Here is a 144,179-nt window from a genome sequence, read left to right as displayed (position 1 = left end):
AAACCGGAGAGGATCGCAAATATAGCCTGCCAGACTGTAGGGGCTTATGATAAATCTTGAATTCCCTCTCCCCTTAGCCCCCTCAAAATTGGTACTCCCTATATACTTTCTAATGGAGATATCTAAAGGAAAGATATAGAGGTGTAAACATTGTCCTAGAAACAAAGGGGTCAATGTCTTTATTGTGGAAAGGTGTGGTTACTAAGCCTAATTAATCAGCTGGTGAGAATAGAGACCAGAGGCATATTGTAGTACTCATCCTTTCATACACAAAAATAGAAAAAGGACTAAAAATTTTAAAGAGATAGTTTTTATTTTTAACAGTAACAAAATAAAAGTTATGTTTTAATTACTCCTACAGTGCAAGCAAACTAAATACTAGAGTAATTTTCCCTTCAGTGATTTTGTTTTCAATTAGGTATATGTGTGGCATTTTGATCGCTTCTTATTCAATTTTTTGATGGAAAGACGAAATGGCTGTTTGTCCATTTTGATTTTTTCCCACTATAATTTTCCCCATATTGTAAAAGTATTTTTATATATTTGTAGTTCCGGCATTTTCAGACACGGGCTATATTGCAGTCTATGGTCAAATTGCTATATCTATTGAACTGTGCCCAGGAAAACAGAACTAAGTGGGTGGGTGGGCAGCACGAGAGGGACTATTTGGTGGCGTTGCATTAATGGTTAAGTGTTAATGCCATCTATCAGACCAGTGGATAAGGCGCTTGCTTTGCTTCTGAGTGGGCACCGTATTGAAAGTGCCAACATCCACTGTACCATTATGGCTGACATCAACAAGGGGTTAAACAAAAAAAAAGTCTTACATTTTTGACAGTAAACAATGACATTAGTGAAATTGAATAGCAGTAGTTAGAAAACATTGTTATACTGTCTGTCTTTATATTTTCACCACCCTGTACTAAAAGGATTTATAAATTCAGAAAGATATATTAGTAGATCACGTTTTCTCTCATTGTACAATATGTCTTTATTCCCTTCTTACTTTATTGTTCTGTTTACCATCGGAATTATTTTACAAATTTAGCATTTTATAGCATTCTCCATACATAGAATAAACCGAGAGCGCTACACAGTTTGTTTAATTGTTTCTAGTTTGTCTCTCCCAGTGAAGGTGATCAATCTGTCCTCTCTTATTTTAAGACTATTGCTTTCTCCAAAGGCACAGTGGTAATTTTAATGAAAAATATTGCATGTGGTCCATATTAAACACTTTCTGTCACTGTTGGGATCAATTATATTTCAGTTATTCAAGCCTGGGAGCCACAATTACCATATTGTTTATTATTAAGAAAAAGTTTCCAGGCAGGTATACAATGTACAGTATTTTTTTTATTAAATTGCATTTATAGCTACTTGTATATTGAATTGCTACCGCAAATATCTAATTATCATCATGTGGGTACAACTTAGTGTACAGTATAGCAGCATGGCCACTGTTACAATTGTTGTTCAGACAAATTTCAGTATACCGTATATTAACAGATATGGCCTACATTACTTAAGAAAAAATGATAAGATAAGATAATCCTTTAATAGTCCCACATTGGGGAAATTTCAGCGTGTTACAGCAGCATAGTAATACAGATACAGGATAATACAGAGTAATATATTACAGACGTAGACACAGATAAGCTGAGAAGAGAAGATATACTAGGAGTCCATGGCAGCTAAGGAAAAAAAAAAACAGAAGAGAAAGAGGAAGACCTCATGGTCATCGTCATAATCATAATCATTTAGTTCTCTGTGCGGAGTGATCTTCGTTTGGTCTGATGTAGATTATACAGCCTGGTCGCGGTTGGAAGGAAGGACCTGCGATAGCGCTCCTTCTCACACTTGGGGTGGAGCAGACGGTCGCTTACAGTGCTGCCAAGTCCCATCAGGGTCCCATACATGGGGTGGGATTTGTTCTCCCGCATGGAGGTCACCACAGACAGTATCCTTCTGTCACCCACCACCTGTACTGGGTCCAAGGGGCTCCCCAGGACAGAGCTGGCCCTCCTGATCAGCCTGTCAAGTCTATTTCTGTCCCTGGTTGATATACTGCTTCCCCAGCAGGCCACACCGAGAAAGATGGCTGAGGCAACCACAGAGTTGAAGAAGGCCCTAAGAAGTGTCCCCCGGACTCCGAAGGCCCTCAGCCTCCTGAGCAGGTAGAGTCTGCTGTGGCCCTTTCTGTGCAGCGCCTCCAGGTGATCAGCCCAGTCTAGTTTATTGTTGAGGAGCACGCCCAGGTACTTATAGGTCCTGACTATCTCAATACATGTTCCTTGGATCTCCACCGGGGTCAGAGCACCTCTCCGTTTACTAAAGTCCACCACCATCTCCTTGGTCTTCCCAGCATTAATCCTGAGCTGGTTCTGCTGGCACCATTCAACAAAATCCCGGTTTAAGTCTCTGTATTCCCTATCGTCGCCATCAGTGATAAGGCCGACTATAGCAGAGTCATCGGAGTACTTCTGTAAGTAACAGCTGGATGAGTTGTGCCTGAAGTCAGCAGTGTACAGTGTGAAGAGGAATGGGGCAAGAACTGTACCTTGTGGTGCCCCGTACTACAGATCACAGTGTCAGACACACAGTCCCGGGCTCTCACATACTGAGGGCGGGTTGTCAGGTAGTCTAGGATCCAGTTGGACAGGTGATGGTCCACACCACCAAGGTTCAGCTTCTCCCTCAGTAGCCCTGGCTGAATGGTGTTGAAAGCACTAGAGAAATCAAAGAACATTATTCTCACAGTGTTCCCGGGTTTCTCCAGGTGAGAGAGAGCTCTATGAAGAAGGTGGATGATGGCGTCATCTACCCCAATGCCTGGCCGGTAGGCAAACTGGAGGGGGTCCAGAGCGGAGCTCACTAGGGGGCGTAGGTGTGTCAGGACCAGTCTCTCTAGGACCTTCATCAGGTGTGATGTCAGTGCTACAGGTCGGTAGTCATTGTAGCCCATCGGGTTGGGTTTCTTTGGGACTGGTACCACGCAGGATGTTTTCCACAGTTGAGGTACTACTCCCAGCTTCAGGCTCATATTGTACATGTGCGTTATAATACCACACAGCTGGTCACTGCACATTTTAAGAACTCTTGCGCTTATACCATCAGGTCCCCCTGCTTTGTTCGCTCTAATATTCTTCATTTCCTTACACACCTGAGACTCCTGCAGGATCAGATAGTCAGATTGCAGTTGACCGCAGTTCAGTGGGGGTTGGGTCTTGGTGTGTGAGGGGAGGGCGGTTGGCTGACATGCTGGTGGAGGGAGCATTTGCTTGGAGTCGAATCTATTGAAGAATAGATTAAGCTCGTTAAGCCACTTCCTGTCCCCTACTGTTTGGTGCCCTGTCTTTTCCTTGTGTCCTGAAATTGCCTTAAGGCTGTCCCACACCTCAGAGATTCTACCCTCCCCCATCTGTAGTTCCATCTTCCGCCTGTAGTTGGCTTTCCCTTCTCTGATCAATTGTCTTAGCTGTTTCTGAACCGCCCCCAGGCCATTTTTGTCTCCAGACCTAAAAATTCTCTTTTTTTCCTTGAGGAGAGTTTTAATCTCAGAGTTGATCCATGGTTTGTTATTGGAGAAACACCTCACCTTTCTAGTTGGTACCGTGCTATCCACGCAGAAATTAATGTAGTCCGTTATGCAGTGTGTGAGTCCCTCAATGTCCTCTGGAGATGAATCTTGAAACACTTCCCATAAAGTTATATCAAAGCAGTCCCTTAGAGACTCGACACTTCCCTCTGACCAAATCTTCACAGTACGGGTAACCGCCGGTTCTCTGCGCACCAGTGGAGTGTATGTGGGTCGCAGATGTACCAGGTTGTGGTCTGATCTGCCTAGGGGTGGTAGGGCAGATGAGTTATATGCATCCCTTACATTGGCAAAGAGCAAGTCCAGCGTCTTGTTGTCTCTTGTATGGCAGGTTACATACTGTGTGAAACCTGGTAGAGTGGATGCTGAGACATGGTTGAAGTCTCCAGACACTAGGAGCAGGGCATGGGGGTGAGATGATTGCAGCTCACTCACAACAGCATGGAGGACTTCACAGGCAGCGTCAGCTTTAGCAGAGGGGGGGGACATATGCAGCTAGTACAATAACATGTGATAGTTCCCTTGACAGGTAAAAAGGTCTCATGCTCACGGCTAGCAGTTCAATATCCTTTCCACACAATTGTTTCTTAACCACAATATGTCCTGGATTACACCATCTCTCATTGACAAATATTGCAATTCCTCCGCCTATTCGCTTACCGCTCTCCAGTGTTCTGTCTGCCCGAAGAAGTTTGAAGCCCTCCACGGAGGCAAGTATGTCCGGAGTGATTTCAGTAAGCCAAGTCTCTGTAAACAGCATCATACTGCACTCACGAAACTCCTGTTGATGTCTGGTCAGTGCTGCCAGTTCATCCATCTTATTCACAATTGATCTCACATTCCCCATAATGATGGACGGGATCACATGCTTTTTGCGTTTTTTTCCTTCGCGTCTCAGTATGCCGGCTCGTTTTCCAAGTTTCCTTATTAGTTCGTGGGGGATGGTAAGAGCATGCTTGTACTGTAGCTTGTCCTGCAGCATGCTTCCAAGGTGTAATAGTGTCTCCTTAGTGTAAACCAGTCTTCCTTGTCTGTGTGGAGGCATGCTTCAGACAAAAAGGCTCAAAAAGGATTTCTTTATAAGAGTTTCTGCATCAAATTCCAGCCCATGGTAAGTTCTTATACTAATACTCCTTATAGTAATAGAAAAAAGTGAAGAAAAAAGGACGGGATAGAGAAAGATCAGTTTAGTTTTCAGCAGCTGTAAACACATGCAGCCACACACTAGGCAGGCGCAGGATAGTGCTAAAATAACAGGTATATGTAGGATTAAAAACATAGCTGCTTTCTTTTATATGTTCTCAGGAAGAGACCACTTCTGTTGGTGACCAATGAATGTGATCGCACTGCTTCAGAAGTGGTATATACTGTTCCGATTCATATTCTAAGACTATGTTTACACAATGCAATGTGTATTTTCTGAAGCAGCAAAAAACTGACTCTCAGATCTCTGCTGCAGCTGTGATAAAGTTTTATAGCTTGTATTGCTGAGATCTTCACAAGAATTAGCTGTTCAGATATCTAGTAAGACTACTGTTCATGTTTCTATTTGGAAGTGACATGGTACACTATCAGAAATTTGAGCATCAATCTTCCTATGTGAATGAGTTGCAGGATTCTGATTCACAGGGATGGAATGGCAATTTTTCAAGAATTTTGTAGCATCATCTGCACCAAAAAGCACATAGAAATTCTGTCATAGACATTCCGTGAAGGGGTTGTCCAGGCAAAAATGGAAAATCCTTTTAACTTTTAAATTAGCCGGGGATTAAATAAAAAAAGAAAAAAGAAAAAGCATACTCATCTGTCCCTGATGCTCTGGTGTCAGTTCTTCTACTTTGGTGGCTTCTCCTGGGTCTCTTTTGGAGTTCTTCTGAAGCCTTTGATTGGCCTCGGCAGTCACATGACCACTGAGGCCAATTAGAGAAGGGTCTGTAATGTCACTACCTGTGACATCACGGGTCCTTTCCCCGAGGCCTGCTGAGGCTGCTAATTAGCATCAGAGGTCACGTGACTGCTGAAGCCAATCAGCGACTTCAGCGGAACTCTGGAAGAAACCCAGGAGGACACAAGAGCATCGGAGACCGGTGATTATGATTCTTTTTTTTTTTTGCCTCCGGCTGATTTAAAAATTAAAATGGCTGTCTATTTTTGCCTGGACAATCCCTTTAAGCTCTCCCTTTGTTCTGCCCTCCCTTGCCTCCTGTATAACAGTTGCTAAGATGAGTGATAGGATAGAAATTTACCAAATATATCCTTTTTTTTTTTTTTTTTTTATTCAAATTTTTTTCAAATACATCCATTTTCTATTACTGAAAAATATCACATCTAGAAAAGAAAGATTGGTAATGGTAATTGGTCTGTTTGGCCAGTTATGTTCTCATTCTTCTGACCCTGTCACATCATTGAAGTCATTGCTTGAAAACCGGAATAAATATCAATGCAAGGGAGAACAGAGCAAAATAAATACACAGAGCATAAACACTAAATGTGGGGAATGTGAACGTAACTGTCTAAATTCCTAATTGATGAATGTAGACTTGTAGGCATGCAAATGGAAGTCCAATGAAAAGTTTCATTTGACCTTGTCTTTTACTTTAGCTTCTTCTAATGTAATTCATGTTATTTATAAAACAATGGCGTCCTATTGAATATTATATTTCCCGTAATAGCACAATAAGCAAAACAGAACAAAATATGATAACAACTTCAATGCCATTACACTGATGTACGTGAAAACCAGCGCATTGCAACTGTCTTAATTTCGGTGCTGTGAGTTTCTCGCTATTAGTATTCTACACCATCCTTTTACTAATTTGTTTAGGGTGATTTTTCATTGCATTTTGACCGATTGCTGAGCTAGTGTAACATGTTCTAAAGTTGTTTCCTATTATGTTTAATGAATGTTGTGCAGAGCTATATCATCAACATAAATCATCTATGCATAGTGAGTGTTCAGATCATTTATCATCACAGGAAAGAGTACAACACTATTATTGAACTAAAGCAGTCTGACACCAGAACACTGTCTATGGCAGACCTTTCCGAATGACAGAGAACATTACACATTCTATGCCATTGTTAGCCTCTGCTTAAGAATATATTTACTTAAAGCAACGTTACGGGGTGTGTGTGTGAGGTGTTTACTAACTATGTGGAATTAACTTTAGGAAAGTGATTGCTAGATGAAAAAGAATTTGTGAATGAAAATCTAAAAATGAAAAAGTTGACCTCAAATACTGTTTAGGGCTAATGCCCCGAGTAGTGGGCTGAAGCAAAAAAGTGATATGGGAAAAACTAGGCATCATTTTTCACAGAAGATCCACAGAGGTTCCCTCTGCAGACTTTGTGCCTCCGTTATACCTATAGGTAAACCGCCAGTGTTTCCGTAGGTATAACAGACATGTTGTGATTTCCAAAACCACACGTATTTTTCCATTAAGGTGTGGATGGGATTTGCTAGAATTCCATCCACCTTGCAGTGACTGTAAAACTGTTCATTATTTTTCTGCTGCATTTCCTTCATGGCTAAATCACTGCATTTAAATCACATGCTGCTTCGGCCCAAGGGGGAGTTCACGCTACCATTGCTAATGTTCGCTGCTGTCTTTCATCATAGGATGACAGCAACGGACATTAAACTTTCACAGAGAACGGTCACAGACTGATTCTGTGTCGGTTTTCATTGACTCTAATGTAAACAACTATCTTCCATCATGTTTGTTTACATGCAAGTTAACAGAATCAATACATTCTATGAGAGTATAGTCTTCTATCATGAACAAGCACAATCTCCACTAGTTTGTTGCATTTTTTAATAACCATAAGAGCTCACCTATTGTATGTGCACACTTGCATGTATTAAATTTTGCAAAAGCACACAACTTCAACACAGAATCCAGGAGAAATACAGTGTAGGTTGATATATAAGATGCATAATTATGCAGGGTTTTCCCCTTGAAGCATGGCTTGTAGTGGATAGTAAACAGAGCTTACAGATGTTCCTTATATAGAGACTTGTTGCACACATGAACCTTTAATCAGGTCACATTTCAGATGATTTTCCATTAGGATATGAGATATTTCAGTCAGCGCTCACCATAAAATGATTTTACATTATATATATTAAGAGTCATCTATGAGAAAGTAGGGTGAGGGGACCTCTTCATGTGAGCTATTTGTATAAGATGATACCAATATATTTATAACTGTATACAATGTTACCATTTGTACCAAAACACTAAAACAACATTATAATGGCAGAGGTTATAGACATAATAGTTGCTATATATTGTAATATATTCTTGCATCCACTTAAATCTGCAGAGCAGAGGGAATGTAGTCTGAGTTACTGTTTAGAAGACCAGGAATGGAATTGACAGAAGAATTTGGAGTGGGAGTACAGTAAGGAAATATAAGAGAGAGGGGAAGAGTAAGAAGTGCTGTAAACTGAGAAGTACCATAGAATGATATACAGAGATAGCAGGCAAATATTCACTCTCAAAGAACATTTAGAGATTAACATTATCCGTTTCAAACTGTTCTTTTTATGAAAAATTAAATATATTGTTCCCGATGAATCTTAATTTTTGCATTTTATAAAAGCACTCTTAACTTATAATTTTGTTTAAGCCACAAAATAAACTTTTATATTTAACTTGCAGCTGCCTCTTGGGCACACAGGATAAGACCTGCTTAACAGTCATGATCACTTTTGTCCTCTTTTCCTGTCTTGCTGCAGGCTCCTTGGATGTTTGATCTGTATTGAGTTTGATGTTTCCATAGTATAGTGATTGACTTTGAGTGGTGTTAACTAGTGTCTTCTGCACCAGTTGCCCCTTCGTGTGACTGGTGATTATCAGATTTCTTACTAATTGACCTTGTTTCTGGGGAACTGACTTTGCGCTGTCCCATTTGACTTTTATGACAGCTGTCTTGCTCCTGGCTGTAGAGCTTGATTATTTTTCTCTTCTGCTTCTTCCCAGGCTAAAGCAGTCATGTCTGTATGTGAAGGCTTACAATGATCTGCTCAAATGGCATATGTGTCTGTTACTATCAAAAGTGCACAATGCAGAAAAAAAAACTTAAATAGTTAATTAACAGATTTTTTTATATTTTTAATCTGACGTTAAATAATGTTGCAGTTTGCATTGATTAAATACATATTTGTATGTATTACAAATAATTGTAACAAAATGGTAGAAAAAGAAAACAAAGAAAAAATCTAGAAATCAATTTGTATGTGACATATATAAACCACTACACTTTGTAACCATTATGTAATATATTGCCCAACATGACCTAATCACAGCCATCGTGCACTATATAGATATCAGCTGTGTTTCAGTGTTAATTTGATGTAACTACCACCCCCCACCCCTCAAATCACCATGAGTACCTTACAGTTCATCTCAAGTGTTGTCCAATGACGTCCTTATGATGCGTGAGCAATGTCTCCATCCTCTGCAATCTAACCATATACAAATTAGGCGTTTTAAGTAAAGGAAGTGCTAGGTTTGTAGTGATGTTAATAGGGCTGAGGAATATCAATCACTGCAGAGACCATGTAGGGACATAGTGAGCTTGACTTGTTTTGTTTCCTTCCCACATCCTTGATTTGGAGGGATCTCATTTGAATATGGAGTGAAAGTTAATATTCAGACAATGCAGGCAAAATTCAGACATTATAAGGACATGGTTGGAAAACAAAAGATGCACTGGTATTGATTCTGGTTTGAGGAGGGGGAGGAATGGTAAATTGAATGAAAGGTTGCCTTTAAATTGCCTATACTTGAGAAGTCGGGTCTAACATATTTATATATGATCTGGTAATTTAGCCAATGCAGAGATCAGCCAATAAACCTGTTAAGAAACGTTGTTGGTGAATCAATCAAGGAAAAGTTTATTGCAGACAATGTACAGTCATGGCCAAAAGTTTTGAGAATGATACAAATATTAATTTTTACAAAGTCTACTGCTTCAGTTTTTCTAATGGCAATTTGCATATACTCCAGAATGTTATAAAGAGTGATCAGCTTAACAGCAATTACTTGCAAAGTCAATATTTGCCTAGAAAATGAACTTTATCCCCCAAAACATATTTCAACATCATTGCAGCCCTGCCTTAAAAGGACCAGCTAACATCGTTTCAGTGATTGCTCCATTAACACAGGTGTGGGTGTTGATGAGGACAGGGCTGGAGATCAATCTGTCATGATTAAGTAAGAATGACACCACTGGACACTTTAAAAGGAGGCTGGTGCTTGGCATCATTGTTTCTCTTCTGTTAACCATGGTTATCTCTAAAGAAACATGTGCAGTCATCATTGCACTGCACAAAAATGGTCTAACAGGGAAGAGTATCGCAGCTAGAAAGATTGCACCTCAGTCAACAATCTATCGCATCATCAAGAACTTCAAGGAGAGAGGTTCCATTGTTGCCAAAAAGGCTCCAGGGCGCCCAAGAAAGACCAGCAAGTGCCAGGACTGTCTCTTAAAAGTGTTTCAGCTGCGGGATCGGGCTACCAGCAGTGCAGAGCTTGCTCAGGAATGGCAGCAGGCAGGTGTGAGTGCATCTGCACGCATTGTGAGGAGGAGACTCTTGGAGCAGGGCCTGGTCTCAAGGAGGGCGGCAAAGAAGCCACTTCTCTCCAGAAAAAACATCAGGGACAGACTGATGTTTTGCAAAAGGTACAGGAAGTGGACTGCTGAGGACTGGGGTAAAGTCATTTTCTCTGATGAATCCCCTTTTCGATTGTTTGAGACATCTGGAAAACAGCTTATTCAGAGAAGACGAGGTGAGTGCTACCACCAGTCTTGTCTCATGCCAACTGTAAAGCATCCTGAAACCATTCATGTGTGGGGTTGCTTCTCAGCCAAGGGAATCGGTTCTCTCACAGCCTTGCCTAAAAACACAGCCATGAATAAAGAATGGTACTACAAATGTCCTCCAAGATCAACTTCTCCCAACCGTCCAAGAGCAGTTTGCCTTTTCCAGCATGATGGAGCACCTTGCCATAAAGCAAAGGTGATAACTAAATGGTTCAGGGAACAAAACATAGAGATTTTGGGTCCATGACCTGGAAACTCCCCAGATCTTAATCCCATTGAGAACCTGTGGTCAATCATCAAGAGACGGGTGGACAAACAAAAACCTACAAATTCTGACAAAATGTGAGCATTGATTGTGCAAGAAAGGACTGCTATCAGTCAGGATTTGGTCCAGAAGTTGATTGAGAGCATGCCAGGGAGAATTGCAGAGGTCCTGAAGAAGAAGGGTCAACTCTGCAAATATTGACTTGCTGCATTAACTCATTCTAACTGTCAATATAAGCTTTGGTTACTCATAATATGATTGCAATTATATTTCTGTATGTGATAAAAACATCTGACAAACACACATAAAAACCAGAGGGCAGCAGATCATGTGAAAATATAAGATTTGTGTCATTCTCAAAACTTCTGGCCATGACTGTAAGAGCATTCATGGAATGTAAGATCATTAGTGGAATGTAAGGGCATTAGTGGAATGTAAGGGTATTAGTGGAATGTAAGATCATTAGTGGAATGTAAGGGCATTAGTGGAATGTACGGGGATTAGTGGAATGTAAGGAAATTAGTGGAATGTAAGGGTATTAGTGGAATGTAAGGAAATTAGTGGAATGTAAGGAAATTAGTGGAATGTAAGATCATTAGTGGAATGTAAGGGCATTAATGAAATGTACGGGCATTAGTGGAATGTAAGGGCATTAGTGGAATGTAAGGGGATTAATGAAATGTACGGGCATTAGAGGAATGTAAGGGCATTAATGAAATATACGGGCATTAGTGGAATGTAAGGGCATTAGTGGAATGTAAGGGCATTAGTGGAACGTAAGGGCATTAATGGAATGTACGGGCATTAGTGGAATGTAAGGGCATTAGTGGAATGTAAGGGCATTAGTGGAATGTAAGGGCATTAATGGAATGTAAGGGCATTAATGGAATGTAAGGGCATTAGTCGAATGTACGGGCATTAGTCGAATGTAAGGGCATTAGTCGAATGTATGGGCATTAGTGGAATGTACGGGCATTAGTGGAATGTTAGGGCATGGTTCTCCAGTGGAATCTACTCTGTAATCTATTCAATGCCAGTTATTATTTAATGCAACATGGTGCACGGTACTCACAATATTAGATTGCACCAGCTCAGGAGGTGAGCTGGAGGTCTGTAAGAGAGAGTTAAATATACTATTTTTGCATTAAAAAGCAAGAAAACCCACCAATAGAGGCTCCAGCTGACGGAAATACTTTAAAAGTTTCATCAAAATAATTATTTCAGGGTAACCCATTGTAAAGTAAAGTGATAAGACATACAGTCACATTGATTTAGGCAACATAATACATGTACTTATAATGTCATCTATTTTATTTGGAAGTAAAGGAGAATGTGCCTAGGAAAATGTGTTTAATAATAGGATTAGCATATCACTAGAAATAGCTACTTTAACATAGTACAATGCATAATACAAGAAATTGCTATGTCTACATTCTACACAGGTCACCAATCAACAGAGTACTTGTTCTCGTATTTCTAAAATAACACAATGTTATGTAGATTTGTTAAGCGTAAGTACAAGCCTAATGACATTGTAATATTATTAACACATGCTGTGTACCATCTCTGAAAGAAAGCTAGAAATTGTTCTCCATTCGATCTGTCTTCTGCAGCCATGCCAATGTAATTATTTAAATGAGTTGTTGGAATGACCTTAAGATCCTATCAGAATAACCTAATGATATTTCAGAGCCTATTAGGAACCTATTTCGGAAACCAATTTTTGAGGATATATAAAAAAAAAAATGTCTTAAGAAAAGCTCAAGCCATCAGTTCATGGTGTCTCTCTCATTCATTAGTGTGATATTTTAGAAGTAGAAAGGGACATACTATTTTACATAATTGGACATTATGGACATTGGACCAAGGACTATTTTTTTTCCCTTATGAAACAGTTATCTTTGTTTTTGCATTTCTATAGGCGGAGACTGCTATCTACCCTTTGTGGTTATTACAAATAGATCTTGCAAGTGGAGGAAAGTGCCTTCAGCCCTTTTGCAGTGATTCACACTGTACATGGAAGTAGGTTATGTTATTTTACATCCTGAGAGTGAGACCTGTGCTCCTAATTACAGATGAGCGAACAGTGTTCTATCGAACTCATGTTCGATCGGATATTAGGCTGTTCGGCATGTTCGAATCGAATCGAACACCGCGTGGTAAAGTGCGCCATTACTCGATTCCCCTCCCACCTTCCCTGGCGCCTTTTTTGCTCCAATAACAGCACAGGGTAGGTGGGACAGGAACTACGACACCGGTGACGTTGAGAAAAGTAGGCAAAACCCATTGGCTGCCGAAAACATGTGACCTCTAATTTAAAAGAACAGCGACGCCCAGCTTCGCGTCATTCTGAGCTTGCAATTCACCGGGGATGGAGGTTTCCGTCCAGTTAGCTAGGGGTTAGATTCTGGGTAGGCAGGGACAGGCTAGGATAGGAAGGAGAAGACAACCAACAGCTCTTATAAGAGCTAAATTCCAGGGAGAAGCTTGTCAGTGTAACGTGGCACTGACGGGCTCAATCGCCGCAACCCAGCTTTCCCAGGATCCTGAATGGAATACACTGTCAGTGTATTCCCGTATACCCGATATATACCCCCGATACCCGTTCCAACGGTGTGCCCCCCCACCTTCACCCCAGAAATACCCTGCAATTCCCCTAGCAATAGGATTGGGGCTATATACACCCACTATTTTTGCTACTGCCATATGGTGCCATTGTCTCACTGGGAATTCAAAGAATATATTGGGCTTACATATAACTTCAATTCCAGGGAGAAGCTTGTCAGTGTAACGTGGCACTGACGGGCTCAATCGCCGCAACCCAGCTTTCCCAGGATCCTGAATGGAATACACTGTCAGTGTATTCCCGTATACCCGATATATACCCCCGATACCCGTTCCAACGGTGTGCCCCCCCACCTTCACCCCAGAAATACACCCACTATTTTTGCTACTGCCATATAGTGCCATTGTCTGACTGGGAATTCAAAGAATATATTGGGGTTACGTGCACCCACAATTTTTACTACTGGTATACAGTGCCATTGTCTGACTGGGAATTCAAAGAATATATTGGGAATACAAATACCCTCATTTCTTGCTACTGCCATATAGTGCCAGTTTCTGACTGGTAATTCAAAGAATATATTGGGGTTACGTGCACCCACAATTTTTACTACTGGTATACAGTGCCATTGTCTGACTGGGAATTCAAAGAATATATTGGGGTTATAAATACCCTCATTTCTTGCTACTGCCATATAGTGCCAGTTTCTGACTGGTAATTCAAAGAATATATTGGGGTTATAAATACCCTCATTTCTTGCTACTGCCATATAGTGCCAGTTTCTGACTGGTAATTCAAAGAATATATTGGGGTTACGTGCACCCACAATTTTTACTACTGGTATACAGTGCCATTGTCTGACTGGGAATTCAAAGAATATATTGGGAATACAAATACCCTCATTTCTTGCTACTGCCATATAGTGCCAGTTTCTGACTGGGAATTCAAAGAATATATTGGGGTTACGTGCACCCACAATTTTTACTACTGGTATACAGTGCCATTGTCTGACTGGGAATTCAAAGAATATATTGGGGTTATAAATACCCTCATTTCTTGCTACTGCCATATAGTGCCAGTTTCTGACTGGTAATTCAAAGAATATATTGGGGTTACGTGCACCCACAATTTTTACTACTGGTATACAGTGCCATTGTCTGACTGGGAATTCAAAGAATATATTGGGGTTATAAATACCCTCATTTCTTGCTACTGCCATATAGTGCCAGTTTATGACTGGTAATTCAAAGAATATATTGGGGTTACGTGCACCCACAATTTTTACTACTGGTATACAGTGCCATTGTCTGACTGGGAATTCAAAGAATGTATTGGGAATACAAATACCCTCATTTCTTGCTACTGCCATATAGTGCCAGTTTCTGACTGGTAATTCAAAGAATGTATTGGGGTTACGTGCACCCACAATTTTTACTACTGGTATACAGTGCCATTGTCTGACTGGGAATTCAAAGAATATATTGGGGTTATAAATACCCTCATTTCTTGCTACTGCCATATAGTGCCAGTTTCTGACTGGTAATTCAAAGAATATATTGGGGTTACGTGCACCCACAATTTTTACTACTGGTATACAGTGCCATTGTCTGACTGGGAATTCAAAGAATATATTGGGGTTATAAATACCCTCATTTCTTGCTACTGCCATATAGTGCCAGTTTCTGACTGGTAATTCAAAGAATATATTGGGGTTACGTGCACCCACAATTTTTACTACTGGTATACAGTGCCATTGTCTGACTGGGAATTCAAAGAATATATTGGGGTAATAAATACCCTCATTTCTTGCTACTGCCATATAGTGCCAGTTTATGACTGGTAATTCAAATAATATATTGGGGTTACGTGCACCCACAATTTTTACTACTGGTATACAGTGCCATTGTCTGACTGGGAATTCAAAGAATATATTGGGGTTATAAATACCCTCATTTCTTGCTACTGCCATATAGTGCCAGTTTCTGACTGGTAATTCAAAGAATATATTGGGGTTACGTGCACCCACAATTTTTACTACTGGTATACAGTGCCATTGTCTGACTGGGAATTCAAAGAATATATTGGGGTTATAAATACCCTCATTTCTTGCTACTGCCATATAGTGCCAGTTTCTGACTGGTAATTCAAAGAATATATTGGGGTTACGTGCACCCACAATTTTTACTACTGGTATACAGTGCCATTGTCTGACTGGGAATTCAAAGAATATATTGGGAATACAAATACCCTCATTTCTTGCTACTGCCATATAGTGCCAGTTTCTGACTGGTAATTCAAAGAATATATTGGGGTTACGTGCACCCACAATTTTTACTACTGGTATACAGTGCCATTGTCTGACTGGGAATTCAAAGAATATATTGGGAATACAAATACCCTCATTTCTTGCTACTGCCATATAGTGCCAGTGTCTGACTGGGAATTCAAAGAATATATTGGGGTTACGTGCACCCACAATTTTTACTACTGGTATACAGTGCCATTTTCTGACTGGGAATTCAAAGAATATATTGGGGTTATAAATACCCTCATTTCTTGCTACTGCCATATAGTGCCAGTTTATGACTGGTAATTCAAAGAATATATTGGGGTTACGTGCACCCACAATTTTTACTACTGGTATACAGTGCCATTGTCTGACTGGGAATTCAAAGAATATATTGGGGTTATAAATACCCTCATTTCTTGCTACTGCCATATAGTGCCAGTTTATGACTGGTAATTCAAAGAATATATTGGGGTTATGTGCACCCACAATTTTTACTACTGGTATACAGTGCCATTGTCTGACTGGGAATTCAAAGAATATATTGGGAATACAAATACCCTCATTTCTTGCTACTGCCATATAGTGCCAGTTTCTGACTGGGAATTCAAAGAATATATTGGGGTTACGTGCACCCACAATTTTTACTACTGGTATACAGTGCCATTGTCTGACTGGGAATTCAAAGAATATATTGGGAATACAAATACCCTCATTTCTTGCTACTGCCATATAGTGCCAGTTTCTGACTGGTAATTCAAAGAATATATTGGGGTTACGTGCACCCACAATTTTTACTACTGGTATACAGTGCCATTGTCTGACTGGGAATTCAAAGAATATATTGGGGTTATAAATACCCTCATTTCTTGCTACTGCCATATAGTGCCAGTTTCTGACTGGTAATTCAAAGAATATATTGGGGTTACGTGCACCCACAATTTTTACTACTGGTATACAGTGCCATTGTCTGACTGGGAATTCAAAGAATATATTGGGGTTATAAATACCCTCATTTCTTGCTACTGCCATATAGTGCCAGTTTATGACTGGTAATTCAAAGAATATATTGGGGTTACGTGCACCCACAATTTTTACTACTGGTATACAGTGCCATTGTCTGACTAGGAATTCAAAGAATATATTGGGGTTATAAATACCCTCATTTCTTGCTACTGCCATATAGTGCCAGTTTCTTACTGGTAATTCAAAGAATGTATTGGGGTTACGTGCACCCACAATTTTTACTACTGGTATACAGTGCCATTGTCTGACTGGGAATTCAAAGAATATATTGGGGTTATAAATACCCTCATTTCTTGCTACTGCCATATAGTGCCAGTTTCTGACTGGTAATTCAAAGAATATATTGGGGTTACGTGCACCCACAATTTTTACTACTGGTATACAGTGCCATTGTCTGACTGGGAATTCAAAGAATATATTGGGGTTATAAATACCCTCATTTCTTGCTACTGCCATATAGTGCCAGTTTCTGACTGGTAATTCAAAGAATATATTGGGGTTACGTGCACCCACAATTTTTACTACTGGTATACAGTGCCATTGTCTGACTGGGAATTCAAAGAATATATTGGGGTTATAAATACCCTCATTTCTTGCTACTGCCATATAGTGCCAGTTTATGACTGGTAATTCAAAGAATATATTGGGGTTACGTGCACCCACAATTTTTACTACTGGTATACAGTGCCATTGTCTGACTGGGAATTCAAAGAATATATTGGGGTTATAAATACCCTCATTTCTTGCTACTGCCATATAGTGCCAGTTTCTGACTGGTAATTCAAAGAATATATTGGGGTTACGTGCACCCACAATTTTTACTACTGGTATACAGTGCCATTGTCTGACTGGGAATTCAAAGAATATATTGGGAATACAAATACCCTCATTTCTTGCTACTGCCATATAGTGCCAGTTTCTGACTGGTAATTCAAAGAATATATTGGGGTTACGTGCACCCACAATTTTTACTACTGGTATACAGTGCCATTGTCTGACTGGGAATTCAAAGAATATATTGGGAATACAAATACCCTCATTTCTTGCTACTGCCATATAGTGCCAGTTTCTGACTGGTAATTCAAAGAATATATTGGGGTTACGTGCACCCACAATTTTTACTACTGGTATACAGTGCCATTGTCTGACTGGGAATTCAAAGAATATATTGGGGTTATAAATACCCTCATTTCTTGCTACTGCCATATAGTGCCAGTTTCTGACTGGTAATTCAAAGAATATATTGGGGTTACGTGCACCCACAATTTTTACTACTGGTATACAGTGCCATTGTCTGACTGGGAATTCAAAGAATATATTGGGGTTATAAATACCCTCATTTCTTGCTACTGCCATATAGTGCCAGTTTCTGACTGGTAATTCAAAGAATATATTGGGGTTACGTGCACCCACAATTTTTACTACTGGTATACAGTGCCATTGTCTGACTGGGAATTCAAAGAATATATTGGGGTTATAAATACCCTCATTTCTTGCTACTGCCATATAGTGCCAGTTTCTGACTGGTAATTCAAAGAATATATTGGGGTTACGTGCACCCACAATTTTTACTACTGGTATACAGTGCCATTGTCTGACTGGGAATTCAAAGAATATACTGGGGTTATAAATACCCTCATTTCTTGCTACTGCCATATAGTGCCAGTTTCTGACTGGTAATTCAAAGAATATATTGGGGTTACGTGCACCCACAATTTTTACTACTGGTATACAGTGCCATTGTCTGACTGGGAATTCAAAGAATATATTGGGGTTATAAATACCCTCATTTCTTGCTACTGCCATATAGTGCCAGTTTCTGACTGGTAATTCAAAGAATATATTGGGGTTACGTGCACCCACAATTTTTACTACTGGTATACAGTGCCATTGTCTGACTGGGAATTCAAAGAATATATTGGGAATACAAATACCCTCATTTCTTGCTACTGCCATATAGTGCCAGTGTCTGACTGGTAATTCAAAGAATATATTGGGGTTACGTGCACCCACAATTTTTACTACTGGTATACAGTGCCATTGTCTGACTGGGAATTCAAAGAATATATTGGGAATACAATTACCCTCATTTCTTGCTACTGCCATATAGTGCCAGTTTCTGACTGGTAATTCAAAGAATATATTGGGGTTACGTGCACCCACAATTTTTACTACTGGTATACAGTGCCATTGTCTGACTGGGAATTCAAAGAATATATTGGGGTTATAAATACCCTCATTTCTTGCTACTGCCATATAGTGCCAGTTTCTGACTGGTAATTCAAAGAATATATTGGGGTTACGTGCACCCACAATTTTTACTACTGGTATACAGTGCCATTGTCTGACTGGGAATTCAAAGAATATATTGGGGTTATAAATACCCTCATTTCTTGCTACTGCCATATAGTGCCAGTTTCTGACTGGTAATTCAAAGAATATATTGGGGTTACGTGCACCCACAATTTTTACTACTGGTATACAGTGCCATTGTCTGACTGGGAATTCAAAGAATATATTGGGGTTATAAATACCCTCATTTCTTGCTACTGCCATATAGTGCCAGTTTATGACTGGTAATTCAAAGAATATATTGGGGTTACGTGCACCCACAATTTTTACTACTGGTATACAGTGCCATTGTCTGACTGGGAATTCAAAGAATATATTGGGGTTATAAATACCCTCATTTCTTGCTACTGCCATATAGTGCCAGTTTCTGACTGGTAATTCAAAGAATATATTGGGGTTACGTGCACCCACAATTTTTACTACTGGTATACAGTGCCATTGTCTGACTGGGAATTCAAAGAATATATTGGGAATACAAATACCCTCATTTCTTGCTACTGCCATATAGTGCCAGTTTCTGACTGGTAATTCAAAGAATATATTGGGGTTACGTGCACCCACAATTTTTACTACTGGTATACAGTGCCATTGTCTGACTGGGAATTCAAAGAATATATTGGGAATACAAATACCCTCATTTCTTGCTACTGCCATATAGTGCCAGTTTCTGACTGGTAATTCAAAGAATATATTGGGGTTACGTGCACCCACAATTTTTACTACTGGTATACAGTGCCATTGTCTGACTGGGAATTCAAAGAATATATTGGGGTTATAAATACCCTCATTTCTTGCTACTGCCATATAGTGCCAGTTTCTGACTGGTAATTCAAAGAATATATTGGGGTTACGTGCACCCACAATTTTTACTACTGGTATACAGTGCCATTGTCTGACTGGGAATTCAAAGAATATATTGGGGTTATAAATACCCTCATTTCTTGCTACTGCCATATAGTGCCAGTTTCTGACTGGTAATTCAAAGAATATATTGGGGTTACGTGCACCCACAATTTTTACTACTGGTATACAGTGCCATTGTCTGACTGGGAATTCAAAGAATATATTGGGGTTATAAATACCCTCATTTCTTGCTACTGCCATATAGTGCCAGTTTCTGACTGGTAATTCAAAGAATATATTGGGGTTACGTGCACCCACAATTTTTACTACTGGTATACAGTGCCATTGTCTGACTGGGAATTCAAAGAATATACTGGGGTTATAAATACCCTCATTTCTTGCTACTGCCATATAGTGCCAGTTTCTGACTGGTAATTCAAAGAATATATTGGGGTTACGTGCACCCACAATTTTTACTACTGGTATACAGTGCCATTGTCTGACTGGGAATTCAAAGAATATATTGGGGTTATAAATACCCTCATTTCTTGCTACTGCCATATAGTGCCAGTTTCTGACTGGTAATTCAAAGAATATATTGGGGTTACGTGCACCCACAATTTTTACTACTGGTATACAGTGCCATTGTCTGACTGGGAATTCAAAGAATATATTGGGAATACAAATACCCTCATTTCTTGCTACTGCCATATAGTGCCAGTTTCTGACTGGTAATTCAAAGAATATATTGGGGTTACATGCACCCACAATTTTTACTACTGGTATACAGTGCCATTGTCTGACTGGGAATTCAAAGAATATATTGGGAATACAATTACCCTCATTTCTTGCTACTGCCATATAGTGCCAGTTTCTGACTGGTAATTCAAAGAATATATTGGGGTTACGTGCACCCACAATTTTTACTACTGGTATACAGTGCCATTGTCTGACTGGGAATTCAAAGAATATATTGGGGTTATAAATACCCTCATTTCTTGCTACTGCCATATAGTGCCAGTTTCTGACTGGTAATTCAAAGAATATATTGGGGTTACGTGCACCCACAATTTTTACTACTGGTATACAGTGCCATTGTCTGACTGGGAATTCAAAGAATATATTGGGGTTATAAATACCCTCATTTCTTGCTACTGCCATATAGTGCCAGTTTCTGACTGGTAATTCAAAGAATATATTGGGGTTACGTGCACCCACAATTTTTACTACTGGTATACAGTGCCATTGTCTGACTGGGAATTCAAAGAATATATTGGGGTTATAAATACCCTCATTTCTTGCTACTGCCATATAGTGCCAGTTTCTGACTGGTAATTCAAAGAATATATTGGGGTTACGTGCACCCACAATTTTTACTACTGGTATACAGTGCCATTGTCTGACTGGGAATTCAAAGAATATATTGGGGTTATAAATACTCTCATTTCTTGCTACTGCCATATAGTGCCAGTTTCTGACTGGTAATTCAAAGAATATATTGGGGTTACGTGCACCCACAATTTTTACTACTGGTATACAGTGCCAATTTCTAACTAGGAATTCAAAATGCGCAAGGCTCCCGGAAAGGGACGTGGACGAGGCCGTGGGCGAGGTCGGGGGAATGGTTCTGGGGAGCAAGGTAGCAGTGAAGCCACAGGGCGTCCCGTGCCTACTCCTGTGGGGCAGCAAGCATTGCGCCACTCCACAGTGCCAGGGTTGCTTGCCACATTAACTAAACTGCAGGGTACAAACCTTAGTAGGCCCGAGAACCAGGAACAGGTCTTGCAATGGCTGTCAGAGAACGCTTACAGCACATTGTCCAGCAGCCAGTCAGACTCTGCCTCCTCTCCTCCTATTACCCAACAGTCTTGTCTTCCTTCCTCCCAAAATTCCGAAGCTTTACAGAACAATAACCCAAACTGTCCCTGCTCCCCAGAGCTGTTCTCCGCTCCTTTCATTGTCCCTCAACCTGCCTCTCCACGTCACGATTCCACGAACCTAACAGAGGAGCATCTGTGTCCAGATGCTCAAACACTAGAGTCTCCTCCATCTCCGTTCGATTTGGTGGTGGATGACCAGCAACCCACCCTCATCGACGATGATGTGACGCAGTTGCCGTCAGGGCATCCAGTTGACCGGCGCATTGTGCGGGAGGAGGAGATGAGACAGGAGTTGGAAGAGGAAGTGGTGGATGATGAGGACACTGACCCGACCTGGACAGGGGGGATGTCAAGCGGGGAAAGTAGTGTGGATGTTGAGGCAGGTGCAGCACCAAAAAGGGTAGCTAGAGGCAGAGGCAGAGGTCAGCAGCTTAGGCGAAGCCAGGCCACACCCGGAATCTCCCAAGATGTTCCAGTTCGTACCCAGCCCCGAAAAACTCCCACCTCGAGGGCACGTTTCTCGAAGGTGTGGAGTTTTTTCAAGGAATGCGCCGAGGACAGATATAGTGTTGTCTGCACAATTTGCCTCTCGAAATTGATTAGGGGCTCTGAGAAGAGCAACCTGTCCACCACTTCAATGCGCCGTCATTTGGAATCCAAGCACTGGAATCAGTGGCAGGCAGCAACGGCAGGACAAAGGCCGCCTGCCGTTCACGCCACTGCCACTGCCTCTGCCACTGCCACTGCTGACTGTGCTGGCGATGCACTCCAGAGGACGAGCCAGGACACCACTTCATCTGCCTCCGCCACTTTGTTGACTTCTCCCTCATCCTCCCCTGTTCCTGTCTTATCTCCTTCTCCTGCACCATCAAAGGCACCATCAGGCGCTTCTTTACAACAACCCACCATCTCTCAGACATTGGAGCGGCGGCAGAAATACACTGCTAACCACCCACACGCGCAAGCCTTGAACGCCAACATCGCTAAACTGCTGGCCCAGGAGATGTTGGCGTTCCGGCTTGTTGAAACTCCCGCCTTCCTGGACCTGATGGCAACTGCGGCACCTCGCTATGCCGTCCCTAGCCGTCACTACTTCTCCCGGTGTGCCGTCCCCGCCTTGCACCAGCACGTGTCACTCAACATCAGGCGGGCCCTTAGTTCCGCGCTTTGCACAAAGGTCCACTTGACCACCGACGCGTGGACAAGTGCATGCGGACAGGGACGCTACATTTCACTGACGGCACACTGGGTGAATGTAGTTGAGGCTGGGACTGCTTCCCAAACTGGCCCGGTGTACCTCGTCTCCCCGCCTAACATTCCTGGCAGGGACACGAGAAGAACACCCCCCTCCTCCTCCTCCTCTACCGCCTCCTCCTCCGCCACCGCCTCCTCCTCCGCCACCGCCTCCTCCTCCGCTGTTAGATTGACCCCAGCTACGAGTTGGAAACGTTGCAGCACTGGCGTTGGTAGACGTCAGCAGGCTGTGCTGAAGCTGATCAGCTTGGGGGACAGACAGCACACTGCCTCCGAGGTGAGGGATGCCCTCCTCGATGAGACGGCAATATGGTTTGAGCCGCTGCACCTGGGCCCAGGCATGGTCGTTTGTGATAACGGCCGGAACCTGGTAGCAGCTCTGGAGCTTGCCGGACTCCAACATGTTCCATGCCTGGCCCACGTCTTCAACCTAGTGGTGCAACGTTTCCTAAAGAGCTACCCCAATGTTCCAGAGCTACTGGTGAAAGTGCGGCGCATGTGCGCCCACTTTCGCAAGTCGACAGTAGCCGCTGCTAGCTTAAAATCTCTCCAGCAACGCCTGCATGTGCCACAACACCGGCTTTTGTGCGACGTCCCCACACGCTGGAACTCAACGTTTCAGATGTTGAATAGAGTGGTTGAGCAGCAGAGACCTTTGATGGAATACCAGCTACAAAACCCTAGGGTGCCACAAAGTCAGCTGCCTCAGTTTCACATCCATGAGTGGCCATGGATGAGAGACCTTTGTGACATCCTACGGGTCTTTGAGGAGTCCACAAGGAGGGTGAGCTCTGAGGATGCGATGGTGAGCCTTACAATCCCGCTCTTGTGTGTTCTGAGAGAATCCCTAATTGACATCAGGGATAACTCAGATCACACAGAGGAGTTAGGGATAGCATCCGATCCGTCACAGCTGGAGAGTAGGTCCACACATCTGTCCGCTTCACTGCGTTTAATGGAGGAGGAGGAGGAGGAGGAGGAAGAAGAGTTGTCCGATGATGTGATGGTGATACAGGAGGCTTCCGGGCAACTTCGAATCGTCCCATTGTTGCAGCGCGGATGGGTAGACATGGAGGATGAGGAGGAAATGGAGATTGAACTTTCCGGTGGGGCCAGAGGAGTCATGCCAACTATCACTGTGGCAGACATGGCTGAGTTCATGTTGGGGTGCTTTACAACCGACAAGCGTATTGTCAAAATCATGGAGGACAACCAGTACTGGATCTTTGCTATCCTTGACCCCCGGTATAAAAACAACATCTCGTCTTTTATTCCGGTAGAGGGGAGGGCCAATCGCATCAATGCTTGCCACAGGCAATTGGTGCAGAATATGATGGAGATGTTTCCAGCATGTGACGTTGGCGGCAGGGAGGACAGTTCCTCCAGTAGGCGACCAAGTTCTCACCGGTCCACACAAACGAGGGGCACACTGTCTAAGGTCTGGGACACCTTGATGGCACCCCCTCGCCAAAGTGCCGCCACGGAGGGTCCTAGTGTCACCAGGCGTGAGAAGTATAGGCGCATGTTGCGGGAATACCTTTCCGACCACAGCCCTGTCCTCTCCGACCCCTCTGCGCCCTACACGTATTGGATGTCGAAGTTGGACCTGTGGCTTGAACTTGCCCTATATGCCTTGGAGGTGCTGTCCTGTCCTGCCGCCAGCGTCCTATCTGAGAGGGTGTTCAGTGCAGCCGGTGGCATCATCACTGACAAGCGCACCCGTCTGTCAGCTGAGAGTGCCGACCGGCTCACTTTGATAAAAATGAACCACCACTGGGTAGAGCCGTCATTTTTGTGCCCACCTGTGTAAAGCACCCCAACATGAAACTCCATGTCTGTACTCAACCTCTCCAATTCCTCCGCATCCTCATACTCATCCACCATAAGCGTTGCACAATTCTGCTAATACTAGGCTCCCTCCACCCTGATTTCCCCCAACTCTGCTGGTTAGAGGCTCCCTCCACCCTGATTTCCACCAACTCTGCTGGTTAGAGGCTCCCTCCACCATGAATTGGTCCAAACTGGGCTGTTTAGCGGCTCCCTCCACCATGAATTGGTCCAAACTGGGCTGTTTAGAGGCTCCCTCCACCATGAATTGGTCCAAACTGGGGTTTTTAGAGGCTCCCTCCACCATGAATTTGTCCAAACTGGGGGTTTTTAGAGGCTCCCTCCACCATGAATTTCCCAAAACTTGGCTGTTTAGAGGCTCCCTCCACCATGAATTTCCCAAAACTTGGCTGTTTAGAGGCTCCCTCCACCATTAATTGGTCCAAACTGGGCTGGTTAGAGGCTCCCTCCACCATGAATTTGCCCAAACTGGGCTGTTTAGAGGCTCCCTCCACCATGAATTTGCCCAAACTGGGCTGGTTAGAGGCTCCCTCCACCATGAATTTGCCCAAACTGGGCTGTTTAGAAGCTCCCTCCACCATGAATTGGTTCAAACTGGGCTGTTTAGCGGCTCCCTCCACCATGAATTGGTCCAAACTTGGGTTTTTAGAGGCTCCCTCCACCAGGAATTGGTCCAAACTGGGGTTTTTAGAGGCTCCCTCCACCATGAATTGGTCCAAACTGGGGGTTTTTAGAGGCTCCCTCCACCATGAATTTGCCCAAACTGGGCTGTTTAGAGGCTCCCTCCACCATTAATTGGTCCAAACTGGGCTGGTTAGAGGCTCCCTCCACCATGAATTTGCCCAAACTGGGCTGTTTAGAGGCTCCCTCCACCATGAATTTCCCAAAACTTGGCTGTTTAGAGGCTCCCTCCACCATTAATTGGTCCAAACTGGGCTGTTTAGAGGCTCCCTCCACCATGAATTGGTCCAAACTGGGCTGTTTAGAGGCTCCCTCCACCATGAATTTGCCCAAACTTGGCTGTTTAGAGGCTCCCTCCACCATTAATTGGTCCAAACTGGGCTGGTTAGAGGCTCCCTCCACCATGAATTTGCCCAAACTGGGCTGTTTAGAGGCTCCCTCCACCATGAATTGGTCCAAACTGGGCTGGTTAGAGGCTCCCTCCACCATGAATTGGTCCAAACTGGGTTTTTTAGAGGCTCCCTCCACCATGAATTTGCCCAAACTGGGCTGGTTAGAGGCTCCCTCCACCATGAATTGGTCCAAACTGGGCTGGTTAGAGGCTCCCTCCACCATGAATTTCCCAAAACTTGGCTGTTTAGAGGCTCCCTCCACCATTAATTGGTCCAAACTGGACTGTTTAGAGGCTCCCTCCACCATGAATTTGCCCAAACTGGGCTGGTTAGAGGCTCCCTCCACCATGAATTGGTCCAAACTGGGTTTTTTAGAGGCTCCCTCCACCATGAATTGGTCCAAACTTGGCTGTTTAGAGGCTCCCTCCACCATTAATTGGTCCAAACTGGGCTGGTTAGAGGCTCCCTCCACCATGAATTGGTCCAAACTGGGTTTTTTAGAGGCTCCCTCCACCATGAATTTGCCCAAACTGGGCTGTTTAGAGGCTCCCTCCACCATGAATTGGTCCAAACTGGGGTTTTTAGGGGCTCCCTCCACCATGAATTTCCCAAAACTTGGCTGTTTAGAGGCTCCCTCCACCATGAATTTCCCAAAACTTGGCTGTTTAGAGGCTCCCTCCACCATTAATTGGTCCAAACTGGGCTGTTTAGAGGCTCCCTCCACCATGAATTGGTCCAAACTGGGCTGTTTAGAGGCTCCCTCCACCATGAATTTGCCCAAACTTGGCTATTTAGAGGCTCCCTCCACCATTAATTAGTCCAAACTGGGCTGGTTAGAGGCTCCCTCCACCATGAATTGGTCCAAACTGGGTTTTTTAGAGGCTCCCTCCACCATGAATTTGCCCAAACTGGGCTGTTTAGAGGCTCCCTCCACCATTAATTGGTCCAAACTGGGCTGGTTAGAGGCTCCCTCCACCATGAATTTGCCCAAACTGGGCTGTTTAGAGGCTCCCTCCACCATGAATTTGCCCAAACTGGGCTGGTTAGAGGCTCCCTCCACCATGAATTTGCCCAAACTGGGCTGTTTAGAAGCTCCCTCCACCATGAATTGGTTCAAACTGGGCTTTTTAGCGGCTCCCTCCACCATGAATTGGTCCAAACTTGGGTTTTTAGAGGCTCCCTCCACCAGGAATTGGTCCAAACTGGGGTTTTTAGAGGCTCCCTCCACCATGAATTGGTCCAAACTGGGGGTTTTTAGAGGCTCCCTCCACCATGAATTTGCCCAAACTGGGCTGTTTAGAGGCTCCCTCCACCATTAATTGGTCCAAACTGGGCTGGTTAGAGGCTCCCTCCACCATGAATTTGCCCAAACTGGGCTGTTTAGAGGCTCCCTCCACCATGAATTTCCCAAAACTTGGCTGTTTAGAGGCTCCCTCCACCATTAATTGGTCCAAACTGGGCTGTTTAGAGGCTCCCTCCACCATGAATTGGTCCAAACTGGGCTGTTTAGAGGCTCCCTCCACCATGAATTTGCCCAAACTTGGCTGTTTAGAGGCTCCCTCCACCATTAATTGGTCCAAACTGGGCTGGTTAGAGGCTCCCTCCACCATGAATTTGCCCAAACTGGGCTGTTTAGAGGCTCCCTCCACCATGAATTGGTCCAAACTGGGCTGGTTAGAGGCTCCCTCCACCATGAATTGGTCCAAACTGGGTTTTTTAGAGGCTCCCTCCACCATGAATTTGCCCAAACTGGGCTGGTTAGAGGCTCCCTCCACCATGAATTGGTCCAAACTGGGCTGGTTAGAGGCTCCCTCCACCATGAATTTCCCAAAACTTGGCTGTTTAGAGGCTCCCTCCACCATTAATTGGTCCAAACTGGACTGTTTAGAGGCTCCCTCCACCATGAATTTGCCCAAACTGGGCTGGTTAGAGGCTCCCTCCACCATGAATTGGTCCAAACTGGGTTTTTTAGAGGCTCCCTCCACCATGAATTGGTCCAAACTTGGCTGTTTAGAGGCTCCCTCCACCATTAATTGGTCCAAACTGGGCTGGTTAGAGGCTCCCTCCACCATGAATTGGTCCAAACTGGGTTTTTTAGAGGCTCCCTCCACCATGAATTTGCCCAAACTGGGCTGTTTAGAGGCTCCCTCCACCATGAATTGGTCCAAACTGGGGTTTTTAGGGGCTCCCTCCACCATGAATTTCCCAAAACTTGGCTGTTTAGAGGCTCCCTCCACCATTAATTGGTCCAAACTGGGCTGTTTAGAGGCTCCCTCCACCATGAATTGGTCCAAACTGGGCTGTTTAGAGGCTCCCTCCACCATGAATTTGCCCAAACTTGGCTGTTTAGAGGCTCCCTCCACCATTAATTGGTCCAAACTGGGCTGGTTAGAGGCTCCCTCCACCATGAATTGGTCCAAACTGGGTTTTTTAGAGGCTCCCTCCACCATGAATTTGCCCAAACTGGGCTGGTTAGAGGCTCCCTCCACCATGAATTGGTCCAAACTGGGCTGGTTAGAGGCTCCCTCCACCATGAATTTCCCAAAACTTGGCTGTTTAGAGGCTCCCTCCACCATTAATTGGTCCAAACTGGGCTGTTTAGAGGCTCCCTCCACCATGAATTTGCCCAAACTGGGCTGGTTAGAGGCTCCCTCCACCATGAATTGGTCCAAACTGGGTTTTTTAGAGGCTCCCTCCACCATGAATTGGTCCAAACTTGGCTGTTTAGAGGCTCCCTCCACCATTAATTGGTCCAAACTGGGCTGGTTAGAGGCTCCCTCCACCATGAATTGGTCCAAACTGGGTTTTTTAGAGGCTCCCTCCACCATGAATTTGCCCAAACTGGGCTGTTTAGAGGCTCCCTCCACCATGAATTGGTCCAAACTGGGGTTTTTAGGGGCTCCCTCCACCATGAATTTCCCAAAACTTGGCTGTTTAGAGGCTCCCTCCACCATTAATTGGTCCAAACTGGGCTGGTTAGAGGCTCCCTTCACCATGAATTTGCCCAAACTGGGCTGTTTAGAGGCTCCCTCCACCATGAATTGGTCCAAACTGAGGTTTTTAGGGGCTCCCTCCACCATGAATTTCCCAAAACTTGGCTGTTTAGAGGCTCCCTCCACCATTAATTGGTCCAAACTGGGCTGGTTAGAGGCTCCCTCCACCATGAATTTGCCCAAACTGGGCTGTTTAGAGGCTCCCTCCACCATGAATTGGTCCAAACTGGGGTTTTTAGGGGCTCCCTCCACCATGAATTTCCCAAAACTTGGCTTTTTAGAGGCTCCCTCCACCATGAATTGGTCTAAACTGGGCTGTTTAGAGGCTCCCTCCACCATGAATTTGCCCAAACTGGGCTGTTTAGAGGCTCCCTCCACCATGAATTGGTCCAAACTGGGCTGTTTAGAGGCTCCCTCCACCATGAATTTGCCCAAACTGGGCTGGTTAGAGGCTCCCTCCACCATGAATTGGTCCAAACTGGGTTTTTTAGAGGCTCCCTCCACCATGAATTTGCCCAAACTGGGCTGGTTAGAGGCTCCCTCCACCATGAATTGGTCCAAACTGGGGTTTTTAGAGGCTCCCTCCACCATGAATTGGTCCAAACTGGGGTTTTTAGAGGCTCCCTCCACCATGAATTGGTCCAAACTGGGGTTTTTAGAGGCTCCCTCCACCATGAATTGGTCCAAACTGGGTTTTTTAGAGGCTCCCTCCACCATGAATTTGCCCAAACTGGGGTTTTTAGAGGCTCCCTCCACCATGAATTGGTCCAAACTGGGGTTTTTAGAGGCTCCCTCCACCATGAATTTGCCCAAACTGGGGTGTTTAGAGGCTCCCTCCACCATGAATTTGCCCAAACTCTGCTGGTTAGAGGCTCAATCCACCCTGATTTTCAAAACAAATGTTGGTGCCAACCTCAACTTACTACAAGGGCCAAATTCACTGCTGGTGACAAGCTCTCCTCACTGCAAGTGCCAAATACACATGTTTCAAGGTGTTTTCCTACTGTCAGAGAGGTGGTATTGAGTGTGTAAAGTGTGTAGTTGTTAGGCTGTGATGTTGGGGTAATAGAGGGTCTTTGGTGTGTTAGATGCCCCCAGACATGCTTCCCCTGCTGTCCCAGTGTCATTCCAGAGGTGTTGGCATCATTTCCTGGGGTGTCATAGTGGACTTGGTGACCCTCCAGACACGGATTTGGGTTTCCCCCTTAACGAGTATCTGTTCCCCATAGACTATAATGGGGTTCGAAACCCATTCGAACACACGAACATTGAGCGGCTGTTCGAATCGAATTTCGAACCTCGAACATTTTAGTGTTCGCTCATCTCTACTCCTAATAAAAGAAGTGAGTGCCGTGCTTTCTATTCTTGCATTGTATTATTATAAAGGACTATGTTTTGGGATGCAGAACACCAGTAACCCTTTGCAACTGGACCTTGTAATTCGCATTCACAACTCTTATGGGAATTTGTGTGTCTGAGAGGTGACAGTGTCAGTTCCAGTATCGTTACTGCTTGGTTCTTGATTATTCATTGCTCTTCCATTGCTTTTACATACAATAGTAATATGGACACACAAACTCCACGCTATTTGAAGCCATAGAAGTCCAGAACATACCAATGATTTCATATAATGGCACACATTGTCCGATTCATTTGGTATTAAATAGAAAAATAAATGTCATATTCCATTAAATTCCATATCACTAAAACCTCTCCCAAAGTATTGCTACAAAGTAAGAATAACTGTGTAATGCCAAAGCATACAGAGGCATCATCTAGTAGCTCATAGAGTGCTTATGTCCGTGAAGTGTGTATTAGGCCAAGCAACTCTATAGTTGGCAGAAATTCCATTTCCAACTGTTACGTCCGCACCCTTTCGAACTTCTACACCATCTGCTCACATGCTGTGGTGCCGGAGGCATGTTCGGTTTTCATTCCTTGCTTAGGGTTCTTGTTCTGTCTGAACACTACTCTATTACCTCATCTCTGTAATTGATTTTCCATCACACCCATCTCTTACACCTTAGCTCCTACCTGTGTGATTGAGAGCCTATCTACCAATCAAGTCTGGGGCGGGTCCTGGACTTCCTATATACAGGTCATCAGCTCACACAGGTTTGCTGGCTATTGTGACTCTATCCTTGCTAAGCGCTTCTCTTGCTATTGTATTGTATGACTTATGACCTTTGGCTTCCGTTGTTATTAATCTTTTGGATTTCAACTTGGTATTGTTTGCCTCTCTGGTTGATCTCGGCTCGCTGGCTCTGCCCCTGTGTTGTTTTATCTTGTCCTGTTCTGTTCTTATTCAGAGAAGGGACTTTCGCCCAGTTGTCTTAAGGTACCTGAAATAGTAGGCAGGGACAGGGGCTGGGTTAAAATTAGGACTCACTGTCTCTGTCATTCTCTTGGGGAATTGCTGCAATTCCGTTACACCAACATTTTAGTTTGTCCCAACACATATGCAAATCATTCAAACATTGAAAGATAACCTGCTAAATATTTTTCATGAAGCATTTGGATTAAGTATATACAGTTTTGGAATCTTTGTGCGTATAGGAACCAATATTTATACAGCTATATACATATCTGACAAATATCTTACAATCTTGACACACTCACGTAACAAAACTGAAAAGAAAAACATCACATGAAATCTGAAAATTAATTTGTTCAATTTACGTCAAACAGTGATTCTCAAAACCTGTCACTATGTTCCCTCCTTGTATTCACTATGCACCATTTAATGTTAAATGTAATTTTCTGTCTCTCTCAGGGGCTGGAAAACATTACAGTATCCAACAGCTGTTATATAATTTCAGCGGTTCAGTGAATTTTCTTATTTGAAGAACTATACTTTAAAGCAGTATTTCCCTGGGTCTTCAGAGCCCCAGAATATACAGCCATCCATTACAAAAACAATGTCCTGCAATAGTAAATACCTTGTGGTTAATGAACACATCTGTGTATGTCTTTTTTTTCCCTTCCCTTGGGGAGTTTTTGTACAACAAGATTTTAATATAACCAAGAACGGGAGCCACATTCACCATTATTTATAGCATAACTGAAGCAGATCCCATTTATCATGTTTGTACTTACTGAACCTGTAAAATAAACATTACAGTATAATTATACAGTATAAAGAGTATGGCAGTGCTCATGTATGTACAAGCCTTTATGAACATACAGTATGTAGATATAATCCACAATACTTTATTTATAATTCTGCTGGAGTATAAACTGAAATCTCCAATCATTCCAGGCTTGTTGTGGAAATTTAAAGTGATTGAGGTTTAGCTTTTACACCAATCACTGTGCAGTATGCTAATATACAAGTATAACTCCCAGAATGCAATGCAGCATCATCAATGTTGTGCTATTCTGGCAGGCCTCCTTTCTGTCAACTACCTGTTTATTGAATTAAAAAAAAAAAGTTAATATAAACTGAATGTAGCTGTGAGATTTAAAACAGACTGAAAATCAGAATTAGACATTAAAGGGGTTATCCAGTTTAAAAAATATATATATTGGCTAAATACAATACAAAACACTTCTGAATATATATCCTGTTTAACCCCTTAGAGACACAGCCCAAAAGTGACTTAAGGACCAGGCCTCTTTTTTCAAATCTGACATGTGTCACTTTAAATGGCGATAACTTTGAGACGCTTTAACTTACACAAGTGATTCTGAGATTTTTTTTCGTAACACATTGTACTTCATGTCAGTAGTAAATTTTCGTTGATATGTTTTGTCTTTAATTATGAAAAATAGGAAATTTGGTGAAAATTTTGAAAAAAATGCAGTTTTCAAACTTTGAAATTGCAAGCCTTTCAAATAGAAAGTCATACTACCCGAATTTTTTCATAAATATAATTAACCATGTCTCTGATTTATGTAGCAATCAAATTTTAAGCACCCTTTCATTTTTTTCAGATATTATAAGGCTTACAAGTCAAGCAGTAATTTTCCAAATTTTCAAGAAAATTTCCAAAACACATTTTTCAAGGGACCAGTTCAGTTCTGAAGGGAACTTGAAAGGCCTCTCTAATAAAACCCCCCAAAAGTCACCCCATTCTAAAAACTGCACTCCTGAAAGAATCTAAAACAGCAGTTAGAAAGTTTCTTAACCCTTTCAGCATTTCACAACAATTAAAACAAAATGGAGGTCAAATTTACATTTTTCCATTTCTGTCACTAATATATTCATTTAGCCCTAGAATTTACACATTTACTAAGGTTTAAAGGAGAAACTGCACCCCACATTTTGTTACACAATTTCTCCCGAACACGACAATACCCCATATGTGCTGGTACCCTAATGTACGGGCACACGGTCGCTCTCAGAGCGGATGGAGCACTAATTGGATTTTGTAGGCCAGATTTTGCTAGAATATTTTTCAGGCGCCATGCCCCGATTGCAAAGCCCCCAAGGTGCCAAAACAGTGGAAAACCCCAAAATGTCACCCCATTTTGGAAACTAGACCCCTCAAGGAATTTATCAAGGGGTATAGTGAGCACTTGGACCCTACAGGTGTTTCACAGATTTTTTTACCATTGAGATGTGAAAATGAAAAATTACTTTTTTTATAATAAAATGTCACTGTAGCCCCAAATTTTTCATCTTCACAAAGGGTTAAAGGAGAAACTGCACCCCACATTTTGTTACACAATTTCTCCTGAACACAACAATACCCCGTATGTGCTGGTACCCTAATGTACGGGCACACGGTCGCTCTCAGAACGGATGGAGCGCTAATTGGATTTTGTAGGCCAGATTTTACTAGAATACTTTTCAGGCACCATGTCCCTTTTGCAGAGCCCCCAATGTGCCAAAACAGTGGAAACCCCCAAAATGTCACCCCATTTTGGAAACTATACCCCTCAAGGAATTTACCAAGGGGTTTAGTGAGCCCTTTGACCCTACAGGAGTGTAACAGAATTGGCCCAACAAAAGGAAAAGTGACATTTTTTGCTATAAAATGTAGCTTTAACCCCAAATTATGCATTTCCACAAGGGGTTAAAAAAGAAAATGCACCCCACAAATTGTCAAGCACTTTGCCCCAACTACAGAAATGCCCCACATGTGGATGTAAAGTGATGTATGGGCACACTGTAAAGTCCAGAGCTGAAGGATCGCTATTGGGATTTTGGAGGGCAAATTTAGCTGAAATCTGTTTCAGGCACCATGTTGCATTTGGAGAGCCCCTGAAGTGCTAGAACAGTGGAAACCCCCCCCCCAAAAAAAAAAAAAAAAAAAACGACCCCATTTTGAAAACTAGACCCCTCAAGGAATTTATCAAGGGGTTTAGTGAGCACTTGGACCCTACAGGTGTTTCACAGATTTTTTTACCATTGAGATGTGAAAATGAAAAATTACTTTTTTTCCAATAAATCGTCCATTTAGCGCCATATTTTTAATTTTTGCAAGTAGTTAGAGAATTAAGAGCCCCCCACAGTTTGTTACACAATTTCCCCTGAACACGGCAATACCCCATATGGGATCATAATCTGCTGTATGGGTACATGTTGGGGCTCAGAATGGAATGAGCGCTATTTGGATTTTGGAGGGCATATATTGCTGAAATAGTTTTGAGGTGCCATGTCGCATTTGCTGAGCCCCTAAAGTATCAATACAATAGAAACCCCTCAAAAGTGACCCCATTTTAGAAACTACACCCGTCAAGGAATGTATCAAGTGGTATTATGATTTTGAGACTAAAAATGCTTCCCAAAAATTGAAATTTTTAAAGAAATATGCCATTTTGGTATCCAATGCATTGCACCCACTTTGTGTTGTCAGAGACCTGCACTCCTAAAACTATTAAGTGGGCCTTCCCGAGGGGCAAAAAAATTATATATGTGGGTATAAACTGCTGCTTGGGCGCACAGCAGGGCTCAGAAGGGAAGGAGCACTGCGCTTTTTAGCTTTTGGGGTACAGATTTAGAGGGACTTCCTGGGCGCCATGTTGTTTTTGCAGAGCCCTGGAGGTGCCAGTAAACTGGAATTCCCCAAGAAGTGACCCCATTTTGTAGGGGAAACTTTAGAGTCTCTGCAAAAGTGCCATGGCATCCAAAAACCAAACCGTCATAGTCTGTGCTCCAAAAACCAAATAACCTTCTTCCCTTCTGTGTCTGGCTGGGCCCTAATATCAGTTTATACCCACATATGACATTACGTACATTATCCGGGGTACACCAGTGTCATACATGTGCCCTAATATCAGTTTATACTCACATATGACATTACCCCGGTTACACCAGTGTCATACATGTGGCATAAACTGCAGTTTGGGCACACAGCAGGGGGCAGAAGGGAAGGAGCGCGATGCGGCTTTTGGAGTACAGATTCAGATGTTTGGTATCTAGACGCCATGTCATGTTTGTAGAGCCTGTAAGGTACCAGAAAAGTGGATTCCCCAAAGGAGTGACCGCAGTTTGAAAACTGCACCCCTAAAAGAATTTATCAGGGGGTGTAGTGTAGTATTAGTATCCCGGACGTGACTGCACAGCGGATGGCGAAGAGGGAATATATAAGCGGTGCGGAGGACATTGCAGACACTAAATTCCCTACTGTACCCCAGTAGCTCCTATGATTGGGGGAGTCACACTGGGGTCACTTTGGGGGTCACTTCTGGTATATTTTCCCTCATAAGCTGTAAATATAGGGTGTCCCCTGATATTCGCTTGCACAGCTTATACATTCCCTGCCTGCCGCACCCAGTTGTGTTCTAATGATTTGGCGATTTTGCGTGATTTTGTCTTCACATTGGTAGAGGCTATATTTTCTTTATTTTTCTGCTGACGTGGCCATATAAGGGCTTGTTGTTTGCGGGATGCGATGTATTTTGTAATGACACCATCTTGGGGTGCCTAAAACTTACTGATTACATTTTATTAACTCTTTTTTTGCTGGATTTAAAAGAGAAAAAATCAATTCTGGTATTGAGTTTTACCTTTTACATTTTTCGCCATGCAGCGTACAGTATAAGTAACATGTGACCTTTATTCTGCGGGTTGGTACGGTTACGGCGATACCTCATTTATGTTATTTTTTTATGCGATACTAAGTCTGCAGAACAAAAACACATTTGGGGACATAAATCAGTGATTTTTGCATCGCCATCTTTAACATTTTTATTTTTCGCTTGACAGTGTTGGTTGAGGGCTTATTTTTTGCGGGACAACCTGTGCATTTTATTGGTACTATTTTGGGGTGCATATGACTTTTTGATTACTTTTTATAGCACATTTTGTAAGGTGAGATGGCGAAAAATCACTACTTCCGGCGGGTTTTTTCCGTTATTTTTTACCGCCGTTCACTGTGTACATTAAATATTGTTTCAGTTTTGTTGTACAGGTTGTTACGGACGCGACAATACCAAATATGTATTGTTTTTATTAATTTTTTGTGTTTTTTTTTACATAATTCATTTTTTATAGAAAAAAGGGATTTTTGGGACTTTATAACTTTATTAATTGTTTTCAAATACGTTATTTTTTTTTTTACACTTTTTTTTTTACTTGTTCTTGTGTCCCTATGGGACACATGGATCAGTGAAGATTGCATCACTGATTCTCTACTCTAGACTGAGACACAGGCTGCAGTGACAGCCTGCACGTGTCTCACTCTAGACACAGAAAGTGAGCTGTGCGGACGGGACAGCTCACTTCCAGAAGACGCCGGGAGCATCACCAGGTAAGTGAGTGCTCAGGGCTGTCTGGGGTCACTAACCAGACCCCAGACTACGTATTACAGATACCGGCACCCCCCGATCTCGGTCCGGGGGGTGCCGGCGGGGGGGGGGGGGGAGAGATCGCGGCACCCTTTGTTTGCGGTGGTCATGTTTGACCATCGCAATCAAAGGGTTAAAACCTCCGATCGGTAAAAGTACCGACCGGAGGTTATGGAAAAGGGTGATAGCTGTCAGTAACAGCTATCACTCAGTTCCGATTCCGCCCGCTCAGCTAGTGAGTGGGCGGAATCACCATGACGTAATATTACTTCATGGTGCGCGAAGTACCTCGCGTCCATGACGTAATAGTACGTCAAAGGTCGCTAAGGGGTTAAATTCCACACTGTTTGTCTATGTTATTTTCAGGTCATTGATCACAGCTGTGATGTTTTACTTACCTCCCTGTTAGCAGTTCAGCCAGCAAATGTAACGTCACAGCAGCGTGTGACCTCCATGCTCCTTGATGTCATTCATACTGACCATGGATGTGGGTTGATTTATTACCTGATCAGCTATGTGGTGCTGCACAGACTGTAGAAGAAATGTTACACAACAGAGACCACAGAAAGAAAGTTTGCACACAGGCAGTATGTAATTTAATTCTAGGGGAGAGTGGAGAAGGGAGGGGTACACGGAGCACAAAAGCAGGCAGATGAATCACGGGAATTATAATTGTTTCACAGATTCATGTGAAGTAACAGTGATATAAGGAGCAGCAAGTAAAATAATGCCAAACAAAGGCTTTGGATTTATTTGCAGATAATTTTTGGAAGTTGGATAAGCCCTTTAAAAGAGGTATCCAAACCTAAAATATTAATCATTTATGCACTTAATAGGTGATGCATATTACACTGGTGGGAGTCCGACTGCTGGTTCCAATGTTTCTGTTAGTGACACAGGCTTTGAATGGTGTGTCATAGCATATAATCAATTATTGCTTTATTTAGAATTCTTCATGCAGCTCTTGTGCTTGGGGCGGAAGGGGACCAGGGTCAGCTCTTCACTGATGTAATAGTTATCACCTGTCTATTGGATAGATGACACATGTTTAGGCTGAAATATAGAACTCCTTTCAGTAAAGTTATACACAAATTTGAGCTCACAAGCTAAAGAAAGATATCTAAGGGAGGGTTCACACCAGTGCCCAATCTCCATTTGCAGGTTTCCGTTCATTAGAATGGATTTCCAAAGTGTCCACTGGTGAGCGCTCATGAGCCTCTTCTGCTCTCCGCAACAAAACCGTTTTTTCTTAACTGGACACAAAGTCGGACCTGCAGGACTTTGTGTCCAGTTAAAAAAAAAACAAAAAAAAACTTTCACTGTGGAGAGCAGAAGACACTCATGGACGCTCACCAGCAGACACTGACTACAGGTTTCCTTTTTCTGCCGACAGAAAACGGAAACCTGCAAAACGGAGATCGAACCCTGGTGTGAACCCGCCCTAAGCAGTTACCAAAAACATAATTTAATCACCAATGTGTTTGTTTGGCTTTTGGCAAAATTAATCTGTTTTTAATAACTAAAAGATTATCTTGCATTCAGGGCCTCCGTATTAAGGATCTGCACTTAAACATTTCAGCGTTCGCGGATGATGTCCCACTTTTTGTCAGGCAGCCACTTATGACTATCCCTTCTCTCCTTCACGAGATTAATACTTAGTGATTATAGTTAGAGATGAGCGAACAGTGTTCTATCGAACACATGTTCGATCGGATATCAGGGTGTTCGCCATGTTCGAATCGAATCGAACACCACGTGGTAAAGTGCGCCAAAATTCGATTCCCCTCCCACCTTCCCTGGCGCCTTTTTTGCACCAATAACAGCGCAGGGGAGGTGGGACAGGAACTACGACACTGGGGGCATTGAAAAAAATTGGAAAAAGTCATTGGCTGCCGAAATCAGGTGACCTCCATTTTAGACGAATAGTGGATTTCAAATCCGGGTCATATGAGAATGTGAACTTTGTGACTATGAGACAGGGATAGCTGTACAGGCAGGGATAGCTAGGGATAACCTTTATTTAGGGGGGAATGTTATTAAAAATAACTTTTTGGGGCTCTATCGGGTGTGTAATTGTGATTTTTGTGAGATAAACTTTTTCCCATAGGGATGCATTGGCCAGCGCTGATTGGCCGAATTCCGTACTCTGGCCAATCAGTGCTGGCCAATGCATTCTATTAGCTTGATGAAGCAGAGTGTGCACAAGGGTTCAAGCGCACCCTCGGCTCTGATGTAGCAGAGCCGAGGCTGCACAAGGGTTCAAGCGCACCCTCGGCTCTGATGTAGGAGAGCCGAGGGTGCACTTGAACCCTTGTGCACCCTCAGCTCTGCTACATCAGAGCCGAGGGTGCGCTTGAACCCTTGTGCACACTCTGCTTCATCAAGCTAATAGAATGCATTGGCCAGCGCTGATTGGCCAATGTATTCTATTAGCCTGATGAAGTAGAGCTGAATGTGTGTGCTAAGCACACACATTCAGCTCTACTTCATCGGGCTAATAGAATGCATTGGCCAGCGCTGATTGGCCAGAGTACGGAACTCGACCAATCAGCGCTGGCTCTGCTGGAGGAGGCGGAGTCTAAGATCGCTCCACACCAGTCTCCATTCAGGTCCGACCTTAGACTCCGCCTCCTCCGGCAGAGCCAGCGCTGATTGGCCGAATTCCGTACTCTGGCCAATCAGCACTGGCTAATGCATTGTATTGGCTTGATGAAGCAGTGCTGAATGTGTGTGCTTAGCACACACATTCAGCTCTACTTCATCGGGCTAATAGAATGCATTGGCCAGCGCTGATTGGCCGAATTCCGTACTCTGGCCAATCAGCACTGGCTAATGCATTGTATTGGCTTGATGAAGCAGTGCTGAATGTGTGTGCTTAGCACACACATTCAGCTCTACTTCATCGGGCTAATAGAATGCATTGGCCAGCGCTGATTGGCCGAATTCCGTACTCTGGCCAATCAGCACTGGCTAATGCATTGTATTGGCTTGATGAAGCAGTGCTGAATGTGTGTGCTTAGCACACACATTCAGCTCTACTTCATCGGGCTAATAGAATGCATTGGCCAATCAGCGCTGGCCAATGCATTCTATTAGCGTGAACTGAGTTTGCACAGGGGTTCTAGTGCACCCTCGGCTCTGCTACATCAGATTGCTACATCTGATGTAGCAGTGCCGAGTGTGCATCAGATGTGTAGTTGAGCAAAACTGGCTCAGCACTGCTAAGTCTGCATTCGCATAGGAATGCATTGGCCAGCCTTCGGCCAATCAGCGCTGGCTCTGCCGGAGGAGGCGGAGTCTAAGGTCGGACCTGAATGGAGACTGGTGTGGAGCTATCTTAGACTCCGCCTCCTCCAGCAGAGCCAGCGCTGATTGGTCGAGTTCCGTACTCTGGCCAATCAGCACTGGCCAATGCATTTCTATGGGGAAAAGTTAGCTTGCGAAAATCGCAAACTGACAGGGATTTCCATGAAATAAAGTGACTTTTATGCCCCCAGACATGCTTCCGCTGCTGTCCCAGTGTCATTCCAGGGTGTTGGTATCATTTCCTGGGGTGTCATAGTGGACTTGGTGACCCTCCAGACACGAATTTGGGTTTCCCCCTTAACGAGTTTATGTTCCCCATAGACTATAATGGGGTTCGAAACCCATTCGAACACTCGAACAGTGAGCGGCTGTTCGAATCGAATTTCGAACCTCGAACATTTTAGTGTTCGCTCATCTCTAATTATAGTAATTATGAAATTGATTTGTCGAAAAGCACAGCCCTCCAGCTAACTTTCTCCAGATGGCTGATGACCAAACACTGAAGCCAGACCGCTCCTCCTGCTCTTGGGGAACTGTACTCTAGAATTAGGGATTCCTGGTCAAACAGTACTCTTAAAAAAAATGAGAAAAAAAGTTCCAGACTGTCCAGGCTCCCTAGGACACATTTTAGGCCCACTATGATTTGTAATTTACTGGCTCCGCTGCCTGTTGTGTTCCCCACCTACTCCTACTACTACTTTTGGAAGTCCACTCAAGTCCCTTAGATAATGTTACACTGGAACATTTTGTAACTTATAATCCCCTTTTCCTCTTTATTGAGACATGTGCCTGTGGAATGGGTTTTAGCCTAAAAAAATGAACTGTTATTCACAACGACCTGTTATGTGTACATTGGTAATACAATGAGAGACACTATACCTGATCATTTTATGACTTATCATTAATATTTCACTTTTTATTTCTGTGTAGGCCTCCCTGAGGCTGTGGAGCTGGTAGGCCAAAACAGTCTGACTTTTCTATTTTTTTACTCTCTTTGACTCCAGTTCCAACTCCTTCATGAATGACTGAAGTTGGTAACTTTTTGGTAACTATTTGTTATCTCGGACTCTAGCTGCACAACTTTTACTCCGTGACTCGAACTCCAAATCCACAGCCCTGGCAGGCCCTCTTTCTAATTGTCAATTTTCCTCAAGCTACTATGATGCCGCACAATGACAGCATACACAGACAAGAGGTAATACGGCTTCTTTATGCTATGGTCAGCAGGGTTTATTAAAAAAACAAAAAAACAAGCTAAACCTTATGGAGCCCTCTGGGCTACTGACTGCTAACACCTAAGTGTAAATACTGTCTGACAGTTGAAGTCACTGCTAAATTAAATCAGCAAGTGTACTCTGTTACCAGTCCCAGAGTCCTGTGCAGTCAGAGCAGCCACTACAAATAAACACTGGCTAGCCTGAACTCCTGGACTAGCCAGAGACCAACAAACTCTGTGTGCTTCTAGTTCCACCCAACCCCCCAAAGCAACTACAGCCAGCAACCTGACAGTGTGAATACTGACTGACACAGCAAAGGACTAATGAGCTTTCACACAACTCACACACACAAGGCAGCATGCTGCCCAACTACCAATGGCATTGCTGTCTCTGGGGAATATACTATCTAGGGTCACTAAATATTTTACAGGCTGGAACCCAAGGACCACACACACATCAATTCAGGTTATCACATTTGGTTTGATCTTAGAACGCCGGGCGTCCAGACCAGCCCCCTTATATAGGCAAGGGGTGGTCACCAGCAAATAGCCCAGCTGCCCAATACGAGCGTCCATTGGTCGACACACCAGTCCATCAAAGACTCGACCACACTCGGCTGTTGCAAGGCAGGTTAACCCCTGCAACCCTGGACTATACAGAAGAACAGGCAGCGATGCCCATCTCATGGCCGCAGCTTCTGCACAATCGTAACACTTTACCATATACTTAGAAGTAGCGGTATGGAACACATTATGGAAAACTAATAAGTAATGTTGCCATGAATATATCAGTGAGGTGAGACAGTAAAACATTTTGACAACCAGTATCAGCAAATGTCTGTGTCTCTCTTTAGTCTTTCCTGCAGGTGGATTCATAATTTAAAGCAGTGCCTTTGTTCTAGATCCTAAAGAAGTCCCCCAGCCCTATATAAGACGACCAGTTATAATAAAGTAATGTGATGGTTAGGAGGCTTTCTTACAGATTTTATATTTTAGACCAGGAGCTTCAAGTTATGCCTCTGCACATGATATTTAATAGTATCAAGGTATACTACAGAAGAGGATTGTCAAACCCTAATAAAATGTAGGCCTTGTGTATGATTTTTAGTTATTATGGAATATACTAACTTATTTGCAACGACCTTTGCCTTTTTAGAAAATAAAATATATTGTTGCCTTGCTGGATCCGAAAAGAAGGAAGAGTATAAAGGAAAGTCTGATACTTCTGTGTTCTGTATCCTGTCTTATGTTTGGCTCAAACACTCCCATAAATACCACAAGTCTGATTCCAGCCCAATTGTTTTGTACATAGTAAAGCAGTTTTCAGAAATGCCATAGTGGTAAAAGTCACATTACAGTGAAATGTTCCTCTGCAATGTCGACTGCTATAAAATCTCGGGAAACAGAGCAAAACCTAAATCTTAAAAGATAAAAAAAAAGCCTAATGCAATGATCATATTTATTTAAAACAATAAAACTATTATAATATATTAAAACAAATATAAATATTCATTGCTCGGAGGCTTTTAATCTGGTAAATTTATATCTATCTATTTTCATCCATAGAAGTTCTAGCAACATAAACCAATTCAAACTATTTGCAAATCACTAAGGAAAACCATTACAATTTATTAACCATTAATTAAACATGGTTAATTAATTCATTAATGAACCGCTGAATCGATTAATTAATTATTAATTAATTAACACGGTGCGGTGGAACAAATAAATACCCAATCTAACATGCATAACTAAAATCTCATACACTTAGAAATAAAAAAAAAATAAAATCATATCAATTTTGGACCTTAAATAAAAAGAGTCCAGAGAGAGATAAATTACCATGTAAAATAGTTAACATGACTGACTTTGATTCCCTTCAACTCTGCTGCATTCTGCTAATTGTGTCCTGATATACCAATGAAAATAAACATAACGTAACATTTCCCCATAAAACTTCATTCTAATAATCTATTAAGTAGACGATTTTCCACTGGGAGGCTACAGAACTAGACAAATAGCTTTGTGACAGAGTCAAATAGAGGACAGTGTCATTTAGGTTACAAATTACACTTGTACAAGATGCATAACTTACAAGGGTAGTCTTCTTCTTGAGCTTGAACTTTGCTTGCTGAAGCTTTCTGCATTTTAATCTAATGAGCTGAATGAACATCAGAGAAGTCTTATTATGCGATATACAAAAGTCCTTGTGTTCCGTGTTTACCACCCAGTACACCCAAAATAGCAGGCAGTAAAATACTGGGAGTTTTGTAAAACTGAACACAAGAGCTTTTTACTGGAAACAGGATGGATGATATGGACTTTTACCAAACTGATACAAGATGAAAGTGTGTAAGTATGTAACATTCTTTAAAACATATTTAGTTTTCTTTTTGTAACCGAATGTTAAACAAAATTACCATGATAGTTGGATTGTAACAAATGAAATCCAGATTTTTCTGTTTATAAAGCATCTGGCCATAGCATAGTATATTGCTACTTGTGCTTTTGTTATACACTTAACATTTAGAATACATTACTTGGCTGCGCTGTAATGTATGCACACTGGATTATGCTACAATTTCATTGAAATCTATTACATATGCATTTCTTAAACTAAAACATTTTTGTGATAGAAACAAAATTGATTCACCAAGAAAACAATAAGATTATTAAAATGTGTTTTATATTTCAATGAGAGTCTTCCTGTGGTTATGATGAGCATAACGCTCCCTCTGGGAGTTTATTAATAATAATAATGATGTTAACATATCAGTCTGCTTGATGCATTCAGAATTGACAATATTCATTGATGTAGGGTTTAATATATTTCAGCTTGTGTGTAAGCTAGCAGCTATGCTATGGATGGGTCTTGTGGGTGAGCTGGTACACTCAGGATGCTTTGTTCACTGGACTTAATATTGCAGCTATTGTATGAGCGCACATTTATGCTGAGATACACACACCATCAAAAAAACATGAAAGGCATTTTTTAGTAAATGGGCAAGTTTACAGAAATTTTATTATGACTATAACCATGTCTGAATATGTACACAATTAAAACTTAGACATTACTGGAATATAAGTCATTAAAAATTTTGAGTTTTAAAGATTTACTCTAACCAACTGACTCTAGGTGCAAATCTGTGTTGCTGTTTCCATGCTTCGGGTCCCCAAAAAATGGAAACCCAATTCACTTAAAAAAACGTTTACCTGTGGAAACCCACTTACCCGTAGACTATAATGGAGTCTGCCGGGTATCCACCCGAAAAATGAAAAGTCCTTTATGCAACCAAGGTTGCATGCAGGACTTTTCTCTCCGCAATTTTCAAGAGGAATGGAGGACGGAATCCGGGAACAGTCACTGGATGGATACAAGTGTGAACATAGCCTTAGTGGTGGCAGTCCTTTGTCTATGGATACATACATGAATACTAGAACATGGTATCTTCTAATTCATGTAGTATCCCTGCCTAATAACCTGCTACAAGCTGTGACGCACTGTGTGTTCTGTTTCTATCACAGTCAGAAATAACCTTTACAGCAATTTGTTTTACAATAATTCTTCTTGTGGGATTAGACCAAAAATGGTAACCTTTGATCCCCACCAATAAACCTAATGACTGTTTTGACAGTTCGTTATAGGTCATTGAATACTTTTGGGAGTGCATGGCTTGAACCAGATGCATCTATCTGCCTATTTTTCCAGCTTTCAAACATACATCAAGGTGCCTAATACAGTTTATCCTACAACTTGACAAGTGTCATTGTATGCTCATATGAACAGAGAAAAGACATACCCTAAATATAAATAAAATACATATTGTATAATTAGTACTTACAAGAGCAAAAGAAAATGACAATATCATCTAAAAGTATTGCATACTGCCATGGGTCAAACAAGTGATTAGAGCCAGAAACCTCTTCCACCTGATACCGTTCTCATGAAATCATAATAAAGCAAATAAGTGTTATTGGTGCACCCAGTGGGCCACTGTCAAAGTCGGGGGACAGTGATAATATGGTGCTAACCTGTCTATGACCAATACCTCAGTGGCAATTGTACTGCTTATCTAGTTGATCCTCATGGAGTGGCCAGCCAATCACACCGCTACATTGCAGGTTGCCAACTGGAGCTTTCCACCAATGGAAGATAAAATTCACATTCTGGACACAACTGCAGATTCTGTCATGCCACTGACGTATTAGAAACACGATGCACACATAGCACTCACACATAAGACACATCCCACGTACAGGTCGTTTACACATCGATATGTGATGCTCAAGCATTTCTTAACAATCTGGTCAGGGAATTTGCTATAGGAAATGTTCACAATGTGAGGAGTCACAATTTTTGTTGCACATGCAAAAATTGTGACAATTGTTCATTTTGAGAACCACTTGTCTGGTTAAGAGGGCAGAGAGAGGCAAAGATGAAGGCAAATTAAGGCTGGGACAATGAAGCCTTACATATTTATTATAATTACGCCAGAAAACTGGCCTAAGTTGTAGCTGAAAGTTATGTTAGTTAGTAGAGATGAGCGAGTATATTCGATCAAATACCTCCCCTGCACAGTTATTGGTGTAAAAAAAAAAAGCGATAGGGAAGGTGGGAAGGGAATCGACCGAGTACACCAATATCTATGCAGGGGAAGTATTCGATAGACTACTACTATTCGGTCGAATACTACTCACTCATCTCTATTAGTTAGTTATATAAGTTTTTCATAGTTGAATTTGTATAATCCGGTGCTCAGACAGCTAACCACATGAGATTTGTTTTATCAAAAATTTGTGAAATTTGGCTCTCTGGTTTACAGTGTTATAATTATATTCTGTGAGGTCTGTACAGTGGCCAATACTGTAGCTAAGCTCCTATTGAAGACAATAGGCAGACAGCAAGCCAACTGCTTCTGGACCCCATGTTGTGCATCTCCATACAACTGATCGACCCCTCACCAGTCAGATACTTATAACTGCCATTTGATGTACCACTCCTAAATACTTCATGGGGGAAAGATGTTCCTGAGTTACTAAGAGACTCCTGGTGCATCTCTGGTGGTCCCATGTGCTACAATTGAAATCTACACCAGCCAGCCATAGAATTTAGCAAATTTTTTTATGTCCCATCCCCAAACTACCTTGAACCTCACCCTGGTCTGACCACTATCTTAAAAAAACAACAAATATTTGTCACAATTCGGTGCACCAAAGATGTGCCAATTCTATGCCAGTTTTCTGGCTTTTATATAATTGTAAATTTCTCCATTGTATGTAAATCATTTCAGTCCAACCTACAGAATATGCTTTACATTATGCTTCAAACATAGTATATTACATCGATAATACTACCTTGAATGTAAATATCTACTTCTACCTATTAAATAATGAAATATTCATCAAGTTATCAAGTGAGAATGATTTTGTTGCAATTGAAAGGCACAATGCTATTTATTTCAATAAGTAACTGGTATTTCAATAGTGTGAGCCATAAATGAATCAAGCAGTATGCTCATTTTATATATTCTAACAATGACCTGATTATAGTCACAATTCTCTATAAAAACTGTACAGACATCTGAACTGTAGCACAATGAAATCCTGTAATCTATGGTCATCTATAGAATAGCACAATTATTTTAATAAAAGAAGTAATGTAGTTCCAATCATTATGTTAGAACAGTAGGTTATTTTTATTGAGCAGATATTGCTGAATACAAGGAAATGTCGTAAAAATTGTGAAGTGGTCTCAAAGAAATGGCTAGTGATTAAAATGTATACTAAGAACCTCATGTTCATTTTTGTAGATTTTGCTGAGAAGCACAGATAATACCATTGGTATGTCTAGTTCATGTTTTTTTTCCCCCTAAAATGTTGGTGTACTGCATCTGTGTTCTATCTTTGTCCTGCAAACATTAAGGATGAGTTCACACAGGGTTTTTTGGTCCGGAACCTGAGGCAGAGGCCGCCTCAGATTCCGGACAAAAATACGGGTAGCTGCGACTGGATGCTGGTGCAGTGCATGTATGGGACTAGTCAGGAGGGGGTGTCTTCAGGCGGATGTCGTGAGGAAAATCCTCCTGAAGGAAAGATCATGTCGCTTCTTTTCCCAGAAAAAAGAACTGACCAGCTCCCATTGATTTCAATGGGAGCCGTCTTTTTGGTCAGGATTTTGAGGCAGATGCGGCCTCAAAATCCTGACCAAAATACCCCGTGTGAACTTACCCTAAGACCTCATATGGCTCTGAGAGTGGAAAAATAAAGAAGTTGTGGGTTTTGGAAGGGGGAGTCAAAAATCAAAAGTGAAAAATTCCTCTAGCGGGAAGGGGTTAAGACTAGAATCAATCAGGGCAACAATATGAGTTTCTGCTTTATCCAGAAAAGGAAAAAGGTAAATCTTGGAGATGTTCCAGGCGATTGAATAAAGGGAGCGAAGGACAAATTTGAGTCAAACATAATCCTTGGACTGTGGGAGTTCTGCCTTAGGGTTATGGTACTACCACACACTGAAATGGAAATATCAGGCTTAGGTAGGTTCATTGCAAAAAAACTGGATGTTCTGTTTTTGAAGGATTCGGTTTCAGATAGAAGAGAGAGTATATGATGTTAGTGACAGATGACAGCCTATCACTAAGACATCCATTCCAGGATGTGAAATCTGTACTTGGGAGAAATGAGCAATAGGCATTTTGTCTGAAGAGTTCCATTAAAATTCAGTGGCATAGCCTGTTTGTACATGGAAAAAGATATTAGTTAAAATGCCATGTTCCCAGAGTTTGCATAGAACTGTAAAAATGTGGAAGGACTTTGTCCACAAACTTTATAATTACATTAGAGGATAAGATTTCATCCGCGTGGAAGCTTATTTCTATCTATATGGCCGCATGTAAGCTTTATATTCACAGCATTATCATGTATAACAAGGTTCTTTAAATGAAAAGTGTTATCAGTCTGCTGAAGAAAATACTTTAGAGATGCACTAAGGTCAGACAGAGTCAACATCCTGAGCATTGTATGGGATACTTTCAAGGCTATAAAGGTGGTATAATGTTAAATGTTTTCGCTAGCCATATTATTTATAAGGATTTAAACTGACAGATGTAGATATATCTCAGAATGAGATCTATATTTGCAAAGAGAATAGAGCAATAAAATGATAAGAGTAGTGCAACAGGGAAATAGAAATTTTAAATCCTTATTCAAACCCTATAAAGATATGCAGCTGTTTAAACAGATAATGTCTTCGGTAAATGTTTGCTGCTGCATCAAATATATTGGGGATTAATAACTTAAAGGCAGTTTATCTGAATTATTATGTTTATCATTTACAGTTTACTTACTATCGTTCCGGCCATGACATTGAAGGATGTGCCTGGTATACATTTGGTAAACTCAAATTATAGTTATACTTTGTGATATGAGCATGGATGGATAAATCGATAGTCAGATAAATAGATCGAGCTACAAAAAATGATGCGTAACAACTCATCCACACAATATAGTTATATATCTTGCACTCGTCCTTCTCAAAGCCTGTATTGTAGCCAAAAACAGCATTCTACATCAACATTCAACATCTTCCTGATATTAATGGAAACATGGATGGCAACATCATGTTCCTAGTTTAGTGAAGCTCATGTTTTTCCTACACCTGTAGATCATTGGCAGAAATGTATGCTTACTTGACCACAAACATGGGCATTTGGTTAAGTGTGCATACTTATCTTAAAGGAGCAATGAAAATAAGATTGCGCCAAATACCCAGCTTATCTCCAAAAGTAAGAAGCAATTGGGCATGTTGAAATCTAACATGCTTAAAAACTGTATTTCCAAAAGAAAGCTGGCAAGCTCCCAATAAATTGGTGCTTTTAACTATAAGTACACAGTATGTCAGTGATTCCTAATTGAGATGCCATGACACCCAGGGGTGCCAGGCAATCCAGAGGGGAAATAGCCACAGATCGTCTCTAAACTGTATCAACATTCCTAGGATGACAATGTAGCTGAATATAATGGTGGAGCAGGAAGCTATTCCTGTTGTATCACTAAGGCATCTGCTAGTGATGTCTGGTGAAGACCTGATGCATTGAACTGCATATGTATGTCACAACTACAGTGTGGTGGCTGTTGGGACATTACCACTTGTTGAGGGCTGTTGGGGACATTTCTTCTTGTCTAGGGGCTACTAGGGAGCATTAGCACTTGCCTGGGGATTGTGGGGGACATTATCACTTGGCTGGGGACTGCTAGTGGAATTACCACTTGCCTGAGGGCTATGGAGGAGCATTGAAAATTGCAGGTCACTGTGGTATTTCATTCTGTGTTGGGCCACTGTGTTGGAGCATGATATTGTATTTGGGCTATTAAGAGCCTGGTGATGGTAAAAGTTAAATTTGTATATGTGCTGGATGGGAAGTATAGGATGGGTTTTTTGTCTTTTGGTAGGGGTGCCCTGAGGAATTTTTTTCCAGGTGTGCTCCAAGTCTGAAAAGGTTAGGAAACTCTGCAGTATAAGCTAGTCCGAATCTATATGTCTTGAAACACTGTAGTATATGCTATTCCAAATCTATATGACATCTTCTCAACAAGGGTCTTCATGAGATGCAAATTCATATGATTATCACTGGTAAGAATAGAAACAAATTGCAAAAATTCTATAATTTTGACAAAATGTGAGTTTCCCAATATCAAGCAATGATATTTACCATTGGATATATATCCATTGAATTCTGTGCAGGTACATTTGTAATTTAAAGCTTTTATGCTAATGGGTGAACATATGCTAACAAACATTACAATATTCTACATATGCAGAAACTGAAATATACTGTAAATTTATTCCATTGAATAATGCCTTCTGTCTACTGCTGCTTTCATCCTGGATTTTTGCCATGTGCATAGGAAAAGTTCCTACTATAGCTACTGTAAATACCATTAGAAACATTAGTGTACACATAGGGATACTGTATATAAATTCATAAATACCGTGAATAAATCATTACTGTAACTAGACATTTCAGACATAAATATACAGTACTATAGATACATTTATAAATAGTAGGATATTGTAGATAGATAGATAGATAGATAGATAGATAGATAGATAGAAGCAGGTACCCTTTGCAGTCCATAGTGGAGGGAGAGTGGACTTCACAGACAAAAGAACTCAACCAGGTGTGATGGGATCTAGAGTATCTCTGCAGCCTGCCCCCTCCTCTTCCTGTCTGTCCCAACTGTGAGTTAAGTATAGACAAAAGAAAAGGGGATTCTTTACAAGATCCATCTAAAGGATTATGCTAATGTAACATCTCTGCCTGTTCGGGCCTCTGCGCCACCCTCTGCTCGCATGCTGCGGCGCCGGAGGCGTGTGCAGTTTGACAATTTGCTTAAGGTTTTTAGTTGCACTGTGTGAACACGGCTCTAGTCCTTAATTGGATTTGCACCACACCCGTCTTCTGCCAAGGTTGCCTCTGTTCATTAAGTGGTTAATCTGTCTTGCCTGTGATTGACAGCTTTTCTTCCTGTCAGGTTCTGGGCGGGTTCTTCCTTCCCTATTTAGTCTTGGCTCACAGTCACACTGGTGCCGGTTATTGCCCTTGCTTTCTGGTATCGCTTGCTGTTATTTACTTGTATGCTAATCCTTGACCTCTGGCTTTCCTACTGACTATTCTCTTGACTCCGATTTGGCACTGCATCGCTCTCTTGTTACCGAACCCTGACTACCTGACCTCCCTTTGTTGTTGTTCGTCTTGTCTGCGTTTTGTGTTTCACGTATTCAGGGAGGGATTGTCCTCATGGTTGTCGCCTATCACCTAGGATAGGGTCTGGCAATAGGAAGGGAAAGCGGGGGGCTTCAGTTTAGGGCTCACTGTCCCTTGTGCCCCTCCCTCCAGGGTTCACCAGCAGCTTCTGGGGAATTATCATCTTGCTATTCCCTAACAGCTAATAAATTCTCATTGATGGAAAAAGGAAAACTCTCTAGAATATCTTTTCCAAAAAGTAAGAGACCCATCAAGGGTTATTGACTCTTATCAGTATGAAGCAAGGTTTCATTTTGGATGGATGAGAGGTCATTGTGGGTCAGAAGGATTACTATGGTGCTAGAGTGAGTTTCACTCTGCACCCATCTATGGTGGGATGCTTATATTCCTTCATGGGTCCAACAGTCCCGGGAACGTGGTGGCAATGTCCATTAGTACTCTTTGTAATTCATGGGCATGTCGGATCTTCCAGAATTAAAGAGAACCTCTTTATAGCTCATCTACGCTTGGGCTGATGGATGGAGATTAGAAAACCCTAATGGAGTACTTGAAAATTATTTTCTTTAAAGCAGAAGAAATTATACAGTAATTTAAATCTGGGAATCTAGCCAATTTATAGTGCTACCATTTTTCAGTTTTTAATTGACTTGGTGAATTCATTTTAATATAAAGAATAGATCATATTTGTGTATAAAGAACCATATTATTTGGTGTATAAACCTTAAAATAAATATAAGGACAAATCATTTTGATAAAAGGCGATTAGATTAAAGTCTATACAATATATGTAAAACAGCAGATGGCAATGAAAGGGTATGTATGAGTACAAGAAATCTTATTATTGAATATACCCTTTGTACAACTTAACAGGACTGGTTAATGAATGCTTTTCATTGTGTTCTTAATTCTATTCCAGAATTGCAGCTGCAAAATTGTAACCAAAACTCAAGTTTAAATTAATACATAAAGTCATAAAGTCCATGGACACAATAAGTACAATACATTGTATCTGTTTATATAAATAAATACGACAATCAAATAGTTAATTCATGAATTTTTCTTTGTTTGTTTAAGGGTTTAGGAGACTATGAAATTCTAGGAACCAGAGGACAGATTGAAGCAAGTACAATGTAAAGTGGAAATCAGCTAAAAAAAAAAATAAAAAAAAATCAAAGCTATTTTTTTCCATTGGAATGTACAATATGAGAAACATTTCTACATGGCTTTCTGTATTGTTGGAGCTTTCTGCAATATGGCCTTGTGTCATAAGTATGAATTTATTAAGCTTTACTACTCAAGAAATGAAACTTACAAATCATGTAAGGGTAAAGAGAGGATGGTCATGGGAGCCTCTATATGTCACTGAGGAACAGGAAGTAAAGAAGCCGATGTATGTTGGGCAGGTAAGTCATACATAATAAAATTGACATTATAAATATAATATATGTTAAATTACTCCAGTACTGGAGTACTGGTGTGTGATATCAGGATACACAAAGGTGTTACATAGCCCCATAGTAGTCTATGTGAAATGGTCAGATAAAGCATATGGATGTATCCACACTCAACTGATCTCATACTTGGGTAAAGATAACAATTAGAGATGAGCGAGTAGTGAAATATTCGATTCAAGTAGACCCTCAATATTTGACTATTCGAACGAATATAGAATCCCATTATAGTCTATGGGGAAAAAATGCTTGTTTCAGGGAAAACCACTATTCAACTAAAGGAGAGTCACCAAGTCCACAATGACACACCAGCAAATGATGCCAACACCTCTGGAATACAACTGGGACAGCAGGGGAAGCATGTCTGGGGGCATCTAACGCGCCCAAGTCCCAGGATTACCTCACTATCACAACCTATCAACTAGACACTCCAAACTCAATATGGAAAGTGGAAAAATACTTGAAAAACTTCTTTACTCCACAACAGTATGGTCAGAAATAAAAATTTAAAGCTAAAGAAACATTACCATGCACCCCTTTAAATCACGTTGCCCATGACAACCACAGATGGCATAGGCAATGGGAAATCCAAAAGCCCCCACTCTTAACTGTCATTGTTTATGTGTGTGTGTGTGTGTGTGTGTGTGTGTGTGTGATGTGGTGAGACCTCCAAAAATTACTTTTCTAGCCCTTCACGTGAGCCCTTCCAAATTAAGTTAGAGTCCCTTAAGCTGAGCTACCAGCAGAGATTGAGACCCTCGAGGTGACTTGAGCCTTTTACCAGCATAGTTTTAGGCCCTTTAAGTTAGTTCAGCCTTGCACCAGCGGCGTGTTAGACCCTTTAAGTGAGTTGCGCCTTGCACCAGCAGAGATTTCTGCTCTTAGGGCAAGTTGAGCCTTGCAGCAGCAGAGTGTTAGCCCCTTTAAAATTCTTAGCCCCTAAAACGGTGGTTTCAAAACCATCACTCACATTGTGTGGGATTGATGCAGTGGATTGGAGTGAGGACCCAGACATTGACCTTGATTTGATTGTGATTGTGAAATTGATAACATTTTGGCATCAAGTCCTGGGGGTAACTTTTATTTAGAGAACCGCAAAGGTGGAGAATTGGTGCAACCACTACTACCGGTAATGGTCCTCTAATATGGGACTCTACATTACCTCTACAGGGTTCTGTTCAGGTGTTAATAGTCCAAACAACATGCTCCAGTACTTTAGATGTAGATCAGAAACCACTTTCCCTTCCGACACCAGATTTAACCAAGGTTTATAATCATCCTGCTGAGATGGAGCCACTAAAGGAAACCTTGCCTTCCAAGGCATGTTCTATAGCTGTGACTGAGGCAAATTTAAACACAGAGTCCTTTGGAACTGAACAAAATTCAAAGAGTCTTAAGACTTTAGAGACTGTTGAAAGTAATGGGATCCAGAATGAGGAGTTCATCACAAGGCTGACAGATGTACCTCCAAATGCTGCAGCACAAGCAACCAGCAGTCAGACTAAGATTGCCTCTTCTTCAAGTAAGGCACAAGATTCTTTGGAACCAGAACAGGAAAAGTCAATGATTGCCATCGCAGCAGTGCCTAGGCCATCTTTCAGAGCAGTTCATTCACAGATTGAATTGGAGAAAAATAAGAGCATTTACTGTGATCGAGTCTTCATGCACATTAGTGGGCATGGACAACCTGAGCTGGCCTGATTACTGAACAAGATCAACCAGGATAATCAGGGCTGGAAACAGCATTCAGATCTTACCAAAAGGAATCACCCTCGGTTTGGAAAGAAGCCATCTAAGCGTTGCACCTTTAATTGAGTTGAGCATTGCATCAGCAGAATGTTAGGCCCTTTGGTTGAGTTGAGCCTTTACCAGCTGAATGTTAGGCCCTTTGGGTGAGTTGAGCCTCTAACCAGCATAGTTTTTTGTCCCTTTGGGTGATTTGAGCCTTGTAGCAGCAGAGTTTTAGTTTTTCTAACCAACAGAATGTTAGGCCCTTTGGGTGAGTTGAGCCTTTAACCAGCAGAATGATAGGCCCTTTGGGTGAGTTGAGCCTCTAAGCAGCTTAGTTTTTGGCCCTTGGGGTGAGTAGAGCCTTGCAACAGCAGTATTTTATCTTTTGGCCCTTGGGGTGAGTAGAGCCTTGCACCAGCAGTGTTTTATTTTTTGGCCCTTGTGGTGAGTAGAGCCTTGACCCAGCAGTGTTGTACTTTTTGGCCCTTGGGGTTAGTAGAGCCTCTAAGCAGCTTAGTTTTTGGCCCTTGGGGTGAGTAGAGCCTTGCACCAGCAGTGTTTTACTTTTCAGCCATTGGGGTGAGTAGAGCCTTTAACCAGCAGAGTTTTAGTTTTTGGCCCTTGGGGTGAGCCCTAAGAAATTACTTTTCAGGCCCTTGGGGGTGAGCCCTAAAACATTAATTTTCAGGCCCTTGGAGTGAGCCCTAAAAAATTATTTTTCAGGCCCTTGGGGTGAGCCCTAAAACATTAATGTTTTTTTTTTAACTATTTATGGTGAAGGTGGTGGTGTTGGAGAAGGAAGAGGAGGAGGAGGATGAGGAACTTGTGTGCTGGAACAGACACATGGAACTGTGTCTCGTCAGTACTGTTGATGAGACATGCTGGTTGCGGGTCTACAATATCTGCTATCCACTCTAGCATAGGTTCCTGGTGCTCGGGCCTCATCAGCGGGGTACCCTGCACCCTGCTTGACGGTGTGGCACTGATGGCTGTCCCTCTCCAGTAGCTGGACTGTGGACTTGATCTCCAGCTGGTTTTCCGCATCCACGTCCCTGTCCCCGTCCCTTGATGCTACCCTGGCGCATCTTTGGCAGGTTCAGTGTATAGTAAACTGTTCCTGCAGTGTAGCGCTGAAAAGAGTTGTTGATTACTGTTTTCCTGCCTAGCAGAAGCTACAATCTTTCTCACCCTCAACACAAGGTCTCACCCTAACTAACTTCAAACCGCATCTGACACGAATATGGCTGACACTATTATTATAAATCCGAGGTCACCTGATTTAGCCAACCAATGATTTTTTCCTATTTTTTTTTTCAATGCCTACGTTTTCCTGCTTCCTGTACCACCTTCCCTGCACAGTTATTGGTACAAAAAAAGCACCAGGGAAGGAGAGAGGGCATACAAATTTTTACTGCGTTTACTGCGTGCTATTCGATCGGAATCAAATATGTTGAATACCCTAATATTCGATCGAATACCTACTTGATCAAACGGTATTCGCTCATCTCTGATAACAGTTCTTCTTAAATCCAATTCAACACAATATCTCAACATGCCAACAAATCCCTTTCACCTTTTTTCACTGGGTAATCGCATAAGGACACAAATAGGATAGTTAGCATATCCCTTTGTGATAACTTGCCACAAAATCATGTTGAGTTCAGAAAAGCAGCTACACATATTTAGACAGGATCAGTCATGAAGATGGTTAATGGAGGACACATCTGTAGTATTGTAGAGGGCACCACACAGTAGTCATAAACGGTGCATAATAGCATATAGCAATAGGAGGTTAGGTAGAGCCAACTATGCATGAATCCAGAGCATGCACATATCTTTATGAAGATTCCAGTACTGCCCTTGGTGAACTGTAATTTTATGAAAATAGCTGGAAGAAAACAAGTATGTGATGCACTGGCCTTAGAGTTCCTTTAAGGAACCAGTATAAAGTATGTGTAACAGTATATGGCTCATCTGAAGAAAGCTGTTAGGAGCTACAGAGTAGCATGCCACACTTGGAAACATTTTGTGAATTTGCTAATTGTTACATGCTATAACATTGCAGCATGGTATCATGACACAATGGAGAATATTTATGAAGAAAGATAACACCATATTTATAGCAAATGTAATAAAACAAGAATAATGTTCAATGTCAAAAGTATAAACTTCATTTCAAGCAGGAAGCATATTGTATTGCTAGTAAAATCTGAAATATCACACAATTACCAGATTAAGTTATGATGATTTTTGAGAATGATGTGATATTTTGAGACTGAAAGTCTCTTGTTTGGGTACAATGCTTCAATGAAATCCATCAGGAGCAAATAATATATGAAAATATGATAAGACATTATTACAGTGTAATACAGTAACCAAAATCTGGGGAGAATCGCATAGCATAGAGGAGTTGATTCTTGAAATGACCATAGAAAGATGTAGGGTAGACTCTGTAGGGTAGACTATGTATTATAGACTCTGTAGGGTAGACTTACACCACCTCGTCATGAACTCTCACTGCTAATAGAAAGTGTTGTGCGTGTCGGCTTATCTTTGAATAATCAAATTGTGGGGGTCTCATGTTTAAAATTGGTGATTTGAGTTCACAAAAAAGTCATCTCAGGAGAGGTCTATTAAATATGCAAAAAAGAGCCTTCATATTGGCAGCCACTTACACCTCCTATATCAACAGTAGGGTATATGGCATGAAGCCTTGTTGGAACATAATAAGATCAATGTAAGAAACTTAAAGATATTTCTATCAATGGGGTCTTCCATCTACCTCTATTTAGAGTATTGCAGAAATTCATCCATCATTTTTGCAGGAATGGTTGAGCATGAAGGTCCTCCTACAACTTTTTTTTTTTTTTTTTTTTAAATGTAGATTGTGAGCCCCACATAGAGCTCACAATGTACATTTTTCCCTATCAGTATGTCTTTTTTGGAATATGGGATGGAAATCCATGCAAACACAGGGAGAACATACAAACTCCTTGCAGATTTTTTTTTGCCCTTGGCGGGATTTGAACACCAGGACTCCAGTGCTGCAAGGCTGCAGTGCTAACCACTGAGCCACCATATGGCCCCCGGTCCTCCTACAACTTGAACATAAACAGCAAGTTCTCATATCTAGGGGTTTTTTTAGGTTTCCATCCCTGGTCTTAGCAGTGTAGTGGGTAAGGAAAAAATTTGTGAGAGTCATAGAGGTTCATTGAGTGGTGGGTCATGATTGAGACAAGTTTTCAATGAATGAAAAAATTGTATAGACGTACTAAACACTGTGTTCTCCTTCAATCAAAACATTGGGGGCGAAATCCTTAGGGTTGTGAAACCAAGATGTTAGGGGATAGAGGTGCCTGGAGTTGAGGCTTAAATCTTACAGTGCACCACAACAGGAGGGAATTAAGGGCCCCTTCACACGGCGTATACGCTCACTGCTTTGGAGCGTGTAAACATTCCGTAGCAGCGGCGTCTAAAGCAGTTCCCATTGTTTTCTATGGGAGCCGGCAGACGCGCGCTCCCCATAGAAATGAATGGAAAAGGCAGCCCATTCATTTCTATGGCGAGCGCGCGTCTGCCGGCTCCCATAGAAAACAATGCGATCTGCTTTTAGACGCCGCTGCTACGGAACGTTTACACGCTCCAAAGCAGTGAGCGTATACGCCGTGTGAAGGGGCCCTTAGAGTGATTTTAGACATCAACAGTATCATGTGATGTATAGGGCACATTCACCACATTTGGGCCTGCAAAGGGACAGGGGCAATTAAATCTCATTCTAAATCTACCCAGATTGTTATTCCTTGTCCGCTATCATCTAAGGACACCTGGGCTAGAGGGTCGTAGAGGGTTTGGATAGAGGTGACAAAGGGTCTAGAAAAAACAAATCTGTTTCAAACAGGTATGCCATGAGACATTTTCAAAGGCTTTTTCAATATCCAAAGCCAGTAGTGTCATTGCCATTGAGTGAATATTTTCATAATGTACAACAATGTTGTCCAGAGCCTCAAAACTCAGGATAAAAACATTTTTTTCCTGATGGATCAAGCATGAGAGAACAACATTCAGGTAAGCAGCTAATACAGAGTTAAGCATCTTAGTGTCAAGGTTAACCAGAGAAATAGGGGGATACTTTTTAGGTAGGGAGGGGTCCTTGCCAGATTTGGGGATCACAGTAATCATAGCTTCCAAATAGGAGAGATAGGTTGTGTCTGAAGGAGATGTTTACTTAACATGTGGGGTCAGAGTCAGGGAAAATTCCTTACAGTACATGGCCGTCAGGCTATCTAGACCTTCCCTGATATCAGGCACTGAGTAGAGAAGGCTACCTCTTTGGTGGCAATAGGATTATTCAGGGTATCTCTTGTGGCTGAAGGCAGCAATGGCAGTGGGATAGAGGCCAAGTTGGTGTCTAGGGATTGGTGGGAGCTACCTGGGGAAACTGTATACAGTTTGAATTAGAACTAATATATTCAGGGGAAGGATGAGAAGTCAGGTGGCCAAGGTGGAACTGAAAGTTATGGACTTTGCTAATACTTTGATGTTGCAATATACGGGCTTGAAGGTTATAAGGCTTATTCACTAGAGATGAGCGAACACTAAAATGTTCGAGGTTCAAAATTCGATTCGAACAGCCGCTCACTGTTCGAGTGTTCGAATGGGTTTCGAATCCCATTATAGTCTATGGGGAACATATACTCGTTAAGGGGGAAACCCAAATCCGTGTCTGGAGGGTCACCAAGTCCACTATGACACCCCAGGAAATGATACCAACACCCTGGAATGACACTGAGACAGCAGGGGAAGCATGTCTGGGGGCATAAAAGTCACTTTATTTCATGGAAATCCCTGTCAGTTTGCGATTTTCGCAAGCTAACTTTTCCCCATAGAAATGCATTGGCCAGTGCTGATTGGCCAGAGTAGGAACTCGACCAATCAGCGCTGGCTCTGCTGGAGGAGGCGGAGTCTAAGATCGCTCCACACCAGTCTCCATTCAGGTCCGACCTTAGACTCTGCCTCCTCCGGCAGAGCCAGCGCTGATTGGCCGAAGGCTGGCCAATGCATTCCTATGCGAATGCAGAGACTTAGCAGTGCTGAGCCAGTTCTGCTCAACTACATATCTGATGCACACTCGGCACTGCTACATCAGATGTAGCAATCTGATGTAGCAGAGCCGAGGGTGCACTAGAACCCCTGTGCAAACTCAGTTCACGCTAATAGAATGCATTGGCCAGCGCTGATTGGCCAATGCATTCTATTAGCCCGATGAAGTAGAGCTGAATGTGTGTGCTAAGCACACACATTCAGCTCTACTTCATCGGGCTAATAGAATGCATTGGCCAGCGCTGATTGGCCAGAGTACGGAACTCGACCAATCAGCGCTGGCTCTGCTGGAGGAGGCGGAGTCTAAGATCGCTCCACACCAGTCTCCATTCAGGTCCGACCTTAGACTCTGCCTCCTCCGGCAGAGCCAGCGCTGATTGGCCAAAGGCTGGCCAATGCATTCCTATGCGAATGCAGAGACTTAGCAGTGCTGAGCCAGTTCTGCTCAACTACATATCTGATGCACACTCGGCACTGCTACATCAGATGTAGCAATCTGATGTAGCAGAGCCGAGGGTGCACTAAAACCCCTGTGCAAACTCAGTTCACGCTAATAGAATGCATTGGCCAGCGCTGATTGGCCAATGCATTCTATTAGCCCGATGAAGTAGAGCTGAATGTGTGTGCTAAGCACACACATTCAGCTCTACTTCATCGGGCTAATAGAATGCATTGGCCAGCGCTGATTGGCCAGAGTACGGAACTCGACCAATCAGCGCTGGCTCTGCTGGAGGAGGCGGAGTCTAAGATCGCTCCACACCAGCCTCCATTCTGGTCCGACCTTAGACTCCGCCTCCTCCAGCAGAGCCAGCGCTGATTGGCCGAATTCCGTACTCTGGCCAATCAGTGCTGGCCAATGCATTCTATTGGCGTGATGAAGCAGTGCTGAATGTGTGTGTTTAGCTCAACTACACCGGTGGAGTAGTTGAGCTAAGCACACAGATTCAGCTCTGCTTCAATCAGCGCTGGCCAATGCATTCTATTAGCTTGATGAAGCAGAGTGTGCACAAGGGTTCAAGTGCACCCTCGACTCTGATGTAGCAGAGCTGAGGCTGCACAAGGGTTCATTCGCACCCCCCCTGGCTCTGATGTAGCAGAGCCGAGGGTGCACTTGAACCCTTGTGCACCCTTGGCTCTGCTACATCAGAGCCAAGGGTGCACTTGAACCCTTGTGCACACTTGGCTCTGCTACATCAGAGTTGATGGTGCGCTTGAACCCTTGTGCACACTCTGCTTCATCAAGCTAATAGAATTCATTGGCCAGCGCTGATTGAAGCAGAGCTGAATCTGTGTGCTTAGCTCAACTACTCCACCGGTGTAGTTGAGCTAAACACACACATTCAGCACTGCTTCATCACGCCAATACAATGTATTAGCCAGTGCTGATTGGCCAGAGTATGGAATTCGGCCAATCAGCGCTGGCTCGGCTGGAGGAGGCGGAGTCTAAGGTCGGACCAGAATGGAGACTGGTGTGGAGCAATCTTAGACTCCGCCTCCTCCAGCAGAGCCAGCGCTGATTGGCCGAATTCCGTACTCTGGCCAATCAGCACTGGCTAATGCATTGTATTGGCAGGATGAAGCAGTGCTGAATGTGTGTGTTTAGCTCAACTATGCCGGTGAAGTAGTTGAGCTAAGCACACAGATTCAGCTCTGCTTCAATCAGCACTGGCCAATGCATTCTATTGGCGTGATGAAGCAGTGCTGAATGTGTGTGTTTAGCTCAACTACGCCGGTGGAGTAGTTGAGCTAAACACACACATTCAGCACTGCTTCATCACGCCAATAGAATGCACTGGCCAGCGCTGATTGGCCAGAGTACGGAATTCGGCCAATCAGCGCTGGCTCTGCTGGAGGAGGCGGAGTCTAAGATCGCTCCACACTCCACACTCCAATCAGCGCTGGCCAATGCATCCCTATGGGAAAAAGTTTATCTCACAAAAATCACAATTACACACCCGATAGAGCCCCAAAAAGTTATTTTTAATAACATTCCCCCCTAAATAAAGGTTATCCCTAGTTATCCCTGCCTGTACAGCTATCCCTGTCTCATAGTCACAAAGTTCACATTCTCATATGACCCGGATTTGAAATCCACTATTCGTCTAAAATGGAGGTCACCTGATTTCGGCAGCCAATGACTTTTTCCAATTTTTTTCAATGCCCCCGGTGTCGTAGTTCCTGTCCCACCTCCCCTGCGCTGTTATTGGTGCAAAAAAGGCGCCAGGGAAGGTGGGAGGGGAATTGAATTTTGGCGCACTTTACCACGCGGTGTTCGATTCGATTCGAACATGGCGAACACCCTGATACCCGTTCGAACATGTGTTCGATAGAACACTGTTCACTCATCTCTATTATTCACCCATATATAATAAGTAGCCTGCATCCAACATATAGCCTTCTATGTCTCATTAGTAAGTATTGCATAGTTTGGAACTTAGTATCCCTAAGTGCTTTGTTATCATAGAGAGTAGGCAGACACTGATATTCTCTAGGCAACTTGGTTAGCTTAGGCTCAAGCATAAGCTGGGCACACTGTTTTCCCCTCTTCAAAAATGTTTATACTGCATGTCATATTTTTAAAGCTTACTGACATTGTTACTGAAAAATTTGGAGTTCTATTTTTTTCTTATGTCCGTCAAAGGCTCAGTAAAAGATCACTAATGGTGGCACCACATTGTACGAAATGGGGCTACAGCAGACTGCTGATGCTTTCACATCTTAGTAAGTCAAACATAATTAATTGTAGCTATTTATTGTTATCGGCATCAGGGGCCGATCCAGGGCCGGGCGAGCCGGGCAACCGCCCGGGGCCCCGCACCCAGCGGGGCCCCGCGGCAGGGCCTGGACCTAACAAAACTCGGGTCGGTCGGCAGGGCAATTGCCGAGGGCCCCAGCACTTCCAGGGGCCCCCTGTCGGTCCTCTATCAGTAGCTGCAGCTCCCTGCACACAGTGTGCTTCACACATATACTTTCCCTATTCCCTTTCCTTTCCCTATTAGGAAGTATATGTGTGAAGATCCCTGCCATCCTGCATCTTACACATGAGAGGGAGAAGTTCAGCAAAGTGAAAGTAAAGACAGAACACGCAGGTACAGGCTGGAGGGGGGAGGGGGGGTTACTCTGCCTATTAATGTCAGGCATTTGGAGTTATTCATATAGTTTTGGTAACTCCATGTGCCTCATATTAATAGCAGTTAACCCTATCATGTCCCTCACATTAACCCCCTGTGTACTTCACCATAAGGGTTACTGATGTGTGAGATATATGGGGTACTAATCATGAAGATACTTCATTATTACCTCCATGTCTCTCACATATCAGTAACTCTTATGTGAGGCACACAGGGGGTTCATGTGAAGGACATGATAGGGTTAATTGCTATTAATATGAGGCACATGGAGTATTTTAGGGAGCGTTCACACTACCGTCAGTGTCCGCTGTTAATGTCGTTCAAAATCTTGCACGGACATTAGCAGCGGACATTAGCTGTGTCCGTGACATTCTGCATTCATTTAAAGGGGCTCAATCAGCAAAATTATGCTAATAGAGCCCCACATATGCGTGAATAGCCTTTAAAAAGGCTATTCAGGCCCCGTAAATGTTATATTAAACCCCGGTTCCATTTTTAAATAAAAGCATTTAAACATATATGCTAATCGTACCTGAATGTGCACCATGGGCGGGGATGCACAATGCTATATCATCTTCAGGCACGCCTGCCTCTTCTGTCTTCTTGTAGTGACGCCCTCTGGTTCCGTGTCTTCTTGTCTTCAAATCCCGCGCCTGCGTAGTAGCGCTTCCCTCCGGAGTACTACTGCGCAGGCTCACTTGCCAGTCCCCATAGAACTACACGAGCGTACTGCACGTTCGCGAACTGCCATTAAGTAAAATGGTGAGTGAGCCTGTGCAGTAGCGCTCCGGAGGGAAGCGCTAATACGCAGGCGCGAAATTTGAAGACCTCAAGCCGGAAAAAGACCAATAGGAAGCTGGCAGAAGAGACGGGACCAGAGGGTGTCGCTCCAAGAAGACAGAAGAGGCAGGCGTGCATCGTGCATCACCACCCCCGGTGCATGTTCAGTAAGATTTGCATATATGTTTTTATGTTTTTATTTAAAAACGGGACTAGGGGTTAATATAACATTTACGGTGCCTGAATAGCCTTTTTAAAGGCTATTCACGCATATATGGGGCTCTATTAGCATAATTTTGCTGATAGAGCCCCTTTAAATGGACATCAGGTGCATTGTTTTACACTCCGTGCCTGTCCTAAAGATGTCCGACTTTTCAAGCGGACAGAAAAAACCTACATGTCGGGTTTTTGTAAGTAGGGCCCCGCCACAGTCAATTGCCCAGGGCCCCGCAAAGCCTGGATCCGCCACTGATCGGCATCACTGTAACAGCAAAACCACAAATTAATTATATTGATTAAATTTGAAATTAAATTGATCAAATTAATAAGTATTTCAACTACACAAAGGTGAATACTCAGGCAGTCTGGGTATTGGGTACTGCTGTATCTGCATCCACTACATTGTGTGGCACCACACTTAGTGTAATGATAACATGATAAGTAACAATCTAGGGTGCATACTTACCGGTACATACTTCCCAGCAAGTGTGTGTTGTGTTGAAGAAAAAGATATACTGTATAATACAATGTGTTTCTATCACAGGTAACAGAAATATATATATATATATATATATATATATATATATATATATATATATATATATATTACCTTAATATTAACATATTTACATAGACATTAATTTAAAAAACAAAACAAAAACGTTTGCATATAAATCAGGGTTGGACACATCATTGGTGCAACTTGTAAAGCTGCACAGGAGCCCATGAGATCAGAAGGTCCTATGACCTTCTATCTTTTTTCTATCTATTAGATTGCATGTAACTACATAAACTAATGAACAGATGTGAGGGGACCTCTATGCTGAGCTATTGGAAAACAATGGGCTCATAACAGCTCTGGAACAGAGACCCTTAGCTGTCTATGTCTGCCCCTGATATGGGTATATTTTAATTTATTATACTGTATTTGCATAATTACCTGCACCGGCACTCCTCTCTGGATTAGGCCCAAGGAATGGGCCTATTTGGGAGGAGGGAGTGTCTTCAGGCACATTCACAAGGCGTCTGAAGAATGAGCATGTTGCTTATTTTTTTCAGGAGCCGGAACAAACGGCTCCCAGAAAAAAGAACTGACCGGCTCCCATTGATTTCAATGTGAACCGTCTTTTCGGTCAGGATTTTGAGGCGAATTCGGCCTCAAAATCCTAACCAAAAAACTATGTGCGAACTTAGCCTTATAAGACCAGAAGATCTGGTCTAAGGAAGATCGGTAAATGAAGCAAGTATAACAAATACTATCATTGACGCGTCGGGGGATATACAGTTAAACCTGTATCGATTGGGCTTCCATTCTCAATAATAATTACCCGCATGCTAATAGCATAACATTGGTGTAACATAAAGGGTTGACTAGATTTATTTAAAAAAATCAGAATATAAAACTTTACATTTTCTAATGATGTAGTATACTTTCATAATATTTGCAGTAATTATGCATTTCATTAAAAACATCCATCAGCCCAAGCTTTACTTGAGGATATATTTATAATTAAAAATAATAATGTTATTAATAATAGGAATATTTTATCAAACTTTTCTCTTGCGATACTAAAGAAAGTAACACATTAATGAGAGTGGCTATGCTTTCCATTAGCAGTACTTTTACCCACTTTTGCAATTTAATATTAAATAAAGTTTGTTATAAAATAATTACCATTATGGGATATTTTGTTGCCTTGTTTATATTTTAATATGTATAGAATATACTGTACACTAGTCTGCCCTATCATTGTAATGCCCTGCTTACAAGCTTGACATTAACCAGGTTTAAGTGGAAGATTTAATTGGACCCACAGGGTACTGGCAACAATTAATTAACTGTTTTGTTAAGGTCTGCACTAAAGAGCTCGAGCCTTTGTTCTACACAATTAAATAGATGCCAATGGATCTTTCCCTTGTATATACATATCAAGAGTTACTTTAGCTTCTTGCTTTTAGTTATGTACTCTGTGCATTAGATAGTTGTTAAACATTTAATTAGCATACTATTTTCAGAAACTGAGCATAATTTTCAATTACTTTAAATATTACATAATATTTTACTAACAATATTACATATTATTTTTACTTTCATATAAGAACAAGGAATTGCTAAATTAAAATACTTTAGTGTTATTAGCTTGAATCTGTTTCAGTTTTGGTCAGTGGTTCTGTTTTTTTGGCCACTGGAAAATCCCTACTATGTCACACTATGTCAATACATGGCTTTTAGTAATGAGCAAAATGATGCAAATAGAACCGATTAAGACTAGGGTCCAACGTTCGGGTCTGTCGGGGACGCAAATGACAACCCTTTAATTTTGACCAATTCTCCTATTATTGGTTATATCCTCTTACATCTCCTTGTATAACTTATGCCCCTGATTCTCTCTACATAAATATTACGACCTTAATTACTCCCATAAATAATGTCCCCGTTGTATTAATAATGCCTATTAATAACCTCTTTGTATTAAAATGGTTGTCTAGAAATTGGACAAACCACAGAGGAAGTTGGTGTAGGTTAAACATAACATATATATTATATATGTCATATTCACCTGTTCCCTATGCTCTGGTGTCCGCCACTGCTGTCTCTGAGTGCATGCCATGCCTTTCCCACTTTAAGACCTGTGTCTTATGTGACTGCTGAGTCCAATCAGTAGTCTCAGTGGTGGCTGAAAGGACCCAGTAATGTATATGAGTGACATCACCAAGTCTTTCCAACCACTGCTGAGGTCACAAGCAGGAATTACGGTGGGGAATGTGCAGCACATAAACAGCTGACATTGGAGTGCTGGGGACAGTTGAGTATATTTTTTGTTTGTTTGTTTCACCAACCCCGGCCTCCTCTACAATTTGTCCTTTAAAGACGACCTTTCATGTCCTCATACATATGCAGTTTTATATACCGCTACAAAGCCAACAGTGCACTGAATTCACTGTCAGCTTTCCCGGTATGTACCCCATGGCTGGAAATATCGGTGCCGTTAGTTTCGGTACCGATCTCTCTCTACTGTCAGAAAGCTGCGAGAAATGCCCTCCTCCCTGACAGTACTCGTCCATAGCCCTGTACTGTCAGAGGGGGCATTCCTTTCCGCCCAGTGATGACACTAGACTGTCAAGAACGCGCTTCTGACAGTGGGAAGAGATCGGTACCAAACCTAATGGCACCGATATCTCCAGTCCCAGGACACATACTGGGAAAGATGACAGAGCACTGAATTTAGCACACTGTTGGCTTTGTAGTGGTATATGAAACTGCATGTGCAGGAGGAAATTATCCAGGGAATATTAAAGCTTACCATTACTTACCAGTACTTTATTATTTCCTGGAAAACTCCTTTAATGCTGCCCCAATACCCCTTTATTTTCATACAGCCCTTCTTTATAATTTATACCCCCTTTTATTAAGGCCCACTAACACCCAAAGGTCCTTTCTAAAATATAAATCCCACAGTTATTATAGGTTTTCTCACACCCTCTATATAAATGCCTTGTGTGTTTTAAATTAAAATAAATAAATAAACTTGATATTCACTTACCTCCAAACCCCCAAGCAGGTGCCTCCGTCTCTGCTCACTGGAGAGCACCAGAACCTCTGTGTTCTGGTGCAGGACAATGATGTCATTGCGCCAATTTCTGTAGGATGCATACATCTTAGAGCAGCTCGTAGGCCACAGTCTTGTAGTGGCTTGTGGCTTACAAGCTACTTAATATTAGAGAAGAAAACAAGAGATGCTTTCTCCTCTGCTATGCACTTTAACTGCATCATTGTCATGCAGACGCCAATGTAGTTAATGTGTAACTTGTGGTGCAGTGGCCCCAGTGTTAGTGGGCCCCCCCTCTGCCACCCCCCCACTAGTTATGCCTCTGCTTGTAAGTCAAAAACAGCATTTACGCATATAAATGAATAGTAAGAAAAGTATGAAAAATAAGATGAAAAAAAAAAGAAAAATAATTGCATATACAGCTTTCCTAAACAGTAATATCCAGCATATATTTTATTCTTTAAAAGATTTGTTCAATGCAATTAGAGCATTAAGGCTAAAAGCAGCAGATTTCCTGTTGAGATAAGGAAGGTTACATAACTACTTATGAAACATTAATGTGCAAAGTTGACAAATTAGTTAGAAATACTTAAAATGTCAACATTTTGAAAGGACAGAAATTGCGCTTATAGGTGAAAACCATAAAATAAGATCATTTATAATAAGACATAAGAGACAATTAAATTGATTTGCCAGTTAACAATTTGTAAAGTGGACCAATTTGTGTTCTACGGTGCCAATACACAATATGGCCCTGCCACAGAATTAGCATGCCGCTTATAGGTCATACCAAAAATATATTGATAAGTATTGGTTTCCCATAAAAAAAAAACGAGCAATATGGGTTATGGGGATAAGTGCATGTACTCCCTTACTCCGCAATGCTCCCTGCTCTTTAAGTCCCTTGTGTGAGAAAAGCACCTTACACATTTTTGTCATTGGCTGCACCAATACTTGCATTTGTCTGTGGATGTATTTGTCCATCCCTGCCACCATGTGGATGTATATATCCTTCTTTCTGCTATGTTTAGAAGCATGTCATTTCATCTGCCATGTTTGAACACACATTCTTCCATCTGCCATACAGGCAGGCCTTAGAGAGCTAGAAATTGAACAGATCGGTTCCTAGGAGCCATGACAGTGTTGTACATTATGTTTTAAGGTAATTTAAGTTGTGGTTTGTACCAAACCTGTTAGACTCAAAATGAATCTTGGTTCTGAATGACCTAAACAGGAAACTAGAGAAATCTTGAGAGGTTCACCATCTCTAATCCCCACCAATCTACTACAAATGACCTATGGAGGTAACCACACTTAACTGATCTTTAAGTTTAGTTACCTAATGAAATTTCTATACAGCACATGACATGCTAACAAAGCTTTTGAAAGCTTTTTCATACATGTGGCTATATAGGCTATAGGAGTGTTGCATATATGTAAGTGTTGCATAACAGTTATTAACACGTGCTATTTTATGTTACAAATTTTTTTAAATGTAGTCTTACCCTTAGGATAGAATTCAACAAATAAACTTTTATTACATTACAATTGATGTACCACTTTGATTTTTCCCTTTACCTTGAAGTACTGTATATAAAAGAAAAAAACTCCACTCGCCAATACTTGAAGCAAATTTTTATGGAATTATAGGACAATCCATGTGTAGCATCTCTTCCCCGTTGCAAACTGCCGATGTCATCTGGCCTGTGTGTGGCCACCATTGCTTCACTTCTGGTGCTTGATAGACTCTTATGGGCCCACCATGTCCCTGACCTTGGCTTTCCCACTGACCACATCTCTGCTTGTCCCTTCAGTGCCACACACTAGTATCCAACTTAGATCAGAAGCCACTGAACTGGGACTACTTCTAAAGGTACTGTAAGAACCTAGAGGTTCCCTGCAGAAAGTCCAGATTCCCATACAGGTGTTAAACAGTGAAAACTAGAAGACAAAACAATTCCCTCAAGAGTAACTCCAAGTAAAATCAGCTCTTTGCCACACATGGGTTCACACCTGCAGCATTACAACTTTTAAGGAACATTCAATAGACTGTAAAATTTTTAAATACTGTGCAGTCACACCATTGGCTACAGTGCATGAGAGAGGCATCTACAGCATGTGCAACATGATACTTTCATACAGGCTATACAGCACTGTAAAATGACTGTAGGACACTCAGTATTTGCATTATATATATTGGAGATTGCAGAGTTTTTACAATATCTGGACATGGACTGGGAATGTACTTCATGCACTACTTGCACTGTGATTTTTATGTTGCCTTTTACCTTCACTTTGCTTTACCATCACTGAAGTACAGTATGAATTAGAATACATTTTAATGCTTACCTACTGCTAAATATTTAATAATTGAGTAGATGATTTGTTTTTGATATTAATACAACTATAGAGTTTGAGTTATATTTTTAATGCACTAAAGTGATGTTTTGTTGATTCTCTTTACAGCTAAAAACAGATTCTGATGGACAAGATGGCTTAATTAAATATATCTTATTTGGAGATGGAGCTGGAACAATATTTGTAATGAATGATTACTCAGGAAAGATCTCTGTGCTGAAAAAACTTGACAGAGAGGAGAAACCATTTTATACTCTCAGAGCCCAGGCTATAAATAGATACACAGGTGTTCCTGTTGAAGCAGAATCGGAATTCGTCATCAAAGTCTTGGATATTAATGACAATGAGCCACAGTTTATCAACAGACCGTATATTGCTGAAGTTTTAGAGATGTCCCCCAAAGGTATTGTATGCAAGGCCTTTGATTATGAAGTCTTGACATGTTATTTTATGGGGAAATAACTATAGTACATATGAAATATCTAATGATTTCATTAAAGGGTTCTCGCTCAACAAATAGCTCATAAAGGTATGATCACAAAGGATTCATTTGCTGGGGTCGCTAGAATTGTCAGCCTATGGGATTGGCACGGCACCCTGCTTAATTAGCTCTGTCAATCCCACAGATTGGTGCTGCAGGGTATACGTGTCACCATTTTTTTAATCCAGTGCCTCTACAACAGGTGACTGGGGTTCCCATTCTAATGATTGGTGGATCCCCAGAGATCATACATTTGTAACCTATCCTGAGACCTTGTTGCAGATTATTATTACCACTAAAAGTGGTATTATCAGAGCGGGACAAAGAACAATCTTATTTATCAAACCTAAGGTAAAAAAAAATGCTCTTTGGAAAAAAAGCAAAAATGTGTTGAATTTTTTTGTTGAATTTCTCATTGCATTTTGGCTTTGCTTTCCTCTGAGTTTTTCTTCCCTTTTTCAATCTATAAGGAAAATGCTTGCAATTCTTCAGCTAAAATGAACATGCTGCAATTTTTTAAAATACATGTCTTCTTAAAAACAAGGCTCTCCATGGCTTTCTTTGCCATAGCCTCACAAGTATTCACAGATTCACTTTTAGTCAATATATAGTCTAAATATAAATGTTAGCATGTTGAGTATGTTTTGAGGTAAGTAGTATGTTGTTCAAAAAGCAGCACAATTTTTTTTTTGCAACACTTCCAAAAGCTACTCTATAAGACTTAAGTAGCAGAAAAATGCATGTACTAAATTTTAGGCTTGGTCCCCACGGCAAAACGTTGTGGGAAAAATCACAGCATTTTACAGTACAGGCAAAGTGGATAGGATTCTAGTGAATCCCATGTCCACTTTGCGGTAAAAACCACAGTGCGGACATGCTGTGATTTCCAAAAGCGGCGCGGTTTAGAAAATCGCAGCATGTCAATTATATATAAAACTCTGCAAACTTTCTGTCTCAAGCATGGCAGGAAGAACCTTGATGCGTTGCTGCTGCGGTTTTTCCCACAATGCTTTATTGCTGCGGGATGTCCCGTGGGGCCTTAGCCTTATAAAAGAAAAAACAGCATCCAAAATGCTTGCACAAAATGTGAAGATGAAATTAAATTCTGCACAATGAGGGTAAATCATTAACACTGCAGTACCCCACCCCGACATTCTCACTGCAAGTGAGACCCCACCTACGGTTCGATCGAATACTACGATATTCGAAATACTCGTACTCGATCGAGTACCACTCGCTATTCGAATGGAAAAGTTTGATGCAGAACCAGCATTGATTGGCCGAATGCTATACAGTCGGCCAATCCACGCTGGTTCTTCTCCTACCTTTAGAAGTCTTCTCCATGCAGCGTCCCCGTGGCATCTTCCGGCTCTGAATTCACTCTGCCAGGCATCGGGCTTGGGCAGAGCCAAGTGTGCATGCCCGCACTACATTTTCTTGTAGTGCGGGCATGCACAGTCGGCTCTGCCCAGGCCCGATGCCTGGCAGAATGAATTCGGAGCCGGAAGATGCCGCGGGGACGCTGCATGGAGACGACTTCTCGGAGGATTCAGCCCGATCCTCACTCGTGGACTTGGTAAGTATAATTTGATCGAACGTTGCCTACCCCTGAAACGAGCATTTTCCCCCCATAGACTATAATAGGGTTCGATATTCGATTTGAGTAGTCGAATATTGAGGGGCTACTCGAAACGAATATCGAATCTCGAACATTTTACTGTTCGCTCATCTCTAGTTTTCAATGTATTTTTTTTTTATCTTCTGTGATAACATATCACAGTGCAGAGCGGTAAGTTAAATACTGATAAATCTGTACATCAGACACACATTGACCACACAGTGGTTTTTTGTTTTTTTTTGTTTTGTTTTTTAATGTAGATTGTGAGACCCATATAGGGATCACAATATACTTTTTTCCCTATCAGTATGTCTTTGTAGAATGGGAGAAAATTCATGCAAATACGGGGAGAACATACAAACTCCTTGAAGATGTTGTTCTTGGCGGGATTCGAACCCAGGACTCCAGCGCTGCAAGGCTGCAGTGCTAACTACTGAGCCACTGCATTGTCCCTGCCCACACAGTGTTTATGTAACATATGTCACATGTAGGAGTTACCTGTATATGGGATCTGTTTTATATGAGTGGAGTGTTTCACATCATGTTTCTAATGTGTCAGTGGTGTTTATGCATCATGTCACTAATATGAGATATATTATATATGTGTGTTTAGCTTTGCTGTTGTTGAAGGGGGGGGGGGGGCAGACAAACTTGCACAGGCGTCCTTAGATATCAACATTCCCCCCTGGAGTTAACTGCTTTTTTTTTAGAGATGTGTAAGACTGCATTTCTCCAATGAAATAGGTTGCATAGTGTAATAGTACATTCTGTCCCCCAGGTTATACATAACATATCCCTTGAATTCCTAATTAGGCGACTGGTTGGAATGAATAGTTGTCATTTTTCTGTATATTCTTAGAAATAACGTTGATTATTTCGCTCCTATTGCTTCCTTTTACTTTTCTTGAAGATACCTGTGTGCTTCTTTTGAAAGTAAATCTAGCAATACTATTTTCTCAAGAAAGGTCAGGAAGGGCTTATTGTATTTTAAGCCATGGGATTGTGATTCTGAACCAAAAAAAATCTTCAAATATTAGATTTTGTACTTTGGGTTCAAGATGAGTTTGCGGAAAAGAGTCACATAAAAATCCAACCATCATAGGGCAGTCACGTAAGCAATTTCTTTTGTGTGTGTCTGTGTTCCTGCATTTATTAAACACAATCCTAGAAAGCAGCATAATGCAGAGCTTTTACATTTCTATTCTGCTCTGTGTCAGAGATGTCATCAGTCATATATAATTGGATTGAGATTACTTACAAAGGAAGATTCCATTTATCTACTCCTTGGCATATTAGTATTCTGTGTGCACCAAAACTCTTAATATGTTTAACATGATTATTTCTATGTTTTAGACATGGTTAATTGGAATGAATCACATAGTGTTCAAGTTGTAGTTTTCACAGATTCTCTAGATTGTCTGGGCATTTATACAATAGGACTTCTTATCAACAGTTATGATCAATGGGGACAAGAATAATTTGTACATAAAGTTAGAATTAATGTGACAAATTATATGTAAATCTCAGACAAATCCACAGATTTAGCAGAGCTGGGGGTGTGAAATAAAACATCTCATCCAAACAATATGTTTTTGTGCTATTCTGTCCACTGCAGTCAAGAATTGCTGAATAATCTAAATTATCACAATGTGCAAAAAAATACCACAATAACAAACTCAGCTTTCTTTCATCTATCAAATATGATCTATTCTCCAAGTCATTGTTACTAGTCTTACTGTACGTGTCACTGCTATGCGGTATTATGTGGCAAACTCATAAAAACCACATATTGTAAACCGGTACCTTATTAGTTATGCTACGCTACATCATATAGAATATTTTTTATATTTTAGAATATATTATCAGTATACAGAATAGGGTATGCAGAGATTGCAATAATGCCTATACAGGAGTTAAAGACCCTATAAAATACTTAGCAATAATACTACTGCGGCCTGTGGTCTTCCACCTTGAAATCCTGTTCAAAAATTCTGTGGGACCTGCAGCAGAAGCTAAGCCATGGCTTTTTGTTACAGGTGTGAACACTGCTTAGTCTCACACAATGGGTCTAGTCCAGTGGTTCTTAACCTTGTTTGAGGTACCCACCAGTTTCATATGCACATTCACCGAACCCTTCTTTAGTGATAAATCAAATATGATTTATTTCCAAATTCAAGACATAGGTATATGTTTTTTTACTGGTACACAATATGAACAATGCATATGGCCTAGGGTTCGATCGAATCCTGGTTAAGAACCACTGGTTTAGTCACTGTAAAGGCACAAGATACCATTTCAGTGGAGTTTCTGCCGTGTAAATCACAGCAAGATTGAACAGGCTGAGTTGAAAAAATAAACATTTGTCACTGCCTCTTATTGAAAACAATAGAAGTTAGATTAGGGTTGTTTTTTTTTCATGTGAACATACCCTAAGTCTGTTTTTCTCTCTCTTTTCCTGTTCACTTCTTCCTTGACCACTACATAGACCACTGAGTAGCGATAGGAAAACCTTACAAGTTTTGTTTCAGCAAATATTCATGAGCTTCAGTGCTACAGTTTGTTCTGGACTGGACTTGTTTGGATAGAACAAAGAAAGCCATTATTATGCTCTGGGGTCTCATCGGACCCCAGAGTATATAAAATGTACATCCAGGGAACGTGAAGAAAAATTACAAATGGTTATACTCACCTCTCCTTGCATCATCCTCTTTAGGCTGCATCTGACCTCTGACTGATGTCAAGCAGGGCAGAGCCTCAGCAATCACGTGAGAAGCTCAGGCATCATGACACTATGGCCTACTAGTGCTCGACATCAGCCAGAGGTAAACAAAGGACCCCAGGAGACCACTGTATGACCAGGAGAGGTGAGACAAGGTGAGTATAATTGTTTGTCATTTTTCCTTGCTTTTCCGAGACCTCCAGGAGGAGACCCCAGAGAATAATAGTGTTTTGAGGGTTACGAACCTCAAAAGTTTTGTGTTTCGAGCAACCCAAAACTTTTGGAAATTTTGGGTTGAATACAGTTATAAACATCCCTACTGTTAGTTAATGTTAATAAATGCAGAAATATAACTTTGTGACTGATGTAACAATGCAGATATAATCATTTTTATGAATATATAAATCAGCCTCCAAGAATATCGGGGCAGAGCCGCATTTGCCATATTTTCCCATAGACAGCCACAAGTGCTCCAGCTCTCCTTCTCTAGTTGCCATCCAACTCTACCTCTTTAGCTGTGATTGACATTTTCAGCCTCTGTCTATGTCACAGTTGTCTTTAAGCAAATCTGTCATTATGTAAATCAGGCCCTACCTTCATCCACTTGCAGGTTGATTTGCAAATTTGATTCACTTCATCACTTTCTGTCCCCTATATGGTATGTTTATTATTTTGGGGGGACTTGTCAGATGGACACATCTGCACAACCTGCTCTGTAAAGAAAAAATGAAAATGTAAAAAGTTATACCCGTCAGAATATGGGCACACAAAAACAATACTTATTTGGCATCCCCCTTGAAATGGCCAGGAGAACAGAACCAGTCACTTGAGATGTCTTACACTGTTTCTATTACCATTGTAAGTAAGGAGGCGTTGGTTTTCTTACTCCCAGCCACCTCACGTCATCTCAGAAAGATGTGTATTTTAGTCTTAGTCATTAAAGGTTGAGATGGGAATACATCTTTGAGGTCCAAATAACCACATCTTTAAGAGAGTAAAATGGTTGTCCCATCTTAAGGATTCTAACTATACTGCTAGCTTATGTGGATTTAAGACTTTTCCTAAATTACTAAATACATTGCTTCAGCAAAACTGCTTTGTTTGGCTGGTATCTGAGATTATTTACTTCATTGTTTACACTGTGTCTCCATAACCATGGACCTGGGGATGATCTTATTTCTCCGCCCAGGACAAGTGACGTAGCTCACTGCTCTCAGGAGGGAAGGGGAGCTGAGTGTATTTCTGGGGTGTTTATCTCCCTCTTCCAGTTATCTGACGCTTGGTCCTGTAGCATTTAAATTTGGGATTCTCATCACCTATCAAATACAGCCATATTACATCAGGTTTATATTGTGCATCTTCCAGTGATACTGTGCTAATTTATTTACAACCATCCCTCACTACTGACTGCAAACATTTACTGCTATGAAGAGAGCTAAGCAGAGCAAGTGAAACCCTGCCCACCAATTTACCGAGAAAACCAGGAAGTGAACAGATTACACAGTATGCAAGTTGGTGAGTGGACGAGTTGGGAATACCCCTTTAAGAATGGTCCACTACTCATGGGCCAGTGCTGTATAGTTGCCCCTACCTAGGCTAAAATTTGCCAGCCAGCCCCTGAATGCATCAATAGCATAGACAAAAACTAAACAACCCTATATGTTTTCCAGTGCAAAGTATGTGCACCCTCAAACTATAAATTCCCACATGAGTTCAGTTGACCTCCTCTTCCTCTACAAAGCTGGTGGATAATGTGATCTTAGCTGTAAGCATGCTTAGCTACTAAGACCCATGTAAGAAAAAATACAACCTTAAGCTTTTTCTCTTGTGAATGATATAATATTTCGGTGCCACTCTTCAGACAGCTCTTCACTATTCCTAAATGTCTTCCTCTCAGGCTTTAAGCTTACTTTCTAGTAACATGTTATTGCATTCTGTTACCTAATTGCTAATGGAACAGCGAGAGTTAATACAGTATATCGCGGAGGAGTCCTTACACTATAAAAGTGAACACAACAGATTGTTGATGTTTAGAAGGTCTTGGCTCAGAAAATGGGAAATTTTTCATCTTTCTTACCCCAGGGGAGGATTTACAATGTTATTCCATCCTCATGGATTTATTTTCTTAATACTCTTTCTCATGAAGGATTATATCGAGGCATTCATTTCAGTGTATAGTAGGGGAAAGATAGAACTTTTCAGGTTATTTTGCCTACATTGTTATAGTTTATCCTCTGGTGGAGAGGCAATGAATACATTTAGATTTTTTTATATACGTGTATAAAGGTCTTAGTAACATTATTCAGCTTCCTTTTTGAACGATACAAACTTTCTTGTCTGGAAGAATTGTCCAACTAACAACTAAGAATATGGGCTGTAAATATAAAGTAATATGTTCATATAAAGAGGTATGATGATCACCGGCTGAGGGGAATATCTTTAATCATCCATATCTCCAAAGAAGCTACTTATTCTGTCTACTTTAGTGCAGGTTCTGTAGTATTTGGCAAAGCAAAATATTATAAACAATGCAATAAAACGGAACAGCAACAGTATTGTATCCACTAACATTATTTAAATGCAGCCAAGATGAATATATCATTTTTATATACTGCATTTTATTTGGTTCCATGATAAAATAACTCACTGAGCTAAGCTAAGATAATTCAATATGTTTACTTATCCTGCTAAAAGAAGACAACATATTATCCCGAGCTAGGTTAAACTCAGATTCATCTTTATTAATTCAAAAGATATATTTATTTGCATTTTTAAGTATAAAAATGCTTCATATAATTTTCAAAATCGGTTTGAAGTTATATACATTATACACACATAGCATTATATACTATATCTTATACTGACCCTGAGTTACAGTCTGTAATATATTATTAAGACGTAACAGCTATTTTGCTATTACATGCAATGATAATGTAAAATATCTCTAATACATTTTTCTTGCACAAAGGACTCATTTATGGAGTAGAGGAATCAGTGGTCTCTGTACAGGTACTCATCCCCAACACCCTCAAGGGTCTCTTGTCATTTATAGTAAACCTATTTACCTATCAGTATATTTTTGCAGTCAATAAACTTATTGACAAACACACCCCTAACATTTTTACTAATGCAGAGGGGAAATGAGCTCTTCTCAGATGACAAAGATGAGATTCTCTGATAGGACCTTTCACACATACTTTGCATCGCTCTACTGATTCTAGTGCAATTGTAATTTTTTTTATAGCCCCCACTGTTAGGCCGGGTTCACACGGAGTTACGTGCCGCGAGATTTGGCACGTAGACGCCGCGTGACCCTTTGCGTGCCGTACACGCTCCCATTCATTTCAATGGGAGCGGGGAGCGTATGCGCCGCGCTAGTTTGCGGCCGTGCATTTATTCACGGCCGCAAACTAGCGCGGCGCATACGCTCCCCGCTCCCATTGAAATGAATGGGAGCGTGTACGGCACGCAAAGGGTCACGCGGCGTCTACGTGCCAAATCTCGCGGCACGTAACTCCGTGTGAACCCGGCCTTACTGAGCTATCAGTGCAGTTAGTTTTGCTGCCTGGTATACTAATGTCAGGATTTCCAAATCACTGGCTCCTGTTTTCAGTTGCTACCTTAAAGGGATTCTATCATTTGAATTCCCTTTTCTACAAAGACCAAGTCGGAATAGCCTTTACAAAAGCTATTCTTCTTCTACCTTTATTGTGCTGATCATTTCTGTGAATTTTCTTTTTTCTTCCGTATGGAAATGATCCTTCAGAAAACACAGGGGGTGCCCCCTTTGCTCTCCGAAGACTCTCCAATGACGCCTCTGTCTTCTTCACCTGATGCCTCTTCGCCACATCATCAGCCAGTAGAGCCAACTGCGTATGTCAGTTCAGCCATTTTCTTGTGGCTGAACGTTCGCTTGTGTAAGAGGCCAAAAGAAAATGGCTAAACTGACTTGTACAGTTGGCTCTGCCAGCTGATGATGCGGCCGATGATGCAGCAAAGAGGTGGTTGGGAGAAGAAGATAGAGTCATTGCTGGAGAGGTTTCGACGAGCACAGGGGACCCCCCATGTACATTAATATGAGTCAATTACACGCTTCCATATCCAGAGGCATTTTTGGTACCTCTGGGTTCAAATATGCCGATCAATGAAAATAGAAAAAATTTTTATTCCATACGGTGAATGGTGGGGAAAAAATTCAATGTAACCAAATGACGATTTTATCAGTACTTTGCCTAAATTGCCTAAAAAAATTGAATAAAAAGACCTTCTCCAAAATGACATCAATAAAACCTACATCTTGCCCTGTATAAAAAGGTATCATACCCAGCTTTGTACATGTAAATATGAAAAATATGTAAATAAGAGGTCAGTATGAGGCCACTTTATTCTGTGAGGGCATAAGGGACTACTGTACTGTATGGCAGCACAAAGGTGACATTATAATGTGGGGTATAAGGGGACATTGTACAGTTTGGGGACATAAAGAGCCATAACGCACGGAGGCATAAGAGGGGAATTGCAGTGTATGGGAGCATAAGGGACCATTATGGTGGCATTGTACTGTATAGGGGCATTAAATGGGGCATAAAGAGACCATTGTAGTGTTTGGGGGTATATGTGGCCAATATACTTTTATGGTGCATGAAGTGGCAATTATACTGTGTGGGAACATAATGGGGCTCTTATATGTGTGGGCGCATGTTAGTTATAGCTGCACATTTCACCCATGGTTATATATATATATATATATATATATATATATATATATATATATATACAGTATATATATATATATATATATATATATATATATATATATACTGTATATATATATATATATATATATATATATATATATATATATATACACTGTATATACCCTGTTTCCCCGAAAATAAGACATGTTCTTATAATTAATTATCTAACGAAATATATGACCTTTCTTATTTTCGGGGGATGTTTTATGCAGCGGCTGGAGCGGGGAACAGTCGGCAAACAAAGCGGGGAACAATTAGCGGAGTGCCGGCTGTATGTGATCCAGAAGGTGAAGGGGGGGGGGTCTTATTTTCGGGGAAACAGGATATATATATAATCTATATAATCTCTATATAATCTATATATATATTAAAGAAAATACTATTTCAGTTAAATTATGATAATGAGAACAATATCTCTCAGTGATTAATAAGCAAAGTATACAAGTTTTATTGCAATATCGATATTGGAGAAAAGGCAAAAGGCAAAGTATTATCTATCCTCCCCCACTAAAGATATTCTTTATATAAAATTATAAAAATAAGAGCACATATACAATTTCTACTGGTGTGGTCTTCAAGGTTCTTCTGCTCCTTTCCTCAAGGTTTCTCTCTCCCAAGTAGAAACAAAATGTTATTAATATTGCAACTAAGCAGAAAATACATCCTGGCTAAGGTTTTCTGAATGATCAAGGTCTCATACAAGGATTTATTGGAGACACCTGGTCATGCCACAATCTCATTTGACAAACAAAAATATATATTAAAGAAAATAATATTTCAGTTGTATTATAAGAATGTTCTTTAACCACAAATATAGTGTTACTACATGCTAACAAAAATCGTGTAAGGCTGCAACTGTCATGGGCAATAGATTGTGAACCTGATATACTACTTAACCGGTTTGGAGTTGAGTCAATCCCAAGGGCATTAGATAAGTAGTCACCCAGGTCTTCACTCTTCATCCTGGGGATGTTGTCTTCTCCATGGAGAGACAACCAGGTAACTGGCAACCAGGGTGATATTCCTAATATAGACAGATGTTGACCAGGGACCAGAGAGATTCTGGTGTGAGGCATAAGTGGTGCAGGCAGAGGTTAGTGGCAGGCAGCAGATAAACAAGGTTATGAGAAAGCCAAAAAATCAGAGCAGATTCGGTAGTCCAGGACAGACAGGTATCACAAGGGTAGGCAGCAGAACAGGATCAGGATTAGAAGCATAGCTAACCCCTTCCCATCATACGTCGTAATAGTACAGCATACGATGGGTATAGATTGCGGCTGCTCAGGAGTTGAGCAGCCACCCGGACTCTGTTGTATTATATCAAGGCTCATTTTCCCTGTTGGTGCATGAACGCTGCTATTTTTGGTAGGACTGCTGACACCCAGAACAAGATCTAGGGCCTGCAGTCAGTTGCCATGACAGCCGTGAGCCTATTGAAGGCTCACAGGCTTATCTGGCATTCATTTGTATGACAGGCTGCTTTATGACAGTAAAGCTAGTATGTGCTTAGCTAAAAAAGTCATTTTTAGCTATGCACATCCTTGCATAGCCTTTAGAAAGGCTATTTCACACATACCTTTTGTATGTTAATCCCCTCAGTCGTTTTTGAATAAGTCCGTTTTTATTCATACGCTAATTAGCCCTTCTCTGTGCACCCAGAAGTGTCTGTGACCACCGTCTACTACTCTCTATGTGTGTGAGAGAAGAGGCTTCTGTGCTGACGACTCATCTCTCTGCTCTCACACACATAGAGAATAGCAGAGAGGTTGCTCACAGACACTCCTGGAGTGCACAGAGGAGGCTAATTAGCATGTGAATCAAAACAGACGTATTCAAAAACTACTGAGGCAATTTACATACAAAAGGTACGTGTAAAATAGCCTTTCTGAAGGCTATGCAAGTATGTCTTTAGCTAAAAATGACTTTTCCCAATGAAAGAGCCCCTTTAAGACTATTATTTATTCCTTACATTGTTTTTCAATGTTAGTTACTTAATATTCAAGTATCTAGATATCAGGGTATCTCTGATTCACTTCAATTGAAACATTTTGTGCTATGACTTTCTGTCAATAATAAACTTTGTTAAGTGACTGACAGTCTGAGAGAACATTTGAAGCAAATAAATACGTGCTTTATGATGAAACAGATCTTTAATTAGAAGAGCTTACAGACAAACTAGTCATTAAAATATCTGTTTTGCACAGTGTCTTGTAATGAGCACACAGGATTATATCACCATTAATACATAACTTATACATTTAAACTTGTACTTAATGTTGCTAATTAGATGTGCATTGTTATATTATAATCTATCTCTAATATTAATCCATTTTTCGATTTTAGTTTTTTTTTGTTGCCACCGGTAACATGGCGCCTCAGTCAGCTTTGACTGAGGTGCCAGAAGGGTTAGTGCCTGCAATCAGTGCAGGTTCTGATCACGGGCATTAGTGCTGAATCTCTGCTGTATAAAATTACAGCAGAGCTCTGGCGGCCACCCGACTCCCAAGTAGCTGTCATCTGTAAATACCCCAAATCCACCGTACTATTATAATGTATGTTGGGTAGAGGTAAAAAAAACAACCTATGTAAGGTCGGGGCCTCACATGGTGTAAACACAGCATTTTACAGTCATAGCAAAGTAGATGGGATTCTAATGAATGTGATCTCCACTTTACGTTAAAATGCACACTGCAGACACGTGGCAATTTTCAAATCCATTGTGGTTTTGGAAGTCGTAGCATGTCATTTATACCTATGGAAACACCGGCGGTTTTCATATAGGTATAATTGAAGCAGAAAGTTTGCAGAGGAAAACTCAGCAAATTTTCTGTCAAAAGGGCTCTGGGAAGACCGGCGTTGCCACTGCACTTTTTTGCTGTGGGACGCCATGTGGGGGCGTAGCTTAACATTGCATTAGTAGCTTGTTAAGAGGATTTTTAAAGACTTTTCAAGAGGTCAAGGTACTCATTCATATAGTATAGTCCATACAGCTGTTAAAGTAAGTAGAAACGGTGTACTTTTTTTTTTACATTTAAATAATAGAAAAAGCGAAAAGGGAAAATACCATAGTTGTTGCATTCAAAGCAACTTTTACAAAATCGCACTCAAACCTTACCAAACTAAAATGTCAAAAGCTTTGCATCTCACCTGTTATGTGCACAACTGAATTTAAATCAAATCAAATCAAAAAAGCTTTATTGGCACGTCCGAATAGATATTTGGCATTGCCAAAGCTAGTAAAGTGTGTGTGTGTGTGTGTGTGTGTGGGGGGGGGAGTTGGATTCGGGTGGGTGAGTGGTGGGTATGGGGGGGTGGGGTTTATAGATCCTTATTATGTTATGTGAATTATTCTACTTATGACAGATCAAATTGATAGTAGTAGTAAAAAAGTAATCTTATTGAAGAAAATCTGATCATAGCATTGAGGACATGGATAAGCTTGAAGAAAAATAAAAAATAAAATAAACAAATGTTTTTAAATTTTTTCTCTAAAATGTGCATCACTTTGCCTACCTCGAATACTAAACCTGTAACATCAAATCTACTTCCTTTCAGCATAAGCAATTGTATGTACATAGAGTATTAACAAATGTGGTAGAATTCTACAGCTCAGTTTAACATAAACACTTGCTCTGAACCCAGATGAAATGTTATCAATTCAACACCATTAGGATTGCTGATAAGCCTTTGCTGTTCCTGCGTTTGTACCAAATATCTGTGTAGTTCTGATAAATATGTTTTTTTTTATTTTTTTATAGCAGAAGTCAGGTTTCAGGGCATCACACTGTATATGTCAGAGTGATGTCATCGCCTCTACCACATGGGCTTTGATGCCCTGAAGCAGTGGTGTAACTAGGAATGGTGTGGCCCCGTGACAAACTTTTGACATGGGGCCCCCCGATGCTGAAGACCTCGATCAACTGACCACTACCGCCCCATAGTGGCCCCAGTACACAGTATTATGTCCCCATAGTGGCCCCAGTACACAGTATTATGTCTCCATACTGGCCCCAGTACACAGTATTATTTCTCATTGTGGACACCCATGAACAATTATTATACTCTGGGATCTTTTCAGACCTCAGAGTATAATAATCGGAGACCCAGAGGGATACAAACATAACAAACTACTGTTACTTACCTATCTCACGACTCCCCTGCTTTCTCCGTAGCTGTCGGCCATCTTCTGGGGCGTCATAAGACCAGGGCCCTGTGTCGCGGGTCATATGACATCACGCAAGTAGGCCGAAGCCTGCCCGGAGCCTGGAGAGGTAAGTAACACAGTTTTTTATGTTATCTTACCTATCCGATCGTTATATTCAGGGGTCCGAAAAGACCCCCCGAGTATAATAGTGCTTGTGGGTCCCGCTCCGTCACTTACCGATCCCGGCCTCTGCCAGGATCGGTAAGTATATAGGGCCTGTTACCGGCTGGAGTAACTACAGCCGGTAACGGCCTATTAAAAAAAACAAAAAAACCCCGCAGTGGTAGCAGCTGTCGCTGGGCCCCTAATGTCCCGGGCCCTGTGGCAGCTGCTACCACTGCTATCTCGGTAGTTATGCCACTGCCCTAAAGCTGGGGATATATTCCCAGTTTTATTGCGCATGCGCCCAAGTGCAGTTGTAAAGCAAGGGATTTGCATGGGCTGATAAGATAATAAAGAAATTGAGCAAATTCCTTACAGCAAAGCAAAATAATTTGGGTAGGGTTACCTTAAAATCACACAGCAAATTAGGAAATTGGAATACAAGAACATAGATTAGTAATCAAATATCTAATGCAGCACCATAAAACCGATAAAAAAATAGCTTTTACTTAAATCAGTTACAAAAATATAAATAATCCTATAAGCTCTCAAAAAAACACTGTTAAAAATTCATATAACCAACATGTACCCATAGTGAAATCACATAAATGCATATCCCACGCATAAAGTAGTCACCTCTACCTTCTTAATGCAATATTACTAATTAAAGAATGAAATAAATTTTTTGAGAGAAGTCCTCAGTAGTTGATACCTTTTTTAATGGCTAACTTAAAAAGTTTTTTGATGACATATCGAGCTTTCGGGACTATAGAGGTCCCTTCATCAGGATGGTATAACACAATTTCTGAAGGTAGGCATATATATACACATGTGTATATATATATGCCTACCTTCAGAAATTGTGTTATACCATCCTGATGAAGGGACCTCTATAGTCCCGAAAGCTCGATATGTCATCAAAAAACTTTTTAAGTTAGCCATTAAAAAAGGTATCAACTACTGAGGACTTCTCTCAAAAAATTTATTTCATTTCATATCCACTGGCTAACACGGTACAAGGACATATTTTTTTCTTTTAATTAAAGAATGGTCTTACCAAAGATGTGACATAGGTAAGTTAAAAGGGAGCTGGTAGTAGGGGTATCTTTCAGTCTAAATAAAAATAGGTGGGAGTAGGAGATCACTGTAATCCAGATGCCCTTTCCTTATTTTGCCTAGGTTGCTCCATACGTCCTCAGTTAAATAACTCCCACCCTAACGGGCAATACCACATAAAAAATGTAACCCTTCAGCCTACTTCTTATTATCATTACAATGTTTGTGTGTCACCTGACCAATGCTCACTAGATTGAGTCAGACCACGGATTCCCGCACTCAGTGGGTCATGTGGATCTGTAGGACCAACGCTGTCTAGTGACCCAGTTCCAAACTTTCACCAAGACATTAAAGAGGACCTTTCACCGATTATATACTGCTGGAAAGCTGAGTTCCTCCCTGCCCACACAGCACAGCGCGATAGGCGCTGCTGTGAAGAAGGATGTACCTGACTGACTGTCAGGAATGCCCTTCTGACTGTAAAGAGCTACGGTACCAGGACCGATAGCTCTTTACCTGGGGCACAGATCGGGAAAGCCGACAATGCGCTGAATTCAGCAGTATATGGAACTGCCTGTGCCCAAATCGGTGAAAGGTCCTCTTTAAGTGAGGTTGACAGGTTTGGTCAAATGGTAGGATGGATCACCCAAGCACCAGAGTAGAGGTGGCCAGACTTGGAATGATAGCACCCAAATCAAAATATCTTTTCTAGATATAGGCAGTATTAAGGAATAGTGAATCTCTGGTGGGGTTTTTTAAGTGCACAAGGACAAGGAGGTCATACGTAGGTAGACAGCAGAACAGGATCAATAGCAGGAGCAGAGATCAGGCCAGTCACAGAATAGAAGGTAAATCAGGAACACAAAGATAAAACCTTCACGGGTCCTGGAGATTCGAGAACCAATGTTGCTTGAGCACTGTGCTAAGGTGGAGACAACCAGGGATTGGCAGTGGAAAAACACACAGGTGAATCATGAGGCCTTTAGGTTGATGGGAGGAGGGACACAGCCACCCTATAGACCGACCCAGGTGCAGCAAAGTGATGTCTATGAACAAGGTGCTGTGAAGGAACAGGGAAGGGAGAATGGGTAGCAAATTTACTAGTGATTCCTGCTGGATGGTGCTGTAGGTACCAATCTTCTTTTGAACTTATGTATGCGTTGTGAGAAAATATAATTTTCTTTTTTAATGATCTCACAGAATTCAGAAAGGTCTATTAAAAAGAGCTCTTTATTTTTAGAACATTTAGAAGATTTTTAATTGAAAGGTTGAAATTACCTTGTCTATATCAGTTCCCTCTGGCTCAGAAACCTTTATACATTCATCTTAACTGACTGTATCACTTCTAACTATATGTCAGGAAAAGTCATTTTGTAAGGCAGAGAGGAATAGTATTAAAACCTAAAGTTCTATTGGATATACTACTGAGCTGTACTGTATGCAGAGGATAAAATACTGCAGACCCTTCATCTGTAGGACACAAAAGGGAGGCTTGGAGAGGTTGCAATAGAAAAAAAAAATTCTGCTGAATAACTTTTTACATTTTATAGCTACCAGAGAAACTTTTCCAAAATCTGAACTTTTTTTGTTAATAATATGCATATGAGCTTGTTGGAGCAATGACAACCTCACTATTGCTCTCATAACACCAAAAAAAAAAAAAAAAAAACTATCTAAAAAAAATCCCTCGTTCCCTGCTCTGATTGACAGGGCCAGGCAGTGAACACATGCTACCACTTGGCCCACTCTGGAAATTGGTGCATGCACAGTATAGCCGTGAGTTTGCCAGGTCCAAGATTAGCTTTGCAATGCATTTTTTTCTGCTATTGTTAACATTATTTTTATGTTTTCTTTGTTACACTCTATCATTTATTAGCTATTTTAAAATTCAGTTTAAAAGGCCCATAAAGATGTTTTGTAACCTGATACACTATGTACCTGGATGGGGTCGATGCTTACACTTCAGTTTTTTATTTTCAGCTCCATTTCATTTCTAGCTGTGTAGTTACAGCAAAGTCACATGGCCAGCTGGAATGATTTTACTGCATCCAGGTACATAGCGTCATCCCCCAAAGGATAGATTCACGGGTGAAACTAGGTCGTTGTGTTCGCTAGATTTACCTGCTTGATCATCCTGGGAGTCCTATCAGTAGGGTCAGTTTACACACAGGTTTGTGGCAGCGAATTTCGACGCGGAATCCGCCTCAAAATCCGCTGCTAAAACCGGCTCCCATTGACTTCAATGGGAGTGGCTTGCCTCTTTTTTCCGCTAGCTAGTAGCGGGAAAAAAATTGAGATGACCCTTCTCGCTGTGGATCCCACGACTGAATCAGCTGTGGCGTCCACGGCGCAAGGCTCCCTCCCAGTTAGACCCATTCATTTGAGCCTAATCTGGAGCGGAATGCCACGACGGGATGCCGATGCACTGCATGTAATGTTCACACGCGGAATGCAAATTCTGCCATGTGAGCATTCTGTTACAGTTCTGTATGCTGCTAAGAGTCCTTACTTCCAGTGACATATGTCCTGTAGTGATTATAGTAGTGGGTAGTATGTTGCTATGTTGCTGGAAGGCAGGAACTCCAGACAGCATAGATAACTATTATGCTCTCCCTGCATGATGTTCAGGCCAATAAATCCTGGCGAACACATGGAACGAGTTTCTCATGTGAATCTAGCCTTAGGCCCAACCTGCAGAAAAGCTGATTTTTTTCTGCAGATTTTGCTGTTTTTTTTTTTTTTAGCCAAATCCAGGAGTGGCTACAAAACACTTATACTTCTCCCTTCTACTCAATCTATTTGACTGTGGCTATAAAAAAAAATGAAGCAAACAAAAAAGGTAGAGAAAAAAGGTAGACCTGGCCACTGGCCAATAAATAGGAGATGGCAGAAGACTGTGATGTGCTGCATCTTTCTTGTTCTCTTACGTATTATCTGAGATACCTCTTAATGGATTCATATTATTAATTGAACGGATTGCTTGTGCTTGTATGTATCCTAAGTGCTATAGGACTACATTTAATCATATATTGCTTTCATTTAATTCCTGCTAGGTGTATCATGCAGTAAGTGGTGCATTCACCTCTCTTTTAGAGGAAAAGGCTGTGTTTTTCTGGTTCTTATGACATATGCCGTCTATGATTAATCACCATTTGCAGTTGTAGGCAGATTAGATTGCTTCTCCTGATTCTCACTGAGGCTTAGTGCTTTTATAAAATGATTGGATAAACTATATATTGCTTATGTCAAGATTTCCATGGCAAGTACTCTCTACTTCAATTGCAACTGTAGACCCATGTGTTATACAGTATTCCCCAGCTATTATCTGTAGAGTATAATACTCTGCATAAGTGGTACTCTGAGAATCCATTTATTCAGCAATGACATTTGGTCAGTATTTAGCACTAGAGGTCAAACACAGATACTACTGTACTGTATGTGTATTTTCCTAAGTGCAATGCATTAGATCTACAGTAGGATAGAGTGGGAATGTTGCGAATTTTACTATTACTTTGTCTAAATGTCTATTTACATATTTTTTTTAATTAAAAAATTATTTATTCATGTCTTTGGCACTGTAGGCACATATGTCACCCAAGTCATTGCTACCGATAAAGATGATCCAACACATGGAAATAACGCCAGGTTGGTGTACAACATTCTACAAGGACAACCACAATTTTCTATTGAGATAAAATCAGGTAAAATCAGACTTTTTGAGTAGTATTTGTGTTTTACAAGTTTCACAATACATATGTTATACAAACTGGAAAAGTCAACATTAATATTAGATCACTCCTGAGATTATATAGGCGATACTGGTGTAACATTGTTACTGTAATGCCCATTGATAGGAGGAGGGCTAAATACGTCTAGAAAATCCAGACTGGAAATATTGCCTGCATTGTCTGATGTAAGGTTTTACTCTATACAGTAGAGGACAGTGGATTCCATAAGATCATAGATCACTATGGAGTCCCGATCTCCAGGCTACATCCAGACTTTGGGCAAAGGAAATGCAGGCAATATACTATCCAGACTTTCTGGGCCATATTTGCCTGTGTCCATGGCGCCTAAAGGTTTCCTCATCACAAGTGAGTATAAGCCTTTGAGATAATATGAACATCATAGCATAAGACTGTGAGGAATCAAATGAATCCATATACAGAAAAGATAACCTTGTCTGTCTGAAGGGTGAGAACATGCGGCACAGAGATATCTTAACAGCGTTGAAAAGTCATTGAAACACCTAAGAGAACACTTTGTATCACAGGGATATTAATGGGTTACGTGTGAAGGATAACTCTGCTACATCTCTATGGAAAAAAAGAGTGAGCTACAAGAAAGTCTGCTAAGACAAGTAAGAGGGCCGAGGGGTGACACAGTCTGAAGTCAGTGTGAAGAATTACAGAGCTCAGATACATCCCTCAGTCAGTGTGGAGGACTACAAAACCCACCTACATCCCTCAGTGTGGAGGACTTAAGACAGACATAAGATGTCACATCTGCTCCTATAACAGATAAATGTTGGTGTTTTTTTTTTTTTTAAATACCAATTCTTCATCACTTTTAAACTAGGCTCACAGCCATAAATTTGTCTACCTAATAACAATAAGCCTGAAGCAATTAGAAGCTATCAAAATGTGCTAAACTTTAAAAAAAAAAAAAAAAACACAGTTTTTTACAATATAACGGTCACGTAAATCTAAAAAAACACTTGCAAGCACCTTATCCCCCCAAAAAGGGTAATTTTTGGAGCATGTTAAATGTTAAAATGTGGGAAAGTGAGTGGCAGAGCAGTGTGTAGACTCGGAGTTTGTATCCACTGCTTATCATCTGTTTTTCCATAGACATACATGTCACTTACAGTTTGACATAGCTTCAGCTGTGATTGCCTTAATAAGATACAATTTGGATTGATAGGTTCTGGATTGTAGGAGCCCTAAGAGTGTCCTACACTATGTTTTAAGCCAAGTTATGGTGTGGTTCATACCAAAGTTGTTCGACCCAAAACAAATCTTGGTCCCAACCCCTCCGAAAGTAAAATGAAACGATCTTGAGAAGTTCGTCCTACTAAAATATGAAAATAAGATATATACTCCAGCATTACTGCTCAATACAGTGACTTCCTGGAGAAGAATTCCCAGTTATCAAGTGTTTGGATATCTGGAATAAGAAACATTGTACAAAGATAACAATACATTTGAAACCTATTGTTTACAAAAGGTTGTACAATAGCTTGCAAATAAAAATATGGATAACTCTCAGCAGGTCGCTGGAACGCCATATAATGAGTGTGTTGTTGGTGTTGATGATCCGCCTGCTCCTACGCTTTGACAGCTGTCAAGCTGGCCTGCCGCTGAACTCGTTCCTTGCACTGTGCTCGTGATTGTTCCGGCATCTCAGCAGCTCACTGGGAAGCCATAAAATGACTGTGTTGTTGGTTTGATGATCCGTATGCCCTGGCGTTTCGACAGCTCTCAAGCTGGCCTGGCACTGAAGTTGTTCCTCACACCGTGCCTGTGATTGTTTTGGCATCTCAGCAGCTCGTTGGTATGCCATATAATGAGTGTGTTCTTGGTGTCAATGATCCCCCTGAGCTCCGCTTGAGGAGAACTCTGTTGACTTCTGGCTCCTTCATAGCTGTCATTGTTTGCAACAAATTAGATTTTCTTTGTCCCGGCATGTTTAAAATGAGAAAATTGCCAATTTGGCTTAAAGGTGTTTTATCATTCAGTGTGTCAGCACTGCCTGGAGCAGATCTGATAATATTTAAATGCAGTGTACACAATCCACTGAGGGTTAGCTCTGTGTTTACATGGAGAGATAATAGACTTGGCGTTATCAGAACCTGAGATAAGCTGCTGCAAGAGCAGTTTAATATGGTATGTGAACATAAATTCATAACAGTTGTGAAGCCATGTCATTTACCGGGATAAAAAGTAGCGTATGTGTTAATCAAGGGTACAAACTATCTATGCACCTAGTTTCATCCAAATTCAGTCAGCTGCTTTTGCGTGATTGAGCAACAAACACACAAACATCCAAACTTTCACATTTAGTTTATTATTAGGATAGACATAAATAGTTTAGAATTAGAGATGAGCGAACAGTGTTCTATCGAACACATGTTCGATCGGATATCAGGGTGTTCGCCATGTTCGAATCGAATCGAACACCACGTGGTAAAGTGCGCCAAAATTCGATTCCCCTCCCACCTTCCCTGGCGCCTTTTTTGCACCAATAACAGCGCAGGGGAGGTGGGACAGGAACTACGACACCGGGGGCATTGAAAAAAATTGGAAAAAGTCATTGGCTGCCGAAATCAGGTGACCTCCATTTTAGACGAATAGTGGATTTCAAATCCGGGTCATATGAGAATGTGAACTTTGTGACTATGAGACAGGGATAGCTGTACAGGCAGGGATAGCTAGGGATAACCTTTATTTAGGGGGGAATGTTATTAAAAATAACTTTTTGGGGCTCTATCGGGTGTGTAATTGTGATTTTTGTGAGATAAACTTTTTCCCATAGGGATGCATTGGCCAGCGCTGATTGGCCGAATTCCGTACTCTGGCCAATCAGTGCTGGCCAATGCATTCTATTAGCTTGATGAAGCAGAGTGTGCACAAGGGTTCAAGCGCACCCTCGGCTCTGATGTAGGAGAGCCGAGGGTGCACTTGAACCCTTGTGCACCCTCAGCTCTGCTACATCAGAGCCGAGGGTGCGCTTGAACCCTTGTGCACACTCTGCTTCATCAAGCTAATAGAATGCATTGGCCAGCGCTGATTGGCCAATGTATTCTATTAGCCTGATGAAGTAGAGCTGAATGTGTGTGCTAAGCACACACATTCAGCTCTACTTCATCGGGCTAATAGAATGCATTGGCCAGCGCTGATTGGCCAGAGTACGGAACTCGACCAATCAGCGCTGGCTCTGCTGGAGGAGGCGGAGTCTAAGATCGCTCCACACCAGTCTCCATTCAGGTCCGACCTTAGACTCCGCCTCCTCCGGCAGAGCCAGCGCTGATTGGCCGAAGGCTGGCCAATGCATTCCTATGCGAATGCAGACTTAGCAGTGCTGAGTCAGTTTTGCTCAACTACACATCTGATGCACACTCGGCACTGCTACATCAGATGTAGCAATCTGATGTAGCAGAGCCGAGGGTGCACTAGAACCCCTGTGCAAACTCAGTTCACGCTAATAGAATGCATTGGCCAGCACTGATTGGCCAATGCATTCTATTAGCCCGATGAAGTAGAGCTGAATGTGTGTGCTAAGCACACACATTCAGCACTGCTTCATCACGCCAATACAATGCATTAGCCAGTGCTGATTGGCCAGAGTACGGAATTCGGCCAATCAGCGCTGGCTCTGCTGGAGGAGGCGGAGTCTAATGTCGGACCTGAATGGAGACTGGTGTGGAGCGATCTTAGACTCCGCCTCCTCCAGCAGAGCCAGCGCTGATTGGTCGAGTTCCGTACTCTGGCCAATCAGCGCTGGCCAATGCATTCTATTAGCCCGATGAAGTAGAGCTGAATGTGTGTGCTTAGCACACACATTCAGCTCTACTTCATCAGGCTAATAGAATACATTGGCCAATCAGCGCTGGCCAATGCATTCTATTAGCTTGATGAAGCAGAGTGTGCACAAGGGTTCAAGCGCACCCTCGGCTCTGATGTAGCAGAGCTGAGGGTGCACAAGGGTTCAAGTGCACCCTCGGCTCTCCTACATCAGAGCCGAGGGTGCGCTTGAACCCTTGTGCAGCCTCATCTCTGCTACATCAGAGCCGAGGGTGCGCTTGAACCCTTGTGCACACTCTGCTTCATCAAGCTAATAGAATGCATTGGCCAGCGCTGATTGGCCAGAGTACGGAATTCGGCCAATCAGCGCTGGCTCTGCTGGAGGAGGCGGAGTCTAAGATCGCTCCACACCAGTCTCCATTCAGGTCCGACCTTAGACTCCGCCTCCTCCAGCAGAGCCAGCGCTGATTGGCCGAATTCCGTACTCTGGCCAATCAGCACTGGCTAATGCATTGTATTGGCGTGATGAAGCAGTGCTGAATGTGTGTGCTTAGCACACACATTCAGCTCTACTTCATCGGGCTAATAGAATGCATTGGCCAATCAGCGCTGGCCAATGCATTCTATTAGCGTGAACTGAGTTTGCACAGGGGTTCTAGTGCACCCTCGGCTCTGCTACATCAGATTGCTACATCTGATGTAGCAGTGCCGAGTGTGCATCAGATGTGTAGTTGAGCAAAACTGACTCAGCACTGCTAAGTCTGCATTCGCATAGGAATGCATTGGCCAGCCTTCGGCCAATCAGCGCTGGCTCTGCCGGAGGAGGCGGAGTCTAAGGTCGGACCTGAATGGAGACTGGTGTGGAGCGATCTTAGACTCCGCCTCCTCCAGCAGAGCCAGCGCTGATTGGCCGAATTCCGTACTCTGGCCAATCAGCACTGGCTAATGCATTGTATTGGCGTGATGAAGCAGTGCTGAATGTGTGTGCTTAGCACACACATTCAGCTCTACTTCATCAGGCTAATAGAATGCATTGGCCAGCGCTGATTGGCCAGAGTACGGAATTCGGCCAATCAGCGCTGGCTCTGCTGGAGGAGGCGGAGTCTAAGATCGCTCCACACCAGTCTCCATTCAGGTCCGACCTTAGACTCCGCCTCCTCCAGCAGAGCCAGCGCTGATTGGCCGAATTCCGTACTCTGGCCAATCAGCACTGGCTAATGCATTGTATTGGCGTGATGAAGCAGTGCTGAATGTGTGTGCTTAGCACACACATTCAGCTCTACTTCATCGGGCTAATAGAATGCATTGGCCAATCAGCGCTGGCCAATGCATTCTATTAGCGTGAACTGAGTTTGCACAGGGGTTCTAGTGCACCCTCGGCTCTGCTACATCAGATTGCTACATCTGATGTAGCAGTGCCGAGTGTGCATCAGATGTGTAGTTGAGCAAAACTGACTCAGCACTGCTAAGTCTGCATTCGCATAGGAATGCATTGGCCAGCCTTCGGCCAATCAGCGCTGGCTCTGCCGGAGGAGGCGGAGTCTAAGGTCGGACCTGAATGGAGACTGGTGTGGAGCTATCTTAGACTCCGCCTCCTCCAGCAGAGCCAGCGCTGATTGGTCGAGTTCCGTACTCTGGCCAATCAGCACTGGCCAATGCATTTCTATGGGGAAAAGTTAGCTTGCGAAAATCGCAAACTGACAGGGATTTCCATGAAATAAAGTGACTTTTATGCCCCCAGACATGCTTCCCCTGCTGTCCCAGTGTCATTCCAGGGTGTTGGTATCATTTCCTGGGGTGTCATAGTGGACTTGGTGACCCTCCAGACACGAATTTGGGTTTCCCCCTTAACGAGTTTATGTTCCCCATAGACTATAATGGGGTTCGAAACCCATTCGAACACTCGAACAGTGAGCGGCTGTTCGAATCGAATTTCGAACCTCGAACATTTTAGTGTTCGCTCATCTCTATTTAGAATTGGTAGAAGAATATTATATTTTCAAAATACTCCAGCATATTATCCCAATAATCGTTATCATGGTGTTTTTGTAAAAAAAAAAATTAAAAAACAAAAAAACTGAAATGTTTAACACATTATACATGGAATAATACAACAGCCATACAATTGCATACTGAAAAATACATTTAGAAATCTGTAAATATTCATACTTAAAACATGACTATTGGCATAGCAAGTACGGTCTATCAAACTATCAACAAAACAGGACTTTTGAATATCAAATGCTGCATAAGTTAGAATATTGTGACAACATCAATGATTGAAAACAGCATGACAAAACCAGAATATTTGTAAAGTGTAATGACAGACAGCATCTCTGTTTACTTGAAAGAATTCTAAAGTTAGACACAGCTGGGAAGTTTAGTGTATGTATTACAATACTAATGATCTACTCGTATAGGCTTTGGGTTGCATATTATACCGTTAGATACAATTTAAATGTTCTATATGAATGTTAGAGTCTGTTTCGACACCTCTCTAGCATAATGTTAAGTGATAGAAGTATCTCTATGGTTTTGAGAGTATGACTCAATTTAGAACACATTTTAAAGCTGACATTTTACATATTACAAATGGATGCAGAATAATAATGTGCAGGTACAGATACGTTCATGCTTAAAGAGGTTTTGTGATTTTGAGTAGTTAAAAAAACCCTTTAGTATGAGTATATTTCTAGATACATTGAATTATTTATTTGTGCTTGATATTCCTAGGGGGCTATCTCTGCTACAACTTAAATGGCTGCCATCCTCCACATCCAGCAGGGCAGGTTACATAATATCACAGTCAAGATAAGATCTCAACTGTGTATACGTACTTCCCATAGACACTAACATAGAGGGAATCAAAGGGAATATGGACAAGCTATAGGTTGTTGTGCAGAATGTATAAATACAAATGCTACCATATCTGTCGGCTCTTTCCATGTAGAGCATGAAAGATGAGTCCATTGTCGAAAACTTTGAAGTTGAAAAGAGACTCTAGTACCCTGTTTGTCCACCTCTAGCCTGGATACAGGTACGGTTGGGCATGGTGACATATAAGTTTTTGGAATCCTGCAGCATAGTTGCCCATATAGGTTGCATTTTGGCCTATAGATCCTACATATTCATAGTTTGCCGAAGATGGCATCCCATTCTCCCAATTACCCCTTTCTCGAAATCGGACGACTCTGCACTTCAAGGCATCTTGCATGTGACTAATGCCAATGCACTAATGCCAATGCTGTTTCCTATTTAATGGCGGAAGACGTGACGTACATCACGACCGCAGATATCTTCATTTGCATGGGTGTCCAAATACTTATTGGTAGACAGTGTATATAAAATGCTAAATGTCATATATCATCTGATTGGGTTGTAACTTGTACCCCTATAAGCACTAGTTGTGGGCTAAATACACACATTTTAGTATTATAAATGAGTATACAGTTTGAAACGTATTTATTAATTATTATTATTATTATTATTATTATTATTATTATTATTAAAATTTATTAGATATGTGGAATGCAATGAGTATTTATTTCAATTATTTATTTTAGTGTAGCATCATAGTTACAATACACTCTATAAGCTCCTCTGTCTTTGCAGTAAAATGAACTAATATGCTTCAGTTTGATGTGTCGGCAGAAGGATATTAATCGTTTAATCATAACATGACATTAAAATGTAATATGATTATTACTGATGCTGATGGCTACAAAGAAATGTGTAATGTATAACATGCATAATGCATAGTGATGCACTTTTACCATCATTTATACTGTACTTGTATCATATTGAATATAGCCTTAGATTTCATATCAGTCAATGCAGTGGTGTAGAAGCTTCTGTATTCCAGCATATTTTTTATTTACTAGAACTAGTACTGCCACTTATTTGACCAATGTAAGTCACTCTAGTTAATCAATTAGTTGGACATTGTAGGATGACTTCCGTGTACTTTCGATATACATTGAGTATAGAAGTGTTTAGTGTTGTACCAACACAACAACTCCACCAAGGTCTTTGGAAGAAAGATTAGTTAACTAACCCCTTTTTCAGACATTAGCTGAATGCTTATTTACAGCTATTCCTCACGATCCTCCATGTACATGGACACTTAGTTTTGCAAATGTGCATGTGTTCTCAATGGACAGAACAGAATAGATGTGAAATCCAACAGCCTGATTCTTTTTTCCCTAACATCTCGCTTTGGAGAACAATCAGAATCAAACCATATGCAGTACATCAGCCAGTCCTGCAAAATCAGAGGATTTAGCCTGCTTCAATATTGTTTGCAAGACTATCCCCTCAACAATAGTAGTCTTCTCAAAATGCAACCTTGCTCCTCCTCTGCCTTTCACAAAATTTATACCTTATAGCTCCTCCTTCTCACATTCTGTCCATAGCTTTCCCCCCTCTCACAGTCAGGTTACCATGCTCCTATTACCTTCCCTAGTGTTATGAGCATCCAGGACCCTTGATAATATCATCCTCACAGTCTAAGGTCCTAGAAGGTGCATTTTAGTAGTAGCTCTTCAGTGCCCTTCATAAACAGGAACTAGATATGGGTGCAGAGACTAGACATGGGTGCCGGGACTGGACATGGGTGCCGGGACTTGACATGGGTGCAGGAACTAGACATAGGTAACAGTAATATACTTTGAATCTACAATTATTACTACCTTGTGAAGCTTAAATGAAAATATGGAGTGCCACTTTAAGTAGGCTTTGTCTATTATATTTAGGTGACTTCATGTACTTGAAATAAGCAATAGTACAGTACATCCAGTCTGAAGTTAACAGTATGTTTCATAATAAGCAGTGCCAGATGAAAAATCCAGGCTGGGCTGAACTGACATACTCTGCGTTAGTATATCAGTAACATACAGTAACTTCTCATTCATTACATTATGTATTACTGCCTATATACTAAGTATATTATAGGATAGCTAGCCAAAAAAATCTAACATATTGTCTTTTTCGGACTATAAGACACATTTTTTTTCCCCAAAATTTGGGAGGAAAATGGGGGTGCGTCTTATAGTCCAAATGTGGACTATAAAGGGGGTGCAGGAGCGGAATTGCAGCATCGCCATACTCCTGCTGCCTCTGGTTTCCTTCAGTGGCAAGAGTGGAACAATGTTGCTGTCCCAGCCTCCCCGGCATCCGCTGTTCTATTACAGCGGATGCTTTTTTACCTATTGATTTCAATGTGATATGCGTGTATCGCATTGAAAGCAATAAGTAATAAAGCCTCCTATTGACTTCAATGGGTAGCGTACGTAAGACCGAATCCATTGAAGTCAAAGGGATTCTGTTTTACGCCGCTCGCTCTAAACTTGTTTACGTGTCAGAATGAGCGGAGTGTTAACTCTGTGTGAAAACAGCCTTATATTGCAGTCTATGGGACTTGCAATTAAATGATTGCAGGTTCAAGCCCCCTTGGAGGCTAATGAAATAGTAAAAAAAAAAAAAAGTTTTAAAAAAATATGTGATAAAAAGTAAAATAAATAAGTTCTAAATCACTCCTTTCCCTAGAATACATATAAAAGTAGAAAATTACTGTGAAACACATACACAATAAGTATCCTTGTGTCAAAAGTGCCAATCTGCCAATTTTTTTTCACTGTTTTGCCTCTGATTTAAATAAAAGGTGATCTAAGCAATAGACATTTCCCAAAATGGTATAACTAAAAATATACTTGACCCCGCAAAAGAAATGCCCTTTGCATCCCTGTACAGCTGGAAGGGCATCTGTCAATGTGAACTTACTGTACATCTGTTGCAAAACTACAACTCCCATATATTAATTATTTTACCATTTTTTGCTTTTAATTTTTTCCCTACTTTCCTCCTCTAAAACCTAGATGCGTCTTATAGTCCAGTGCGTCCGAAAAATACGCCATGTAATTTGTGCAAATAACCATTATACATGGTTCAATTATACTGTTGGACTTAATATTCTGTGCTAGTAATGCAGAGTAAAAAATAATATAAAGAATAATCACCTTGTCTGTGATTTTCTTCATTTTCAGTGAAAGGTATTGCGCGAAGAAAAGCTCAAGAGTATTCTAATTATACACTACAGCAAGTGAATTGTACAGCGTTTGTTATTTCTTGGGTATAATGCTACAATAGATTATAGCATCATGAAAAATTCATGATAGAGCAGTTAGAAATCCATCTTGTACCAGCACTGTAACATATTTGATTTATTGCAATGTGGAGCAAAGTTTTAATTGGCAAAGTTGAAAGCAGTTCAATGATTGGTAGCTGATGGGGAGAAGAAGAAGGAAGGTATATATTCACCATGGACACTGTACTGTGTAGTCTGACAAAAAATACATCCCAATTCATTACAATATATATTAAAACAAAGTCAAATGTGAAATAGTCTACATATAAAAATATTGTTTCTTGTGTTAGTATACCATGTAACATTCTAACACAATGACCTTCAGACAATCTGGAAATACTGAATAGTATAGTATCTACTTAGAAATAATAAAACAGATTTCTACATATCAAGGAAGGGTCAAGGGTCAGAAAAGACCCCGGAGTATAATAATTGTTTATGGTGGTCCACAATGGGACACAATACTGTGTGCAAGGACCACTATGGGGCATAATACTGTGTGCAGGGGCCACTATGGGGCATAATACTGTGTGCAGGGACCACTATGGGGCATAATACTGTGTGCAGGGACCACTATGGGGCATAATACTGTGTGCAGGGACCACTATGGGAAATAATACTGTGTGCAGGGACCACTATAGGGGATAATACTGTGTGCAGGGGCCACTATGGGGCATAATACTGTGTGCAGGGGCCACTATGGGGCATAATACTGTGTGCAGGGGCCACTACGGGGCATAACACTGTGTGCAGGGGCCACTATGGGGCATAATACTGTGTGCAGGGACCACTATGGGGTGTAATACTGTGTGCAGGGCCCACTATGGGGCATAATACTGTGTGCAGGGACCACTATGGGGCATAATACTGTGTGCAGGGACCACTATGGGGCATAATACTGTGTGCAGGGACCACTATGGGAAATAATACTGTGTGCAGGGACCACTATAGGGGATAATACTGTGTGCAGGGGCCACTATGGGGCATAATACTGTGTGCAGGGACCACTATGGGAAATAATACTGTGTGCAGGGACCACTATAGGGGATAATACTGTGTGCAGGGACCACTATAGGGGATAATACTGTGTGCAGGGGCCACTATGGGGCATAATACTGTGTGCAGTGACCACTTTGAAGCATAATAGTGTGTGCAGCGGCCCACTATGGGGCATAATGGTGTGTGCAGGAATGCGGTTTGTGCATGGGGTTTGGTTGGGGTCGGGGGGGGGGGGGGATGTTAACTGTTCGCCTTGAGCCCACCACTGAACATACCCCTAGCTGTTTTGCTCTACATGGATTCATGGTGACCCTAATGAAATTTCTGAAAATTTATAGACAGCCTGCAGGTAGGGAAAGTGAAATAAAGGCTGCTAGAAGGTGAAGAAAAATCACCTTTTCTTTTAGAACATATATTATAAAGTTTTGTGTTTTTACAAGTATTCCTGATATATATAGAAGGAAATTAAAGGACGAGGAATCAAGTTGAGCTATGAGGAGTAGGAGGTGAGCAATAGAATGAAGATAAACTATAGCACAGATAAAATATATGGCACAAATACAATACAATAAGTTGAAGATAGATAGATAGATAGATAGATAGATAGATAGATAATAGATAGATAGATAGATAGATATAGATAGATAGATAGATAGATAGATAGATAGATAGATAGATGATAGATAGATAGATAGATAGATAGATAGATAGATAGATAGATGATAGATAGATAGATATTGTGCAGCAACTATACACACATTAATAAGTCATACACTGACCTGTGTTATAAATTATTTTGATAACCTCTTACAATATTGAACTATATAAAGGTCACTTCTGTAAACTGATTCTAGGTTAAGGTGGTTATAAGTAATGTTAAAAACACCCCTTAACAGCAATTTGGTCCCATTTGGCAACACAGTTTGTTGCTAAATGTTCATTTGCTTACAATTGATCTTGCGATGTGCTTGAACTACCATAATTATAGTGATTCATTAGACCTATTTAGAGTATTCAAATTTCAAAGACAGCTCTCTAAGGAAAATTACCAAAATAATGTTTGATTGGGAAATCAATACAAGCTGTGCCCTTGTGTGACTTACTAAGGACTCCTCAACAAATGACTATGTGATGAAAGGTTAAAGATTATGTCCCATATCAAAATAAAAACCGCAGGCTCTTGAAATGCAAAGTTTACTTCCACAATGTTGAAAATAATAATTATCTATTCATGATCTGCCTTATACTCGTGTGAAAATAAGCAATAGTTATACCAAACAATGTATATATACGAGGGGTTAAAGCCTTTTGCAGTCCCCAAACAGCCTCAAGTCTCTCCTGGTGCAGCAGGAGAGCAGGGGTGAGATGGAACTTGCATGAGATCAGAAAGGAGCCAGGAAGATGATCAGTGCACATTGGCTGCAGTGTGAATAGATAACTATTTTCTTCATTTTCTAGTGTTCTTTGTATCTAGGTCTGTGAATGACCTCCTTGATATTCTGAATTATTGATATTCCAACTTCTTCCTTATCTATGACCAGTAACAGGCAGATGCATGTTCATGTTATGCTTTATGTGCTTGTTATTTTGAAGATCATAAGTCTTTCTTCTTTACTCTGTTCCATCTGATCCCAAAGAATTACACTGTAACATGCAAAGCCTTTGGACCCCAATCTTCTGCAGGATAAAAATCTTAGTCCTGATGAAGCACTTTCCAACTTTCTGCACCTTCCAATAAGTAAAATCCTGGAGATAACCATATGAGTGGATACTATATGCATGTATGCCTTGATGATGGCTGTTTCTACTGCTGCATAGGTGGAGCTGATTTACTATATTCTCTTTGGATGTGTACATGGATATCAGGACTCTGATATTGACATTTACAGTAACCCACCCAACTTAGAAGCACGATGGCACAGTAGTTAGCACAGTTGCCTTACAGCACTGGAATCTTGGGTTTGAATCCAGCCAAAGACAACATCTGCAATTTTGTATGTTCTTTCCATGCTTGCATTGGATTCCTACCACACTCCAAAGGCATATTGACAGGGAATTGAGATTGTGAGCCCAATAGTGAGTGATGACAATGTCTGTAAAGCGATATTGGAGCTATGTAAGAAATATGATAAATAACTTTACCCAAGAGACCATTCTTTGCATGCCGAGTAGTAAGAAGTTAATATAGAACATATGATATCTGCAGAAGAAGTCAAAACTATTTTGGACATCTGGATGAAAATTTATATCCATTCTTTCAAAATGCACCTGAAGAAAATTTCATTATGAAGATGGGTTTTGGTAGAGGTGTCTTTGAAAAAAGCAACCTACTACACATAGAGAGATTTGGGGGACAGATGCTAAAAGAAAAATATTGTCCCTTATATACCCTTATATTCACTTTCCACTCAATTCTGGACTTATCTTGTATAATCCAAAGAGTGCCTGCTTTTTGCAACATTGTTGAAGAGTCATGTAGCGTTTTTTTTTGTTTTTTTTTAAATTGAGGAGCAATAATTAGAGTTGAGCGAGTACTGTTCGGATCAGCCGATCCGAACAGCATGCACGCATTGAAATCAATGCACGCAGCCAGCACGCGGCGGGTTAAGCAGCCGGCTGCCGTCAAACCGGAAGCACCAGGTTATTCCATTCATTTCAATGCGTGCGTGCTGTTCGGATCGCTGATCCGAACAGTACTCGCTCAACTCTAGCAATAATGTTTTTTTTTTCCTTTTTCTATGATATTCTGTTCTTGTTTCCCCATATACAGTACTTTCCTCCTCTCCCATCCATTTTCCCATTAGTGTTGTGTTGAGATATGATTACAAACACTAGAAGCTATTACAAATGGACTCCATCTTATCCAACTTGTGACTTCTCTGTCCCTTTTGCTAAAAAAGAGATGAAACTGGTTGGCCTCCATCATGCTATGAGATTTCAATTGTATGTTTCAGTTTTCAGCCTTTAAGACACATAAAATTGACCATGAACTTTTCCCCATCAATCATTGCCATGGTGAACATTGTCTTCTACCCTATTTCTCTTTCTACCACCCTTTTGTAGACATTCACATCTAAGTCTGTTTTTGATTGGTTTATATGACATTGATACTAGAGATTTGTTAATTTTTCAAAAAATGTGATTCGGCAGCTTTGCAGAATTTTCTGACACGATTTGATCCCAATTTATTTGTGGCAAATCACATTAAGAAACAGCTATTTTCTGGCTGTAGAGAGCCCCACTGGGGGACCTGAACCAACGATGCACTGATGGCTGGTTGTTACGGTTCTGTGTGTATATATGAAAATAATAATTAACACAAACAGAACCGCTAAACTGCAGAACACCGCAGCGAGGTCCACAAACCCAGATGGGCAGCCGTATGCCTGAATATGAACCACCAGTTAAACTGCACTGGCAGTGATGTTGTGCAGCACCAATGTGAACAGGCTGCAACAGACTCTCTCCAGTTAACTTCACTGGGAAAGCGTGCCTGCGTATAGCAGTTTGAGTGAAGTCAAATGAAGCCTTGCAAAAAGCACCTGCTAATTACAGCAGAGGAACTAGGCCCTAGCATGTGCTTCACTCTGCTACACAATCAAGACTGCCAGGGGTTAACTTCACTCCTGGTCAGTAACAGGGCGGCCCCAAAATGTCTGAGCATGCTCAGTAGGGAAAGAATGGCACAGCCTCTGAGCAGCTGCAAAATGTCTGAGCATGCTCAGTGGGCCGAAAGCTGGACTTAGACTCCAGACACCTCACTGCACAATGCTGAGGGCGAGGTTTGGATTGGCCCGCAGGTGGCGCTATGCGCTGGACGGGAAGTCTGCGGGACTCCATCCTAACACTGGTTCAGCATGATAGACTGCATTGCACTTCTCACTTCTGGGCAGAATCAATGAGGTACTGGGGGCTGCAGAAGATGCAGGATCAACCAGGTCACTTGCCAGAACCTGGGCTGTAGAAGATGCGGCAAGATTGGGTGGTGCCGAGGGGGACATATTACATGGAGGAATCCCTTGGATGCCATGGTCATGTTTGACCACGTCATCCAAGGGGTTAAAACCTGCGATTGGAGCTGTACTCCAACCAGGAGTTATGGAGCATTGTGTTAGCCGTCAGTTACAGCTAACCACCGCTCCTGATGCTGTGGGCGATTGCAAAGGGGTTAATGGCTGTGACATCACAGGGCTGGCTGTCTGCTGATTGGCTGCATGCATGGTATTGTTGAGGAAATCCGGATTTGATGCAAATTGAATATTTCCTGAAATTTGGATCAAATTCCACTTTTGAAGCTTCGATTCTCTCATCTCTAATTGATACATATGATGTCTTTAAACAATTAGTTTCTATTTTCAGATTTAGCTTCTTTATGTCATGTAGTATAAATGTCAATAGTTTGAAAAATTCAATAAAACATTTCTAATAAATAGTATTCAATATGAAGCAAAGAGTATATAATATACTTATATAGTGTTATATAGTGAGGCTAATGCCCGACGTTGCTGAAATGCAGCTTTTTTTGTTGTAGCTTTTGTTGCAGTTTTATGAGCCAAAGTCAGGAGTGGATTGAGCAGAAGGAGAAGTATAAGAACTTCTTGTATATTCCCATTCCTTTTGTAGCCATTCATGGCTTTGGCTCAAAAAACCGCAGCAAAATCTGAAACAAAAAAGCTGCATTTCCACGATATGGGGCCTTAGCCTTAATGTGTTACTGCAACCTGTATGAGGTTTGTTTCATGATGGCCAGCCTTGCACAAAGGAGTCCTATGCCCCAAACCAAAAAGTGCCCTGTCCAAAAAGTTGCTGAAAATTACATATCAAAACTGCAAAGTGTGAAGTGGTCTTATATAACACAGGGAGCAAATCCAATGTCAAATTAGTACCTGGGCAAAATTAATTACTGTCATTTAATTTAACAAATTTTTTGGAGTGGGGTCATTATCCCAATGTGTACGTTGTTTAATGTGTAATGATTAAATGTATATTATGCATTCCAATGTATTATTTGTTAATATCTCTGTACTCATATTTTTTTCTTTTCTTTGTTATTAGGAATTATTCGAGTTGCTTCACAAATTGATAGAGAAACTAAAGATCAATATCATGTTATAGTACAAGCCAAAGATATGATTGGTGATGCAGGTGCCCTATCTGCAACAACAACTGTAGTAATTAATATATTAGATGTCAATGACAATGCACCAAAGTTTCAACAAAGTAAGAAAAATTCTCAGTTTTTTTGTGTCTTGCTGTAGGATTTTGTAATACATATGCATATTCATTTAAAATAAAGTATTCTGAAGCAATATAATCAGTATTGTCCTAGAAACTAGTTTACCAACGTCTGAGAAATGTTTCTAAATGTTGCAGGGATTATGCTAAAGACAATTTACAAAAAAAATTCATAAATGGACATGTACAAAGATGCTCTTGTTCTTGCTTAGTTTCCAAAGATAGAAGGAAAAAAAATAATTGTTGTATTACCATATATACTCGAGTGTAAGTCGACCTGAATATAAGCCGACCCCCTAATTTTACCACAGATAACGGGAAAAACTTAGTGACTCGAGTATAAGCCGAGGGGGGAAAATGCATGACATTCTGTTTATGCTCATGTTAATCCTAGCCGGCTTCAGGCCTATATGGTAATATCCCAGATGTCACGTGGTCTGGGATATTACCATATAGGCCCAAAGCCTATGGTAGTAGTAATAGCCTGTTACTGCTAGCACTGGCTTTAGGCCTGTATGCCAACAGGCTGCTACTGCTACCATAATGCTTTGGACCTGTATGATAATACCCCAGACGTCTGGGCCTATATGGTAATATCGCAGACCACGTGACATCTGGGATTTTACCATATAGGCCTGAAGCCAGCTAGGATTAACATCGGATCCCGGAGAGATGAGTAAAACTGTTTATTATTTTCTCTCACCTCCTCTGGGGCTCCGATTATTATACTCGGGGGGTCTGAAAAGACCCCCGAGTATAATAATAGCAGCAGTGGGATCGCGGCTGGGGCTTGGGCCTACTCACTGCCGGCCTCCGCGGCCTATAGTATAAGGTGATGCGGGGGTTGGCAGTGAGCAGACCCGGGGACAAACAAACATTAAGTTCTCATACTTACCGAACTCGCGCTGCTGCTCCCGCTGCCTTTCCTTCCCAATTGGATGGACAGAAACCTAAATTTTAAGCTAAAGAAACATTACCAAGCACCCCTTTAAATCACGTTGACCATGACAACCACACATGGAATAGGCAATGGGAAATCCAACAGTACCCACCCTTAACTATCATTGTGTATGTGTGTGTGGTGGACCTTCAAAAATTCACTTTTTTTGGCCTTTAACGTGAGCCCTTCCAAATTAAGTTAGAGGCCCTTAAGCTGAGCTACCAGCAGAGATTGAGGCCCTTGAGGTGACTTCAGCCTTTTACCAGCAGAGTTTTAGGCCCTTTAAGTTAGTTCAGCCTTGCACTAGCAGAGTTTTTTGCCCTTTGAGTGAGTTGAGCCTTGCACCAGCAGAGTGTTAGCCCCTTTAAAATTGTTAGCCCCTAAAATTGTGGTTCCAGAACCATCACTCTCATTGTGTGGGATTGATGCAGTGGATTGGAGTGAGGACCCAGACATTCACCTTGATTGTGATTGGGAAATGGATAACATTTTGGCATCAAGTCCTGAGGGTAAATTTTATTTAGAGGACCGCAAAGGTGGAGAATTGGCTACAACCACTACTACCGGTAATGGTCCTCTAATATCGGACTCTACATTACCTCTACAGGGTTCTGATCAGGTGCTAATAGTCCAAACAACATTCTCCAGTACTTTAGATGTAGATCAGAAACCACTTTCCCTTCCGACACCAGATTTAGCCAAGCTTCATCATCCTGCTGAGATGGAGCCACTAAACGAAACCTTGCCTTCCAAGGCATGTTCTGGAGCTGCAACTGAGCCAAATCTAAACACAGAGTCCTTTGGAACTGAACAAAATTCACCAGCAGTGTTTTTGGCCCTTGAAGTTAGTTGAGCCTTGCACCAGCAGTGTTTTTGTCCCTTGGGGTTAGTTGAGTCTTGCACCAGCAGTGTTTTTGGCCCTTGGAGTGAGTAGAGCCTTGCACCAGCAGTGTTTTTGGCCCTTGGAGTTAGTTGAGCCTTGCACCAGCAGTGTTTTTGGCCCTTTGGGTTAGTTGAGCCTTGCACCAGCAGTGTTTTTGTCTCTTGGAGTGAGTAGAGCTTTGCACCAGCAGTGTTTTTGACCCTTGGAGTGAGTAGAGCTTTGCACCAGCAGTGTTTTTGACCCTTGGAGTGAGTAGAGCCTTGCACCAGTAGTGTTTTTGGCCCTTGAGGTGAGTTGAGCCTTTAAACAGCAGTGTTTTTTGACCTTCAGGTGAGTTGAGCTATGCACCAGCAGTGTTTTATTTTTTGGCCTTTGGGGTGACTAGAGCCATGCAGCAGCAATGTTTTATTTTTTGGCCCTTGGGGTGACTAGAGCCTTGTAGCAGCAGTGTTTTATTTTTTGGTCCTTGGGGTGACCCCTAAAAAATTAGATTTCAGGCCCTTGGGGGTGAGTCCTAAAACATTAATTTTCAGGCCCTTGGGGGATCCCTAAGAAATTATTTTGCAGGCCCTTGGGTTGGAGCCCTTAAAAAAAATTGCACTGCAGGCCCTTGGGGTTATCCATGAAAAATGAATGAAGTTTTTTAAGAATTACATTAGGGTGAAGGGGCTGGGGTTGGAGGAGGAGGAGGACGATGAGTGAATTGGATGCTGGAAGCCCCTCTCCAGTACCTGGACTGTGGACTGGATATCCACATCCACATCCTCGCCCACGTCCCCTGCTGCTACTGACGAGGGGCACTGTTGGCAGCCCCTCTCCAGTACCTGGACTGTGGACTGCATACCCAGCTGGATATCCACGTCCACATCCTCGCCCACGTCCCCTGCTGCTACTGACGAGGGCCACTGCTGGCAGCCCCTCTCCAGTACCTGGACTATGGACTGGATACTCAGCTGGATATCCATGTCCACGTCTTCGCCCACGTCCCCTGCTGCTACCCTGCTGCATGATTGGCAGGTTCACTGTATGTTTCTCAAACTGAGAACAAGCTCTCCCTATCACTCCAAAACGAAAATGAGACGAAGATGGCTGACACTATTCTTATGAATCAGAGGTCACATGTTTTCGGCAGACAATGGGTTTTTCCATTTTTTTTTCAATGCCTACATTGTCCTAGTTCCTGTCCCACCTCCCCAGCACAGTTATTGGTGCAAAAAACACGCCAGGGAAGGTGAGAGGGGATACGAATTTTTACTGCATTTGCTTTGTGTTATTCGATTGGAATCGAATATATCGAACAGCCTGATATTCGATCGAATACCAATTCGATCGAACGCCGTTCGCTCATCTCTAATGATCTGCAAAGAGGAGTGGGCCAAAATTCCTCCTGACATGGGCACAAACCTCATCATAAGCTACAAAAAAATGTTTGACCTTGTGCGCTCCAACAGGAGTTTTGCCACCAAGTATTATGCCTTGTTTGCCAGAGGGAAGAAATACTTATTTCTCTATGCAAAATGCAAATAAATCTATAAAATGTATACAATGTGATTTTCTGGATTTTATTTTTAATATTCTATCTTTCACTGTCAACATTAACCTACTCTTAAAATTAAAGATTGTTCATGTCTTTCTCAGTGGGCAAACTTACAAAATCAGCAAGGGATGAAATAATCATTTCCTTCGCTGTGTACTTGAGGTTGTTTCTATGAATATCTATCTACTATCGCTATCTATCTATCTATCTATCTATCTATCTATCTATCTATCTTCTTTTTTTTTATCAAACAGACTAATCAAGTTATATTCAAATGCATCTGTATATATATATATATATATATATATATATATATATATATATATATATATTCATAGATTGTTCAATGGTAATATTAAGTTTTTAAAGGCAAGGCAAGTGATTAAAAACAAATATTAATCACAATCACAAATGTTTCAAAAAATTGCACTTTATTTTTCAGAGACATATGAGATGTCAATAATTGAATCCGCAACTATCGGAGAAATTGTTGGAACAATTTTGGCTGATGATTTTGATATAGGAAAAAATGCAGAAATTAATTATTTAATAGAAGAAAGGGGAGACTACAACATGTTTGATATACACACTGATAGTTTGACACAAGAAGGAATAATTACTCTAAAAAAGGTAAACTGTGCTATGCTGTACTATATTGATTGATTTTTCTCTATTTTTTTCTTTTAGAAAATGTTAAAAGGTAAATTGTAACTTGCATTTAAAATCATAAAAGAACACTGTTTCTTTTCAAGTTACAACCATGAACAAAAATAACTAAAGCAGCCCTCCCCTGACTCCTGATGTCCCAGCTCTCTAAACCTCTAATACAGTGGTGTCAAACTCATTTTCACCGAAGGCCACATCAGCCTTATGGTTGTCTTCAAATGGCCATTGCAGCTATGCTAGTTAGACAAAGTTATAATTCCGGCCCATTGAAGGCAACCATAAGTCTGATGCTAACATATTGTTAAACAACACAAAACATGTTGGTAAAAATTCTTACCTATTTTATTTTCTGCCTGAATATTCCATCATAAGCAATAGTATCCTAATTATTCCCCACCCTACAGGTAATAGTCCCCGCATAGGTAATTCTCACGCAGACACACATCCATATATACTGTGTGACGCCACTGTGGAGCACATTATACTGTATGTTGGCCACTTTGGAGCACTTTATACTGTTTGGGGCCACTGTGGAGCCTATTGTACTGTGTGGGGACACTGAACAGCATATTATACTGTGTTGTGGCCACTGTGGAGCATTTTATACTGTGTGTGGGGCCATTGTGGAGAATCTGGGTTAAGAATATAAAAAGGACTGGCGCCCATAAGTTGAAAAAAGAGATGATGATCTGTCAGTTGCAGCTCCTCCCGGGCACCATCCAAAGGGTGGTGAACAAATATAGAATACAAATAGGGTAAAAACCGGCAATAGAGGGAGAACTACTGAGTGAAGAGTGAGTCCAAGGGTTAATTGGTAACGTCACTTTATTGGTTCCAATGACAGATGATAAAATGATAGGCTACTCGTTTCGGCGCTGAACAAGCATCTTCTTCAGGTCAATGTATATTTCACTGTCAGAGTGTGGGAACCTATTGTTGGAGAATATTATACTGTGTGGGGGCTAAGGTGAAGCATATTACACTGCATGGGGCCCCTTCATTATTTACATCACACCTCAGCTATTTAATAGCAGATGTGATATTATCACATAATGCGATTAGACTGCACAGTCACAACAGATATGTATGATGTAAATTGTAAAGGGGTGAGGGCACTTGCAAAAGCACTATGGCCCCTTCAAAGATTTGATGAGCAGGTGCCCTGTGTATTTGATCTGCTTTGATCTATAACAATTTTTAGGACCCCTGAGATCAAATGTTTATCAGAACATGTAGCTCCAAGTACTGTTTACAAAATTCTTAATAATTAACATTTACCATATGTCTACTTTATATTGGCATTGTTTTTCAATGTCCTTTTACTTTTCTGGGATGTTACAAGGCTTATCAATTTAGTAGCAAATTCTCAGATTTTCAGGATAATTTCAAGGTTCTGTTTTCTAGGCACCTTGTCAGTTATGAAAAGGACGTTGAGGGGCCACTATAATAGAAAACTCCAATAAATGACCACATTTTAGAAACTATACTTCTCAAACTATTCAAAACATGTATAGGAACTATGTTATGCCTTTAGGTTTTCCACAGGAATTAATGCAATATAGCAATGAAATTTCAAAATGTCCTTTTTTTTAATGCACATTTTAAAATTCATACCAGTTTTTCCTGTAACAAAGACACAGTTAACAGCAAAACCTACCATAATATTTATTACTCTGATTCTGTAGTTTGTAGAAATATCCCATATGTGGCCCTAATGTGCAATTTGACTAAAACACAGTCCTTAGAAATGAAAGAGCACCTTTATGGATTTTGGTGCAGTGATTTCACTAGGATAGTTTTTAGACACCATATTGCATTTGCAGTATCGTTAGAGGTACACATAACAGCGGCAGCCCCCCAAAAGTGACCTTTTGGAAACTATACTCCTTAAGGAATTCATCTAAAGCTGATATGACAATTTTTTACCCCAAGGCTTTTCAATTAACTTATTTAAATTTTGCTGATCATACAGCAATTGGAGCTATGGTGTGCCAATCCAAGTGTCTGAAGGACACACACAGTTACACCAGATATTATTACATAAGCAAAAGCACTGATGCCCAATATTAAAACATAACATTTATTAATTCCTATATAAAATACCTTGATCCCTTATAAAATATCCTTGTGTAAGGACAACAGATAGTCAAGCTTACAGACTCAGCACATGAGTATTATTCTTTCCTCACCCATGTAGCAAAGCCCAACCGTCTATCAGATGTAATAAATAGAAACGGTCTTACCAGGTCTAGTCGCCGGCAGGAGTACTGTGGACAAAGGGTTAATTCAGGAATCCTCCCTATGCATATTCTCACAATGACCCTCAGTTCCCCGTAACTCCCGCCCTGACAAGGGCAGTCCACAGCTGTCCCTTACAGTTGCCTGGTATAATACAGTATATATCCCTACGCGTTTCCTGGCACCGTATTGCGCCAATCATCAGGGTATTTTCAAAAACACTAAAGTATCCAAGTACTATGCCTGCCCACAGTGGTGAGACTAGACTAACTTAGCTAGACAGTGCTAACCAGCATGACTACCAATGATGACTATGATAGCTATCATAGTCATCATTGGTAGTCATGCTAGTTAGCACTGTCTAGCTAAGTTAGTCTAGTCTCACCACTGTGGGCAGGCATAGTACTTGGATACTTTAGTGTTTTTGAAAATACCCTGATGATTGGCGCAATACGGTGCCAGGAAACGCGTAGGGATATATACTGTATTATACCAGGCAACTGTAAGGGACAGCTGTGGACTGCCCTTGTCAGGGCGGGAGTTACGGGGAACTGAGGGTCATTGTGAGAATATGCATAGGGAGGATTCCTGAATTAACCCTTTGTCCACAGTACTCCTGCCGGCGACTAGACCTGGTAAGACCGTTTCTATTTATTACATCTGATAGACGGTTAAATTTTGCTGGCAATTTGAAAAAAATATATATATATTTTATCAGTTATATGTACTTTTTCATAATTTTTTCCCTTTTACCAGGGAATAAAGTAACCCATCTTATACAATTTGTCCTGAGTACAGCAATGCCCTATCTGTGATCCAGAACCATTGTTTGTGCACTGAGGAAGGCTCAGAAGTGAAAGAGCGTTATTTGCCTTTGGAGCTCTAATTTTGCTGCAATGGTTTATAGGTACTATGTCACATTTCCAGAGCCCTAGCAGTGCCACAACAGTGTAAAACCGCACAAAATTATCCCCATTTTGGAAATTAGACCTCTTAAGGAATTCATCTAGGGTATAGCATTTTGACCTCACAAGCTTTTCCAAAAAATGTTACTGTACAGCCGATGGTACAGAAGGAGAATTGCAATTTTTGAATCATATATATCAATTCAGTACACAATTTATTGTGCCCACTTTGTGTCATCAGAAACTTGCACTTTTTGGTGGGCTATCCTGGGTACAAAAACGTTGTATATGTGGGTGTAAACTGCTGCTTGGACAAACAGCAGGGCTCAGACGAAAAGGAGCACTGTGCTTTGAAGCTTTTGGAGTACAGATTTAGAGGGACTTTCTGGATACAATGTTGTTTTTGCACAGCCAAGAAAAGGGGAATTCCCTAGGGAGCCGCCCCTTTTTGAAAACTGCACTCCTCAAGGAACTTATCAAGGAGTTTAGTGACCATTAGTATCCCAGACGTGAATGCACAGCAGATAGTGAAAAGTGAATATGTAAACCCTACAGAGTACATAGGAAACACCAGATTCACTGCTATTTCCCTAGTAGTTACAATGATCAGAAGGTCACTCTGGGGGTCTAGTTTCTTTTCCCTTGTAAGTTCTAAATCTGGGGTGTCCCCTGATATACACTCTCACAGCTTATACATTCTCTTTCTGCCACAGCCAATTTGTTCTAATGATTTGGCAATTTTGGGGATTTTTGTCTTCACAGTATACAAGCTAATTTTTATTTTTTATTTTTCTGGTAATGAAGCCATATGAGAGCTGTTTTTTATGAGATAAGATGCATTTTGTAATGATACCATTTTTGGGTGCCTATTAGAGATGAGCGAGTAGTATTCGATCGAGTAGGTACTCGATCAAATATTACGGTATTCAAAATACTCGTACTTGATCGAGTACCACTCACTATTCGAATGGAAAAGTTCGATGCAGAACCAGCATTGATTGGCCGAATGCTATACAATCGGCCAATCAACGCTGTTTCTTCTCCTACCTTTAGAAGTCTCCGTGCAGCTTCCCCAGAGCCAACTGCGTATGCCCGCACTACATTTTCTTGTAGTGCGGGCATGCGAAGTCGGCTATGCCCAGACCCAATGCCTGGCAGAGCGAATTCAGAGCCGGAAGATACCGCGGGAACGCTGCACGGAGAAGACTTCTCGGAGGATCCAGCCCGAACCCCACTCGTGGACTTGGTAAGTGTAATTTGATCGAATGTTGCCTACCCCTGAAACGAGCATTTTCCCCCCATAGACTATAATAGGATTCGATATTCGATTCGAGTAGTCGAATATTGAGCGGCTACTCGAAATGAATATCGAATATCGAACATTTTACTGTTCGCTCATCTCTAGTGCCTATAGCTTATTGAATACATTTAATAAACTCTTTTTTGGTGGATTAAATAAAACCCCATCAATTCTGACAATGCATTGATTTCATTCAAATGTCGGCGGATGGTTTGCACCCTGAGCCTGCAGGACAGCTTGAATTTCTTTGGAACTTCACTGGGGCTGCTTATCCACCATCTGGAATATCCTAGGTTGAAAACTTCTCTTTTCTCTTCCATCCACATCCAGGTAGATTAGCTACTGTGCCATGGGTTGATTGTATTAAGAAAGTTCCCAATAATTTTGCCCCATTCATTTTTGGAGTTTTCTGTGAAATTTTGATAACTTATTTTTTCTCTGTTTTTGTATTGTTCCAATACACACAAAGGAAATAAATATATGTATAACATAACAATAATTTTCTGGGAGAAATACTTTTCTGGAAAAAATTCAGGGGTGCCAACACTTATAGCAAATGCATCACATTTTATTGATATATATATTTTTGTTTTTTGTGTTTAGCTTGTCGACTTTGAAAGCAGAAGTAGAAGATATAACATTCAAGTAAGAGCTGAAAACAAGTATAAGCCTGAATTTTTTGATACAGCAACCATAAGAATCTACGTTGTTGATGTTGATGAACCTCCAGTGTTTCTTGAAAGAGAATATTTCATGGAAATTCCTGAAAGTGTTCCAGTTGGTTCATATGTTGGTTCTGTGACTGCAAAAGACCCTGACACCACTGATACTGTAATAAGGTGAAAACATCTGTATGCTATTTTAGTATAACAAACATAATGCCTATTTTCATAATTAGCATAATTTTTATAACATGTAAAAAAAACATATGCTATAATAATAATATACATAAGAGACTTCAATTCTGTAAGAGCTTTGGGATCACACATGGGTAAAAAGAATAATTACAAAAAAAAACATATCTGTTTCAACTTCAACTCCTGGAAGGCAGAGGAGTTGAATGAAGGGAGGGAAGAAGGATAAAGGGGTTCTTCAAGCTTTGATGCCAATAGTCTGGCATATGACTGCTGAGGCCACTGATTCACTACAATAATCACGTGTCAGTATGGTACCTCATTACTAGTAGATTTGAAACAAAAAACAGCAGAGGATTGACAGAGGATCCATGCTGGGCTTACATAAGTGTTCATCTAATTTTCTTCAATAGAATAATCTAAGCTTTCATTGAATACATTAATTGCTTCTAATATGGCCATCTCCTGAGGTAAATGTTCTAAAGACTCACAGCTCATTTGGTAAAGAATCTTTGAGCCCTTTTTTCTCTAAACTGAGGCCGAGGGAGTGAAAGTTTCTGCAACAGATCTGCTGCTTTCTGGACCAAATAAATAAAGTAGAATTTTGAATTAACCCATTATCCAAAAGAATAGAGGTAACAATATGAAATATTGTAACAAGCACAAGCACTCAAGTAAACTGTTTTTGTCCTACCTAGTTGAAAATGAGCCTGTGTTTAGTGTGATGTTACTTAATAACTACCAACATCTTTATTGTGAATTTATGTGCTTTCCTTCTGGAGCACAAATCTAGTCCCTGCTACTCTAATGTGTACAATGTTTCCTATAGGACCAGGAGACCACACAAATATGAATATATGCTAGCCTGTATTCATGTCCAATAATATGCATATAGTACATTAAAACAACACCAATCAATAAATAAAGATTAACAAAAGAATTGCAAGATTTATTTAACATAATTAATAGAGATGAGTGAACAGTAAAATGTTCGAGGTTCGATATTCGTTTCGAATAGCCCCTCAATATTCGACTACTCGAATCGAATATTGAACCCTATTATAGTCTATGAGGGAAAATGCTCGTTTCAGGGGTAGGCAATGTTCGATCAAATTATACTTACCAAGTCCACGAGTGAAGGTCGGGCTGGATCCTTCGAGCAGTCTTCTCCTTGCAGCATCCCCGCGGCGTCTTCCGGCTCTGAATTCACTCTGCCAGGCATTGGGCCTGGGCAGAGCCGACTGCGCATGCCCGCACTACAAATGGACATGCATAGTCGGCTCTGCCCAGGCCTGAAGCCTGGCAGAGTGAATGAAGAGCCAGAAGACGCCGCGGGGAAACTACACGGAGAAGACTTCTAAAGGTAGGAGAAGAACCAGCGTTGATTGGCCGACTGTATAGCATTCGGCCAATCAATGCTGGTTCTGCATCAAACTTTTCCATTCGAATAGCGAGTGGTACTCGATCGAGTACGAGTATTTCGAATACCGTAGTATTCAATTAAATACCTACTCGATCGAGTACTACTCGCTCATCTCTATTAATTAACAGAAATATGAAAACAGTTAAGAGGGTGACATCAACTAAGGAAAGAGTAAGATACAGGCAATACGAAGCAAGGAAGTACTATAAGATAAGACAATTTAAGCAAGATCCACACAACCAAACTCAATATAAAAGTATGTGCTTATCTCTTATAAGACCTCACACACTTCTCACCTAATAGTATATATTCAACTCAGTGGACTTTTTGCATTATTTGTCGGTATGGGATAAATCAACCATATGCTGTATAAAAACCCAGTTCCGATTAATGGATTAGATTTTCGACAGCAGAAATGTCTGTAACAATTGTTTCACATGTGAATTGATTCATGTACTTACAGATGAACTGAGACATTATATTGAGAGATGCAATTTCACTTTAACTTCTCTAGGTATGACATCCTTCACAACAAGCACTCCAGATCATTTGAAATTTATCCAAATAATGGTTCCATCTTCACAATGAAATCTTTGGATCGAGAAGTTGATCTGTGGCATAATATAACAGTTACTGCAACAGAGGCAAGTAAGTGATAGTTCTAAATACATCCATCTATTATTTATCTATCTCTATCTGTATATTTTTCTGTACTATCTATCTATCTATCTATCTATCTATCTATCTATCTATCTATCTACCATGGTACAAGAAAAAGCAAGCCATTAATCTCAGTCAATAAATGCTGGGTAAAAAATATGCAAATCTATTCTCCAGGATGTAATTAGGAGAACAGTGCACTCTGTATGCCGCCCTCTAGAGGGCAGCATCCTTAACATCATGCATGACTCAGTTAAAAAGTCTAATTAATCATGATGCAGATTTATTTGCCAAATTAGTATTTCTATTCCAAAAGGAACAGATTCCCAGCTATGGACAGCGCTGTTTCGGCCTATTGGGCCTTCCTCAGCATAGTATGGGGATACTGATTTTCTGAGTGAGAGACTATAGACCAGGGTCAGGGGATAATCGTACATATCAGAGAGAGTGTGGGAGGATGCTGCCCTCTAGAGGGCGGCGTACAGAGTGCACTGTTCTCCTAATTACATCCTGGAGAATAGATTTGCATATTTTTTACCCAGAATCCCTAGCGGAGCAGGAATGACTTGTAAGTCTCCGTACTGCCTATGTAGGCATACACTCTCCCTGATGTGTACGATTATCCCCTGACCCTGGTCTATAGTCTCTCACTCTGCCAAATCAGTATCCCTACGCTATGCTGAGGAAGGCCCAATAGGCCGAAACAGCATTGTCCATAGCTGGGAATCTGTTCCTTTTGGAAATAGAAAAACTAATTTGGCAATTAAATCCACATCATGATCAATTAGACTTTTTGCGGAGCATGAATGACGGAGCATGAATGACTTGTAAGTCTCCGTATTGCCTATGTAGGTAAACACTCTCCCTGATGTGTACAATTATCCCCTGACCTCAATAAATGCTGTAACATATAGTAAAACATATGCACCTTATATCAAGTCAGTATGTGCTAGGATTTTTCTTTATCCTCACAGTTTTACTACAATGTGAAGGTTACTCAGATTGGAATAATAATAATAATAATAATAATAATAATAATTATTATTATTATTATTATTATTGTTTATTTATATAGCACCATTAATTCCATGGTGCTTTACATTTGGGGGTTACATACAATACACAAAATATACAGGTACATATCATACTAACAGTGATCGTCTGGCACAGTGGGGTAGAGGGCCCTGCCCGCGAGGGCTTACAATCTATGAGGGGAGGGGGGTAGAGACAGAAGGAGAGGGGGAGACTGTATAGATGGGGGTGCGGTGATAGTGTTATTGGAGGTTGTAGGCCTTCCTGAATAGGTGAGTCTTCAGGGCCTTTTTGAAGCCTGTGATTGTGGGGGTCAGTCTTATGTGTCGTGGTAAGATGTTCCAGAGTATGGGGGATGCACGGGAGAAATCTTGGAGACGGTTGTGTGAGGAGCGGATGAGGGCAGAGCGGAGTAGGAGGTCATTGGAGGATCTGAGGTTACGTGTGGGCAGGTAGCGGGAGATGAGGTCAGAGATATATGGAGGGGACAGGTTGTGGATGGCTTTGTATGTTAGCGTTAGTAGCTTGAACTCAATTCGCGGGGTTATGGGTAACCAGTGGAGGGACTGGCAGAGGGGAGCAGCCGATGAGGATCGGGGGGTGAGGTGGATTAAGCGAGCAGCACAGTTTAGGGTGGACTGGAGGGGGGCGAGGGTGTTAGCTGGGAGTCCATGCAGAAGGGTGTTGCAGTAGTCTAAGCGGGAGATTATGAGGGCCTGGACAAGCATCTTGGTAGTTTCTGGGGTGAGGAAGGAGCGGATTCGGTGGATGTTCTTGAGCTGGAGGCGACGAGGTGTTGAGGGTGATAATTGATAATATCTATGTCGTCCAAAATTATTATTCAGAATTCAGTTGGTCATAACATACAGTATACATAATTTGTAACAGAAATCTGCTATTTTATGCATGCACCGATAATTTTATATAAATTAAACACAACTTAAAACTAAATTAAGAAACATATTGACGTTATAAACCCTTCTTATGAAGTGACTTTGACAAATGTATTATTTATTGATTATAAATATTTTATATTCCTGTTTGTTATTCAGAATCTCCAACCTATACATCATACGTGCATGTGTATATTCAAGTCCTGGATGTCAATGATAATGCTCCCCAACTTGAACATATACCTGATATATATGTTTGTGAAAAATCCAGATTGGAACAGGTAATATATAGGACATACTTTTCAATTTGACATAATATTGTAATGAATCATGTGAAATAATATTCATGCTGCTGTGTTTTGTCTGGTTATATATGCTAGACAGCAGGATTATCTGGATGTGAAATTTGCAATGCATTTCAAACCCTGGGACTATGATGAAAATTATTATACAAGTTTTTTTTTAAAGTGCATTGTAATATTCCTTACCGAAGAATCATTTCAAGAACTTTGATTTGTATCATATCAAGAACTTTGATAACTTTGACTGGTCTCTGTACCAATGCCTAGTGAGAGACATTACCCATTCTGACCCATGTTGAGACCTCTAACACAGTCAGCCAGTGTCCTACTCTGCACTGATGACAGGCATAAACCTTGAAACAGCTGTCTTCAGATGGGAATCTCTTCCTTATGGAGAAGTCATACTGGCTTGACTATTATTTCCAGATTATGCCCATTGGTATCTTTGCAGACAGGTATTAATCTGTAGGGAGCTACCGTCCAATAGGTGGCAATAGAGCAAATCCCTCTTTTTTTCCCCAATTAAGTCTTATTTGTATTCCTTACCAACATTTCTTAGCATCTTAGCAGGGTCTAATAAGTCCTGTACCCACCTCTCCCTAATAAGAGACATTACCCCTTCTGACCCTTGTCGAGATTTCTCATACAGCAACCAGTACCCTACTCTGAACTGATGAGAGTCAAAAACCTTGAAACAGCTATCTGCAGATGGGAATCTCTTCCTTCTGGAGAGCGTCTTACTGGCTTGTGATATACAGTGTATATGTTCATAAAGAACATATTTTTGGAGTGTATGACTGAGTGTTGGATAAAAGAACAAAGCAACTAAGGGAACCCATCTAATACAAATGACATGGCATGATAAACGAATATTTTACAGACTGCAATTTATTTTACTCACAAGGCAGCAGGCCATAGACACAACTAGGATAGTTGTCCCATCACCGTGTGATAACTTAACACTGTGAACTATTCTTTAGAAAGGATATTTAACTTGTGATGCACATATATGAACATTACTATCCACAAAGGCAGGTAAGGGAGAACATATCTGTATATGTAAATGTATCACTAATGTTTTTAGCTCATCTTTAAAAAATCAATTCAATTATACTTGTTGTCTAAAATAAAATCCCCATAAAGGAATATTTTGTATTATCCACCATTGAAAACTCTGTTGGACTTGTTTCTAGCAGTTGTTCCTTGTTCTACATTTTACTATGTCTTGTTTTGCCCTTTGCTTGTGTCCTTAAAAACATTCTAAACTGCTTTCGTAACAGATTAAAACAAGCCCCGTAAACAAACTAAGAGAAACTTAAAAGAACAATAACAGCATAAAATTCAGCAGCAGCATGAATTAATGGAACTATAAATGAATATCTAATACATTTAAAAGAATTGGGCCTTACTTCTAAAGACACATTTTTGCTCTCTTGTTTATTTCTCGGAAAGATCTTGGTTTTAAAATTCTCTCTCCAAAGCTTCCAGTTTAATGAGTCCTGAAATAACACAATTCATGGCAATTAGATTGCGATCCAATCAATAACCCAGCTGCTGAAGTTTTCTAAAAGCTGAACCTAACCTTGTTATCTTTGTCTTAACGTCAAACGTCAACTTTTGCGATTGAAATTTACAAACAACTTACGGGAATCTGTTTTTTCTATGCTATTATTTATTTAAAAGTTTTCTTTCGGCATATATTTGTATAGTATATGTACTCTCTGCAAGTTCCTCCAATGTTTGTGCCAACATATAAGTTATAACTTCATTTGCATAACTATATGAAAAACATGAACTATTATTTCATTGACTATTTTACAATTTGGTCTATTTTTTAATCAAAACTTGACATGGTTTGCATCCTTACGAGTGCTTAAGTACATTGTACATGATTGGAAAAACATGGCTGCCCTCCTCCAAGACTGTGGACAACATTTCCACATGTTCTATACAATATTGCAGCTCAGGCTAATTCTTTTAAATGGAGAATTATGGTGCTGAAAGCGTTTATGTTTTTCTTATACTGGACAACCTGTTTAAAGTTGTAGACACAGCTCTGGGACAAGTGCATGGACCATAGTGGTTGATGTATTAGGTTTAGTTTAGGTTTTTCTTCCTGTTCTTTTTTTTTTTTTTTTCCTTTTCCTCATCCATGTTTTCAAAAGCATGGTTAAACCTAAAAAAAGCCACAAAAATTTTGATAGGATAGGCTTATCATTGAGGGTCCATCTGCAGATACCGCCTCTGATCAAGGGGCTTTACCCCCATTGACTAGTGTCAGATGCAATATGCAAGTCCCCTCTGCATTTACTTCAACAACAGCACTGAAATGGCCAAAGTATAATTCTCCACTATGTCCAGCACTCACATTGAATTGAATAGAGCTGGGACATGAATTCTGCATCCACAAATACATTACCAATGGGGGAAAATATACATTCTTAAGATTGGTTGAGGTCTCAGCGACCTCCACCAATCATCAATTTATCCCCTATCCCATATATATATAGGATATATTATGTGATATATCGCCTTTAATTAAAACACAAGTTCGGTCACATGAAATAATGGTAACCATCATGACAGCAACAAAAAAGAGTAACTGAGATGCACTGTACATTATGTTAAAAACTAAAGAGATTGGGCATAAAGTTATCTCATAGCGGTAAGCATAAACTGGACCGAGGGTGGGTGAAAGTACAGCTTTTTTGGGGAAGGCTATAAGAGTAGGAGAATGTTCAAGGATCTATGAATGTCATTTGCAGAAGATGGACCTGAAACATTAGAAGGCCTAGAGACAAGGTCGTGAAGAAGAGATTAAAAAAAACAGAGAAGCATGGAAAATTTGGTGGGTATGGTTAGCTGGTAGGGTTGAGCCGATCTTGAGATTTCGAGATCGTTTTTAAAATCCGATTTTCCATCATTTTACATCGCAATCATGAGATTTGCTCGATTGCCGATTGGGATCTGATATTTCCTGATCGCTCAACCCTATTTATGATGTATACATGAATAGGGTTGAGCCGATCTTGAGATTTCAGGATCATTTTTTAAATACGATTTTCGATAATTTTCCAGCCAATCCTGATTGCGATCCTGAAATTTGCTTGATCGCCGATCGGGATCTGATCTTTCCCGATCGCTCAACCCTATTAGCTGGTATAATCAGATTATTGAAGGCATATGCAGACAAATCCAGGTGGGGCAGAGATTTATTTACTTTGGTCTAGGAAAGCAGAAAGAATACAGTACTGAGCAGAACTTCATGTTATATAGTTTAAAAATTAAGCAAGCAGATATATGAAAGCATCCACAGAAGTGGCCGCTCTCCTTGGTTGGTCGTGAGTAGGTCACAACTCCTGTAGCAGCAAGATGGTCAATGATGAGAGGGCTTATGAACAGCAGCTAGGTCCTCGCCACATGAAGGTGAAACATAAGACAATGTTGAAGGACCATTCCAAGGGATGAAAGAAGGATCAGCACTTACCCAAATAAATAATGTAGAGTTCCTTTATTGCATACCAGCACACCAGTACCTTCTTCCATTCTTTAGAGTCGTCCTTCTACATTGTCTTATTTACTTTAATAACATTTTACAGAGATGTGCTCTTCCATACCTTTCTTCTTGGCTGGATAAGTTGTATTCCACAATATGTCCAGGTTTTAATTGCAGCACAAGTGACTTTATATGTCTACATAATGTGACAGTATGTGTCTACTGGTGGTTGTATTATCAAGTACAGCCTCTTAGGGATTTGTTACCATGTTGCAACATTGTATTGAATTTATTTCCTTTGCCGTATTATGGTGTATAAGAGTTTGCACCTATATAGTGTTCTTTACTCTAGCCAGTCTGTCACCAGATACTACACAAGCTATACACTAACATGACAGCTTGTGGTACACTTCTATAGATAGCAGTACATGGCAGCAGTCAGTGATACTAGTAATCTGTGATATTGAATAAGTAAAATCCACCATCTCTTATCAAATATAAAAGCAATGTTTGACTTCAGTATGAAAATAATTTCAAACAGTTCTCACAGATTGCCGATTTCCATACAAGCCAAATTATTTAATTTTGCTTGAGGGCAAGACATTTTTCTGTTTCTAATGTTAGATTTAGTAAGACACTGAATTTTGCCTATCAAACTGACTGTGTTTGTCAAAATCATGGAAACTATTCAATCAGCATTTGAATAAAGCTGTCATGTACAAAATAATTAGCTTTTATGAGACAAGGGTACAGTCAGGTTTTTTTTTCTTTTTAAACATTTTGATTATATGGCGCTTGAGAATATGGATATAAAATTATATATGCAGCGTGGTAAAAAAAAATTCTGAGGTCACACTGAAAATCAGGAATTTCTTTTTTTATATATCTATAAACATGTAAGTATGCATATAATTTTATAACCTGAAAGGGAGTCTACCACCTTCTCCAAGCCTATACAACACAGAGCAGATTACAGTGATAAACAATAGGCTTTTGTTATGTATGACAATTTTGGAGAATATCTTTGAAGTTTTATGCAGAGCAGGCAGCTGGTGCACTGGAGATATCAGCTCTATGGAGCACTGCTCTTGCCGCACGAGTAGGGTGGGTGATGTCACAGTAACTCCCACTGCCAGGGGATCTTAGGGTTCTGAATATCAAGATCAGTGCTCTAGGAGTTGGTGACATACATAACATTTATATGTTGTTTAACTCAGCCATGTGCTCTGCAACATGGAGAGGTTTCTGAGTCAGATGGAGAAAGTTAGAATGCAGATTCTTCTATACTTACTGTGCACATTGGATGGCAGCTAGTCTGTACCCGCCAACTCAAGGAGAACTTAAAACAACAGATAGAGCCCATAAGGGGAAACTGCTGAAACTGCACAATATAAGCCATACAATGGGTAGAAATAGTGTCACTCCTGCATATACACACAGCAGCTTACACATTGAATCTCATTATAGAAAAAATTTATAGCACAGTATACAGTTTTACTGTGTCCATTTGCAAAGGAAATGAAGTAAACTATGTTGCTAGTATACTTTAATTATACAGTAAAAGATCCCATTTTTTGCAAGTGTGTCACAAATTGTCAGGATAAAAGAGCTGTAATACAACTGTTATAAATGTGAGTGTCTCCGATTTTCAGCAGCTACAGTAATGTTCTACTAAGAAAAATTGTGACAGTGAAAAAATGATATCAATGCTAATTAAAGGTGATGTCCCTACTAAGCCTCCTTAACCAGTTAGTAAAACAGCTAAACAACATAAAATAGAATCCACATAAATATTTTAGTATAGTAAGTAGAGATGAGCAAACAGCATTCGATCGAGTACATGTTCAATCGGATATTAGGCTGTTCGAGATGTTCAATTCGTGTCGAACACCAGGTGGCAAACTCACTAAAAAATTGATTCCCCACCCACCTTCCCTGGTGCTTTTTTTGCACCAATAACTGCGCAGGGGAGGTGGGACAGGAACTACAACAATGGAGGCATTGAAAAAAAATCAGAAAAAGTAAATGGCTGGCTAATTCAGGTGACCTCCCATTTATGCGAACAGTGGATTTAATATCCGGTTCATATGAGACTGTGAACTATGTGACTGTGAGACAGGGATAGATGTACTGGCAGCTTTAGCTAGGGATTACCTTTATTTAGGTGGGAATGTTACACAGCTCTTTGGGGCTCAATCTGGTCAGGATCCCTGTCAGCTTGTGATATGCGCCAGCTGACTTTTTCCCATAGGAATACATTGACCAGCGTTGATTGGCCGAATTCCATACAGAGTACAGCATTCGGCCAATCAAAGCTGGTTCTGCCAGAGGCTCATCTGTGAGGAGGCGGAGTCTAAACTCATACCAGAATGGAGACTGCTGTGGACCAATCTTAGACCTCGTCTCCTCCGGCAGAAACAGCGTTGATTGGCCGAATGCTGTACTCTGTATGGCATTCAGCCAATCAATGCTGGTCAATGCACTCCTATGCCGAGATGTAGCAGTGCTGGCCGTGCGCTCAGCTCGGCTTATCTCCGGAGTAGACGCTGATCCCTGCTGAACACTCAGCTCTGCTGCATCAGAGATGTGACAGATCAGAGTGTGCGCTGAACCGGTGTTATCTCCGGTGTAGCAGTGCTGAGCGCACGGCCAGCACTGCTACATCTCGGCATAGGAATGCATTGACCAGCGTTGATTGGCTGAATGCCATACAGAGTACAGCATTCAGCCAATCAACGCTCGTTCCACCAGAGGAGGCAGAGTCTAAGATTGGTCCACAGCAGTCTCCATTCTGGTCCGATATTAGACTCCGCCTCCTCACAGACGAGCCTGCAGCAGAACCAGCATTGATTGGCCGAATGCTGTACTCTGTATGGCATTCAGCCAATCAACGCTGGTCAATGCATTCCTATGGGAAAAAGTCAGCTCATGCATATCACAAACTGACAGGGATCCCGGCGTAATACAGTGACTTGGGCATGTTATATGCCCCCAGACATGCTTCCACTGCTGTCCCAGTTGCATTCCAGGGTGTTGGCATCATTTCCTGGGCTGTCATAGTGGTAGTTTCCCCTAAACGAGCATTTATTCCCCATAGACTATAATGTGGTTCGATGTTCGATCGAACATTCGAGTATTGAGCGGCTACTCGAATCGAACTTCGAACATTTTACTGTTTGCTTATCTCTAATAGTAAGCAAATAGTCATACAGAAGACAATATACAGACTTAAGGGCTCTCCAAGGCTTCATATTAATGACCTATCCATAGTATTATACTAGATAAATAAACGATACCGCCCCTGGGAAATAATTCATACAATCCAGTCTCTAGATAATGTCATACTAAATGGTACTGTAGGTGTATACATTAGTACAAATGTCATTTAATACCCAAATAAATATTGTTTATGGTGCCCAGATAATGTTATATAGGACCCAAACAAATGGTATATTGAATAGAGAAACAATCGATTCAAATATAGATATGTCTATACTTATCTGATTTCCAATTTAGTGAAAGATTCCATTTTATCTTGGAGTTCAACAATGTGCATTGTATCACAATGTGCTATTAAAGTCCTTGAAGAGCTGTAGTTGAATATGTGCATTTAAGAGGACAGGTAAGGACACTTCTGCATTATTAAATGGTAACTATGTATATATCATCCAGATAGTGTTATACAAGCATCAGAAAATACTATGTTAGTAATTAGATAAATATAGCATCATATAATAGTGTTATATAGCCTCCATATGAAGAGAACATACATTCTATCGACAGATTGTGTGTACTTCTTTAAATAATTAGTATTTATAGCTCTCAAAATAATAGTGTATTTGCATCTAGATGGAAAAACATTAATTTTCCAACTTAATAGAGCTTTCATTGAGATAATTTATGTAAACAGAATCCTGATAATAAGTATACAGTATAATTATGTTCAAAAAAGAGGGAAAAACATACAATATCCAGATAGTGAAAATACTGCATTCAATGCCTCCTCCAGTTTATGATTCCTTATACAGTGTTGGCCAAAAGCATTGGCACCCCTGCAATTCTGTCAGATAATACTCATTTTCTTCCAGAAAATGATTGAAATCACAAATTCTTTGGTATTATTATCTTCATTTAATTTGTCTTCAAAGGAAAACCACAAAAAGAGTTGTCAAAAAGCCAAATTGGATATAATTCCACACCAAACATAAAAAAGGGGGTGGACAAAAATATTGGCCCTGTTTGAAAAATCCTGTGATGCTTCTCTAATTTGTGTAATTAACAGCACCTGTTACTTACCTGAGGCACCTAACAGGTGGTGGTTGACTCAACCTCTGTCCTGTGTCCTTGTGTGTACCACATTGAGCATGGAGAAAAGAAAGAAGACCAAAGAACTGTCTGAGGACTTGAGAAGCAAACTTGTGAGGAAGCATGAGCAATCTCAAGACTACAAGTCCATCTCCAAAAACCCGAATGTCCCTGTGTCTACCGTGCGCAGTGTCATCAAGAAGTTTAAAGCCCATGGTACTGTGGCTAACCTCCCTAGATGTGGATGGAAAAGAAAAAATTGACGAGAGATTTCAACCCAAGATTGTGCGGATGGTGGATAAAGAACCTCGACTAACATCCAAATAAGTTCAAGCTGCCTTGCAGTCCGAGGGTACAACAGTGTCAACCCGTACTATCCGTCGGCGTCTGAATGAAAAGGGACTGTATGGTAGGATACCCAGGAAGACCCCACTTCTTACCCAGAGACATAAAAAAGCCAGGCTGGAGTTTGCCAAAACTTACCTGAGAAAGCCAAGAACGTTTTGGATGAATGTTCTCTGGTCAGATGAGACAAAAGTGGAGCTTTTTGGGAAAAGGCATCAACATAGAGTCTACAGGAAAAAAAAAGAGGCCTTCAAAGAAAAGAACACGGTCCCTATAGTCAAAGGCTGTATTCACACTGAGTAACGCTGGCGTTTTTTTGTGCTTATTTTTGCACATAGCGCCGCGTTAACGCGTGTAGCGCCGCGTTAACGTTGCGTACACGCGGCGTTAATGCCGCGCTATGCGGCGTTAACGCGGCGCTATGTGCAAAAATAAGCACAAAAAACGCCAGCGTTACTCAGTGTGAATACAGCCTAACATGGCGGAGGTTCCCTGATGTTTTGGGGTTGTTTTGCTGCCTCTGGCACTGGACTGCTTGACCGTGTGCATGGCATTATGAAGTCTGAAGACTACCAACAAATTTGCAGCATAATGTAGGGCCCAGTGTGAGAAAGCTGGGTCTCCCTCAGAGGTCATGGGTCTTCCAGCAGGACAATGACACAAAACACACTTCAAAAAGCACTAGAAAATGGTTTGAGAGAAAGCACTGGAGACTTCTAAAGTGGCCAGCAATGAGTCCAGACCAGAATCCCATAGAACACCTGTGAAGAGATCTCAATCAGTTTGGAGAAGGCACCCTTCATATCTCAGGGACCTGGAGCAGTTTGCCAAAGAAGAATGGTCTAAAATTCCAGCAGAGCATTGTAAGAAACTCATTGATGGTTACCGGAAGCGGTTGTTCGTAGTTATTTTGTCTAAAGGTTGTTCTACCAAATATTAGGCGGAGGGTGCTGATACTTTTGTCCAGCCCATTTTTAGAGTTTTGTGTAAAATAATCAATGATTTGACTTTTTTCATTCTCTTTTGTGTTTTTTCATTGCAATCAAAATAAATCAAGATATTAATACCAAAGAGTTTGTGCTTGCAATCATTTTCTGGAAGAAAACAAGTATTATCTGACAGAATTGCAGGGGTGCCAATACTTTTGGCCAACACTGTATGATTCCTTGTATGTCACTTAGTAGAAAAGCTATTTTTGGGCTTCAAACAAGAGGCAAATTCCAGTATTATGCTTTTATATTACTTCATGAGAGAATAACAACTATTCCCTAATTTGCAAGGTAATTATTATTATTAATAATAATAATAATAATAGTAATAATAATAAATAATTTTACATAGCGCCAACATATTCTGCAGCACTTTACAAATCAGAGGACACATGGACAATAGGAGACATTACAATGTCACAAAGAAATAAACATTAGGAGAGAGGACCCTGCTCACAAGAGCTTACATTCTATAAGAGAGTTTACATCCTTTCTAATCCGGAACCTGTAAATAGAGTCAGGAGAAAAGCAAAGTACATGTAGTGGGAACCTCCTCCTCACTTGCTGATTTCTTGGTTACTGTCATTGGATTATCTTGGGTTATCCTCTGTTTCTGATTTTGCTATCTGCAAAGATATTGCTATATCTTTGGCTTCCTGGATTTGAGTACAACACATTTCTGGTTACATTTTGGTAAGTTTGTACTCTCCTGCCTTGTTTATAAATCCCTTGGTCCCATATAGGGTTACTGGTTCGGTTTTCTCTCTGTAAGTGCACTTATTTTCTAGCAACAAATTTTGACTTTTCATCTTGGATTCCAAGCAGCCAAGTCCATTCTGCCTTGCGGTGGGTTCTGCTAAATACCTTCGGGTGATCTTAGACTCTGTGAACCAATATGGTATTGGATTATAGGCAGGTGCATATTTGCAAACAGTAGACCCTATTTGTTTCCTGTAGCATTATCAAGTCTCAGGTCATGAATCAATATTTTTATACTTTTATATTGTATGTTGTGTGTCACAAATACTAATTTTCCCTGCTACAAAGCTAATTCAGCTGTGAAACAAAGGAAAGAATCCAAGATGGTGCTTACATCCTGCTTCAAACTCCTGTTGTACTATGTATTAACCCCTCCTTTTCTTTGTTGTATAAGTGTGTGAGTTTTGAATAAACGCCAGCAGTGCAGAGCTGACCTAGGTCAGAGGAGCATCTAGCTGGTTTGAAACGGAACTTGGTGTCTGTCTCATTTTAGCAATTGTGCAGAAACATGCTCATTAATCTGGACTGACTGATTGATCCATAATTCGTCGATTACGACCCCGATAGCATATCAGGGAATTTTTCAACAATAGCATTTATGATACAGATCAGGGAATTGCTTAAATAATAACTCCTCAACACCCTCTTTGAATTCTATGATTTATTATATTGTGACACATATAATTTTGAAACTTATTTTGAAGACCATTTGCTTTCTGAAACTATATGCTGCACATAATTTGTATGCTTATTGTTAGACCAGAGTTAGACTATATGTTCAATTACAGGTTTTCAGTTTGCTTGATATATTCACTGACAAGGCACCGGGAACCTGAATTAACTCTACTTCTATAGGGCAATGTCAGTGAGTTTTGTGAATTATTTAGGGAACAAATTTCTTTTTACCCCAGCTTGCTTTCTGCACAATCCATAGGTTGAGTCTGTTTTGATACTCTTTCATTTTTCATGATGTGTGATTGTAACCAACAATTTATGAATAATGAGTTAATAATAAGCAATATAGTATGCATCATGAAATTTTATGAAATGTGTCCATATTAAGGAATATTTACTAAATGTACTAAAACAGAGCACTGGTGAAATTGCACTATACATCTGGCATACAGGTCATGCGCCATATAATATGTTTAAAACAGTTTCTGAGCCGTAATAAATGGCTTTGGGGATTTCGCTAAGAGGAGTCCTTGTATGTACTAGATTTATTAAAGATGTACACCATTATTTTAGAGCAAAATATTGTGGTAAATTACAACAACCAAGAGGTATCATAATGTACGGTGTCTAACATGTAGAAAGACATGAAACATTTGTCACACAGTGTTATAAATCTAGTCCAACTCTAACACTACCTTTCTCTCTAAGATTTCTACTGTCTAAATGTAAGATAGCATTATTAACTCTGCCCCAATTTCTTAGTGTGCCTACATTTGTTGAGTTGTCTATGAGTTACATTTACGGATCATGTACATTTTGTAATATTTCATTCTAACCACATTAAAAGTTTTTAAAAAAATCCTTGTAAAATCTATATAAACACGGATACATAAACAGTATTGTGTTCTATAGGTATATGAAGTATACATTTGATTTTACATTAGGCATGTTTTTGTTTTTTTGTTTTTTTAATTGAAAAGAAAATTGTACAGGATCCATTCCTGATCAATTTGCAAAAGCACTCAAATGATTTTCAAGCATTAGTTTGTAAACAGAGTCCTGTATCTGTCAATCTAACCATTCAATACATTTTTTCAGAGACTCAGAATTATATTTGTACATTTCACATTGTCCAAAAGTAATGTATAATTGCAGCATTTATGCTACTTTACCTGGTAAATCCATATTTTCGATTAGCTCATTTTAATTACTTCTTTCAATGTGTTCGAGTTTTGGCCTTCCTCTAATTACATGCATTGTGTTCAGTTTATTCCATTCATTGCAAATGGTACTAACATATTATTATTTTTTGTTAGCCTGTACACACCATAACTGCAATAGATAAGGATGAACCTAAACTCAGCCATCCATTCTCTTTTACACAACCCCCTGAGGAATCAACCAATGCAAATTTTACTTTTGCAGACAATGAAGGTAATTTTCTTCACCTACTACTTTATATGCAACTGTTGTTTTTTCAGCAAATATCTTATTGATATGGGCGAACTATTTCTCTCAGTTCAAGGGTTCATTGCAAAGAAAATTCATTTACTGTGATGTGAGGTCCCTGAACAATTGATTGATTTGTTATTGACTTAAAGACCTGCCACCATGTACATGTTGAATGACATATCACTTGATTGTTGGGTGTACCTGAATTTACAACACGCGCTATTGAAAAACTTGGATAGCGGATATGCTGCGATTCCAAAAACCGTAGTGTTTTTTGGAAATCTCAGCATGTCAATTATACCTACAGAAATATTTGCCACAGCAGTTTTTCCTTCAATCTGCTATGTGGGGCTTTAGCTTTAAAGGGGTTTTTCAGCCCCCAGGTAATTTTTTGTTTTATAGAGATAACCTACCCACAGGATAAGTCATTAGTATTTTACCTGTGTTGGTCCAACATCCAGCCCCATCGCAGATTAGTTGCTGCAGCAGCCTCAAGTCACTATAGTTGTGGAATGGATGCAGTTACCTGTTATTCAGGTAATAGGAGCAGAACTACAGTACTATCCACTGCATAGTGGTTTTGCTGGGGTACTACAACTCCACTCTATTTTTACTTAAATAAGAGCAGACTGCATCTGCTCCCCATACACTACTGTAGCTTCTGGTTCTGGTGGCTGCTTAAACAGTTGATATGTTTTGGTTTGGATCACCACCGAACAGATACTGATGACCTATCCTGTGTATGGGTCATAAGCATCAATAATACATTTGGCGCTGTAAAACTCCTGTCACCATATCACAGACTATTAAAGGGGTTGTCCCATCTCAAGGATCCTATCTATACTGGTAGCTTATGTAAATTGAAACCTTTTCCTAAATATTTTGCTTTAGAAATGATGCTTTGTTCTCCTGCTATGTGACCTTATTCCTCCCATGGCTTACACAGAATTGCTATAACCACAGAACTATAGGACAAGTGACGTCACTCATTGCTCTTGCTAGTAGGACAATTGCTCAGCTAATTGTAGTTTGCTGCTAAAGCCGAGTCTGTTATCTCTGTATGTAAGCACACAGATAACACTGAGTTCATTCTGTACAAGCATCTACATATTATCTGATTTGTATAAGTGTTGTCAGACTTCTCCAACTGTTTAGCAAGAGGGGGGGGAGGAGAAATACAGGAAGTGAGATGAAAAGACTGCAGGCAGACTGCTGAGACACTGAGATGGGAAAACCCCTTTAACCTACAGATAGATAGGTTAGGATTGCTGAGATATTGAAGTTTGTATTAGTAAGCTGCTTTTCTTGCTGCTTACATCTTTGGTGCAACAGCAAAACCCTTGTTACTGTAAAGAGGTCATTAGCATTTTAGAAAAAACGGAGATCTTGGTAACAGAGACAGCAATTCTTAAAGGGTGACTCTTTGACTCAGGTGACTATATGCAAGTCTAGGTTCATACACTGGGTTATAATGATAGACATAGTAGATATACTATATAATGTCATAATGTGTAATTAGAACTTGCAGTAACAATAAACAGCTGAATTTTTAAATATAGAATAAGAAGCCAATCTTCAATATTATACATAAAATATCTAAATAGTATATAGATACAATAAATAGGAAGATACTGTAGATATTATTTAGTGTCAAAGAGGTACAATATAGTATGTAGTGAGATATTCTAAAATGTCATATTGTATTTAAGCTTTACTAATGCCGTTTGATGTGCTCCATGTGAACCCATTGACTTATGTACTTTTAATTTTAAGAGACAATTATAGCTTCCTTATAGGAAATAAAAATGTGCACACTACATAAAAGTGAAAATCCTGAGGAAAATATTAGATTTCCTTACATAAAAATTAATGGAAGCAATAAAAAGACTTCCTTGCTCACCATTCTGTTTTATGTCTGATGAACTCATTGAATAAGACTACTTCTTCACTTGCCATATCTGTACATAAATATACCGTATATTAGAGTCCAAAATTTAAAGAGATATCAGCCTTCTAAATATTAGTTACACTTTTATTAAACATAGAACATATTTTGGATAAGTAGAAAACTAAACTTATGATAGCTGGAAAGACAGCTGAATTTAAATGGTGAAGACATTCAAGGTGTCCCTTTAAGAAATATGGTGGCTCTTCATTTGGAATAAGCAGGAATAAGGTTTCTTTAAGTTTGCAGGAGGAAGAGCTGTCAATCCTTAAAGCTAATAATTGTACTAAGAGATCTGACGTGACAAAGAGCATGTGATCCTCTGCCACAATGTTAGTAGATAGTGATTGATGTATGTCCATAAGAGACAATAGCTGAGGCAGTAGGTACGGGATGAGGTACCTGTCAAGGTCACCTGAAACTAAGCAGAGGGTAGGACTTATTTTGGCCATCATGGAACAAGCCGAGGCCTGAGAGGCATGACGTTTGACGAGGAACCTGGAGAAAGATGTGAGCAGTGGGTGTGTGGAGTAGCTAACATCAGTCTGCCAGCATAAGTGAATGCTAAATTTGTGACCCCATATCCAGAAAGTAAGGGTACAGACCAAGACCTTGGAAGTATCATTGAGAGAAGTCAGAAGGATTTTGTGAGTCTTAGCTGTGAGCGAATTGACTGCACCTAAGCATAGTGAAAGGGCCTCTGTTACCAAGCAGCTTTTAGTCTATGGGTCCCACTCTGCAGAAACACAGCTATTTTTGTTGCAGATTTTTCTGCATTTTTTTGAACCAAAGTTAAAAATGTCTACAAAAAGAGTGGAAAATATATAGGAAATACTTTTACTTCTACTTTCTGCTCAATTCACTCATGTCTTTCATTCAAAAGAGTGCACCAAAATCTGCAACAAAAAAAGCTGCATTTTTGCAACGTGGTTCAGCTGAAGAAGCTCAAGGCTCTGGGGAGTATATTATATTGTGTGGGGCCACTGTGGAGCATTATATTAGGTATGGCCCTCTGGAGAGCATATTATATTATGTGAGGCCACTGTTGAGTGTTATACTGTGTGGAATCACTGTGGGGAGCATATTCTGGGGGGGGGGGCTCTGGGCAGCATATTATATTGTGTGGAGAGACTGTGGAAAATTATATTAGGAGGGACCTACTGGGAGTATATTATACCGTGTATGGCACTGTGGAGTATTATACTGGGTGGGACCACTATGGAGTGTTATACTGTGTGGGGCTACTGTGGAGCGCTATACTGTATGAAGCATATTATACTGTGTGAAGTGTTTTATACTATATGGTGCCACTATGGGAGGCTCAGGGGAACATTTTATATTGTGTTATTTATAAGGAAGAAACAATTTATAAGAGGGTGGAGCTATTATTTATAAGGGGTAAGTTATCTTTATAAAAGGAAGGTATCATTGTTATTAAAGGGGTTGGCTACCTTCAGACCAATATTGACAAACAAATGTGCAATGAAAAGATATACAATTTTCCCATATACTTCCTGTATCAATTCCTCACGGTTTTCTAGATTGGCACTGGCATCAGTATTGAGATTGCAGGTTGCATCTGCCCATAAGCCAAGGAGACCCACAGATTACCCTAACCACACTAAGGTTGATTAAACTCCTCAGCTCCCATAACTGTCACTATCAAGAATTCACTGTAGGGATGAGTTAGGGGAGCCCTGGAGAAAAAATTGCACCGGGGCTCAGTAGACTTTATTTACGCCACTGATGGAGAGGAAACTGAGGTAGAAGTCTGCCTTAATACCTCTTCCTATTCCACCTCTACATAAGCAATGCTACTGCGTGTGAGACGACACTATTATTGTAATATTGCTACCTCATAGGCAATAGTCTCCGTCCTACAATAATCACTGCATTAGTTATTAACAGTGGGGGGTACATTTACAGTAATAGTGCTCTCCCCACATAAGTAATGCTATTACCTGTGGATGGCACTATTACTGTAATATTACAGTATCAGTGTCCCCCAAAACAGGTTATAACCCTCCCACTCCCCATATCCTGTTCTTAATGTGTACTTTGAACTATAAATATATCCTACTTACAATTCACTCATCTTCTTTGTTTCCTAAGCATCTTTTTTTTTTTTTTTTTTTCATTTTTGATATATAAATTGTTACACGCTAAAAAAATAATTATTTGGATACGTTTTTAGAGCGGTTTGAACTTTGTTTACTTAGAAAGTTGTCACTGAAATGGTAAAGATACAGCATGGCTTTATAAGGCGATCAGAGAATAAAATCTATAAGATTTATAACAAGTTTGAGAGACAGAATGGTGTCATAAAATGTGCTAAGCAAAATGAAAGGAAATACATGATTATTACAGCAGAGAAAGGCTTGTTCCATTTACAAATGACATGTATCTTTTAAACTTTTCTTAAATAGATTTTTTTTTTTGCATTTTCAGATAACACGGCTACCATTTTGACAGCACAAGATGGATACAGCTCTCAAGATAATCCATTATTTTACCTGACAGTTATAATCAGTGACAATGGGACCCCTTCACTCACTAGTACCAGTACCTTAACCATTAAAGTGTGTGATTGTGGCATTGATAACAATAAGGAATCCTGTGGAAAAGGAGGATTCTTCTTTAAATTTATGAATTCGGGAGCAGTCATTGCCATATCTGTATTCATTCTTTTAATTTTAGGTAATTAATGAAGTTATTATTTTATATCAATAGATGTAGCAGGAAACAATTGAATGAAAAATATGATCATGCGGTTTTATTGTAAAATGATCACAGCCTGATGATTTATTTTTTATTTTCCAAGACTATTTAGGGGTTAACTGACACAAGTAAAGCCACAGCCAACTTATGTTGATCTATACTAGCAGCATAGTGTCCACCACGTGTTACAACTAAAATTCACAGTACAATTTGGTGCTCTCTATTATAGCTATGGGTTTTACCCACCGATTTAGGCTGGAAACTACAGGATGCAAGCAGAAAATCCCGCTACTGTGCTGCAGCAAAAAAAACACCCAATTTCAAGTGATAGCATATTCCTTTGCATCAATTCTGCTAGCAAAAACAGGAACCCATTGAAGTCAATGGGAGGCTTTTTTTCAGCGCTGAAATTCCACACCAAATTCCTCACTATTGTCCTCCGTTTGAATGGACCCTTATTGACCTCAGCGGTTACTGGAATGGGACTGGCGACCATATCCAATATGATGTCCAACAAACAAAACTACCATGTAGGAGAAAATGTCAATCTTTAAGACACCGTTTCCAATGGGTTAGCAGAAAATTAGTAAACGGCCAAATTCACCAATTCTAGTGGCATTTTTAATTTGTATTTTTGTAGAATATTAAACATAAAGCTGTTCCAAACCCCACATTAGCCATATGAGAGACACTCTAGGAAAGATTTAGTAAAGTGGAGTACATACCGATCCTCCACCCCCACCACACCGCCTCCACTCACTGATTATTGCCAGCTCAGCATCCATATGGCAAGATCGAAGGAGCCGTCTGGTTACTATAGCATATAGGAATATAGTTATTACAATTTGCAGGTCTCAATAGTAGTATAGCAATTTTGTTATAAGCTGTTATACAGTTGTATTGCAGTCTATGGTATAAGCAATCTGAGGATTGTAGGTTCATTGGTTCTAACTTTTGCCAGGCATTCCCCACGTCGAAAAATTCTATCTCTCTGAAAAATAAAAGTAATCAAAATGATAAACGTTTCTAAAAAAGAAAACACTATAGCAGGCTCTTAAAAAAAAAAAAAAAAAAAAAAAACCACACCACGTTCATGGAAACAACTCTGTACCTAGACACCTAACACATGACATGTTTATAAAGCTTTTAAAACAGCAATGATATGAAATTAGTATTGTCGTAATTTTACTAACCCACAGAATATAGGAACAAGTCAATGTTATCAGGGTGAACATAGTAAAAAAAAAAAAAAAACATTAGGAAGTAATAGTATTGCAGTTTTTTCCCAATTCCACCCATACTGATTTTTTTTTACCATCTTCCTAGTACAATATAGGCCATACTATAGGCTCCCATTATACATTACAATTTATCTTACAAACAGTAAATCCTCATACTTGTGAACGGAAATAAAAATGTAAAAAAATATATAAATATGAAAAATGTAAAGTGAGTTGATGGCTATGAATGGGTTTTTGTCATGATACAGGGACGAACAGGCAAACAGATATACGAAACACGTCCTTGCTTACATTCTCTTTCATATATATGTGTCAGGAGATCACCAGAAAGGTAATAATTAGAGATAAGTGAACGGCATTCAATCAAATTGATATTCGATCGAATATCAGGCCGTTCGAGGTATTCGATTACAATTGAATACCATGAGGCAAACGTACTAAAAATTCATATCCCCTTCCACCTTCCCTGGCACTTTTTTTGCACCAATAACTGTGCAGGGGAGGTGGGACAGGAACTACGACAACAGAGGCATTGAAAAAAGAAATATATGGGAAAAAGTAATTGGCTGGCTAAATCAGGTAACCTCCACTTTATACGAATGGTCGATTTCAGATTTGGGTCATATGAGACTGTGAACTATGTGATTGTAAGACAGGGATAGCTGTACAGGCAGGGTTAGCTAGGGATTACCTTTATTTAGGTGGGAATGTTACTGAAACAGCGCTTTGGGGCTCTATCTTGTCGGGATCCCTGTCAGCTTGCGGTATGCAGCAGCTAACTTTTTCCCATAGGAATGCATTGACCAGCGTTGATTGGCCAAATGCCATACAGAGTACAGCATTCGGCCAATCAATGCTGATTCTGCCGGAGGAGGCAGAGTCTAAGATTGGTCCACAGCAGTCTCCATTCTGGTCCTATCTCAGATGTAGCAGTGTTGAGCGCAAAGGTGTAGCAGAGCCGGCCATGCGCTGAGATGTTGCAGAGCTGGTAGTGTGCTTAGCTCTGCTACACCAGAGATGTAGCAGAGCTGAGTGTGCGCTGAGCTCTGCTACACCAGAAATGTATCGGCCAATCAATGCTGGTCAATGCATTCCTATGGGAAAAAGTCAGCTCCCGCATATCGCAAGCTGACAGGGATCCTGACGAAATAGTGGCATAATACAGGTACTTGGGCATGTTAGATGCCCCCAGGCATGCTTTCCCTGCTGTCCCAGTTGCATTCCAGGGTGTTGGCATCATTTCCTGTGGTGTCATACTGGACGTGGTGACTCTCTTGAGTCGAAGTGTGGCTTCCCCTGAAACATAGAATTTTTCCCCATAGACTATAATGGGGTTTGATATTCGTTCGAATAGTCGAATATTGAGGGGCTATTCGAAACGAATATTGAATATTTCACTATTCGCTCATCTCTAGTAATATTGCTTTGTGATTTTGCATCATAAAGTGATATCTGATGTGAGTCTTTGTGGTTACTCAATGTAAAGTAAATTGCAGCAGTTCACGGGCTTTGCTAGCATGTCTCAAGCTACTGTAAGTTAAAAGTGGATAAATTTGTAAGTAAAGGATAGACACATACATACTGAGCAGTTTATACACCATTATACAATGTTTTTACATTGAAAAACAGTTTTATTCTGTTTTGTTAAAATATTGAGCCCAAGCTTATTTATAATTGTTACATTCCTTCCTATAGAAGACAGATGGTATAACTGATGTAAGAAGTAATCAGCACAAAATATGTATATTAACAATAATTGGGATATAATGATAATAATCTCTCTGTTATGTCTGTAGTGTTGGCTTTACTTGTCCATGTGAGATGCCGGAAAAAACACAATATCATGAGTGAGAAAGGAGAAGACTTAAAAGAAAATATTGTCAAGTATGATGATGAAGGGGGAGGAGAAGAAGACACAGAAGCGTTTGATATCACCGGACTTAGACATCCCACAGTAATGCGAGAACGTAAGCCAAGGAGGATAAGAAGAACTGATATCCAGAGTATGTATCGCCTGTCACTGGGGCTCGGTCCTGATGTCGCTATATTTAAGGAATTTTTAACAGAAAAGTTAGAAGAAGCCAATACAGACAGCAGTGTTCTTCCTATGGACTACCTTCATTGCTATGCCTTTGAAGGGACGTGTTCTCCTTCTGGATCACTTAGCTCTCTTAGCTTTACTGAGACTAATGTTTCAGAGATTGATCCGTACTATTAATAAAACAAAACAAAAATTATAAAAATGAACGTTCATTCATAATTTTACTTTCCTGAACATCCATGGAAAGGACCTTGAAGACAGATAATGCCTTTTTCTGCACAATTCTGAACACACATTATACAAGATTACTGATTCTGTATTTCAGATGTTCCGCAAATAATTCATTCACCTGCTATAGGCTAATAAGTTTCCAAACAACAACACTTTGAATGTCAAATTCTCATAATGTACTTTGTTTCAGGGTTTTTTTTTTTCCAAAAGAGTGTTCTGTAAAATGTCAGAAGGACATGACATTAACCTCTGATGGGTAAAAGTCTGTGTCCCATACAGGAGCTGGCATTAAACTCAGCAGTCTCAGTAGATACAATAACAATACCCGTATGGTCTCTCTCCACTGAGATTGATAAGACTTAGACATTTTATATATAGCATTCATTTACCATCTGGTGTTATTAGAGTCTTATTGAGAACATATTTTATGGCAGTAGATATAACCTTATTGTTTTATAGTGTAATCCACTATCTGATGCCCTGTACCAACATACAGTACAGTAAGTAATACTATCAATCATCTATATAGTCATTGAAATACCAATCCAGAGTTTATAAGAGTAATGCTACTTTTGAGGCCAGCCCTTTGTTGAAGGTTGGTTCCAAAGCTACCACATTGCAGAAGAGGACGACTAACAATGGGAGGAACACTGCGCTTACTCCGGAGTAATACTTCCTATATCTCCAGAGTAAGCGCAGTGTTCTTCCCATTGTACGTCGTCCTGTTCTGCAATTCCATACCGTGTGGGTGTTGGGATCCCTGCTGCTCACAGACTGTCTGGCTTCCATCATCTCCTGTATTGTCACCTACCTCTAAGGACCATTGGAGTTGACAAGAGTCAGTTGCTCGGTGTACCCTTTCATTGTTGAAAGCTACCACATTGTCATGTCTGGCAGGGGGCTTAACTGTTGGACCTAGCCATGCATTCTGGTATATTTAATGGACAGGAAAAACCTGCTATTTCTTTAAAAACAACCTTTTTCACTAAGTTTATACTTTTTAACTTTGGAGAAAGCAGAAATAGATGTTACATATGGATAGACCAAGCATCTGAAAGAGGGTTCTCATGACTCCAAAGAAGGCAGGAAAGAGAATGGAGAAGTAAAGTATAATAATGTGATACTGTATGATGAGAATAAGTCCCAGTAGAACAGGAGGTATAGGCTCAACTCTATGCATTGTTCTTCTAAATACAACTCTAATGAAGTGAATCTTAGTAAAGTGTAGGCTCTGTATACCAAAACTATTTGTCCCGACAGTTACTGCTTGCTGCATCTTGTAACTTCTTCAGAGTGCCTTAAAAATAAATCCAAAGTAGACAAGAAAGTTATGGAACATAGTCCTTGGCTATCCACAATTCTATGTCAGGTTGATTAAACCATACAGAGGGACTGGGCTTAAAGTGTAACTCCAATTATTTAAAAAAAAAAAAAAATCATAAATTAAAATTTCACATGAATATAAGAAACTTTATAATGTATCGTATTAAAGAATTATGTCTTTCTCTACATATCTCAAGCTGAGTTCTGTTTTACATATTAGTCTAGGGAGAGGGGACTGCTGGACAACACACAGTTAATTGCAACTGTTACACTTTGCTATTCTATGACTTAGGTCGGTTGCAGATGACCATGCTGCAACTGTCTGACCATGAATTAAAAGTACAGACAGCACATGGGGGACACAGGGATATCCCCCATGTGCCGCCCATGCACGGTCTGTGCTTCTTCGGCCCCTTTCATTAAATGAATAGGAGACATGGAAGCAAGGGCCGCAAAATAGGACAGGAATAGGACCTGTTCTATATTTTGTGGTCTAGACTGTCATCCTACATGCGGGAATGTGAAATTCACAGATGGGTGTATGGGCCATTAGAAAAGAATGAGTCAGTGTGCTATCCATGAAATACACGGATGGCCAATGAACACAGCCACGGTCGCATGCAACTGGCCTTAGGGAGCTTTTTTAACACTGCTATGTGTCTCAAGATAATAGTATACAGCTGCACACAATGAGGTGATAAATCAATTTTCCCCTCTCCATAGAGTTCTGTGTATTGGCCGATACTGATATCTGTCCCCCATTCAATGTAGAGAATAGTCCTGTAAGGAGGACTCTTCTTGCCGCTGTTTTCAGCAGAAACCAGGTGAAAACCGGTGGGTAACTGAACAGTAGTGTGAACTTAGTTTTAGTGAGATATATTACAAAGTTTCTTATACTGGGTTCTGAGAATATCACTTCTTAAGGAGAGATCACCTTCTCAGGCATATGGAGTTTTACAAAAAGCCTTTTAAGCTCCACTGGTGGGATTATAGGAAAAATATGCAAATCTATTTCCCAAGATGTAAATAGGAAAACAGTGCCTCTGTTTGCTGCCCTCTAGGGGTAGCTCCCTTGAACGTAATGCCCAACTTTTTCAACAAGACTTTGCTGCTATGATGCGGGATATACCCAAATCAATATCCCAGCTGTGAACAGCGCTGTTTCGATCTGGTTGGAGCTCTTCAGCAGAGGCACTGTTTTCCTATTTACATCTTGGGCAACAGGTTTGCATATTTTTCCCAACGTTACTTATAATCACATGTATTATCCATTTATAGTTGTTTTACAATTGTAGGTACACTTTAAGTCCTCCTGATACCATAAAATCTTTTGGAACACATCAATTAAGAATAATACACTAGGGAACACACCTAATGCACTATATAAATAATAGCTTTATCCTTTCTTACTTTGTGGAATCTGATCCTTTACAGCAAAAGGCCACATTACAGCTTCATACCACCTTCAAAGTGCGCGGAGCTGTAATACTGTACAAACATCTGTACAGGCTCTGTCAACACAGCTCATGTACAGAAACTTAAAATGCCCTTGTCTCAGTTGCAAAGGTTGGGCACATTCTTCGCTCCACTGGAAATAGCTGAAATACTAAGTGCATTTCCAATAATTCTATGGAATTAAGGCATGTAACTGTGAAGTTTAAGTGCATTTTGTATGCGACATGGGAAATAGTATTTTTCTCTGCTTAATTACTTTTGAGCTCTGGGTAAACAATTCTTATAAATATTCATAGGGTGAGATACACTGTGCACCTTCATTTGCACTTTTGTTGGCAAGGGTTTTAAGATCAATAGAGTAAAAAGTCAAAATATATAAAATAAAATAATGTTCCGACATTTCCCAATTTTATGACGATTCTCAAATGCAAACAGTAAAAAACTATTTGTAAAAATGAAGTGTTTTTGACTAAACTGTATCCTCATTAGAATTGTAGAATTGTGGAATTACCTTTAATGTATAAACACACACAATATATATATATATATATATATATATATATATATATATATATATATATATATATACTCCTCCACCTTATTCATTGCAGAATCCCCATGTTCGGATACACAGCACACAGACAGCTTTTACTTCTGAATATAAAACAAAATTGAACCACTTTTATGTATGAAAGTCTAATTAGAGAATAAGGAGCTAAACGTATAGCGTTCCGTGCATCTAGCTGGCTTTTGCTTTCACCGAGAATGACATCCTATTTCCATAAAGCTTCCATTTCTTTAAGTACACTATTCTATGTATAATACATTTTTAACAATTGAAATACTTGCCTATTTATATATTTACTCCATATTATTTATAAAGAAATCTATAGTTTGTTATTAAAAATAAAAATGTTTCAGACTTTTACTTTTTTGATTTATTTCTTAATCATCATCAATATAAGCGCTGGCTTAAAACCACCACAATTCAGTGGAAGAATGGAATAATAGAAAAGTAATAAAAACCAATATCAGATCAATGTGCTTCTTGTACATGGTTGCCTTGGTGCTGTCTTGAATCTATAGAAAGATATGCATCTAGTCTGTGGCACAGCCAAAACTTCAGTCTCCTGATATACTTCTCCTCATCCTTTTGTGCCACAGTCCCTTAATCCCTGCTTAAATATATGTTGCTGGCAACTGCTACTTTTGCCATTAAAGGGTCAGTCTTTGTTTTCTAACAATGGAAGCCTGTGATTCATAAATCTAACTGCAGTGCATGAGAGAGGGGTATTTACAATGCACAGACTGGCAACCATTATGAAACATCATATAGCTACATCTACAGGTTTAATAACCTAAATCAACACAATCCGACTGTAGTTCCACATGTAATGCAGATGTAAAAATTCACTTACCAGTGGCGTAACTTCTAGAAATGAGCAAATACTGATCGATCAAGTAGGTAGTCGATCGAATATTAAGGAATTCAACATATTCGATTCCGCGGTAAACGCAGTAAAAATTCGTATCCCCTCCCCAAAATTTTGCTGGCTCAAATCACCTCAATGACCAAAAACATTGCTGTGCAAGGCTCAACTCACCTCAAGGGCCAAAAACACTGCTGGTACAAGGCTCAACACACCCCAAGGGCCAAAAACACTGCTGGTGCAAGGCTCAACTCACCCCAAGGGCCAAAAACTATGCTGGTTAGAGGCTCAATCCACCTAAAGGGCCAAAAACTAAACTGGTTAGAGGCTCAATCCACCCAAAGGGCCAAATACTATGCTGTTTAGAGTCTCAACTCACCCAAAGGGCCTAACATTCTGCTGGTGCAATGTTCAACTCAATTAAAGTTGCAACGTTTAGATGGCTTCTTTCCAAACCGAGGGTGATTCCTTTCGGTAAGATCTGATGGCTGTTTCCAGCCCTGATTATCCTGGTTGATCTTGTTCAGTAATGAGGCCAGCTAGGCATGAGGATCTTCTACATTAGGTTGTCCATGCCCACTAATGTGCATGAAGACTCGATCACAGTAAATGTTCTTATTTTTCTCCAATTCAATCTCTGAATGAACTGCTCTGAAAGATGGCCTAGGCACTGCTGCAATGGCAATCACTGGCTTTTCCTGTTCTGGTACCAAAGAATCTTGTGTCTTACTTGAAGAAGAGACACAATCTTAGTCTGATTGCTGGTTGCTTGTTCTGCAGAATTTGGATTTGGGTCTGTCACTGCCTTGTGATGAACTCCTCATTCTGGATCCCATTACTGTCAATAGTCTCTAAAGTCTTTTGACACTTTGAATTTTGGCCAGTTCCAAACAACTTAATTTGGAAGGGCTCACGTTAAGGGCCAGAAAAGTGAATTTTTGAAGGTTTTACCACATCACACACACATATACAGACACACACACATACACAATGACAGTTAAAGGTGGGGGCTGTTGGATTTCCCATTGCCTATGCCATCTGTGATTGTCATGGGCAACATGATTTAAAGGGGTGCATGCTAATGTTTCTTTAGCTTTAAATTTGTGTTTCTGTCCATACTATTGTGGAGGAAAGAAGGTTTCCAAGTATTTTTCCACTTTCATAGAGTTTTTATTGAGTTTAGAAAGTGTTTAGTCAATAGGCTGTGATAGTGGGGTAATAATACTGGGACTTGGGCGTGTTAGATGCCCCCAGGCATGCTTCCCCTGCAGTCCCAGTTGCATTCCAGAGGTGTTGTCATCATTTCCTTTGCTTCTTCCAGACCCATTTTCATTCATCAAAGCCCAGTGCATTGTCCCCCATAGTTCCCTGACCTCAATCCAATTGAACACTTGTTGGTAGAGTTGAAGCAAAAGCTATATTCGTACCCAAGTAAAACAACTAGTATGCACCAACCTTGGGAACCAAATAATAAAAATTAGAATTTAGATTTTTAGGAGCAAAACAGTAAGAATGCAGTTACATGACAAGAATATGCATAACCAATCATATGCTAAATAGTTGCAAGTCAAATTTATGTATGAGATAGCCAAGATGATTGCCTATAAAATGATGGTAGTCTTATGTTCGAAGCTGTAGTGGGTGGAGAGATATGGAGCCTGACAGTCAAAAGTTGAAAACATTGTTACACTTTTGCTTGTCAGTGTATCTACCCTAAGGGTATGTTCACACATCAGTATGCCATCTGTCCGTTTGAATTCAGTTTGAGACTAAAAACGGACTGATACACATACTGATTGTATACTGACACCTTCTTATGCTGATAGCAAACGCTGTCCGTCCCCTAGAGGACAGATAAGGGGATTAAAAGTAGCAATGGTAAACAGAGTATAGATAAGGAGATATAATAAATGTCCCTGTGTCCTCCTTATCTCTACTCTGTTTACAATTACTACTTTTAATCCCCTTATCTGTCCTCTAGGGGATGGACAGCGTTTGCTATCAGCATAAGAAGGTGTCAGTATACAATCAGTATGTGTATCAGTCCGTTTTTAGTCTCAAACTGAATTCAAACTGACTGATGGCATACTGATGTGTGAACATACCCTTAGCTTAACTTGAATTTGGTTAAGGACTTTTCTCAGGAACACA

General features: G+C 40.7%; 1 protein-coding gene across 1 annotated transcript; it reads left to right on the top strand.

The window, feature by feature from the left end:
- Window positions 1-43,360: 43,360 nt before the first annotated feature.
- Window positions 43,361-138,469, top strand: LOC142200383 (cadherin-19-like). The gene is made up of 12 exons (XM_075270716.1): window positions 43,361-43,421; window positions 51,908-52,236; window positions 69,263-69,557; window positions 87,673-87,792; window positions 103,811-103,975; window positions 107,793-107,980; window positions 113,063-113,298; window positions 115,251-115,384; window positions 117,481-117,602; window positions 129,509-129,626; window positions 134,038-134,286; window positions 137,345-138,469. Exons 2-12 carry the CDS (start codon window positions 52,027-52,029, stop codon window positions 137,764-137,766), a joined length of 2,259 nt encoding a protein of 752 aa, XP_075126817.1. The 5' UTR covers window positions 43,361-43,421; window positions 51,908-52,026; the 3' UTR covers window positions 137,767-138,469.
- Window positions 138,470-144,179: the final 5,710 nt, after the last annotated feature.

The sequence above is a fragment of the Leptodactylus fuscus genome, chromosome 4, assembly GCF_031893055.1.
Source record: "Leptodactylus fuscus isolate aLepFus1 chromosome 4, aLepFus1.hap2, whole genome shotgun sequence".
NCBI lineage: Eukaryota > Metazoa > Chordata > Amphibia > Anura > Leptodactylidae > Leptodactylus > Leptodactylus fuscus.
The sequence above is the reverse complement of the archived record's forward strand: the minus strand, read 5'-3'. Positions and strand labels throughout refer to the sequence as shown.

Coding starts and splice junctions, on each gene's coding strand:
- LOC142200383 (XM_075270716.1), top strand. CDS start 52,027: ATGTACAATATGAGAAACATTTCTACATGGCTTTCTGTATTGTTGGAG. Junction 107,981..113,062: donor GAATAATTACTCTAAAAAAG/GTAAACTGTGCT, acceptor TTTTGTGTTTAG/CTTGTCGACTTTGAAAGCAG. Junction 117,603..129,508: donor AAAAATCCAGATTGGAACAG/GTAATATATAGG, acceptor ATTTTTTGTTAG/CCTGTACACACCATAACTGC.